The 122,703-nt window shown below is 46.0% G+C and overlaps 1 protein-coding gene and 1 non-coding gene across 2 annotated transcripts; both read left to right on the forward strand.

The window, feature by feature from the left end:
* Nucleotides 1–46,689: 46,689 nt before the first annotated feature.
* Nucleotides 46,690–118,857, forward strand: LOC141206992 (uncharacterized). The gene is made up of 25 exons (XM_073664350.1): nt 46,690–46,807; nt 46,891–46,988; nt 47,186–47,276; nt 50,404–50,567; nt 53,106–53,255; nt 53,385–53,561; nt 53,634–53,757; nt 53,841–53,938; nt 54,137–54,227; nt 57,705–58,966; nt 72,046–72,219; nt 72,295–72,418; nt 72,502–72,599; nt 73,810–73,900; nt 77,228–78,259; nt 91,888–91,910; nt 96,258–96,431; nt 96,506–96,629; nt 96,714–96,811; nt 97,746–97,836; nt 102,561–102,910; nt 114,547–114,658; nt 114,742–114,836; nt 115,034–115,124; nt 117,400–118,857. Exons 1-25 carry the CDS (start codon nt 46,723–46,725, stop codon nt 118,653–118,655), a joined length of 6,273 nt encoding a protein of 2,090 aa, XP_073520451.1. The 5' UTR covers nt 46,690–46,722; the 3' UTR covers nt 118,656–118,857.
* On the forward strand, nt 55,194–55,311 carry LOC141207008 (U5 spliceosomal RNA). Its single transcript, XR_012277447.1, has one exon. It is a non-coding gene; the product is annotated as a U5 spliceosomal RNA (small nuclear RNA).
* Nucleotides 118,858–122,703: the final 3,846 nt, after the last annotated feature.

Here is a 122,703-nt window from a genome sequence, read left to right on the forward strand (position 1 = left end):
GTGTGGCCCCAGCACTGAAGGTGTGTGTCTGTTTGTGTGACCTCAGCACCAAAGGGATGTGTGTCTGTGACCCCAGCAATAAAGATGTGTGTCTCTATGGCCCCATCAATAACGGGGAGGCTGTGTGGTTTGCGTGTCCCTGCACTATTGAGGTGTGTGCTTATTTCCTCATCGCTGCAAAACTGAAGGGGTGTGTGCACGTGTGTTTAGCTCACGTATACATGTCCCCTGAAATGCAGCACTGAAGGGCTGTGTGTGTGGCTCCAGCACTGGAGATGTGTGTCTGTGTCTGTTTATGTGACCTCAGCACCAAAGGGATGTGTGTTTGTGACCCCAGCAATGAAGGGGTTGTGTCTCTATGGCCCCATCAATAAAGGGGTGGCTGTGTGATGGTTTGTGTGTCCCTGCACTAATGGGGTGTGTGTTTGTGTCCTCAACACTGCTGCACTGAAGGGGTGTGTGCACGTATGTTTGGCACACATGTACATGTCTCCAGAAATGCAGCAGTGGAAGGGCTCTGTGTGTGGCCCCAGCACTGAAAGTGTGTGTCTGTGTCTGTTTGTGTGACCTCAGCACCAAAGGGATGTGTGTCTGTGACCCCAGCAATGAAGGGGTTGTGTCTCTATGGCCCCATCAATAACGGGGAGGCTGTGTGATGGTTTGCGTGTCCCTGCACTAATGGGGTGTGTGCTTGTTTCCTCAACACTGCAACACTGAAGGGGTGTGTGCACGTGTGTTTGGCACACGTGTACATGTCCCATGAAATGCAGCACTGAAGGGCTGTGTGTGTGGCCCCAGCACTGAAGGTGTGTGTCTGTGTCTGTTTGTGTGAACTCAGCATCAAAGGGATGTGTGTCTGTGACCCCAGCAATGAAGGGGTTGTATATCTATGGCCCCATCAATAAAGGGGTGGCTGTGTGATTGTTTGTGTGTCCCTGCACTAATGGGGTGTGTGTTTGCGTCCTCAACACTGCAGCACTGAAGGGGTGTGTGCATGTGTGTTTGGCACACTTGTACATGTCTCCAGAAATGCAGCACTGAAGGGCTGTGTGGGTGGCCCCAGCTCTGAAGGTGTGTGTCTGTTTGTGTGACCTCAGTACCAAAGGATTGTGTGTCTGTGACCCCAGAAATGAAGGGGTGTCTATGTGACCCCATCAATAAAGGGCTGGATGTGTGATGGTTTGCGTGTCCATGCACTAATGGGGTGTGTGCTTGTGTCCTCAACACTGAAGCACTGAATGGGTGTGTGCATGTATGTTTGGCACAAGTGTACATGTCCCATGAAATGCAGCACTGAAGGGCTGTGTGTGTGGCCCCAGCACTGAAGGTGTGTTTCTGTGTCTGTTTTTGTGACCTCAGCACCAAAGGGATGTGTGTCTGTGACCCCAGCAATAAAGATGTGTGTCTCTATGGTCCCATCAATAACGGGGAGGCTGTGTGATGGTTTGCGTGTCCCTGCACTAATGGGTTGTGTGCTTGATTCCTCATCACTGCAACACTGAAGGGGTGTGTGCACGTGTGTTTGGCACACGTGTACATATCCCCTGAAATGCAGCACTGAAGGGCTGTGTGTGTGGCTCCAGCACTGAAAGTGTCTGTCTGTGTCTGTTTGTGTGACCTCAGCACCAAAGGGATGTGTGTCTGTGACCCCAGCAATGAAGGGCTGTGTCTCTATGGCCCCATCAATAAAGGGGTGGCTGTGTGATGGTTCGTGTGTCCCTGCACTAATGGGGTGTGTGTTTGTGTCCTCAACACTGCAGCACTGAAGGGGTGTGTGCATGTATGTTTGGCACACATGTACATGTCTCCAGAAATGCAGCACTGAAGGGCTGTGTGGGTGGCCCCAGCACTGAAGGTGTGTGTATGTTTGTGTGACCTCAGCACCAAAGGGATGTGTGTCTGTGACCCCAGCAATGAAGGGGTTGTGTCTCTATGGCCCCATCAATAAAGGGGTGGCTGTGTGATGGTTTGTGTGTCCCTGCACTAATGGGGTGTGTGTTTGTTTCCTCAACACTGCAGCACTGAAGGGGTGTGTGCACGTGTGTTTGGCACACATGTACAGGTCCCCTGAAATGCAGCACTGAAGGGCTGTGTGTGTGGCCCCAGCACTGAAGGTGTGTGTCTGTGTCTGTTTGTGTGACCTCAGCACCAAAGGGATGTGTGCCTGTGACCCCAGCACTGAAGATGTGTGTGTCTGTGACCCCATCAATAATGGGGTGGCTGTGTGATGGTTTGCGTGTCCCTGCACTAATGGAGTGTGTGCTTGTTTCCTCAACACTGCAGCACTGAAGGGCTGTGTGCACGTGTGTTTGGCACACATGTACATGTCCCCTGAAATGCAGCACTGAAGGGCTGTGTGTGTGGCCCCAGCATTGAAGGTGTGTGTCTGTGTCTGTTTGTGTGACCTCAGCACCAAAGGGATGTGTGCCTGTGACACCAGCTCTGAAGATGTGTGTGTCTGTGACCCCATCAATAACAGGGTGGCTGTGTGATGGTTTGCGTGTCCCTGCACTAATGGGGTGTGTGCTTGTTTCCTCAACACTGCAGCACTGAAGGGGTGTGTGCACGTGTGTTTGGCACACGTGTACATGTCCCCTGAAATGCAGCATTGAAGGGCTGTGTGTGTGGCTCCAGCACTGAAGGTGTGTGTCTGTGTCTGTTTGTGTGACCTCAGCACCAAAGGGATGTGTGTCTGTGACCCCAGCAATGAAGGGGCTGTGTCTCTATGGCCCCATCAATAAAGGGGTGGCAGTGTGATGGTTTGTGTGTCCCTGCACTAATGGGGTGTGTGTTTTGTTTCCTCAACACTGCAGCACTGAAGGGGTGTGTGCATGTATGTTTGGCACAAGTGTACATGTCCCATGAAATGCAGCACTGAAGGGCTGTGTGTGTGGCCCCAGCACTGAAGGTGTGTTTCTGTGTCTGTTTTTGTGACCTCAGCACCAAAGGGATGTGTGTCTGTGACCCCAGCAATGAAGGGGTGTGTCTCTATGGCCCCATCAATAACGGGGAGGCTGTGTGATGGTTTGCGTGTCCCTGCACTATTGGGGTGTGTGCTTGTTTCCTCATCACTGCAACACTGAAGGGGTGTGTGCACGTGTGTTTGGCACACGTGTACATGTCCCCTGAAATGCAGCACTGAAGGGCTGTGTGTGTGGCTCCAGCACTGAAAGTGTCTGTCTGTGTCTGTTTGTGTGACCTCAGCACCAAAGGGATGTGTGTCTGTGACCCCAGCAATGAAGGGCTGTGTCTCTATGGCCCCATCAATAAAGGGCTGTGTCTCTATGGCCCCATCAATAAAGGGGTGGCTGTGTGATGGTTCGTGTGTCCCTGCACTAATGGGGTGTGTGTACGTGTCCTCAACACTGCAGCACTGAAGGGGTGTGTGCATGTATGTTTGGCACACATGTAAATGTCTCCAGAAATGCAGCACTGAAGGGCTGTGTGGGTGGCCCCAGCACTGAAGGTGTGTGTCTGTTTGTGTGACCTCAGCACCAAAGGGATGTGTGTCTGTGACCCCAGCAATGAAGGGGTTGTGTCTCTATGGCCCCATCAATAAAGGGCTGGCTGTGTGATGGTTTGTGTGTCCCTGCACTAATGGGGTGTGTGTTTGTTTCCTCAACACTGCAGCACTGAAGGGGTGTGTGTACGTGCGCTTGGCACACATGTACATATCCCCTGAAATGCAGCACTGAAGGGCTGTGTGTGTGGCCCCAGCACTGAAGGTGTGTGTCTGTGTCTGTTTGTGTGACCTCAGCACCAAAGGGATGTGTGCCTGTGACACCAGCTCTGAAGATGTGTGTGTCTGTGACCCCATCAATAACGGGGTGGCTGTGTGATGGTTTGCGTGTCCCTGCACTAATGGGGTGTGTGCTTGTTTCCTCAACACTGCAGCACTGAAGGGGTGTGTGCACGTGTGTTTGGCACACGTGTACATATCCCCTGAAATGCAGCATTGAAGGGCTGTGTGTGTGGCTCCAGCACTGAAGGTGTGTGTTTGTGTGACCTCAGCACCAAAGGGATGTGTGTCTTGACCCCAGCAATGAAGGGGCTGTGTCTCTATGGCCCCATCAATAAAGGGGTGGCTGTGTGATGGTTTGTGTGTCCCTGCACTAACGGGGTGTGTGTTTTGTTTCCTCAACACTGCAGCACTGAAGGGGTGTGTGCACATGTGTTTGGCACACATGTACAGGTCCCCTGAAATGCAGCACTGAAGGGCTGTGTGTGTGGCCCCAGCACTGAAGGTGTGTGTCTGTGTCTGTTTGTGTGACCCCAGCACCAAAGGGATGTGTGTCTGTGACCCCAGCAATGAAGGGGTGTGTCTCTATGGCCCCATCAATAAAGGGGTGGCTGTGTGATGGTTTGTGTGTCCCTGCACTAATAGGGTGGGTGCTTGTGTCCTCAACACTGCAGCACTGAAGGGGTGTGTGCACGTGTGTTTGTCACACCTGCACATGTCCCCTAAAATGCAGCACTGAAGGGCTGTGTGTGTAGCCCCAGCACTGAAGGTGTGTGTCTGTTTGTGTGACCTCAGCACCAAAGGGATGTGTGTCTGTGACCCCAGCAATAAAGATGTGTGTGTCTGTGACCCCATCAATAACGGGGTGGCTGTGTGATGGTTTGCGTGTCCCTGCACTAATGGTGTGTGTGATTGCTTCCTCAACACTGCAGTACTGAAGCGGTGTGTGCACGTGTGTTTGGCACACGTGTACATGTCCCCTGAAATGCAGCACTGAAGTGCTGTGTGTGTGGCCCCAGTACTGAAGGTGTGTGTCGGTTTGTGTGACCTCAGCACCAAAGGGATGTGTATCTATGACCCCAGCAATGAAGGGGTGGTTGTGTGATGGTTTGTGTGTCCCTGGACTAACGGTCTGTGTGTTTGTGTACCGAACACTGCAGCACTGAAGGGGTGTGTGCACGTGTGTTTATTGTATGTGTATAGAGGTGAGTGTGTATTTGTGTCTGTGTGTTTGTGTGTGTATGTGTGTGTTGAGGTGAGTGTGTATATGTGTGAATGTACATGTATGTATTAAAGGTAACCCATCACTTCATTTCAGGCCCCTAAACCACCACCATTGTGAAATACCACCGTGTAATGATTTTATAAAGATGCCCCTGTATAAATCATTCATTTCTGCATTGTGTAGACAATGAGCTTATAATGAACCAACAGTTTATACAAGGACATATTTATTATTCTGTTGGTGCCTTGGTGGTGATTTCATTCCCAGTCCCCTTAAAGGGTTATTTGGGACTTAAGAATTGATGACCTATCTGTAAGATAGCTGATCAGTATGAGATCGGAGGGTCTGACACCTGGCACCCCCACGATCAGCTGAAATCTGCTCCGGCAGTTGCCAGACACATGATAAGCATACTTGATAGGACACTGCTTCTGGTCTATAGGACGCACACAATACTGAGCAAGATTTTTTGTTGTTAAAAAGTGCGTCATATAGTCTAGAAAATACAGTTAATGACGGTCACTCTTTAACTAAGAAATGCATCTTAACTTATGAAGGACTATATCCGTCATAATTCTGCTCCCCGCATTTCTTGCAGGCTCACACGCCGAGTCTGCATCTTTCTCGGCAGATGATGGCTGTGTTATTCAGCAATCATCTGCCTCTAACAGTCGCAGGTTGAGCGGAGCTCTGCCCACGACAGTTAGCCTATTAAATCTTGCTATCAGAGTGTGACAGCGGCATTTAATGTGCGCCAGCAGGGGGTGCACCATTCCATCTCTTCATTGGCTCACCCGTGACTTGATCACTGAAGATCCCTGTGTCTGTCATCACTGGATTCCTGTGACAGCAGCCTGTTGCTAGTGTTCATAGGAGACCGTGATCTCTGCTATATATAGCAATGCTGTATATAGCACAAGCAATCAGATGACTGCAGGTTCAAGCCCCCTAAAGAGACGAACAAATACAGTGAAAAGTAAAAAAAAATGAAAAAAGTATAAAAGTTCAAATCATCCCAGTTTTCCCCTCATTAAAAATTAAGAATTATAAAACATTTTAAAAAATACACATATTTGGTATCGCTGCGTTTGTAAAAGTCAGATCCATCAAAATATAAAATAAATTAATCCATTTAGTAAACGGCGTAACTAGAAAATTACATAAAATGCCAGAATTACAGATTTTCAGTCGTTGCAACAAGAAAAAAATATATAATAACAGATAATCAAAACATTGTATATACCCCAAAATGATATCAATATAACCATCAGTTTGTGGTGCAAAAAACCAGAACTCACGCAGCCCCATTCCCGAAACATGAAAACGCCGCGGCTTTCAGATCTCGGAAAGTGGCGACACAAGCAAATTATTTTTATTATTTTTTTTACAAATTTCTGAATTTTTTTTCATCACTTAAATATAAATCCTATAAATCGTCACTTAAGTAGAAGAGATGAAGCTTTACTACCTCCTGCTCCAGCTCCAGCACTTCACCGCTGCCGCTGATCTTTAGTCACTGGCTTCAAGGGTGACATCATGACTGCAGCTCTGCAGCCGATCACTTGGCTCAGTGGGCCATGCTGACAGAGCTTCTAAGCTCAGTGATTGGCTGCAGCAATGATGTGTGCTGAAGTTGAGCCATCACCCCTGCAGCCTGTCACAATAGACCACAGGAAGCGCTGAAGATCCAGAGCTGGAGCCGCAGGAGAAAGTAAAGCTCTGTGTGTTTTCTCTACCACTGGGAACCTCCTATATATTACATAAAAACATTCCTGAAAACCCCTTTAATCTGACTTTATAGAAAAAGTCTATATCCGGCTACTGTCCTCCCCTCATGAATCACAAAATATGCCAAGTGTGAACAGCTCCTGTCCCCAAATGAGGACTTGCAGGCGATCAGTTGATAGTCGGGGGTCCGGCAGTGAACCCCCTCTGCAATCAGCTGTGTTTGGCTGGACGTAGTGGCCTCTCCAGGACACATGTGGTATTACATGGTGCTCTTTCAGAATAATATGTAATATGTAATACATGATATCTTGAAGTCTTCCAGAAGAAGATATTGGCAGACAGGTAATGACTTATTACCTACCAGCCATTGTCTCCTTTATCACTCGCTAGTTCTTATACACATTTGGATGATTTCTCATCTTCGTTGGAAGCCGTATTAGGAACCTCCATCGCAGATTTTATCATACAGGACGAGTTCTCAGCCATCAGCTATTTGGCCATTGTTCACATGACGTAAGCCTATGTTATATACAGCAATATGCAGCAGGATACATGAGATCCAGGGAAATATCCAATCGCCAGAAATGGGGTCAGGAAGGAATTTTTTTCCCCCCTGAATCAGAATTCTTTTGGGGGGGTTTCTTTGCCTTCTTCTGGATCTTTGGGTCCCAATGACTCTCAGGTGGTCCCCAATGACCGCAGCTCGTTTTGTGGTCTCCACCGGGGCCAATCTGAGAGTGACTGTGACCATAGTTTAATTTCTAAAAGGACCAGTAATATTTTCATTACAATGTTGCTTATTGCTATTTCAATAAAAAAAATTAATTTTATATATATATATTGTTTTGTGTTTTTTTTTCCTGGATTTCACCTTACACAGTGAGAATGATAAGAGTAATCACAAAATATGGGGGCTCCATACACAGAGAGAACTCTGGTACCAAATTCCATGACAATTGTTCTGGGGTTCAGTCTGTGATGGAGCAGTAACATTGTATCCAGGACGTCGTACACACCATGCTACAGAAAGAAGACTGAAGAACGGGACGCAGCCGCAGAATACAGGAGACACAGGGTCTTGTGTAACAGTAAAAAACAGGAAAGATGATCAACAAGTGGCCGGGGGGCTCCAGGACCAAACCAGGAGGGAGGCCTCAGTCATCAGTGGCCAATATTCCCATGAAGTGGCCACATTTACCAACCGTTCTGCAGCCACTCGTTTACCTTTGTCCAACACCTCCGTCGCTCCTTGCAGTTATTAGGCCACCACTGAGATGCTTTTCTGACTACACACAAACACGTACATAGAAACCGTGCATGCCGCCATCACCGTACACAACCAGAGTCCTGGTCCAGACCAGTGGCCTTTCCAATTCAAGTCTACTTGGGTTTAAACAAGGGTCCTGTCTGTAAGAGAACCATGCGCTTGCCACTTGGAACAGCAGTAATACAGTAACACCTGGTTAATATTCTTCGGGCACAGAGATGCACAGACAGTGAACCCTCTTAAAAAGAAGAATTGGACTGACATTCCCTAAGCAATAAGTACCCACACAATTGGAGGGACAGATTGCTAGCCCTTGCTGCACCATGGTGTATGCCCAGTGGTGGCCACTCTTAGTCTAAGTTGGCTCGTCAGATTGCATGGTGATAAAGAACCTGAGGGCCATATACCTTCAAGAAAAAGATCTCATAAGGACACGTCGCCTTGAATTGTGAAGAACACAATAATGTTTTCTATACAATTCTATTGTGTTCTATTCAGGATATATTAAAAAAAGTCTGGTCCTTAGAAGTTATAAAATGAGGTCAATACAACCTCAGGTGAAGAACAACACATCACAAATTACACCAGGTCATCGAATACTTACCAAAAAATAGACTTAAATGCAGAAACAGTGTGTGAAAAATTACAGGGGTTGTCCAATGAAAACAAGCTCCAATCTACAGGAACCCTCATCCCCTTTAGATTGGAACGGTGGTCCGCATGCTAAAATGCTGCTCCATTCATTCTATATGAGGCGGCCATGAAGTGCGCCTGACTTTTTTGGACCGATGAGACAGAGTGGCCTTACAGAGAAGGGTCCTTGGATTGGACGCCGAGTTACGGACCCCAAAGCAGCACTGAATATGATGTACTAGTGGGAGTCACAAGTGCAAGGGTTCAAGGGCGCCAGTAGTGGAAGACATAGTGCGCGAAACCGAAGAACAAGTAAGCAGACCTGCTGATCAGCACTGCAGTGCTGAGGCCGAGTTATGGTGAAATAGGGAGCGACAGTGCGCCCCACCAGTCCTGGAGTATATTACAGAGGAAGGATACTGTGTGGAAAATGCTTCATACTGTAAAGGAAACCTCCAGAACACTTTGTGCCCCCCGATATCCCTTGTATGCCGGGACGTTGCTAGGGTCCTAAAAGATCAGGGGCCAAAGCCCCAAAGTAGGTGTTTCCCCATACAACCTCCTTGCCACTTAAAAGAGGACCTATACATATATAATTACAGTACACCATTGTTGCTAACCTAAAATACACAACTGAAAGACCAATATTCCCCAAATTACTTCTATATAAGGCAATAATAATCCCGCTACACAATGCCCTCTACCATCAACACTACACAGTGAGTACATAGTATTATGATATGACCATTGCCTCTACATAAAAAACACACTGTACAAAGACCATCTGACTTCTCACATTTCCAGCTCCGTCCCCATCTATTCCCCCCCTGCACAACCTCCCCATGCTGCCTGCTCTTCCGACGAGGAATAGGAACCTCAATACTTTAAAAATTATGTCATTACTATGATTACCCTCCACCAATTAATGCTACAAAGACTGTGTGCCAGATAGAGGGGACCTATAAAAATAATAGCGTCCCATAGAAAGTAGTAAAGACCCCACTGTGCTACCTAGCAAGTAATAATGCCAGATATGCTCTTATGAAAGTTTCAATATCTGAAGTGTTCCCTCCAAGCAACAAATACCGTTGAGTATCCCCTTTAAGTAATAATGCCCCCTTAAAGCCACAATCAAACTACACCCAACTACAAAGTTCTTCTTCAAGTCTATGGACGAAGATTTCGGGGTGGTGAAAGAAGAAATTTCTGATGATGCACCCATTTAAAAGAAATGATGTCCTGAGTGCCCCCATAGCACCCTGTATATTGTATGATAGTCCCACAGCTCCCTACACACTGTATGATGGTCCCCACAGCTCCCTATGCACTGTATGATGGTCCCCACAGATCCCTATACACTGCATGATGGTCCCCACAGCTCCCTAGACACTGTATGATGGTCCCCACAGCTCTCTAGACACTGTATGATGATCCCCACAGCTCCCTACGCACTGTATGATGATCCCCACAGCTCCCTATGCTCTGTATCATGGTCCCCACAGCTCCCTATACCCTGTATGATGGTCCCCACAGCTCCCTATGCCCTGTATGATGGTACCCACAGCTCCCTATGCACTGTATGATGGTCCCCACAGCTCTCTATGCACTGTATGATGGTCCCCACAGCTCCCTACGCTCTGTATGATGGTCCCCACAGCTCCCTATGCACTGTATGATGGTCCCCACAGCTCTCTATGCACTGTATGATGATACCCACAGCTCCATATGCACTGATATCATGGTCCTCACAGCTCCCTACGCTCTGTATGATGGTCCCCACAGCTTCCTACACACTGTATGATGGTCCCCACAGCTCCTTAGATACTGTACGATGGTCCCCACAGCTCCCTAGACACTGTATGATGGTCCCCACAGCTTCCTACACACTGTATGATTGTCCCCACAACTCCATAGATACTGTATCATGGTCCCCACAGCTCCCTATACCCTGTATGATGGTCCCCACAGCTCCCTATGCCCTGTATGATGGTCCCCACAGCTCCCTATGCTCTGTATGATGGTCCCCACAGCTCCCTATGCTCTGTATGATGGTCCTCACAGCTTTCTACGCTCTGTATGATGGTCCCCACAGTGCCCTATGCACTGTATGATGGTCTTCACAGCTCCCTATGCATTGTATGATGGTCCCCGCAGCTCCTTATGCACTGAATGATCGTACCCACGGCTCCTTATACACAGTATGATGGTCCCCATGGCTCCTTATGTACTGTATGATGGTCCCCGCAGCTCCCTACGCTCGGTATTATGGTCCCCACAGCTCCCTATGCCCTGTATGATGGTCCCCACATCTCCCTATGCACTGTATGATGGTCCCCGCAGCTCCTTATGCACTGAATGATGGTCCCCACGGCTCCTTATGTACTGTATGATGGTCCCCGCAGCTCCCTACGCTCGGTATGATGGTCCCCACAGCTCCATATGCACTGCATAATGGTCCCCACAGCTCCCTATGCCCTGTATGATGGTCCCCACATCTCCCTAGGCACTGTATGATGGTCTCCACAGCTCCCTATGCGTTGTCTGATGGTCCCCACAGCTCTCTAAGCACTGTATGATGGTCCCCGCAGCTCCTTTTGCACTGTATGATGGTCCCCACGGCTCCTTATACACTGTATGATGGTCACCACGGCTCCTTATACACGGTATGATGGTCCTAACAGCTCCTTATGTACTGCATAATGGTCCCCACAGCTCCCTATGCACTGCATAATGGTCCCCACAGCTCCCTATGCACTGCATAATGGTCCCCACAGCTCCCTATGCACTGCATAATGGTCCCCACAGCTCCCTATGCACTGCATAATGGTACTCACAGCTCCCTATGCACGGCATAATGGTCCCCACAGCTCCCTATGCATTGCATAATGGTCCGCACAGCTCCCTACGCACTGCATAATGGTCCCAACAGCTCCCTACGTACTGCATAATGGTCCCCACAGCTCCCTATGCCCTGTATGATGGTCCCCACATCTCCCTATGCACTGCATAATGGTCCCCACAGCTCTCTATGCACTGCATAATGGTCCCCACAGCTCCCTATGCACTGTATGATGGTCTCCACAGCTCCCTATGCACTGTATGATGGTCCCCACAGCTCCCTATGCACTGTATGATGGTCCCCACAGCTCTCTATGCACTGTATGATGGCCTCCACAGCTCTCTATGCACTGCATAATGGTCCCCACAGCTCCCTATGCACTGCATAATGGTCCCCACAGCTCCCTATGCACTGTATGATGGTCTCCACAGCTCCCTATGCATTGTCTGATGGTCCCCACAGCTCCCTATGCTCTGCATAATGGTCCCCACAGCTCCCTATGCTCTGCATAATGGTCCCCACAACTCTCTATGCACTGCATAATGGTCCCCACAGCCCCCTATGCACTGTATGATGGTCTCCACAGCTCCCTATGCACTGTATTATGGTCCCCACAGCTCCCTATGCACTGTATGATGGTCTCTACAACTCCTTATAACTGGCATGATGGTCCCTACAACTCCCTATATCCTGTATAATGGCCCTCACAGCCCCATATATACAGTACTGTATGATGGCCCCCGCAGCCCAATATATACTGTATGATGGCCCCCACACCCACTTGTACACTATATTATCGCCCCTACAGCTCCCTTTATACTGTATGATGGCCCCCGCAGCCCAATATATACTGTATGATGGCCCCACAGCCCCTTATAAACTGTATTCTGGCACCCACTCCCCATTTTATATAATATGATGGCCCCACTGCCCCTTATATATAGCATGATGACTCCCATAGCCCCTTAAAGTATGATGGCACCCACACCCCTTATATATACAGGTGCATCTCACTAAATTAGAATATCATCAAAAAGTTTATTTTAGTTCTTCAATGCTGAAAATGAAACTCATATATTCTATAAAGTCATTACAATCAAAGTGATCTATTTCAAGTGTTTATTTCTGTTAATGTTGATGATTATGGCCAGGGGCGCACATAGAAATCATGAGACCCCATAGCAGAAGCTCTAATTGGACCCCACCAAAAAAATAAAGAAATATTTGTCTGTGTCACAGAAGAGCCGATCTCACAACTTTCCAGCCTTTACTTCGCTTTTCTAATGTTCCTCCTACTGAAGTCCTAGATCCCTCTTTCATTGCCCCCATGAAGTATGATGCCAATAAAAGTGCCCCCCAAACACAGTATGATACCCCCATGGTGCATTCCTCCACATTAGCCTCTACATGAACAGTATAATGACCTTATCGTACCCCACTTCAACTCCCAAGGCAAAGTATGGTGACCCTAACACAGTATGATTCCCCCAACTGTGACTCCCATACAGCCCTCCATACAGTATAATGGGCCTACATACAGTATAATGGTCCACACTAGCCCTCCAAACAGTATAATGGCCCCACACAGCCCTCCATACAGTATAATGGGCCTACATACAGTATAATGGCCCACACTAGCCCTCCAAACAGTATAATGGCCACACACAGCCCTCCAAACAGTATGATGGACCCCACACAAACCTTCACACCGTATAATTGCTTTCATACAGTATAACGGCCCCCACATAGCCCTCAAAATATCATAATGGCCCCACATAGACTTACATATAGTATAATATGCCACCCATAATCCTCCATATAGTATAATGAACCCTCCAAAATCCTCCATATAGTATAATGCACCCCCCATAATCCTCCATATAGTATAATGAACTTCCCATGGTCCTCGATAGAATATAATGCACTCCCCATAGTCCTCCATACAGTATATTTCACACCCCAAAGGGTAAAATGCAGCCCCCATATAGTATAATGCACCACACAGTCCTGCAGTATTATGGCCACCACGTACTCACTGATTTTAAAATACTGTATGTTTTAAATAAGACGACCCGAGTATAAGCCGAGGCCCCTAATTTTACCACAAAAAAACTGGGAAAACGTATTGAGTTGAGTATAAGCCTAGGGTGGGAAATGCAGCAGCTACTGGAAAATTTCACCATCCTGGTATGTATGGCTCCTCATCACCAATCCTGGCATGTATGGCACCCCTCATCCCCCAATCCTGGTACATATGGCACCCCTCATCCCCCAATCCTGGTATTCATGGCCCCCCCTCATTCCCCAATCCTGGTATGCATAGCCACCCCTCATCCACCAATCCTGGTATGCATAGCACCCCTCATCCCCCTATCCTGGCATGCATGGCCCCCCCTCATCCCCCAATCCTGGTATGCATGGTCTCCTCATCCCTCAATCCTAATATGAATGGTCTCCTCATCCCCCAATCCTGGTATGTATGGCCTCTTCATCCCCCTATCCTGGTATGCATGGCCTCTTCATCTCCAATTCCTGGTATATATGGCCCCCCTCATCCCCAATCCTGGTATGCATGGCACCCCTCATCCCCCAATCCTAGTATGCGTGCCCCCCTCATCACCCAATCCTGGTATGCGTGTCCCCCTCATCCCCCAATCCTGGTATGTGTGGCCTCCTCATCCCCCAATCCTGGTTTGCATGGCCTCATCACCCCCCAATCCTGGTGTGTGTGGCCTCCTCATCCCCAAATCCTGGTATGTATGGCCTCCTCATCCCCCAATCTTGGTATCTGTGGCCTCCTAATCCCCCAATCTTGGTATGTGTGGCCTCCTCATCCCCCAATCCTGGTATGTGTGGCCTCCTCATCCCCAAATCCTGGTATATGTGGCCTCCTCATCCCCCAATCTTGGTATGTGTGGCCCCCTCATCCTCCAATCCTGGTATGCATGGCCCCCTCATCCCCCAATCCTGGTATGTATGGCCTCCTCACCCCCCAATCCTGGTATTTTATGGCCTCCTCACCCCCCAATCCTGGTATGTGTGGTCCCATCACTGCACACACAAAAAATAAACACTTATACTCACCTTCCTTCCTCACCTCTGCTCCAGAGCTGCTGTGTTCTGTCTGCCAGCAGCTCATGTTGGTATCTGAGCAGCGCGCGCTCTCAGTTGTCGAGGTGAGCTGCTGCTACTGCTGCCGGCATATTCACTCCTCTCCACGCCGGGACTATGAGCGTTGACAAGCGTGAATATGCATTCTCTTTGGCAGCGGGCACTGTAAGCAGGAGCCACGGCTCAGCGCTCCTGGCCCATGGAAATGGAGAAGAGGGAATATTCATGTCCCTTTAGCAGCAGGCACACGTGGTAGCTACAGCAGCCGCTACTGTGTGTGCCCGCTCCTCCACCGCCGCAACCTCCCACCCCCCCAATACTCACCTATCCTCCTTGCTCCCCCGAGGCTCACGGGCCCCATAGCAGTGGTGTGGCCTACCACCATTGGCGGTACCCAACTCATTATGGCTTACAGCCAATGAAATCACAAAAGTCATTATCTCAGTAAATTAAAATACTTTATAACATCAGCTTGAAAAATGTTTTTAAAATCTGAAATGTTGTCATACTGAAATGTATGTTCAGTAAATGCACTCAATACTTGATCAGGGCTCCTTTTGCATCAATTACTGCATCAATGCGGCGTAGCATGGAGGCGATCAGCCTGTGGCACTGCTGAGGTGTTATGGAAGCCCAGGTTGCTTTGATAGCAGCCTTCAGCTCCTCTGCATTGTTGGGTTTGGTGTCTCTTATCTTCCTCTTGACAATACCCCATAGATTCTCTATAATAGATTCTCTATGGGGTTAAGGTCATGTGAGTTTGCTGACCAATCAAGCACAGTGATAGTGTTGTTTTTAAACCAGGTATTGGTACTTTTGGCAGTGTGGACAGGTGCCAAGTCCTGCTGGAGAATGAAATTTCCATCTCCAAAAAGCTTGTCGGCAGAGGGAAGCATGAAGTGCTGTAAAATGTCCTGGTAGATGGCTGCGCTGACTTTGGTGTTGATAAAACACAGTGGACCTACACCAGCAGATGACATGGCTCCCCAAACCATCATTGATTGTGGAAACTTCACACTAGACCTCAAGTAGCTTGGATTGTGGCCTCTCCACTCTTCCTCCAGACTCTGGGACCTTGATTTCCAAAGGAAAATTGGAACTCTGGGACCTTGTGGATGGTGTCAATGACTGCCTTCTTGGCATTTGTCAAGTCAGCAGTCTTCCCCATGATTGTGGAGCCTACTGAAACAGACTATGGGACATTTTTAAACACTTAGGAAGCCGTTGCAGGTGTTTTTTGTTAATTATTCTAATTTACTGAGATAATGACTTTAGTGTTTTCATTGGCTGTAAGCCATAATCGTCAACATTACAGAAATAAACACTTGAAATAGATCTCTCTGTCTGTAATGACTCTATATAATATAGGAGTTTCACTTTTTGTATTGAAGAACTCAAATAATTTAACTTTTTGATGATATTCTAATTTAGTGAGATGCACCTGCATATGATGACTGTTGCCCCCAGTGGAATATATGCGGTGTCTATTTTGGGATATTTTAGTACACCCATGATGATACTATAGACAGCCATTATACCTGGAATGGCCCCTTCCTTGCGTGCCTTGCTTTTTTTCGCTTACATGTCTAACAATCACATATGTGTTGTGTCCCTTCCCCCATCATCCTATTTTTCTATTGCTGAATAAATATGATAGATTTTATACTCCCTGGACTCCTTTGATGGTCTTTTACCCTGCGGGGTTTTCTTTCATATATGGACTCACTGTGTGGTGGTGATGGTAGAGGACATTGTGTAACAGGATCATTTTGGCCTTGTATAGTAGTAATTTTGGGAATATTGGTCTTTGTATAGTGTATTTTAGATTAGTAACAGTGGTATACTGTAATTATATATGTATAAATCCTCTTTTAAGTGGCAGGGAGGTTATATGGGGAAACATGTACTTTGGGGCTGGGGTCCCTGATCTCTTAGGACCCTCGCAACGCTCCTGCACTGGGGAAAAGCAGGGTCTGGAGGCCACTTTAATATGATCATTTTATGGATATGACGCCAAAGAAACTAATGAAGTGCTTTGCAAAGTGCCATAATTTTCACAATTCTGAAAAAAAATTGTAAGTTTAGTTCCACTATAAGTGATGTTAATTCTCTTATGAGAGCTAACCTTCTGAGACAATGTATCAATGCGGTGTGTGAATTGTCACATTAAGCTTTGCTACATCTATACATAGTGAAGTTCAGGATCAAAATGCTGCAGGTCCCATCTCTTCTACAGAACAATCCCATGGAAATAAAGCTGATCATTTTATCAGATGGGATCATTAGAACTTACCTGGTTGGATCCTTTGTTTCTGGTGGTTTCTTTCCCAGGTCGTCATTAAGGCCCTTTACAATAAGCTCCAAAAACTCATCGGACTTTCTGAATCTTTCAAGCGTTTTCTCCATCACAGAAAGGACAGAAAGGAGGCGCTTATCCTGGCAGAAGAGAATCAGAGATATATTGTTCTACATCTCCCAGGTGTTTGGATTTATCTACAGACTAATGATTAATCTCGCATGAAGAATGATAATATTATAACAGATCACAATTTTGGGTTAAAAATATTCAATTTTAAAAATATATATATATAGCAATTACATTATTCTGACAAGACCAATTTTTTGTTTTTTTCTTCCCCTTTTTCCCAAAAATAATAACTTTGTTTTTTCATTCACATAGACGGAGGGCTTGTGTTTTGTGGGACTAGTTGTTATTTGGAATGACAACATTCAATTTAGCACATAAAGTATTGAAAAATGGGGAAAAAATCAAAGTAAGGTTATTATTTTTGTTTGTTTGGGTTTTTTTATGAACATTTTTAAAAAAAATGTGGTTTGTGAGACCATTTTCATCTTGCGAAGACCTAATTTTATAAAATGATCCCATTGATGGAGTTGTCGGCTTTTTCTTGTGGAGCGATCAGTAGTTACAAGTTTCTGATTGCATTTTTGGGAGGGAAGTAGAGTGACCCAAAAACCACAACCATGGCACTTTACTGTCCTTTACAGCATTGACCCGACGTGTAATAGATTTATAGATTTACACTGTGTTCCAAATTATTATGCAAATAATATTTTCTCAGATTTTCCCAAATTACCTATATGAATTGCAGTCATTGTAATTTTCCAGTCAAATAACTATTAGAGTACAATTGAAAGGTTTTTGTACAAACTGCCTATGATAACAGTATATTTAAAAAAAAATAAAAAACTCAAACTGCACTCAAAATGCATGTTCCAAATTATTATGCACAGCAGAGTTTTCAACCTTTTCATTTTAATAAAGAACAAAAAAATGGTCATTTTTGAAATTATAAGCATTAGCAGGTTATTACAAACTGAAATCAAACAGTTTTCAACTCAAAACTTTATTCTAGGTGATGTTACATTTGCACATAGGATCCCTTGTTCGAAAGGAGCTTCTGAACTCTCTCGTCCATTGAATTTGTCAGGTTTTGGATGGTTTCTGCTTCAATTGTTTTGCATGAGGACAGAATACCCTCCCAGAGCTGTTGCTTAGATGTGAACTGCCTCCCGCCATCATAGACACTCCTTTTGATGATGCTCCAGAGGTTCTCAATGGGGTTGAGGTCAGGGGAGCATGGGGGCCACACCATAAGTTTGTCCCCTTTTATGCCCATAGCAGCCAGAGATGCAGATGTGTTATGTGCAGCATGAGACGGGGCATTATCATGCATGAAATGATCTCGATGGTCCAGATGGATGGAGTGGAGGATGGCTGGTTGATGGACACCCCATGCAAATACAGCTACGGCGCTAACAAGGAGGAGGTGGAGTAATGTTTTGGGCTGGAATCATGGGGAGAGAGATTGTCGGCCCCTTTAGGATCCCTGAAGGGGTAAAGATGAACTCCATAATGTATGTGGAGTTTCTCAAACAGCACTTCCTTCCATGGTTCAAGAAGAACCGTGCATTCCGCAGCAAGATCATTTTCATGCATGATAATGCCCCGTCTCATGCTGCACATAACACATCTGCATCTCTGGCTGCTATGGGCATAAAAAGGGACAAACTTATGGTGTGGCCCCCATGCTCCCCTGACCTCAACCCCATTGAGAACCTCTGGAGCATCATCAAAAGGAGTGTCTATGATGGCGGGAGGCAGTTCACATCTAAGCAACAGCTCTGGGAGGGTATTCTGTCCTCATGCAAAACAATTGAAGCAGAAACCATCCAAAACCTGACAAATTCAATGGACGAGAGAGTTCAGAAGCTCCTTTCGAACAAGGGGTCCTATGTGCAAATGTAACATCACCTAGAATAAAGTTTGAGTTGAAAACTGTTTGATTTCAGTTTCTAATAAGCTGCTAATGCTTATAATTTCAAAAATGACCATTTTTTTGTTCTTTATTAAAATGAAAAGGTTGAAAACTCTGCTGTGCATAATAATTTGGAACATGCATTTTGAGTGCAGTTTGAGTGATTTATTTTTAAAAAAATATACTGTTGTCATAGGCAGCTTGTACAAAAACCTTTCAATTGTACTCTAAGGCTGAGTTCACACGATGCGTTTTTAATGCGTTTCCGCGGCGGTTTTGCATCTGCGGAAACGCATTAAAAACGCATGGTAGAAGGGCAGCAATGTTCCCCAATTGAAATCCGCATGTGCTGTGTCCATGATGCGGATTTTTCCGCAGCGTAAACGCTGCGCTCAAAAATCCGCAGCATGTCAATTAATTTTGCGGAAACGCTGCTTTTTTGCCGCCATTGACTTGCATTAGACCGCATGGAATCCGCATCACTGTATATGTTGATGCGCATTCCATGCGGTCTAATGTGCGGATGGTACCCGGGTGTGGATGAGAGGACTCTCATCCAGACCCAGGTACCATTAAAAAAAAAAGAATAAAATAAAAAATATATATATACTTACCTTGTGACGGCCCGCGCAGCGCTCCTGCTTGGTTCCCGGCACTTCGCGGTTGAATGAAGAAGGACCTTCGCTGACGTCAGAGTCATGTGACGGGTCACGTGACGCTGACGTCGGCAGGTCCTTCAGTCATCACTGCCGGCAGCCGGGATCGAGCGAAGCAGGACACTGGGGGCCATCAGAGGGTAAAGTATATATTTATTTTTATGACATTCACACACTATATAAATCCATGCCGGCTGCATCGATTTATATAGTGTGAAGTTGACAAGCACTTTCCAAGTGATGCTAAAATCGCTTGGGAAGCGCTTGTCAACCCGCATGCGGAAATTAAAGTGAAGACCGCTTCATTTCCGCATGTCCCTGGCAGGGAACCGCATGTACAATCTGCATGTACAATCCGCATGTGGTTTTTCCTGCCAGGGAGATGCAGAAATGCTCAGGAAAAAATCCTGAGCATTTCTGCATCGTGTGCACATACCCTAATAGTTATTTGACTGGAAAATTACAATGACTGCAATTCATATAGGTAATTTGGGAAAATCTGAGAAAATATTATTTGCATAATAATTTGGAACACAGTGTACATATTTTGAAAGATTGTACTTAAATCAATGCAGCAGTAACAAATATTGTTTTACGCTTTTTCTTTTTTATAGTTGGCCAGAAAACCGCAGAACCTTAAGCAGAAAATGACATGAATGAGAACATCTGCCCAGCTTGTACAGGATCCGGGGGTGTTACGTACAAGGAAAAGTTCCCAGAATAAGGATTTGCTTCATTTTGGTGCAGAGTTTCTAGTAGTTTCTGGTTGCTACTGTTACAGGCAGATGCCGTCTGCATAATACAGCCAGCACCGCCTCAACCCCTCCATGCATGTGGACCCCGGCACAAACACTCAGGTACATCCTTTTATGCTAAGACATTAATAATTCTACAATTATCACACACAACTTATATACAGAAACCTCCCAACCGTCCTCGATCCAATGGGACTGTCCGGCTGTCGCTGGAGGTCGGGGCTATGCCCTGACGAGCCGTGTTCTGTCAGGACAGTCAGTGTAGTACAAGAATGTCTCATGCCGTGAATGCTGCTGTGATCGCTCCTGGAGAGGGGCAGCATCCGCTCCGTACACCTCGTACACACACGGCTCCGCTCCGCACGCCTCGTACACGCGCGGCTCCGCTTCGCACGCCTCGTACACACACCGCTCCGCTCCACACGCCTCGTACACGCCCGGATCCGCTCCACACGCCTCGTACACGCCCGGCTCCGCTCCGTCCACCTCGTACATGCCCGGCTCCGCTCCACACGCCTCGTACACGCCCGGCTCCGCTCCGTACGCCTCGTACACGCCCGGCTCCGCTCCGCACGCCTCGTACACGCCCGGCTCAGCTCCGCACGCCTCGTACACTCGCGGCTCCGCTCCGTACGCCTCATGCACGCCCGGCTCCGCTCCGCACGCCTCGTACACGCCCGGCTCCGCTCCGCACGCCTCGTACACGCCCGGCTCAGCTCCGCACGTCTCGTACACACCCGGCTCAGCTCCGCTCCGCACGCCTCGTACACACGCGGCTCTGCTCCGTACGCCTCGTACACGCCCGGCTCAGCTCCGCTCCGCATGCCTCGTACACGCCCGGCTCAGTTCCGCTCCGCACGCCTCGTACACGCCCGGCTCCGCTCCGTACGCCTCGTACACGCGCGGCTCCGCTCCGTACGCCTCGTACACGCGCGGCTCCGCTCCGTACGCCTCGTACACGCGCGGCTCCGCTCCGTACGCCTCGTGCACGCGCGGCTCCGCTCCGTACGCCTCGTACACGCGCGGCTCCGCTCCGTACGCCTCGTACACGCGCGGCTCCGTTCCGCACGCCTCGTACACGCGCGGCTCAGCTCCGCACGCCTCGTACACGCCCGGCTCAGCTCCGCACGCCTCGTACACGCCCGGCTCAGCTCCGCACGCCTCGTACACGCCCGGCTCTGCTCCGCACGCCTCGTACACGCCGGCTCAGCTCCGCACGCCTCGTACACGCGCGGCTCTGCTCCGCACGCCTCGTACACGCCCGGCTCTGCTCCGCACGCCTCGTACACGCGCGGCTCTGCTCCGTACGCCTCGTACACGCGCGGCTCTGCTCCGTACGCCTCGTACACGCGCGGCTCTGCTCCGTACGCCTCGTACACGCCGGCTCAGCTCCGCACGCCTCGTACACGCGCGGCTCTGCTCCGCACGCCTCGTACACGCCCGGCTCTGCTCCGCACGCCTCGTACACGCGCGGCTCTGCTCCGCACGCCTCGTACACGCGCGGCTCTGCTCCGTACGCCTCGTACACGCGCGGCTCTGCTCCGTACGCCTCGTACACGCGCGGCTCCGCTCCGTACGCCTCGTACACGCGCGGCTCCGCTCCGTACGCCTCGTACACGCGCGGCTCCGCTCCGTACGCCTCGTACACGCGCGGCTCCGCTCCGCACGCCTCGTACACGCCCGGCTCAGCTCCGCACGCCTCGTACACGCCGGCTCAGCTCCGCACGCCTCGTACACGCGCGGCTCCGCACGCCTCGTACACGCCCGGCTCCGCTCCGCACGCCTCGTACACGCCCGGCTCCGCTCCGCACGCCCGGCTCAGTTCCGCATGCCTCGTACACACGCGGCTCCGCTCCGTACGCCTCGTACACACGCGGCTCCGCGCGCCTCGTACACGCCCGGCTCCGCTCCGCGCGCCTCGTACACACCCGGCTCCGCTCCGCACTCCTCGTACACACGCGGCTCCGCTCCGTACACCTCGTACACACGCGGCTCTGCTCCGTACACCTCGTACACACGCGGCTCCGCTCCGTACACCTCGTACACACACGGCTCTGCTCTGTACACCTCGTACACACGCGGCTCTGCTCCGTACACCTCGTACACACGCGGCTCTGCTCCGTACACCTCGTACACACACGGCTCTGCTCTGTACACCTCGTACACACGCGGCTCTGCTCTGTACACCTCGTACACGCGCGGCTCTGCTCCGTACATCTCGTACACGCGTGGCTCTGCTCCGTACACCTCGTACACACGCGGCTCTGCTCCGTACACCTCGTACACACACGGCTCCGCTCCGTACAACTCGTACACACGCGGCTCCGCTCCCTACACTCTGCTAAGTACACCTCGTACACACGCGGCTCTGCTCCGTACACCTCGTACACACGCGGCTCTGCTCCGTACGCCTCGCACACGCGCGGCTCTGCTCCGTACGCCTCGCACACGCGCGGCTCTGCTCCGTACGCCTCGTACACACACGGCTCTGCTCCGTACGCCTCGCACACGCGCGGCTCTGCTCCGTACACCTCGTACACACACGGCTCTGCTCCGTACACACGCGGCTCTGCTCCGTACGCCTCGTACACACGCGGCTCTGCTCCGTACACCTCGTACACACGCGGCTCTGCTCCGTACACCTCGTACACACACGGCTCTGCTCCGTACACCTCGTACACACACGGCTCTGCTCCGTACACCTCGTACACACGCGGCTCTGCTCCGTACACCTCGTACACACACGGCTCTGCTCCGTAGACCTCGTACACACGCGGCTCTGCTAGATCCACACTGTAAACCCCTCCTGACCCCACACATAAACTTCAGCTCATCCAGCACCATGACAACCAGCACAGCAGAGTCCTGCATCCACTGAGGCCCCTGATCATGTGACCCCTGACTCCTCCCCTCCTGTGACCTCATCACAGGTCCTGTGCGCACAGAGCAGCCATATATGTGGTGGCGGCTCTGCAGGTGGAGGTATGTGGAGACCCCCATTACTGGGCGCAGGGGGCATTAACCCCTTCAGCACGGAGACTCTTTTGGGGTCTTGTGTTGCCCCTTTATAAGATTCATAAGGTTTCTGTTCTGTTTCCTGTAATAGATACATACGACCCAACTATGGAGACAGGAAGGGAGGAAACGTATTGTTCTCATAGTACAGGACCCCTTTACTGGCCCCACAGTGTAATGCCCCCATTATGCCCCTTATGCAGTATGTGTAATGCCCCCATTATGCCCCTTATGCAGGATGTATGATGCCCCCACACAGTGTAATGCCCCCATTATGCCCCTTATGCAGGATGTATGATGCCCCACACAGTGTAATGCCCCCATTATGCCCCTTATGCAGGATGTATGATGCCCCCCACAGTGTAATGCCCCCATTATGCCCCTTATGCAGGATGTATGATGCCCCGCACAGTGTAATGCCCCATTATGCCCCTTATGCAGTATGTATGATGCCCTCCACAGTATAATGCCCCCATTATGCCCCTTATGCAGAATGTATGATGCCCCCCACAGTGTAATGCCCCCATTATGCTCCTTATGCAGGTTGTATGATGCCCCACACAGTGTAATGCCCCCATTATGCCCCTTATGCAGTATGTATGATGCCCCCACTTAGTGTAATTACCCCATTATGCCCCTTATGCAGGATGTATGATGCCCCCCACAGTGTAATGCCCCCATTATGCCCCTTATGCAGTATGTATGATGCCCCCACACAGTGTAATGCCCCCATTATGCTCCTTATGCAGTATGTATGATGCCCCCCATAATGCCCCTTATGCAGGATGTATGATGCCCCCCACAGTGTAATGCCCCCATTATGCCCCTTATACAGGATGTATGATGCCCCCACACAGTGTAATGCCCCCATTATGCAGGATGTATGATGCCCCCACACAGTGTAATGCCCCCATTATGCCCCTTATGCAGGATGTATGATGCCCCCCACAGTGTAATGCCCCCATTATGCCCCTTATACAGTATGTATGTGTGGCACCCCAGGGGTCTGGTTTCCACAGTAACAGCAATGTTATGTCTGAGAGCAGGTGGGAGGTCTCTTGGTCAGGGATCCTGTGCATGCCACACCTCCTGCCCAGTCCTGGGAGGGGAAGAACTTCCCCTATATAAACCTAGGGCTGAGGCAGGGTTAGTGAGTAGAGAAGAAGTAGAGACAGAGAAGCAGCTATAGGAAAAGAACATCAGGAGCTCTGTGGGAGCAGTGCTACAAGGAGTCAGGGGCTGGCAGCTGCAGAGCTCGCCCTGACTGAGAAGTTATCACCGGACCCGGAGTCCGAGGCTGTGGGGACTAACTCCTATCCAGCAGCAGAAACCGACCGGCAGGGGATTGCAGGTCCTCTGGCCCAGAAACCCGAAGGCACGGTCACACGCGTGGGACCAGCACCGCCATCGTGGAGCGGACGCCACTAGAAGGCCCCGAGTCACCGGCCATACGGGTGAGCACCACACGGTACACTCAGGGACGTGGGCTACTTATTCCCGCCTCTAGCAAGGTAGCCAGAAGAGTACAGTCAGTTTGGGAGGCCTACAACTCCGCCTGGCCAGGGGAGATCCCATCTGCTCAAGGACTGACCAGGCCCCGATCGCTAGCCAGTACTCCGGGAGGGTCTATCTTTATCACCAGTAAAGACCCTGAATTACACCGCATCGTCTCTGAGTGATTCCTGCTACCCCCATCATCCACGTCGGCTGCCCTGAGGCCATACCCCTGCCGTTGGGGGTGATACTATCACGCTGCACAATCCTACCACCGGCCTCAGCGGTCTGCCCTGCAGCAGCAGCTCCTTAGCTGTACTCAACGGGTGGCGTAGTCGTCCAACATCTACCGCTAATACATCGCCGCTCAGTTTGACTCCCTGGGTACGGACCGGGTCACCGCCACGAGACTACAACCCTCAACAGACCGCGCGACCAAGGCCCAGGGGTGCGTCAACTTTTGGCGTAGTCGGCAGGATTTCGTGCCCGCAACCACCGGGTACTGCGTGCCTGAAAAAGACTGTTCAAACATACCAGTGGTGAAGATTCCCGCCATCCGGCGCCATTTTCAGCCTTCTTCCCGCCTTCCGTGGAGTTTTCCCGCCGTTGGACGCCATCTTGAAGACGCCGCGCGGGAAGAAGAGGGGCGTGGACTCCAAAAGCGCGCGAGAACTGAAGCCCCGCCTCACGTCCAGACGTCGCGTAAGGTCCTGGAAGGAGCCCAGCTGACGTCACAGGAGCGCGACGGAAGGTCCTCAACCCTGACGATCCACTGCGGAGCCGCGGCCTACGGAAGAGGATCATCGCAAGGTAGGCCACGGTCCACTAGGGGGGAGAAGGATGTCGGATACGGAGGAGAGCTTCACCGCTTCAACCCCCGCCAGCGCCACCGCCGTTGCGGTCATGCCTTTCACCATGCCCTATATCCCGGGGGCAGCCTGGCTACCCCAGTACTCAGGGGAGTCACATACCCTGCATGACTTTAGAGAAAAGCTGGATAGCCTCTTCCAGGTGTACCCCCTCACAGAGGAGCAAAAAGTGAGCATCCTGGTGGCCCAATTAACCGGGGCAGCCCAAAGGGAGGTAAAGTCCTGGCCACCTGGAGGGAGGACTGTCGCAGGGATACTAACCCGGCTGAGGGACACCTTTGATACCCGCACCTCAGCCGAGATCAAGCTTAGATTCTACGGGTGCAAACAGCGGGCACATGAGAGTATAAGGGACTATGCCCTGAATCTACAAGAGGCCCTGAGAGCCATTAAGCAGACCGACCCTGACGGCGTGGGAGACGAGGACAGGCTGTTGCCTGAACAATTTATAGAGGGTTTATATTGCAATGCCCACCGAACCCAGTTGCGGGCAATGGCCTTACAGGACCCTCATCTGGGATTTGCACAGTTCAAGGACAGAGCCATCCGGGTGCTTCGAGAACCGGCACCAGGTGGCGTTGTGACCCCCAGACGCCCCACTACCACTTACCACCAGGAGGCGGCGCCCTTGTCGGCAGGGCCTGTGGGAGCTGGTGCGCAGGCTTTGAACAATGACCCGGCTCCAGACCTGCACCATCAGGTCCAAGAGCTAGCTAAAAGCGTTGCTGCGCTAACCCGAACTGTGCAGTCTTTACAGGTTTCCACTCCAGGGAAGATCCAGCTGGCATCCGGACCGGAGGACATCCCGTGGCGTCGACCAAGGAGGACCCCACCGGCCAGAGGAAGACCCAGCGACCGATACAACCAGGACGGACGACCCATCTGCCGCCGCTGCAATCAACCCGGACATATGGCAAGGTACTGTCCTTTAAACTGGCACAACCTGGGGTAGAGGGCCAACCCCCAGGAAAAAGATCACCAGGCCCATCGAACTGGCGCGACAAATATGTGGGAGGACGTCCAGTCTTACCCGTGGTACTGGATGGCATTCCTATGAGTGCCCTACTGGACACCGGGTCACAGGTCACCACCATCCCGTACGTGCTCTTCAAGCAGTACTGGAATGACTCGGATATCACCCGCTACCCTGACGACGACTTGAGTATCATCGCCAGCAATGGTCAGCCCGTGCCACAGATTGGATTTAAAGAGGTGACCATTAAAATCGGTAGAGTCGAACTGGCAGCACAGGGACTGATCATTGTAGACATTGACAAACACGAGAGTCACCCAAAGATAACTCTAGGAACTAATGTAATTGAAAATTGTCTTGCAGAGGTGATTTTCCTTTTACAGCAGGTTGCCAAGAACGCCAGCTCCGGCCAGCAGCGAGTGCTCCAGAAAGAGATCCGGGCACTGATGCGACGGCAACAGCTAGAACTCTCCGGTGGTGAGATTGGTAGCGTGCGAATGTGTGACCCTTTCCCTATTGCCATGCCCCCGAAAAGTGAAATGATTTGGTGCCGGGCAGCTATTGGTCTGAGAGGTAGAGATTACCAGGCAATGGTAGAACCAGTTTACTCAGACAGTAGGCCCACCATTTTGACAGCACGGGGGGTGGTCCATGTACGCCATGGGAGGGTGCCCGTTCGCATAATAAATATCGGGAAGAGGGAAGTGTACCTGCCCCGGTATGCCACGCTAGCCAAATTGTATACCATCAATCAAGATTCCATACAGTCCGTAGAACACTTGCCTCCATCTTCCCCGGAGGAAGGTAACGGCTCTCAGAAAACAATGGAGGACTGGTGTCAGCAACTACATTTGGGTACTGACTCCACTCCCTCACACCAGAAACAGGGAGTCTATCGGGTGGTTCAAGAGTACGAGAGAGTGTTTAGTAAACACCCGTTAGACTTCGGGCGAGTCAAGGGGGGTAGAACACCACATCCCCACGGGAGACCATCCTCCCATAAAAGAGAGGTATCGACCCGTACCCCCTGCACACTACCAACACGCCAAGGGGATGCTTAGAGACATGAAGGAGGCTGGGGTGATCAGGGATCGCTGTAGCCCCTGGGCAGCTCCACTAGTCTTAGTCAAAAAAAAAGACAACACCATGAGGATGTGTGTAGATTACCGGAAAATCAACCGTATCACACACAAGGATGCGTACCCCTTACCAAGGATAGAGGAGTCTTTGGCTGCTTTAAGATCTGCTAACTTCTTCTCTACCTTGGATCTCACTAGTGGGTACTGGCAGGTTCCTGTAGCAGAGGCGGACCGGGAGAAGACCGCATTCACCACCCCGATGGGACTTAGCGAGTTTACCTGCATGCCGTTCGGACTCTGCAACTCACCAGGAACCTTCCAACGATTAATGGAGTGCTGTCTGGGCCACAGAAACTTCGAGACGGTCCTGCTGTACCTGGACGATGTCATCGTATATTCCAACACGTATGAGGACCACCTGAAACACCTGGCGGAAGTGTTCGAAGCTCTGGCAAGCTACGGCCTAAAGGTGAAACCCTCCAAGTGTCACCTCCTGAAACCAAAGGTGCAGTACCTGGGACACGTGGTGAGCGCTGATGGAGTGGCTCCCGACCCTGATAAGATCACCGCAATTAAGGAATGGCCAAGTCCCTCCAGTGTAAAGGAAGTGCGGCAGTTCCTCGGGTTGGTAGGCTATTACCGCAGATTCATCCCCGGTTTCACCAAAAAGGCAGCTCCTATGCAGGACCTCCTGATAGGCCAGTCCCGGAAGGCCAAGAACCAGAAGCCACCCTTCAGATGGGAGAAGTTAGAAGAAGAATCCTTCCGCCAGCTGAAGATGGCCCTCACGGGGGATGAAATCCTGGCGTACCCTGATTACAGCCAGCCCTTTATCCTCTACACCGACGCAAGTAACATCGGGCTAGGAGCCGTGCTGTCCCAGATCCAGCAGGGGAAAGAACGAGTAATCGCTTACGCCAGCCGAAAACTGCGACCCACCGAGAGAAACCCTGAGAATTACAGCTCATTTAAGCTAGAGTTCCTGGCAGTGGTGTGGGCAGTCACCGAACGCTTTAAGCATTACCTCGCTTCCTTCCGGTTCACCGTGTACACGGATAACAACCCGTTGACACACCTGGACACAGCAAGACTCTGTGCCCTAGAGCAGAGATGGATGGCCCGTCTGTCCAACTACGAGTTCACAATCAAATACCGGGCAGGACGCTCCAATACCAACGCGGACGCCCTGTCCAGGATGCCAAACCTACCGGACGTAGGAGAAGATCCAGAGGGACTGGAAGAAGTCGAACTCCCCGCGTTCCACCGTCATGGGACTATCCAGTATTCCCACCGGGTAAGGAGTAAGCAAGCTGCTACGTTTAATCCCTTGCCTCACTACAACTGGGCGGAAACGCAAGACAGTGACCCTGCCGTCCGACTGGTGAAGGAGATGCTGACTCGGCCAGAGGCTCGCCTTGACCCAGACGCTCCGGAGGAAGCCAAGCAACTGTGGGCTGAGAAGAGTCGTCTGTTCCTTTATAAGGGGAAGTTGTGCCGCCGAATGGTTAACTCCCGGACGCATGAACTAATCTGGCAAGTAGTGGTGCCACGAAGAGACGCAGCCGTGGTGATGGAGGCATACCACGACGGGGCTGGACACTTCGGATGGAAGAAGCTGGAGTTCCTGCTGCGCGGGCGGTTCCACTGGGTAGGCATGAGGGGAACCATCGAGAGGTGGTGCAGAGACTGTGGCCCGTGCAACCTAAGAAGGAAGGACCGTGCCAGCCAGAAGACTCCCCTGCAGTCCATCGTCACCCGGCAGCTGTTGGAACTGGTAGCCTTGGATCATGTAAAACTGACCCCAAGCAGAAGTGGCTACGTCTACGCACTAACCATCGTGGATCACTACTCCTGGTTCTTGGTTGTCATCCCCGTCAAGGACTTAACAGCTCGAACAGCAGCTAGAGCCTTCCAGCAGCATTTCTGCCGTCCACACGGGTACCCGGACCAAGTGTTGACAGACCAGGGACCTGCCTTTGAAGCGGAGGTCTTCCAAGAATTCTGCACTCTGTATGGCTGCCGGAAGATGAGGACGACACCCTATCATCCGCAAACTAATGGACTTTGTGAGAAAATGAACCAGGTGGTGATAGATCTTCTGAAAACATTGCCCCTGGAAGAACGCAGTCTGTGGCCTGAGAGGCTGCCCGACCTAGTGGACCTATACAACCACATCCCGTTAGGTTCCACCAACTGTACCCCGGCTTACCTGATGAGGGCAAGACCTGGTAAGCTACCTGTTGACCTGGAGATGGGAGTCCTGACACCCGAGGACACTTCACCAGAAGCAGACTGGGACACAGAGAGGCAGCAGCAGTACCGGAAAGTACAGGAGAGCGTGGAGCGAAGTCTCTGTCAAGCTAGGGAAAGACCAGAGAAAACTTACAACCAGTATGCTCCCGCTGTTCCCCTGGTACCCGGAGAGCAGGTCTTGAAGAGGAAAAGGCGGCTCCACAAGTTGGACGACCAGTGGGAGAAGGACCCGTACATCGTACTGCCCTCAAGCCACGACAACCCAAAGGTTTGTACCATCAGTAAAGACGGAGGGGAAACCACAACCATTGTATCCCGGGATCACCTGAAGAAGTGTCCCGAACAGCTACGGAACCCTGAAGAGGAACAAGAAGACCCTCGACCCGTAGAGGAAAGGGAAGATATGGTTAGTACTGTGCTCGGAGACTTCCCTCGGTCTTGGACTCAAGTCAATGGCGCAGTTGTTGTACCCGTCCTCACGTTCCTCCAACCAGCATCTCAAGTGCCTACGGAGCAACAGGTAGAACTGGAAGAGCAGCCGGTCCAGGAGGCAGAAGACTCCACACAAGCAGAACAGGAGGATCAACCCTCTGCTTATAGTGAGCCTGCCGTACCCCTAGTGAGCCAAAGAGCCGGTAGACAGCTGCCCAGTTTACCCTTGACAGCTCCTACACCCTGTAGTTCAGGGCTAGACAGTCAGCTCCGTAGGTCCACTAGGGCCACTAGAGGCCAGTTACCCGCACGTTGGAGGATTTGAAGTGTATAAATTGTTTTATTTGTGGTTACCTGTTTTTCTTGTTGCTTGTGTATAATTATGTGTTTCTAGTTATTTATAGGAGTCCTTGGTGGATTTACCGGGAATCCTTGTACATGATTGGAGCGTAACCTAGGAATGGACTAAAGACTGTTAAGGACTCGGGGCAGGACAGACCCCTACCTGGTTACGTCTCCCTGTTTTGGTGAAATGGACACCTTGCTTTTCTTCAAAAACTGCACCCGGTTGCGGACACGCCGTAACCATCTTTGTGTTTTTCTTATTGTACTATTATTGTTTATACCTTGTTATGTTTAAAAATATGTTTAGTCCCGGAGTACTAAATTTCACTAGGGGGGAATGTGGCACCCCAGGGGTCTGGTTTCCACAGTAACAGCAATGTTATGTCTGAGAGCAGGTGGGAGGTCTCTTGGTCAGGGATCCTGTGCATGCCACACCTCCTGCCCAGTCCTGGGAGGGGAAGAACTTCCCCTATATAAACCTAGGGCTGAGGCAGGGTTAGTGAGTAGAGAAGAAGTAGAGACAGAGAAGCAGATATAGGAGAAGAACATCAGGAGCTCTGTGGGAGCAGTGCTACAAGGAGTCAGGGGCTGGCAGCTGCAGAGCTCGCCCTGACTGAGAAGTTATCACCGGACCCGGAGTCCGAGGCTGTGGGGACTAACTCCTATCCAGCAGCAGAAACCGACCGGCAGGGGATTGCAGGTCCTCTGGCCCAGAAACCCGAAGGCACGGTCACACGCGTGGGACCAGCACCGCCGTCGTGGAGCGGACGCCACTAGAAGGCCCCGAGTCACCGGCCATACGGGTGAGCACCACACGGTACACTCAGGGACGTGGGCTACTTATACCCGCCTCTAGCAAGGTAGCCAGAAGAGTACAGTCAGTTTGGGAGGCCTACAACTCCGCCTGGCCAGGGGAGATCCCATCTGCTCAAGGACTGACCAGGCCCCGATCGCTAGCCAGTACTCCGGGAGGGTCTATCTTTATCACCAGTAAAGACCCTGAATTACACCGCATCGTCTCTTGAGTGATTCCTGCTACCCCCATCATCCACGTCGGCTGCCCTGAGGCCATACCCCTCCCGTTGGGGGTGATACTATCACGCTGCACAATCCTACCACCGGCCTCAGCGGTCTGCCCTGCAGCAGCAGCTCCTTAGCTGTACTCAACGGGTGGCGTAGTCGTCCAACATCTACCGCTAATACAGCGCCACTTAGTCTGACTCCCTGGGCACGGACCGGATCACCGCCACGAGACTACAACCCTCAAGAGATCCGGCTCCGGGTAAGCTCCCTCGTGCGCAACGCAGCGCGACACAGGCCCAGGGGCGCGTCATATGATGCCCCCCCACAGTGTAATGCCCCCATTATGCTTCTTATCCAGTATGGATGATGCTCCCCCCCACAGTGTAATGGCCCCCATTATGCCCCTTATGCAGGATGTATGATGCCCCCCACAGTGTAATGCCCCCATTATGCCCCTTATACAGGATGTATGATGCCCCCACACAGTGTAATGCCCCCATTATGCTCCTTATGCAGGATGTATGATGCCCCCACACAATGTAATGCCCCCATTATGCCCCTTATGCAGGATGTATGATGCCCCACACAGTGTAATGCCCCCATTATGCCCCTTATACAGGATGTATGATGCCCCCACACAGTGTAATGCCCCCATTATGCTCCTTATGCAGGATGTATGATGCCCCCACACAGTGTAATGCCCCCATTATGCCCCTTATACAGTATGTATGATGCCCCACACAGTGTAATGCCCCCATTATGCCCCTTATGCAGTATGTATGATGCCCACACAGTGTAATGCCCCTTATGCAGGATGTATGATGCCCCCACACAGTGTAATGCCCCCATTATGCCCCTTATGCAGTATGTATGATGCCCACACAGTGTAATGCCCCCATTATGCCCCTTATGCAGGATGTATGATGCCCCCACACAGTGTAATGCCCCTTATGCAGGATGTGTGATGCCCCACACAGTGTAATGCCCCCATTATGCCCCTTATGCAGGATGTATGATGCCCCCGTTATGCCCCTTATGCAGGATGTATGATGCCCCCACACAGTGTAATGCCCCTTATGCAGTATGTATGATGCCCCCAGACAGTGTAATGCCCCCATTATGCCCCTTATCCAGGATGTATGATGCCCCCATTATGCCCCTTATGCAGGATGCATGATGCCCCCCACAGTGTAATGCCCCCATTATGCCCCTTATGCAGGGTGTATGATGCCCCCATTATGCCCCTTATGTAGTATGTATGATGCCCCCACACAGTGTAATGCCCCCATTATGCCCCTTATCCAGGATGTATGATGCCCCCACACAGTGTAATGCCCCCATTATGCCCCTTATCCAGGATGTATGATGCCCCCACACAGTGTAATGCCCCCATTATGCCCCTTATCCAGGATGTATAATGCCCCCACTCAGTGTAATGCCCCCATTATGCCCCTTATGCAGGATGTATGATGCCCCCCAGTGTAATGCCCCCATTATGCCCCTTATGCAGGGTGTATTATGCCCCCACACAGTGTAATGCCCCCATTATGCCCCTTATGCAGTATGTATGATGCCCCCACACAGTGTAATGCCCCCATTATGCCCCTTATCCAGGATGTATGATGCCCCCAGACAGTGTAATACCCCCATTATGTCCCTTATGCAGGATGTATGATGCCCCCACAGAGTAATGCCCCCATTATGCCCCTTATGCAGGATGTATGATGCCCCCACACAGTGTAATGCCCCCATTATGCCCCTTATGCAGGATGTATGATGCCCCCATTATGCCCCTTATGCAGGATGTATGATGCCCCCACACAGTGTAATGCCCCCATTATGCCCCTTATGCAGGATGTATGATGCCCCCACACAGTGTAATGCCCCCATTATGCCCCTTATCCAGGATGTATGATGCCCCCACACAGTGTAATGCCCCCATTATGCCCCTTATCCAGGATGTATGATGCCCCCACACAGTGTAATGCCCCCATTATGCCCCTTATGCAGGATGTATGATGCCCCCCACAGTGTAATGCCCCCATTATGCCCCTTATGCAGGGTGTATGATGCCCCCATTATGCCCCTTATGTAGTATGTATGATGCCCCCACACAGTGTAATGCCCCCATTATGCCCCTTATCCAGGATGTATGATGCCCCCACACAGTGTAATGCCCCCATTATGCCCCTTATCCAGGATGTATGATGCCCCCACACAGTGTAATGCCCCCATTATGCCCCTTATCCAGGATGTATGATGCCCCCACTCAGTGTAATGCCCCCATTATGCCCCTTATGCAGGATGTATGATGCCCCCCAGTGTAATGCCCCCATTATGCCCCTTATGCAGGGTGTATTATGCCCCCACACAGTGTAATGCCCCCATTATGCCCCTTATGCAGTATGTATGATGCCCCCACACAGTGTAATGCCCCCATTATGCCCCTTATCCAGGATGTATGATGCCCCCAGACAGTGTAATGCCCCCATTATGTCCCTTATGCAGGATGTATGATGCCCCCACAGAGTAATGCCCCCATTATGCCCCTTATGCAGGATGTATGATGCCCCCACACAGTGTAATGCCCCCATTATGCCCCTTATGCAGGATGTATGATGCCCCCACACAGTGTAATGCCCCCATTATGCCCCTTATGCAGGATGTATGATGCCCCCACACAGTGTAATGCCCCCATTATGCCCCTTATCTAGGATGTATGATGCCCCCACACAGTGTAATGCCCCCATTATGCCCCTTATCCAGGATGTATGATGCCCCCACACAGTGTAATGCCCCATTATGCCCCTTATGCAGGATGTACGATGCCCCCCCACAGTGTAATGCCCCCCATTATGCCCCTTATGTAGTATGTATGATGCCCCACACAGTGTACTGCCCCCATTATGCCCCTTATGCAGGATGTATGATGCCCCCACAGTGTAATGCCCCCCATTATGCCCCTTATGCAGTATGGATGATGCCCTCACACAGTATAATGTTCCCACAGTACCGCCTGAGGTTCTGCAGTGGAATAATCCCGCTGCACTTGGTTTTTCCTCTGCCTGCTCCCCTACATGTAGACCCTTGAGCATGTATACATGTATGTAGGGGAGCAGGCCTTACCAGATATCGAGGCTTTGTACAGTAATATATCGCATGAGGATTATATCAGAGGAGTAAGATGTTTATAGAAATTGAGATCAGTAGAGTGTAGAAGACATAATGACTTCATGGACAATCTTCTAAAATTCATTCTTACTCATAACGTCTTTCTTTTTGACAGGAAGTACTTACCCGAGCTCAGGGTTACTGCGATGGGGAGCCCCTGTACCCCCTCATCTGCTAATCTATTCCTGGGCTGGTGGGAGGAAACCAACATACTCAGGGATGATTATAAGTGGTGGCATCCATATATTGGGGCATGATATAGATATATTGACAACATTTTTATCATCCGGTCAGGGACGAGTGAACAGTTTCTTGAATTTGGAACTCAATATCCATAGAGTGGGCTTTAGATTTATATCAGAGTTTAATTATTACCAGTTGCCTTTCCTTGATGTACCAATCAAGAAAGTACGGGATGGGAGCCAGGGCTGTGGAGTCGGTAAGCCAAACCTTCGACTCCTACTCCTAAATTTCCATGACACTGTCTCCGACTTCACGACTCCGACTCCCTCATACATGGCTCATGTTTAAGTGATAAATTTACAGTAGGACAAATTTTTCTCAGCTAAAAGTCTAGACCCTTAGATCAGGAATAGGAAAGACATTTATAGGACATTTCATAACTTTCCCAAATTCTTATGAAAAAATATTCCTCACAAACTGCATTGAACTATTGTACCCAATTTATTACATATTTTAGGCGCCGGAGTGGGTCAATTTTATACCGACTCCAACTCCACCAAAATGGGCACTGACTCCACAGCCCTTGTTTGGACCCTAGGGACACTCATCTACCATAAACTATTAAAGTGGCATAGCCACCACCGCATCCTACTTAAAAAAAAAAAAAAACAATATCCAAGGGCCAATGTTTACAGTTGAGAAGAAACTGCTCTGTCACAGATCTTAATATACAGGCAATAGACATAAACACCAGATTCAGGGAAAAAGGTACCCACAGTACATTTTGGATTCCGCATGATTGTTTGCAGAAAAACAGGAGAGACAGACACTCCTCCATACCTAACCAAGACACCAAGAAAAATATGGGATAACACAAGTAATAGGAATTTGTGACAATCAGAGTGACCATATCTTTAATATCCTCAGAAAACACTAGGATGTACTTGTGGCCGACCTGGACCTGAGGGTTCTGTGTGATCTACTCCCACAATAACTTTCAGAAAGGGTTGGTCAATTAGGGACCGTTTAGCGCATAGTTTCTGAAAAAACTGCACCCAAGGGGACATGGCTAGATAGATGAATCTGTGGTTTCTTTAGATGTGTAGAAAGTTGTACATGTAATTGGATGAGACCATGTAAATCTTTCTTGAGTTCCTCTACAGGTGAAACCTTTTTCCAGAGGGATTATTCCAACTGTAAAACCTCAGGACTTGTATATGTGGCCACATGCACCTGCCCCCTAGATTATGTATGCACGACCAAGAGGCCGTCTTAGAGGAGTGTGGAGGGGGCATTTGGGCAAAATACGCCATGGTTGGGTGCCACGGGTGTGTCAGAGGTGACAGTTGCCCTGCAGGGGTTTGCAGGAGATCTCCACATTTGGCAATGCAGGCAGCTGCCTAGATGGGAGGCTGTGTTTAGGACCCAGATTCTACCTCCATTTAGTCTGGGTGTATATATACCTGGTGTGTCTATGTTGACGTCGCCGGGTATACTCATTTCTACTTGGAACTTGGCTGAAGCAGCATCACGTTCTCTTTGGAGTCTTTAGGCCGTGTGCCCTGTTGGAGTTTCTTCTAAAGCGAAGTTGTAATTCCCCTGTGTTGTCTTCCCCTTTTGTCTTTAGAGTGCTAGCGGAGGTTGACTAGCGCTCATCTCCTTCCACCCCTAGCTATAACCTTATGCCAGGGATAGTTGGGCGAGGCATGTGATGGGCAACAGCTGCGGAGGCTGTATAGGGACGTTAGGGGGAGACTGGATGATGCTAGTCCAGATTAGGAGGTCACCTCTTCCCCCTTTTCCCTAGTGTCTGGGCTCCCTTTCCCTTTCTCCTCTGTGTTGCACTCAAACCTGGCTTGACATCGGTACACCCCATTAGTGAGACATATGAACAGTGCACATTGAGGTGAAACAAGAGACTTCTCCTTTTGCATCATTGAGGTGGTTAAACCCAATGTGAGAGGTGGTGATCTCAATAGATGTATCCTCAAAAAGGAAAGTGAGTGGATTTCCAGACTGGATTCACAAGGCCCTAAGTGACTGAGCAAATTTCCTATGCCTGTTTTGTATGAATACAGACCCATTCCGGATTACATTTTAGGATTTTATACTCTACCCATTGCTACTCAGTTCCCATATTGTTTTACTTCATCAAGAGATCTGAGCTTCTATATCAGAATTATTTCTTATCAGTTATACTATTAAGTAACTAACAAGTGTGGTGTTCCTTGTGTATCTCTAATTATGCAATAGGGGTCAAATATGACCAATTAGGAGTATACTGTGGGCCACCATCCCATATATTTTGTAGTGATAAAGTAGATCCACATGCCGATTGCATGATGGGGGGATGTGCAATACTTATTTTTAGTCTCCCATGATATTGATCTCAGAGAGGATTTTTCTGTTGGTGGAATGCAATGCAATACCATATGCTCTCCAGAGATATGTGGGCATGCGCATTTGTGGACAATGATCCTAGATGGAATGATAACTACGGGCATGCGCAGTCACAAACTGATTGCCGCCGCGCAACTCGTACCTATCTGGTGTTTCAGCATAAAGAACGTCACTTCCGGACATGCACACTAGGTGATGGACATTATCGAACCTCTAGCTCATGAGAAGTAGCGTAGGCGCAGTATATTATTGTAGACAGACTCTATTCTGTATATCCTGTGACAATTCACCTCTAGGAATGGGAATGGACCTCCTAGTCTGGGAGGGGTTTTCGATGAAGTGGGATATTTAAACATGGACACCTGGCTATTAGGCACACTATGCTGAACATCATGAATTATCATCCCTCTATCAAGCCTCCTAATGAACCTGTTGGGAAAATGCGTTCAGGCGGATTATTGAAACATTCTCTGAGTACCATACCCTTTCCTTTATACATATTGTAGGGGTTTTACTCACTAGGGCACAATGGGAGGAAACCAGGAGGCATGTTCCTTTAAAAGTTCATGTGCGTTTATTACTTCATAAACCCAGAAGCCAAACAGAAAAGCAAATAGCCTTTAGATCAGGCAAACAAAGTAAATGTCCTTAGCAGGTCTCTGCTCAGCCAGGTCTGTGTGGCACACAAGCTGGGGTAGCGTCCAGTGTCCTGGCTTGGTCTGAAGACAAACATACACAGTAGGCCTTCTACCTCCAAACACACAGACCATGTGCCAAACAACTGACTTCATTTTATAGGCTGTTAACCACACCCAGAGGTGAGGTATGTGGGTAGCTGGACCCGCCCATTCTCTCCTAGCTACCTGTAACCCGGCTCCCAGGTGCACCAAATGATCCTCTTAGTGCTTATCTGTCCTAGAGAAACACTCCGGGTTACATCACAGAGACCAGCCATTTCTGTGACACATGCCTCCCATTTTATTACCAGACAGGGGATTCCCGAGAGAGCATCGGCATTACTATGTAGCTTCCCTGCTCTATGTTCTACAGGGAAGTAGGAGTCCTGTAGGGCTAAAAACCCGAGGGTGACTCTGGCATTTTTTCTCTTTTTTCCCTCATCCATCTGAGTGGAGCATAGTCGGATAATAATCTAAATTTTCGACCTAACAGATAGTACGATAAGGTGTCCACCGCACACTTTATAGCCAAGCGTTCCTTCTCTATGACCGAATAATTTTTCTTGCAGGAGGACAGCTTTCTACTCAGGTAGAAGACAGGGTGCTCCTCCCCGTGTATCTCCTGGGAAAGGACTGCTGCTAACCCGACATCTGAGGCATCTGTCTGGAGTATAAACTCTTTCTTGAAGTCCGGGGCAACCAGGACCGGTTGCCTACACAGAGCCAGTTTCATCTTTTGAAAGGATGTCTCCGCCTCTGCAGTCCACTTGGCCTTGGCTGATTTTGTCCCTTTAAGGAGGTCAGTCAGGGGTGCGGCCATCATGGCGAAGTTTGGGATGAATTTCCTGTAGTATCCCACGATTCCCAGGATGGCTCTGACTTGCTTTATCGACCCTGGTCTCAGCCAATTTTGGATTGCTTCTACTTTAGTATTTTGGGGGTTTAGCTCGACTCTACCCACTACATATCCGAATTACTTGGCTTCTTATTTCCCCATGCCACATTTCTTCGAGTTTATTGAAAACCCCACCTTCCTCAGAGCATCAAACACAGCCTGAATCTTTTCCAGATGACTCTCCCAGTCTGGACTGAGGATAGTATTGTCCAGGTATGTTGTGGCATATTTCTTATGGGATGCAAGGATGCAATCCATAGCTCTCTGGAATTTTGCAGGGGCCCCCTGCAGTCCAAACGGCATCCAGGCATACGTAGAAAACGCAGTCTTCTCTTTGGCTATCTGTGCCATGGGTATCTGCCAATATCCCTTCGTCAGATCCAAGGTGGTTATGTGCCTTGCTGGCCGAAGCCTCTTGATCAGCTCGACGACGCGTGGCATTGGATATGCATCAAATTTGGAAACCTCATTCAACTTCAGATAGTCGTTGCAGAATCTCCACTCACCATTGGGATTTGGGACCTAGACGATCAGGCTCGACCAACTGCTCTTGGATTCTTCAATGACACTGAGCTTCAGCATACAAGCTACCGCTTTGGATATCAACTCTCGTCGGGCCTCAGGTATCAGATAGGGCTTCTAGTTCACCCGCACATGTGGCTCCGTCAGAACCTTGTGTTCTATGACCCTTGTGCAGCCCGACAATTCCGAGAACAGATCCCTGTTCTTCTGCATCAACTCCCGACACTGCTGTTTCTTGGCCTTCATTAGCGTTTCCGCTATTGCGACTCCTCCAACGTCACCTTCTAGCTTGCCCAGCAAGCATGGAGCTTCCACAGCCTCTTTGTCTTGCCACGGCTTGATGAGGTTGATGTGGTATATCTGGTACGGCTTACGTCGTCCCGGTTGATGACCTTGTAGTTCACATCACCCACTTTTACCACCATCTTATACGGCCCTTGCCACTTGGCCAAGAACTTATTTTCCACCATAGGAATTAGCATGAGGACTCCGGTCTCCCGGATTGAATTGCCTCACTCTGGCTGACCGGTTGTAGACTTTGGCATAAGCTTCTTGTGCCTGGAGGAGATGTTCTTTTACGATGGGCATCACCTTCACAATCCTCTCCTGCATCAGAGCAGCGTGCTCGATGACAATCCTGTGGGGAGTGAATTCGGCTTCCCAGATTTCCTTTGTGACATCCAGAAGACCCCGCGAATGTCGGCCATACAGAAGTTCGAATGGCGAGAACCCTGTAGAGGCCTGTGAAACCTTTCGGTTGGAGAACAACAGATACGGTAGGAGACAGTCCCTGTCTCTACTGTCCCTTTCTATGTCCTTCCTCAGTATACTCTTCAGAGTCTTGTTAAACTTTTCGACTAAGCTATCTGTCTGAGGATGGTATACTGAAGTCCTCAGTTGGGAGATTTGGAGGGCTTTGCATAACTCCCTCATCACCTTACTCATAGTCACCGACCAGGAAATTCCCTCTATGTCCCTTTGGTAAGCCTGTTGGGGAAAAAACGTGGACCAACTCACAGGATATATTCTTTGCGGAGGAGTTTCTCAGTGGAATCACTTCTGGATAGCATGTGGCATAGTGCAGGATAACCAATATAAATTGATGCCCACGAGCAGATTCAACCAGGGGACTGACCAAGTCCATAGCAATTCTCTCGAACGGCACTTCAATAATGGGCAATGGCACGAGGGGACTTCAAAAGTGAGAGGTGGGGGCAGTTAACTGGCACGTAGTGCAAGACCTGCAATACTTAAATATTTCCCGGTGACATCCGGGCCAATAGAACCTTTGTAAAAGATAATGCCTTATCAACACCAGATACAGCAAGCCTCCATGATAAAGGCAAGGCCAGCACATGTGAAAAATACTGATGCAGACAGCCACTCACTAACCTACCAATTCATGGAGGGGGTGGCTGTGTAGTATTATACATGCACACCGATGGAGTCTGCATAGGGCGCCAGTCACACAGATATGTGCGATGCCCAGTTTCTGGCTTGCAGCTTGTTGATGACTCCCATACTATTAGATCAGACAGGCTGCCCCGCACTATATACGTGCACCCCCACAAGACAGACGCCCCAATTCACCCAGCCAACACTCAGGAGGCCTGGCCGCATCCTGCAGCAAAAAAATGTGCAAAAAGATGAAAAATAGTGTAGAAGATAAATACACCACATGAGCTATTGCTCGATATTTTGGCCAAAATACACAAGCTCGCAACCCAAACGTCAAGGGTCCTCATACTTGTCAGTCCTAAAACTAAACATTAAAAATGGTGAACATAAAAAATCACAGTAAGGCAGTATGCCCACTATCCGTTTTTTAAGCGTTTCCGCCACGGCAATTCCGCTGCAGAAATGCTTAAACGCTTGGTAGAAGGTCTGCCATGTTCTCCAATGATAATCCCATGTGCTGTGCACATGCTGCGGAAATTTCCGCTGCGGATTATCATTGCGGAAAAATCCGCAGCACTACCAATTATTTTGCGTTAGCGCGGTGTTTTCGCCGCCATTGACTTGCATTGGAACTCATGGAATCCGCATCACTGCATCTGTACATGCAGAATCCATGCGTTTCAATGTGCGGATGGTACCCGGGTTTGGAGAAGAGGAGACTCTCCTCCGGACCCGGGTACAATAGAACCTGTAAAAAAAAAATGAATAAAATAAAAAATATACATTATACTTGCCTTCTGATGGCCCCCGGTGTCCTTAGCGATGCGTCTCAGCTTGCCGTCAGCTCGCGATGGTCTGAAAAGGACCTGCCATGACGTCAATTAGTCAGGTGACGGGTCACGCGACCGCTAACGTCGGCAGGTCGTTTAGTCTACTGCGAGCTGCCGGCAAACCAGGACGCATCGGATAAAGACACCGGGGGCCATCAGAAGGTAAGTATATATTTATTTTTTACCATTCTTTCAGTCACCCTATATAAATCCATGCTGGTTGCATGGATTTACATAGTGTGACCAAGTTGTCAAGCACTTTCCAAGTGATGCTAAAATCGCTTGGAAAGCGCTTGACAACCCGCACGCGGAAATGCATGTGAAGAACGCTTACAATCCGCATGCTTTTTTTCTGCCAGGGAGATGCAGAAACGCTCAGGAAAAACTCCGGAGTATTTCTGCATCGTGGGCGCATAGCCTAAAAGATAATGCCTTACCAACACCAGGTCAGATTACTAATGCACTGCAGGATGCAGCAAGCCTCAATGATAAAGGCGGGGCCAGCACATGTGCAAAATACTGATGCAGACAGTCACTCACTAAACTACCATTTCATGGAGGGAGTGGCTGTGTAGTATTATACATGCACACCGATGGAGTCTGCATAGGGCGCCAGTCACACAGATATGTGTGATGCACATTGTCTGGCTTGCAGCCTATTGATGACACCCATACTATTAGATCAGACGGGCTGCCAAGCACTATATACATGCAAGCCCACAAGACATGCCCCAATTCACCCAGCCAACACTAAAGAGGCCTGGTGGGGTATTTATCATGTGGTGTATTTATCTTATACACTATTTTTCATCTTTTTTGCACATTTTTTTGCACTGTGCTTCACACATATCTGTGTGACTGGCGTCCGCCCTATGCAGACTATTGGTGTGCATGTATAATACTACACAGCCACCCCCTCTATGAATTTGGTAGGTTAGTGAGTGGCTGTCTGCTTCAGTATTTTGCACATGTGCTGGCCCTGCCTTTATCATGCAGGCTTGCTGCATCCTGCAGTGCATTGGCAATCTGACCTGGTGTTGGTAAGGTATTATCTTTTACTGTGATGTTTTTTTAAATTATGTTCAATGTTCACCAATAGAACCTATGCACGATCCGTTCCTGCGTTTTTTCCACTCCCAGATGTCCCCCCAAGACATGTGAATGGGCCATGTCCAACACCTTCCGTCTGAAGGGGCCCGGCTGTATTAACTGCTCCACACTCTCCTCCCTCACTTTCTTGACCTGGTACAACAACTCCTTACTCATCATAAAATGGGGAAACCTTGTGTCAGCCCCCGACTCCTGTGCAACTCCATTTATAATAGTGACATTATTAAAGGCTTCCTTCAGAGTTAGGTCCCTATGTTGGGCAGACACAAAATTCTCGCTGGTCACCCCTAACTCTGGAATGGCAGACTCAGGGGGCACTACCTCCTCATCCCCCACAAGTACACAAAAAGGAAACCTGTCTGACTCTGGGTGTGGTGATACTTCATTAGGGTTAATTTTTTTCTTATCTGAGCCAGCGAACCCAGAACCCTTCCCCCACAGATCCCAAAGCAAGCAAAAGTCCCAGCCTATAATAATAGGGTGCAACAAGTCCTGAACAACGCCGACCTCGTGGGACTCTGTACCGTGGGCCATTTCAATGTCCACTCTGGCCCTTATGGTAGTCTTTAGCATCACCATGAATGCACTGAACGCCGACTTTTTTCCCCGGGATAATTTGGAGAGGAAGGGTGGCCCTCATAAGGATCACCAGGCTCCCGGAGTCTAGCAGTGCCGTTACCTCCCATCGTTCACCTTCACGTGACATGCTTGTGGCCCCTCGCTGGGTGGACAGTTCACAATGCAGGGCGGATAAGCATAATATGAACTACGTTGTCCTATGCTGCTGTCCATCGGCTCAAGGGTCAGGGGACAACGAGCGGCTATATGGCCTGGGCCGTGGCATCTCCAGCAAACAACATCACCTGTATGGACCTTGGGCACCACCTCCCTCGTCCATTTGGACCTTGGAAGTCCCACCACCTTTTGGGCCTCCACCCCCTGTTGGGAACTCCAGTATGTAGTGGGCTGCCTTCCCAAGGAACCTTCAAACCCCTGGTATCTCTCGATCAGTCCGACCAGTTCATCCGCATACCGGGGATCACCCTGGGCAACCCAAGGCTGTATGGGCCTCGGCAGGGAGTGCACAAACCGGTCCATCACCACCCACTCTACCATCTGCTCAGGCATTGAGGACTCTGGCTGCAGCCACTTCTGGACCAGGTGCCGCAGGTCAAACATTTGGGACGGAGGTGGTTTTGTTCTGGTGATACGAACCCGCTGTGCCCTGATAGTCATTGTCAACCCCAAGCGTGCGAGAATCTCACTTTTTAGCTTGTCATACTCTTTGGCATCCTGCAAAGCTAAATCATAGTACGCCTTTTGGGCGTACTATGCAGAGCTAAATAGGGCGTACTATGCAAAGCTAAATAGGGTGCCCTGCAAAGATAAATCATAGTATGCCTACTGCGCGTACTTCTGGGGCTCTCCAAGTCAAGTATGGCGACAGTACCTCTGCCCACTGCTCTTGTGGAAATTTCTCCCTCTCGGTGACCCTTTGAAACACCATCAGGAAGGTCTCAACGTCATCCCCCCCCAGGGTCATTTTCTGCAAAGCCCGTCATGCCGCCTTCCGGACTTGGGAATCATCAGTCGGACCTGGGGTTGGAGCGCTCATCCTCTCCTGGATGGCGGTTGCCAGAAGCTGCATCTGCTGACGTTGTTTCTGCTAGTACTGCTGGATCTGCTGTAACTACAGCGTGTTGGTCTCCTGTTGATGCTGCTTGCTTCATAAACCCAGAAGCCAAACAGAAAAGAAAATAGCCTTTAGATCAGGCAAACAAAGTAAATGTCCCTAGCAGGTCTCTGCTCAGCCAGGCCTGTGTGGCACACAAGCTGCGGTAGCGTCCAGTGTCCTGGCTTGGTTTGAAGACAAACATACACAGGAGGCCTTCTCCCTCCAAACACACAGACCATGTGCCAAACAACAGCCTCCATTTTATAGGCTGTTAACCACACCCAGAGGTGAGGTATGTGGGTAGCTGGACTCGCCCATTCTTTCCTAGCTACCCGTAACCCGGCTCCCAGGTGCACCAAACGATCCTCTTAGTGCTTATGTGTCCTAGAGAAACACTCCGGGTTACATCACAGAGACCAGCCATTTCTGTGACACATGCCTCCCATTGACTACGCAACCATTAACCACCTTAGAATACCTTGATACATATCTGGTTTTATGATTACCCCACGGCTGATGAAAGGGAATCTGTCACCCCTTGGGACTTATCTGACCTCTAATATTGGCATACAGGTGATAGAAATGTGAATCTATACATACCTGTATGCCTCATTTTAGAGGTCTGTTTGCTAAGAAATGGCTTTTTATTCAGTGAAGATTCTGATGCTTGCTGGCCGTGGGGTAGTCGGTGGAGTGGATTCCCTTTAATAAATACTCACTTAGCCCCATTCTTCGTGCAGATACTAATAAATCCAGGACCTATGAGATTTTTACCATATGATAGTTGGATAGTTAGGGGTGTATCATCCATAGCAGCAGCCCACAGGACCACTATGGTGCCCGTGAAAAAAACACAGAATTTGAGCTTGGTTTAAGTTGGTATCCATGCAGCACATAAATGCATGTTTACTATGGCCATAAATCAGAAAAAAACTATAAGAAAAAAATGATCATAAACCCTGCTGTAAATAAATAAAAACCAAACGTGCATTTAAATAAAATAGGGTTCTTAGTAACACTGTTTTTGATCAAAAATAGCATAAAAGCTATCCCACCATGGTAAAATGAACCCATTCGGGATAGTCCTACTCTCTTTAATATTAAAAACCTTACCATATATCAAAGCCTCAAACTTCTGTGTGTGAATCAGACATGAGAACTAACGTGATAGAAGATTACAGTCCAGGGAAGACGGGAAACATTCATATAGACGGCCGGTGGAGATGTAGTCAGTGAAGAACTCTGGCTAAATATGTTTGTAGAGCCGCAGTAAAAGAGGAAGATGCTGTCCTCCTCCTGAAGTAGTTATTTCTCATGTCACGTGTAATGAATATCTCCTGCAGTATTGCTAATGCCGATTGCAGTGTCGGTAAATGAGACGAGAATTAGCGTTATGGAAGATGAGTCTATGAGAAACGTGTTCAGCTACAGACTCCAAGGAAGGAACTGCTTGTTGTCTGTGGCCTAAAATATATAGGTTTTATTAGTAGATGTAAAGAAGAAATCTAAATACTGTAAAATAATAAATCTCCTCAAATGTTTCCCTTATTATCTCCAGTAATTGTATTATTACACAATATCAGATCCTCTCAGTGAAGATCTTCTATTTAAGAGAATTTTCCTTATGGACCCATCAAAGATGGATATGGACAGAGACAAGATGACAGAGAGGATATTAAACCTCACCCTAGAGATCCTCTTCCGTCTTACTGGAGAGGTGAGAGATTCTGATGATGTCACATTACATCATTCTTATCTATGGAAATAACAGATGGACAGAACTGGAGAGGTGAGGACTCTGGAAATGTCTGGAGTGAGATTTATTTATATGTCTTTCCATAACCAGGATTACATATTAGTGAAGACCTCTAGTGAGCGCTGTCAGGTCCATGTGTCTGAAGGATGGGAAAGACCCCTGAGCCCAATCACAGGGCCTCCATCTCACCCCTTCATACATGAGGACATCAATGACCAGAAGATCCTAGATCTCACCTACAAGATGATTGAGCTGCTGACTGGAGAGGTGACACTGCTGGGAATACTGGGACATTATACAGTAATGCTATGAAAGGATTGGGGGGATGACTGTATCATTGTATGTGTCAGGTTCCTGTAAGATGTCAGGATGTCGCTGTCTATTTCTCCATGGAAGAGTGGGAGTATTTAGAAGGACACAAAGATTTGTACAAAGACGTCATGATGGAGGTTCTCCAGCCCCTCACATCACCAGGTAATACACAGGACTAAATACACACGGCCTATAATTATCTGTATGTAAAGAATGAATTCAGTCCCTGTATGTGCTTCCTCCAGATCTATCCAGTAAGAGGACAACACCAGAGAGATGTCCCCGTCCTCTTCTTCCACTGGACTGTAAAGAAGAAGATCCCAATGTTCCTCAGGATCATCAGGTAGATGGAGAGAAGGTGTCATGAGATCTCCCATATGATGTGTAGACAGCTGTGAAGATCTTGTGCTCAGTCTTGTTTTATCCACCAGTATTATATGTTTTATACTTGTGTAATGAGAACGGTGGAGATAACAGGATTAGAGCTGATCATAGATGTGACTTCTCATCTGTTTGTGACTTTTACAATATTTGTTTCAGGGTGAAGATCTGACCCATATTAATACTACAGAGACATATGTAAGGGGTGATGAGCGGTGTAAAGAGGAGATTCCTACATATGACTACCCAGGTGAGTAGTAACCACTAAATGCAGAGAAGTTACAGATTCTTCTCAGTCACCGGCTGTGGCTGCTTTATCGGTGGTGTAGTCCGGCTGTATCACAATCGTGTCATCACCATTTTGCCTCTAGACCACAACATTCTCTTCCACCCAAAACTGTTCAAATGATTTTGGGCATTGAAACCCTTTTCCATAGAACTTACAACCTGGAGGATCCACCTACTCCCTGTGATTAGGAGACGTTACCTGCCCAGATCTGTAAATCACAAAGTCAGAAATTCACTTAAAAAAATATAATGATGGGACTGTAAGAGAAAGCGGAGGGTAATGATGGTGTTGGCTTCCTAGAACCCTGATATCTTATTGGATGAATCTACCTTCTCTCCCTTCTGTGCTGCTGAATGTGCTCATATGGTCCCTACAAGACCAGGCCCAGTCTTTCTGGCCAAACTTCACTTTTATGATCTACAACATTAAATGTGCAGTGAGGCCAAGTGTGAATTTCTGTACAATAACAGCAGAGTTTCCCTTTATCCTGACTTTTCAATTTCGTTTAAAACCGACTAACTTCAAACCAGATTGTGATAAACTAAACAATAAAAACATTACACCTGTGACATGATATCTCTCTAAGCTAAACTTAAGACACCTCATCTCTGCACTATTATAAAAAGTTCTCTTTGAACGTCTAATATTTCTTCCTGAAACTCATCTGACAGAAAATATTGTCCCTTATGATAGTTTAGATTGCCAAGATCCACCGAGCCCCATACTCTAATTACCCTAGAGAGGTTTCACCACTAGTTACTCACTACTTACTGATGGAGACTGTTGAGTTTGATCATTTCAGTAGATGTGTTATTGTCTATAGACACAGTTTTGACTATAGTAGTTAGTGCCCAAAATACTCTGATTTAACCCCTTCCCGCAGCCAGTTTTGTGTTCCTATCTGGGCCCATTTTTCAAATATTATCTGTGTCACTTTATATGGTGATAACTTTGGAATTCTTCACAAAGGATAATAGGAAACAAATGGACCTTACAGATTATTTTCTAACTTCTCTTGAATCCGACAATACCCTATCTATGGTTGTACACTACTGTCTGGGCACATGGCAGGTTAAGAAGGGAAGGAGCGACATTTAGCTATTTGATTGTAGATCTTGCTGGGATAGTGTGCAGACACAATGTATTGGGGACACTGTTTGTTGTCACCTGGCAGCTCAAAAGATGGCTACCACAAACAGGCTATGCGTCATCTACTCCATTTTCCAGATCCCAGGATTATCTTGCTCATCACCCTTTAACCCCTCTACATGTATTTGGACTTAGACAGAGACCCCTAGGCTTGGGCCACAGTGTTACGTAATGTTCTGTGGTGTGAGATGGCAAGAAGAATAGTCAGATAGCTGGGTCAGAACCAGGGGGTCAGAGAAAATACAAAATCACACAAAAGTAGTCAGTAAATGGGCCGAGGTCACAACAGGAAACAAATACACAAGCCGGGAGCTGAGCACAGAGGACTGAACCAGAGGAGAACAAGGCTGTATCTGGCAGCTTCCGGCAATATGCTTCCAGCTTTAGTAGGGTGTGGTGCTTTCCAAATGGCTGAAACAAGGAGCAGATTACTTCAGCTGGACAGCACACACACTCATACTGCCAGACTGGATGGTACTACAGGTCCCAGCAACCCTAATCTTACTGGCTGGACAGAGCCTGCGCCACCCAGAGCTTCTGGTTCTGACGTCTCCTCCATCACCAGCGCCACCTGCAGGATGAATAAGGCGGCTCTTGGTGACAGAAGCAGACGTCGCAGGAGCAGATCCCAGAGGAGATGGGACACACCATTTGCAGAAGCCCTAATGTGACCAAATTGCAGAAAACCAGAGCAGTAGAAATCCTCATAAAGTGACTCCATTTTGGAAATTATAACCTCAGTGAAATAATCTATAGGAGTAGTGACTATTTTGACTCCACAGGCACTTTCCGGAAATTAGCACGCAGTGGATGTTGGAGAGTGAAAATTACAAATATACCATTTTATTACCCAACACATAGTGCCCAGATTGTGCTCCAGGAAACACACACCATAAATTAAGTGGGTTCTTCTCACTATAGTAATGTCATATACATGGATGCTAAATGTGCTTTGGGCGCACTGCAAGGCTCAGAAGTGAGGGGGAGATCTGACTTTGGGAGAGCGGATATTGCTGGATTGGTTTATGGAAGCCATATAACCTTTCAAGAGCCTTTGAGCCACTAATAATGTGGAAACCTCTGGTTTTCCACTGACAGATGATGGACCTGAGTGGGGACTTGTTTTTTGTGAGATGAGTAGAAGTTTTTATTGGTATTATTTTCACCTACATAACATTGTTTGGTGACTTTTTATTCCATATTTGGGAGGCAGAATGATGAGTAGAAGTTTTTATTGATATTATTTTTGCCTACATAACATTGTTTGGTGGCTTTTTATTCCATATTTGGGAGGCAGAATTAACAAACAGTTGGACACCACGCTCTACTGGTTCATCCTATGAGGTTTTCTATTAGACTGTGAACTGTTATTGTCTTGTTGAATAATGACGGCTAACATAGGGCAAAATAAAAAAAAATTACAGAAAAAGATACAGCCTTACCAACGCAAATCATATAACAAATGCACTAGCAGGATGCCGCAGACCCCCATGATAAAGGTGGGGGCAGCGCAGGTGCAAAATACTGATGGAGCAACCACTCACAATCGTACCAATTCATGGAGGGGGTGGTTGCCTAGTATTAAAGATGCACACAGATGAAGCTTGCATAGGACGCCAGTCACACAGGTAGGTTTGATGCACAGTGTCTGACTTAGAATAGTGATGATGCCCATACTATTACATCAGGAAGGCTGCCCAGCACTATATAAGTGCACCCCACATGGACAGACACCCCAGTACACCCAACCAACACTAAAATGCATTTGTTATCTGATTTGGTGTTGGTAAGGCTGATTTTTTTCTGTGATGTTTTCTTGGTAAATAATGATACTTTTACATAAAGTAAATTTTTACGGAGAGTTTAAGTAAAAATATTCAACAATATAAATTTTAAGGATATGTTATTCATAAATAATAATTGGTTTTATTCTTGGTAGATGACTGTACCGGGAGATCAGAGGGACAGCTGACATCTTCAATTTTTAAATCAGATGATCTTGAGATCACACAGGATACAATTGAAGTGAATGCCATTACTCCAGATATACCATCATCATCATCCATTCACAGCAAAGATCTGTCATCTGATCCTATGAAACAGGTCCTGTCTTCTGATTCATTAGCGACTACTAAGGAAAATCAAGGTCACAAAATAAGCATTAAAAAACAAACTGCTCCTAAAGCAAAGAAGCCATTTTCACATTCTGAATATGGAAATAGTTTTTCCCTCGAAAACTTTTTTCTTAAATATCAAAGCATTCACACAGCGAAGAATAGATTTTTTTTTGTTTCAAGTGTGGGAAATTTTTTAACCAGAAATCAAATCTTGTTAATCACCAGAGAAGTCACACAGAGGAGAAGCCATTTTCTTGTTCAGAATGTGGAAAATGTTTTACAGAGAAATCAAGTTTAATCAAATATCAGAGAACTCACACAGGGGAGAAGCCTTATTCCTGTTCAGAATGTGGGAAATGTTTTAGCCGGAAAACAGATTTGGTTGAGCACAAGAGAACTCACACAGGATAGAGGGCTTTTTTCTGTTAAGACATGAGATCTAACTTGATAGAAGATTACAGTCCGGGGAAGACTGGAAACAGTCATATAGACGGGTGGTGATGGACTCTGGCCAAATATGTTTCAAGAGCCGCAGTAAAAGATGAAGGAGTCGTCGTCCTCCTCATGAAGTACAGTACAGACCAAAAGTTTGGACACACCTCATTTAAAAAATTTTCTGTATTTTCATGGCTATGAAAATTGTACATTCACACTGAAGGCATCAAAACTATGAATTAACACATGTGGAATTATATCCTTAACAAAAAAGTGTGAAACAACTGAAAATATGTCTTATATTCTAGGTTCTTCAAAGTAGCCACCTTTTGCCTTTTGCTTTGATGACTGCTTTGCACACACTTGGCATTCTCTTGATGAGCTTCAAGAGGTAGTCACCGGAAATGGTCTTCCAACAATCTTGAAGGAGTTCCCAGAGATGCTTAGCACTTGTTGGCCCTTTTGCCTTCACTCTGCGGTCCAGCTCACCCCAAACCATCTCGATTGGGTTCAGGTCTGGTGACTGTGGAGGCCAGGTCATCTGGCGTAGCACCCTATCACTCTCCTTATTGGTCAAATAGCCCTTACACAGCCTGGAGGTGTGTTTGGGGTCATTGTCCTGTTGAAAAATAAATGATGGTCCAACTAAACGCAAACCGCATGGAATAGCATGCCGCTGCAAGATGCTGCGGTAGCCATGCTGGTTCAGTATGCCTTCAATTTTGAATAAATCCCCAACAGTGTCACCAGCAAAGCACCCCCACACCATCACACCTCCTCCTCCATGCTTCACGGTGGGAACCAAGCATGTAGAGTCCACCCGTTCACCTTTTCTGCGTCGCACAAAGACACGGTGGTTGGAACCAAAGATCTCAAATTTGGACTCATCAGACCAAAGCACAGATTTCCACTGGTCTAATGTCCATTCCTTGTGTTCTTTAGCCCAAACAAGTCTCTTCTGCTTGTTGCCTGTCCTTAGCAATGTTTTCCTAGCAGCTATTTTACCATGAAGGCCTTCTGCACAAAGTCTCCTCTTAACAGTTGTTGTAGAGATGTGTCTGCTGCTAGAGCTGTGTGTGGCATTGACCTGGTCTCTAATCTGAGCTGCTGTTAACCTGCGATTTCTGAGGCTGGTGACTCGGATAAACTTATCCTCAGAAGCAGAGGTGACTCTTGGTCTTCCTTTCCTGGGGCGGTCCTCATGTGAGCCAGTTTCTTTGTAGCGCTTGATGGTTTTTGCAACTGCACTTGGGGACACTTTCAAAGTTTTCCCAATTTTTCGCACTGACTGACCTTCATTTCTTAAAGTAATGATGGCCACTCGTTTTTCTTTACTTAGCTGCTTTTTTCTTGCCATAATACAAATTCTAACAGTCTATTCAGTAGGACTATCAGCTGTGTTTCCACCAGACTTCTGCACAACACAACTGATGGTCCCAGCCCCATTTATAAGGCAAGAAATCCCACTTATTAAACCTGACAGGGCACACCTGTTAAGTGAAAACCATTTCCGGTGACTACCTCTTGAAGCTCATCAAGAGAATGCCAAGAGTGTGCAAAGCAGTCATCAAAGCAAAAGGTGGCTACTTTGAAGAACCTAGAATATAAGACATATTTTCAGTTGTTTCACACTTTTTTGTTAAGGATATAATTCCACATGTGTTAATTCATAGTTTTGATGCCTTCAGTATGAATGTACAATTTTCATAGTCATGAAAATACAGAAAAATCCTTAAATGAGAAGGTGTGTCCAAACTTTTGGTCTGTACTGTAGTTATTTCTCATGTCACGTGTAATGAATATCTCCTGCAGTATTGCTAATGCCTATTGCAGTGTCGGTAAATGAGACGAGAATTAACTTTATGGAAGATGAGTCTTTGAGAAACGTGTTCAGCTACAGACTCCAAGGAAGAAACTGCTTGTTGTCTGTGGCCTAAAATATATAGGTTTTATTAGTACATGTAAAGAAGAAAACTAAATACTGTAAAATAATATATGTCCTCATAGGTTTCCCCTTATTATCTCCAGTAATTGTATTATTACACAGGATTTTTATGTTGTTACATCGGCTCATCATCTTCTCATTCAGGTCTCTACAATATCGGATCCTCTCAGTGAAGATCTTCTATTTAAGAGACTTTTCCTTATGGACCCATCAAAAATGGATATGGACAGAGACAAAATGGTGGAGAGGATATTACACCTCACCCTAGAGATCCTCTTCCGGCTTACTGGAGAGGTGAGAGATTCTGATGACGTCACATTACATCATTCTTATCTATGGGAATAACAGATGGACAGAACTGGAGAGGTGAGGACTCTGGAAATGTCTGGAGGGAGATTTATTTATATGTCTTTCCATAACCAGGATTACATATTAGTGAAGACCTCTAGTGAGCGCTGTCAGGTCCATGTGTCTGAGGGATGGGAAAGACCCCTGAGCCCAATCACAGGGCCTCCACCTCACCCCCTGATACATGAGGACATCAATGACCAGAAGATCCTAGAACTCAACTACAAGATGATTGAGCTGCTGACTGGAGAGGTGACACTGCTGGGACATTATACAGTAACACTATGAAAGGATCGGGGGGATGACTGTCCTTGTATGTGTCAGGTTCCTATAAGATGTCAGGATGTCACTGTCTATTTTTCCATGGAGGAGTGGGAGTATTTAGAAGGACACAAAGATTTGTATAAAGACGTCATGATTGAGGTTCCCCATCCCCTCACATCACCAGGTAATAGACAGGACTAAATACACACGGCCCATAATTATCTGTATGTAAAGAATGAATTCAGTCCCTGTATGTGTTTCTTCCAGATCTATCCAGTAAGAGGACAACACCAGAGAGATGTCCCCGTCCTCTTCCTCCACAGGACTGCAAACAAGAAGATCCCAATGTTCCTCAGAATCATCAGGTAGATGGAGAGAAGGTGTCATGAGATCTCCCCTATGATGTGTAGACGGCTGTGAAGGTCTTGTGTTCAGTCTTGTTTTATCCACCAGTATTATATGTTTTATATTTGTGTAATGAGAACGGTGGAGATAGCAGGATTAGAGTTGATCATAGAGGTGACTTCTCCATCTGTTTGTGACTTTTATAATATTTGTTTCAGGGTGAAGATCTGACCCATATTAATACTACAGAGACATATGTGAGGGGTGATGAGCGGTGTAAAGAGGAGAATTCTACATATGACTACCCAGGTGAGTAGTAACCACTAAATGCAGAGAAGTCACAGATTCTTCTCAGTCACCGGCTGTGGCTGCTTTATCGGTTGTGTAGTCCGGCCGTATCACAATCGTGTGATCACCATTTTGCCTCTAGAACACAATATTCTCTTCCACCTAAAACTGTTCAAATGATTTTGGGTATTGAAACCCTTTTCCATAGAACTTACAACCTGGAGGATCCACTTACTACCTGTGATTAGGAGACGTTACCTGCCCAGATCTGTAAACCACAAAGCCAGAAAATCACATGAAGAATAATATTATGATGGGCCTGTAAGAGAAAGCGGAGGGTAATGATGGTGTTGGCTTCCTAGAACCCTGATATCTTATTGGATGAATCTACCTTCTCTCCCTTCTGTGCTGCTGAATGTGCTCATATGGTCCCTACAAGACCAGGTCCAGTCTTTCTGGCCAAACTTCACATTTATGATCTACAACATTAAATGTGCAGTAAGGCCAAGTGTGAATTTCTGTACAATAACAAGAGTTTCCCTTTTATCCTGACTTTTCAGTTTCTTTTAAAACCGACTAACTTCAAACAGGATTGTGATAAACTAAACAAAAGCAAACATTTCACCTGTGACATGATATCTCTCTAAGATAAATTTAAGACACCTCATCTCTGCACTATTATAAAAAATTCTCTTTGAATGTCTAATATTTCTTGAAACTCATCTGACAGAAAATATTGTCCCTTATGATAGTTTAGATTGCCAAGAGCCACCGAGCCCCATACTCTAATTACCCTAGAGAGGTTTCACCACTAGTTACTCACTACTTACTGATGAAGACTGTTGAGATTGGTCATTTCAGTAGATGTTATTGTCTATACTCACAGTTTTGACTATAGTACTTAGTGCCCAAAATACTCTGATTTAACTCCTTCCTGCAGCCAGTTTTGTGTTCCTATCTGGGCCCATTTTTCAAATCTATAGAAAAATACTCTGGCTTCTCTTCAGAACGTAAAAATCTTTCGCCTTTTACTAAAGATTTCTGTGGAGAGAAGCAAAACTGAGTTTTGTGAAGATATTTTTTCTATTTTTTTTTTTTAAACACAAATTGAGAGATTGCGGGAAATTTTACTTTGATTTTACAGAATGTCTGCAAAACTGCTGAATGGTTTGTGGTATCGGGGTATTTATTTTCTGGGCGTTGACTGGATGCTTTTGCTTTTTTTTTTTACCCTTAACTGAAGAATGCTCCAAAAATGGAAAGAAAAAAACAACCACAAAGAGCTGAAAAATGGAGAGCTTCATCTGCTCCCCCAAACCCGCTATGTTATTAAACCACTAAACCCGTTAAAGAGGTTATGTACGGTTGTCCTGAGGAAGGAGTCGGTGGTCTCTGAAAAGCGTAGCCAATAAACCTACATTTTTATCCATACTAATGGTTTGTCATGACTCCAGAGAACGCAGAAACAACTTCCTTTCCCAGCACCTATCTCTGACATTTTTCAAATCTGACGTGTGTCACTTTGTGTGGTGATAAGTGTTGGAATTCTTCACAAAGGATAATAGGAAACAAATGGACCTTACAAATTATATTCCATCTTCTCTTGAATCCGACAATACCCTGTATGCAATTGTACACTGCTGTCTGGGCACATGGCAGGTTAAGAAGGGAAGGAGCGCCATTTAGCTATTTGAATGCAGATTTTGCTGGGATGGTGTGCAGACACAATGCATTGGGGACACTGTTCATGGTCACATGGCAGCTCAAAAGATGGTCACCACAAACAGGATTAGCGCTTTCTGCTGCATTTTCCAGATCCCAGGGTTTGCCTTGCTCATCATCCTTTAACCCCTCTACATGGATTTGGACTTAGACAGAGACCCCCCTAAGCTTGGGCCACAGTGTTACCTAATGTTCTGTGGTGTGAGATGGGAAGAACAATAGTCAGATAGCCGGGTCAGAACCAGGAGGTCAGAGAAAATACAAAATCACACAAAAGTAGTCAGTAAACGGGCCGAGGTCACAACAGGAATCAAATACACAAGCCGGGAGCGGAGCACAGAGGACTGAACCAGAGGAGAACAAGGCTGTATCTGGCAGCTTCCGGCAATATGCTTCCAGCTTTAGTAGGGTGCGGTGCTTTCCAAATGGCTGAAGCAGGGAGCAGATTACTCCAGCTGGACAATACACACACCCATACTGCCAGACTGGATGGTACTACAGGTCCCAGCAACCCTAATCTTAGTGGCTGGACAGAGCCTGGGCCGCCCAGAGCTTCTGGTTCTATCGTCTCCTCCATCACCAGCGCCGCCTGCAGGATGAATAAGATGGTGAGGGAAGCAGACGTCACAGGAGCAGATCCCAGAGGAGATGGGACCCACCATTTACAGAAGCCCTAATGTGACCAAAATGCCGAAAACCAGAGCAGTAGAAATCCCCATAAAGTGACTCCATTTTGGAAATTATAACCCTCGGTGAAATAATCTATAGGAGTAGTGACTATTTTGACTCCACAGGCACTTTCCGGAAATTAGCACGCAGGATGATGGAGAGTGAAAATTACAAATATATAATTTCATTACCCAACACATAGTGCCCAGATTGTGATCCAGGAGACACACACCATCAATTAAGTGGGTTCTTCTCACTATAGTAATGTCAAATACATGGATGCACAATGTGCTTTGGGCGCACTGCAAGGCTCAGAAGTGAGGGGAGATCTGACTTTGGGAGAGTGGATATTGCTGGATTGGTTTATGGAAGCCATGTTACTTTTCAAAAGCCTTTGAGAATCTAATAATGTGGAAACCTCTGTTTTTCTACTGACAGATGATGAACCTGAGTGGGGACTTGTTTTTTTGTGAGATGAGTAGAAGTTTTTATTGATATTATTTTCGCCTACATAACATTGTTTGGTGGCTTTTTATTCCATATTTGGGAGGCAGAATTAACAAACAGTTGGACACCACGCTCCACTGGTTCATCCTATGAGCTTTTCTATTAGACTGTGAACTGTTATTGTCTTGGTGAATAATGACGGCTAACATAGGGCAAAATTAAAAAAAATCACAGAAAAAGATACAGCCTTACCAACACCAATAATCGTACCAATTCATGGAGGGGGTGGTTGCCTAGTATTAAAGATGCTCACAGATGAAGCTTGCATAGGACGCCAGTCACACAGGTAGGTGTGATGCAGTGTCTGGCTTAGAATAGTGATGATGCCCATACTATTAGATCAGGGGGGCTGCCCAGCACTATATAAGTGCACCCCACATGGACAGACACCCCAGTACACCCAACCAACACTAAAATGCTAATGCATTTGTTATCTGATTTGGTGTTGGTAAGGCTGATTTTTTCTGTGATGTTTTCTTGGTAAATAATGATACTTTTACATAAAGTGCATTTTTACGTAGAGTTTAAGTAGAAATATTCAACAATATAAATTTTAAGGATATGTTATTCATAAATAATAATTGGTTTTATTCTTGGTAGATGACTGTACCAGGAGATCAGAGGGACAGCTGACATCTTCAATTTTTAAATCAGATGATCTTGAGATCCCACAGGATACAATTGAAGTGAATGCCATTACTCCAGATATCCCATCATCCCTTCACAGCAAAGATCTGTCATCTGATCCTATCAAACAGGTCCTGTCTTCTGATTCATTACCGACTACTAAGGAAAATCAAAGTCACAAAATAAGCATTAAAAAACAAATTACTCCTAAAGCAAAGAAGCCATTTTCACATTCTGAATATGGAATTAGTTTTTCCCTTGAAAAGTCTTTTCTTAAACATCAAAGCATTCACACAGCAGAGAATAGATTTTTTTGTTTCAAATGTGGGAAATTTTTTAACCAGAAATCAGATCTTGTTAATCACCAGAGAAGTCACACAGAGGAGAAGCCATTTTCATGTTCAGAATGTGAAAAATGTTTTAGCTTGAAATCAGATTTGGTTGAGCATCAGAGAATTCACACAGGGAAGAAGCCTTTTTCCTGTTCAGAATGTGGAAAATGTTTTAACTGGAAATCACATTTGGTTGAGCACAAGAGAATTCACACAGGGGAGAAGCCTTTTTCCTGTTCAGAATGTGGAAAATGTTTTAGCTGGAAATCAGATTTGGTTAAGCACCAGAGAATTCACACAGGGGAGAAGCCTTTTTCCTGTTCAGAATGTGGAAAATGTTTTAACTGGAAATCCGATTTGGTTAAGCACCAGAGAATTCACACAGGAGAGAAGCATTTTTCCTGTTCAGAATGTGGGAAATGTTTTAGCTGGAAATCAGATTTGGTTATACACCAGAGAAATCACACAGGGGAGAAGCCTTTTTCCTGTTCAGAATGTGGAAAATATTTTAGCCGGAAATCAGGTTTGGTTAAGCACAAGAGAACTCATACAGGGGAGAAGCCTTTTTGCTGTTCAGAATGTGGGAAATGTTTTAGCTGGAAATCAGGTTTTGTTACGCACAAGAGAATTCACACAGGGGAGAAGCCTTTTTCCTGTTCAGAATGTGGGAAATGTTTCATCCAGAAATCATATTTTGTTAGGCACCAGAGAATTCACACAGCGGAGAAGCCTTTTTCCTGTTCAGAATGTGGGAAATGTTTTAAAGATAAATCAGATTTGGTTAAGCACCAGAGAACTCACACAGGGGAGAAATCTTTTTCCTGTTCAGAATGTGGGAAATGTTTTGTGAAGAAATCATCACTTCTTAGTCACCAGAGAACTCACACAGACGAGAAGCCATTTTCATGTTCTTAATGTGGGAAATGTTTTACACGGAAATCAACTCTTAACAAACTTCATAGAAGTCACACAGGGGAGAAGCCTTTTACATTTTTAACCGAAATTTGTATCTTCATAAAGGGGTTGTCCACTACTAGGACAACTCCTTCTCATTCCTCATGTTTGGCCTTGTTAAAATAAAAACACTCATACGCACTTACTGTTCTGGCGCCGTTCCATTGGTGTCACAACTTGCGTTTCCGTAAGGCTGTTACATCACACAAGATTGTTACATCACACAATCCTGCTGCCAATCAACGCCGCCTTCAGACGTATTGTACATCAACAGGAAGGACATGGCCTGGACATAGCACCAAGAGAATGCACACAGACATAGCACCAAGAGAATGCACACATTGAAAGCACTCTCTTCAGACCGTGTTCTTGGGGGAATTATAAGCAATTTACAGCCTCAAACATGACTTTCGATATGGGAAAGAAAGATCAGAGGTTAATCTGAAGTCCTCCACCTCTGTCAGCATGTCTGGTATGCAGCGTTTCTTATGGAAGGTCTCATCATCCTTCTCTGGAGCTATTACTGCCTCACCTCAGCATGGAAAAAGAAGCAGTCTTAACCCTCATGATGCCAGACAGCTCCAGCCTGTAAGTCCTGCACCAACTTCTCTCTTAATGTAGGCCTCACAAGAAAACACCACCAATCTTCCTGTACTCTCACCAAAGCCCACATACTAAGCAGTGCTTGCTTCACAGGGACATTTACCCCCTATCCACAGGTTATTCTGATATGGGGAACAACATAACTTATTTGTATATCATATTGTGTCTATGACTCGCCCCCAGGGTCGTGGGGTACTCGGCAGCCGGGTCTTGTGGCTGCTTTTGAGGGATATCACGGTGGCTGGCCCGTTCCGTGACCCAGGGCGGTCAGTAAAAAGGGGAATAAAGTTTATGGGATAGTTTGTAAAGCCACCTGTGGTGTCTGGTGAGATTCACCAGCGCTGCTGCAGGCCGCTGAGGCCGGTGGTAAGGCAGCTCGGGTGGTATAGCTCCCCACAGGCGGAGCTAGGCCTCAGGGCAGCGGGGATGCAAGGATGCAGGACAAACGGGACCCGCCGGGTCAGAGCAAGAACAGGGACAGACACGATTGTCACTTCAGTACCTTTTCCTGGTGGAATTCAGGCACATCCCGGAGCACTGTAGGGTGAAGGGTGCACTAACGGATTCTCCCCAGTGAGCTGGTGTAGGGCCTCCTGTTTCTTGCCTTTGCATTGTAAGTTTCTGACCTGCCTGGAGCTAGGCCTAACTTTGTCTCTGTTCTGCACTTGCCGACATTGTGGTAGGGCCTTCTGTTGGAGATCACTCTCCCTATTCTTTGGGGTCTCCGTGATTCCTGACCCTGGTACGTATCAGCTTTTGGTGATCCTGGGACAAGTAGTTCGCCAGGGGTTAAAGTCGTTTTCTACTGGTCATGAAGATCCACGTAGACTCGGACCCGGTGTCCGGTATATACTTCGGGGTGAGCTGGTTAAGCTCCTCTGCCCCCTATGTTACTCAATTTCCACTCGCCTTCGGCCCCGCTCGGGCCCTCACTAGGCTACACACACACTGCAGCCGGGACGCTGCTCTTCTTCGCCGCACACTCCTAGCTCTCTGTAGCATTGGCGTCTCTGCCCCCTGCCAGACAGAGACGCCGTCCCTTTCACCTCCTCGCTCCCCGCGCGGCGTCCTCCAGCGCTCCTCTCCCTGCTACTGCCGGCGCGCGCTCCTTCCTAGGCACTGTGCTTAGGGCACGCGCGCGCTCCCTCTCTCTTAAAGGGGCCGCGCGCGCCGTCCTAAGGAGTCCCCGGCCAATAGCCGGAGGACCTCCCATATATAAGGCACCTCCTCCAAAATGGAGGTGCCCGAGCAATAGTTGTTGCACAGTGTACTTCTGCTTCAGCCCTCAGGTCCAGTTGCCAGCCTGACTACTGTTCCAGTCCGCCAGTCTGACTACTCTCCAGCCCGACAGTCTGTCTTCCGGTCATCCGCCAGTCTGTCTATGGGCAAGTCCACCTGCTTACCAGGAAGCACCAGCCAGTTACCTGCCTGCTACCTGCCGTGCCTGCTAGCCCGCTCACTTGGGAGCACTCGTCTGTTACCTGCCTGTTACCCGTTAGCCTACCTGGAGGCTTGGCCGTCACTTGCCATGACCACCTGATAGCCTACCTGGAGGCTCCCGCTGTCACTTGCCGTGACCACCTGTCTGCTAACCCAGAGACTTCTGCCTGCTTGCTGTGTCCATCCGCTATACCGGTCAGTCCCAGCCATCTGACCCGTGGGAGCCACCTGCTCTCTTACAAGGTCGTCCCCAGAGTAGCACCTGGTCCCTCTGCTCGGTCCCTCCCTGGTCACGGAGTCGTTAGCCGCCGTCTGACCAGGGTCGGTCTGAGTTGATACTTAGTTATGCTCCTCTGGGTCCCTCCTTGCACCGCGGCACAGAGGTTCCACCACCCGGACCCGTAACACTCTCTATCCTGAGCTCTGTGAGTTCTAGTCTGGACTCACTCTACAGACTGTACTGAACTCTTTCTGCAGGAACTGCTAGGCTCTGGCTTGACTGCACTGACTCCTTCTGTGTCTGAGCAGGAACTGCTGAATCACTCACTGAGCTGCCTGGCTCCACCTTCCCTTTATATATCCCTAACAGGCTCCCTCTGGTGGTCTGAGGTGGAAGGTGGAGGTGTGTGAATGCTTATAAGGGCCTCTTGTGGAGAAATCCCCTAATGCACCCCTCTAGGATCTGTGGTACCAAGCGCAGCTGGGCGCCTCACCTATCCCTACTAAAGAAGATATGGAGTAATATATTCAGAGGCTGGAGACCACATACAATACTGAAATACGTCCCCTCACGTCTGTCCTGTCACAGCTTACTGACAAGGTACAGAGATTAGAGGATAATGTCATCCAAGTTGGAGGCCATCATAATGCTCAGAAACTAACACTGGATCGTCACAGCCAGTAAATAAACTATCTGTTTAATATGGTTGATGATCAAGAAAATCACAATAATATCTGGATAAGGGGTATACCTTAAAGCATCAATGCACAAGTGATTATGCCAACACTGCGATCATTATTCAATAATATTCTTGGTGATCCTATTGATAAGGAGGTGGAGATTTAAAAGGCGCACCGCACAATAGGCAATCATGGCCCAGATCTTGAGCATCCAAGGGACATTATCTGTCACATACATTTTTTCAATGTAAAAGAGGCCATTGTGAGGAAAGCCGAGGAGTTGGATCCTGGTGATTTAAATGGAAAACACATATAATTGCTCACATATCTATCCTGAATGACACTTGCTAAAAGAAGGGTATTGAAACCACTACTTGATGCCATCCGGGAAAATAGCCTGATGTACTCCTGGGGGTACCCATTCCAGCTGTATATTTTCAAAGATCCAAGCAACATGAGGCTTTTCTGTGATGCCCTGGACATTCCATATATCTGACTGGCCACCTGCTCCACCATTGCCACAGAGAGGTCCAGCACGTCACAGAAGACGTTCAATGGATCAGGAACTTGATGGTGATGCAGCCCGATGGGAAAGGAACCTGCCAATCATATGAGCTCCTGAAATGAATCTTGTCTTCCCTGAAGAGAGACAGTTTGCAGATACTTATTTCTTTCTGCATATAATTAGATATATCTAAAGAGAGTTTTAGGTGCCACTCTTCCACTATATAGAATGTCTCAGTTCATATGTTAGTACGGCATTTAAGTTGAGTTCACATTATATTTCTGTAATATCAGGCTGTATTACTTTACTCGCTATATATTCCATGGTTCCCACTAATAGGAACCCTAGGGCTGAAGGTTTCACTTACACCTGTAAAGACAACCCCCAGTTAGGGACTTGCATTGGGATCTGCTTGTTTCGCAATTTCCTACTGTTTTGATATATTCATAATCTATACTTCTTAGACACTGAGAGGTTGACGTTACTATCTACCGTCTATACTTCCTCTTTTAATCTTTCTCTCTTCCATTCCCCCTTTTTTCCATATAATATGGCACAACTCAAAACTTGTTCATTGAATGTCAGAGGACTTAATGTTCCAGAGAAAGGAGCTCAAGTGTTTTATCGTAGGCACAAACAGCACGTACATTTTCTATTTCTTCAGGAGTCACACTTTAGAGGTGATCATATACTGTACCTCAGTTTACTAATAGATAGCATTTTTCTGGGATGCCAAGATTATTAATGTTTTGAAGTCTTGCTCCTGTATATTGTAATCTGACTATGCCGCACTCCACCAAGGCTTCACATCTTGGAACCTAAATGATAATCTGCTGAAAGATTCACTCTGTGCTCAGACCTTCTTGAGACTATAGACTGCTTCACATATATGAGCATGATGAAACTGCCTTACCATTTAAATGGGAAGCACTCACATGCGTCCTCAGAGAGATAATAATATAACATAGATAAAGGTTAAAAAAAGGAGAGAACATTTGCTTGAGCGGATTGATCTACTTGACAAACAACATAAACGATCTGCTTCCCTCCAGGTATACGTAGACCTGCTTAACGCTAGAAGGGAGCTAAAGTAGTTTCATGGATGGGGTACTTGCAAATATTGTGTAATTTCAGGGCACCTACTTATGGAAGGAAGTGGAAGCTTCCATTCTCGGTACTAGATATGGAGCCTCCTCGAGAAAATGACTTAAAATGTCGTACACTAAAGTTAATATATAAGGCGTGGGATAGGGGTAAAAATATTCTGGGAATTGGAAAGTACACAAATTATACTCCTTTATGGCACAACTATAACTTACCAGAGCTACATAAACTAAAAAATGTTAGTGAGTGGAAGGATATGGGTATATGTTTGGTGTCAGAACTCTTGAGGGATGGATTATTCAAGATGTTTGAACAAATAAAGGCAGATTTTAACCTCCCGCATAGGGTGTTTTATCAATATCTGCAAATACATCTTGCATATAGTACACAACTAGAATAAACGCCATACTGATTGACATCACCCAATAGATACCATTACTACATCGATGGATACAAAAGGTTTAATATCCCTTATTTATAGGCAGTTACTGGCACTACATTTGGATAAATATCCTTTGATAGTTAAGACAAAATGGGAGGAGGATGTGGGTTGGGTCCCTTATCTGAGGAGCAATGGGGGAAATACTGGATTTGACACCGAAACTTTCATTGTCAGAGTCACAAAGATTGTCCCGAATTCTTCTCATTCAGAGAGCATATAGATCCCCAAGTATTTTATTTAAAATTGAAATACAAACGGATGACACATGTCCTAGATGTGGTCAAAAGGACGCCCACCTGATGCATATGACGTGGGAATGTGTAAATATTGGCGACTAATGGAACGTACCAATCGCTCTTGTACTATCTGTATCTGGGATACAACTTCAGTTGGAACCTAAAATCTGTATCCTAGGACTCCTGGGAGAAGACGTAGACCCAGACTCCCATATGGCAGTAGCTAGCTCAAGAATATTATTCCTAGCCAGAAAGTTGTTGGCACTACATTGGATAGACAATTCTCCCCTAACGATAACAGAACTAAGATCCAGGATAAATAATACTATATGCTTGGAAAGTGGAGCTTATATTAAAGGAACGCTCTCAAGAAATCCATACACATATGGGAGCAATGGTTAATTACCCCAGGTATTGCTTCAGAAATACTATACTGGACCATTTGTACATATCCCTGCAGAAAACCAGGAATTTATATCCTTATACCTAAGGTGTCAGCAAATAATAATTGTCTCAGTCCACACAATTGCCCCTTCTTAGAGATATTCTTTTTCTTTTGACGTCCCAATAGGGAAAAAAAAAACGTCAGGAAGTATTCAGATATTCATGTACAAATGTAAAATTACTATTCCAAAACATTGTAGTATAGAGCGATATTAGGGTTTATATCATTGTAAACCGGTTCTTGTATTGTTTACTGTTTTTTCTTTCTTTTTATTTTTGTCACAAAGTTTATATGACAAAAACAAAATGTTGGTCTTTCTTTCTTTTGTTAAATAAAAATGATCTGATTGAAAAAAAAGAAGGGAGCGAAGATCTTTAATAGATCAAACGTATACAGAATATCAAGATCGCATGTGAAGGTACTCGTATGAATTCGTAGATAAATGTGGTCTCTCATTGACAAGGAAGTTACATCCACGGATACAAAGGACATACGGCTCCGGCAAAAATTAAGAGATCACTGAACAGTTTTCTATTGGAAAGCATGGAAAGACTGGTGGAAAGCATGGCAAGAGGATTGAAAGCTGTGATTAAAAATCATGGTTAGTCCACCAAATATTGATTTCACATTTAAAACATGAGTAATTTGAGGTCTGAAAGCACTGTTTCTCTGTATTTTGACACTTTATCATTTGCTGCAAATAAATTCAAAATTTTTAGCTTTGAATTTCGGAGACAAGTCAGTAGTTTATAGACTAAAACATCAATGTACATTTTACTCAAAAATATACCTATAAAGAGAAAAATCAGAGAAACTGAAAATTTTGCAGTGGTCTCTTAATTTTTGCCAGAGCTGTATGTATCCAAAACAAAAAGAGCCCCACTGCTATAAATTCATAACCCCACTGACATAGCTGACGCATTTCATTGCTGTTATAGCTCACTACATAATATTCATGGAAAACACCACGACATGCCACCTAATTTTCTTGAAACAAAAATTGACAAATATATTAAGGACACTGCCCTTCCTTACAGACCCCTGAGCAGGAGATACTAGACAAATCTTTCACTGAACAACAGATAGGGAATGATTTAATGGCCTCTCCTATCGGGAAGAGCCCTGGGCCAGATGGATTCAATAATAGATTTTATAACATGTTTGCACCTCTGTTCTTACCTTTAGTGTTCAATAATATCTCAGAAGACTCCCCCTTTGCCCCCCAATCACTTGAGGCTCACATAACAGTTTTATCAAAGCCTGGAAAAGAACTAAATGCCTGCCCTAATGTTCATCCAATTTCAATAATTAATATATACATCAAAATATTCTCTAATATAATTGCATTGTGGCTCTCCCACTACCTACCCTCAATTGTTAGCAGCGATCAGGTTGGCTTCGTTAAGGGTAGAGAAGTGCGTGATAATACAAATAAAACATTGTTAGTTTCACGTGCAAAAAAACAGGGGATCCCTATGTGCCTTGTTTCTGTGGACGCTGAAAAAGTGTTTGACAGAATACACTGGACTTTCTTGAAGAGCACCTTACGAAAAATTGGGTTAAGCTCTTTCTTGTTATCTAAAATTCTATCCTTCGACACTGACCCTAAAGCGATAGGGTAAACGGCCTTCTCCCTGACACATTTTCTATTAAAAATGAGACAAAGCAAGAGTGTCCCTTGTCACCTCTCCTATACACATTGGTGATGGAACAGTTTGCGGTAGCATTACAAAAAAATCCAGATATTAGTGGAGTTACTATAGGCTCAAATCACTATAAACTAGCTCTATACGCAGATGACTTGTTGCTCTATTTTCAAACCCAATTATTTCCGTCTATACTAAAGGAATTTGAAGAATTTGGCCAAGTAAGAGATTTTAACCCCTATACCCCCGAAGGTGGTTTGCACGTTAATGACCGGGCCAATTTTTACAATTCTGACCACCATCACTTTATAAGGTAATTACTCTGGAACACTTCAATGGATCCCCCTGATTCTGAGAGATTGTTTTTTCGTGACATATTGAACTTCATGATAGTGGTAACATTTCTTCGATATCACTTGCGTTTATTTGTGAAAAAATCGGAAATTTGGCGAAAATCTTGAAAATTTCGCAATTTTCAAAATTTGAGTTTTATGCCCTTAAATCAGAGATATATCACACAAAATAGTTAATAAATAACATTTCCCACATGTCTACTTTACATCAGCACAATTTTGGAACCAACATTTTTTTTTAGTAGGGAGCTATAAGGGTTAAAAGTTGACCAGCGATTTCTCATTTTTACAACAAAATTTACAAAACCATTTTTTTAGGGACCACATCACATTTGAAGTGACTTTGAGGGGCCTTTATGACAGAAAATACCCAAAAGTGACACCATTCTAAAAACCCCTCAAGGTGCTCAAAACCACATTCAAGAAGTTTATTAACCCTTCAGGTTCTTCACAAGAATTTTTGAAATGTGGAAGAAAAAAAATTAACATTTAACTTTTTTCACAAAAATGTTATTTTAGACCCAAATTGATTTCTTTTCGCAAGGGTAACAGGAAAAATTGGACCCCAAACTTTGTTGTGCAATTTCCCCTGAGCATGCAGATACCCGATATGTGAGGAAAAAACATTGTTTGGGCGCACGGCAGGGCTCGGAAGGGAAGGAGCGCCATTTGACTTTTTGAATGTAAAATTTGCTTGGATAATTAGCGGACGCCATGTTACGTTTGGGGAGCCCCTGATGTGCCTGAACAGTGGAAACCTCCCACAAGTTACCCCATTTTGGAAACTAGACCCCATAGGGAACTTATCTAGATGTGTGGTGAGCACCCTGAACCTCCGGGTGCTTCACAGAAGTTTATAACATTGAACCGTAAAAATAAAATTTTCACATTTTTCCCACAAAAATGGTTTTCAGCCCCCAATTTTGCATTTTCATAAGGGTAAAAGGAGAAATTGCACCATGCAGTTTGTTGTGCAATTCCTCCTGAGTAGGCAGATACCCCATATGTGGGGGAAAACCACTGCTTGGGCATACGGCAGGATTCGGAAGGGAAGGAGCGCCATTTGACTTTTTGAATGTAAAATTTGCTTGGATAATTGGCGGACGCCATGTTGCGTTTGGAGAGCCCCTGATGTGCCTAAACAGTGGAAACCCCCCACAAGTGACACCATTTTGGAAACTAGATCCCTCAGGGAACTTATCTAGATGTGTAGTGAGCACCTTGAACCCCCAGGTGCTCCACAGAAGTTTATAACATTGAGCCGTAAAAATAACATTTTCACATTTTTCCCACAAAAATGTTTTTCAGCCCCCAATTTTGCATTTTCATAAGGGTAACAGGAGAAATTGCACCACGCAGTTTGTTGTGCAATTCCTCCTGAGTAGGCAGATACCCCATATGTGGGGGAAAACCACTGCTTGGGCATACGGCAGGATTCGGAAGGGAAGGCGCGCCATTTGACTTTTTGAATGTAAAATTTGCTTGAATAATTAGCGGATGTGCCCCTGATGTGCCTAAACAGTGGAAACCCCCCACAAGTGACACCATTTTGGAAACTAGACCCCTCAGGGAGCTTATCTAGATGTGTGGTGAGCACCCTGAACCCAAGTGTTTTACAGAAGTTTATAACATTGAGCGCTGAAAATAAAAAAATCAAACTTTTTCCACAAAAATTATGTTTTAGCCCCAACTTTTTTATTTTCACAAGGTAAGAGGAGAAAATAGACCCCAAAAACTGTTGTGCAATTCCTCCTGAGTACGCCAATACCCCATATGTGGGAAAAATACAGTGTTTGGGCACACGGCAGAGTTCAGAAGGGTGTGTGACTTTTTGAACGCAAAATCGTCTGGAATCGAGAGTTGACGCCATGTCGCGTTTGGAGAGCCCCTGATGTGCCTAAATAGTGGAAACCCCCCACAAGTGACCCCATTTTCAAAACTACACCCCTCAAGGATTTTATCAAGGGGTATAGTGAACATTTTGAACCCAGAGGTACGACACAGAATTTGATAACATTAGGTCATCATATTGAATAAGTTGTCATTAGTCTTGAGTGCAAGTGCTCGATACTTGAGTTTGCATCGGGTGCTCGGGTATGCACCATGTATCGCGGGTGTTCGAGTGACATGCTCGAGTCCCCACCCGCATGTTTCACGGTTATTAGACACCTGAAAAAAAACATGCGGGGATCGCTCGTGCATGGCAATCCCCGCAAAGTTTTTTTGGCTGTATAACAGCTGCAAAACATTTGGGGCGGAGACTCGAGCATGTCACTCGAGCACCCACTATACTCGATGCATACCCGAGCACCCGATGCAAACTCAAATAGCGAGCACTTGCACTCAACATTAGTCACCATATAGTCATGATTTTTTTCTTTACTTCTGAAAAAATCCCAACCCCATCACAACCCTAACCCTTTTTTTTTTTTTACACCTTTCCTCGTGCGATATAAGTGATTAGACAACTTTATTCTTCGTACACACGCGGCTCCGCTCCGTATACCTCGTACACACACGGCTCCGCTCCGTAAACCTTGTACACACGTGGCTCCGCTCCGTACGCCTCGTACACACGCGGCTCCGCTCCGTACGCCTCGTACACACGCGGCTCCGCTCCGTACGCCTCGTACACACGCGGCTCCGCTCCGTACGCCTCGTACACACGCGGCTCCGCTCCGTACGCCTCGTACACACGCGGCTCCGCTCCGTACGCCTCGTACACACGCGGCTCCGCTCCGTACGCCTCGTACACACGCGGCTCCGCTCCGTACGCCTCGTACACACGCGGCTCCGCTCCGTACGCCTCGTACACACGCGGCTCCGCTCCGTACACCTCGTACACACGCGGCTCTGCTCCGTACACCTCGTACACACGCGGCTCCGCTCCGTACACATGCGGCTCTGCTCCGTACACCTCGTACACACGCGGCTCCGCTCCGTACACATGCGGCTCTGCTCCGTACACCTCGTACACACGTGGCTCTGCTCCGTACACCTCGTACACACGGCTCCGCTCCGTACGCCTCGTACACACACGGCTCTGCTCCGTACACCTGGTACACACGCGGCTCTGCTCTGTACACCTGGTACACACGCGGCTCTGCTCCGTACACCTGGTACACACGCGGCTCTGCTCCGTACACCTCGTACACACGCGGCTCTGCTCCGTACACCTCGTACACACGCGGCTCTGCTCCGTACACCTCGTACACACGCGGCTCTGCTCCATACACCTCGTACACGTGCGGCTCTGCTCCGTACACACGCGGCTCTGCTCCGTACACCTCGTACACACGCGGCTCTGCTCCGTACGCCTCGTACACACGCGGCTCCGCTCCGTACACCTCGTACACACGCGGCTCCGCTCCGTACACCTCGTACACAAGCGGCTCTGCTCCGTACACCTCGTACACACGCGGCTCTGCTCCGTACACCTCGTACACAAGCGGCTCCGCTCCGTACACCTCGTACACACACGGCTCCGCTCCGTACACCTCGTACACATGCGGCTCTGCTCCGTACACCTCGTACACATGCGGCTCTGCTCCGTACACCTCGTACACACGCGGCTCTGCTCCGTACACCTCGTACACACGGCTCCGCTCCGTACGCCTCGTACACACACGGCTCCGCTCCGTACACCTCGTACACACGCGGCTCTGCTCCGTACACCTCGTACACACGCGGCTCTGCTCCGTACACCTCGTACACACGCGGATCTGCTCCGTACACCTCGTACACATGCGGCTCTGCTCCGTACACCTCGTACACACGCGGCTCCGCTCCGTACACCTCGTACACACGCGGCTCTGCTCCGTACACCTGGTACACACGCGGCTCTGCTCCGTTCACCTCGTACACACGCGGCTCTGCTACATCCACACTGTAAACCCCTCCTGACCCCACACATAAACTTCAGCTCATCCAGCACCATGACAACCAGCACAGCAGAGTCCTGCATCCACTGAGGCCCCTGATCATGTGACCCCTGACTCCTCCCCTCCTGTGACCTCATCACAGCTCCTGTGCGCACAGAGCAGCCATATATGTGGTGGCGGCTCTGCAGGTGGAGGTATGTGGAGACCCCCATTACTGGGCGCAGGGGGCATTAACCCCTTCAGCACGGAGACTCTTTTGGGGTCTCTGTGTGGTGTGAACAGTGAGGTAACAGCTGTGGACAGAATGCAGCTTAGCTGGTTCCCGTCCACATTAGATCCATTCAGACGACTGCAGGATGAAGGACAGAAGCCCAGAGAAGTCCTCACACAACGCCATTATTCCTCTCCTAGTTCCAGCACAGTAATGTAGATACTAGTGATGACATTCGGGGGATTTGCAGGAATATGTGGCAGATATTTGCTGGATCTTCTGCTTTCTAGACCGGTTCCTCCTGTACGTCCTATGAAACAATCCAGATGATCCTGTCAGGTCTGTGACGCGATATCCATCAGCTGTCGGCACAAGCAGCGTTTCATGGGGAGGGAGTTGTGGTGTGAACACGCTCCTGTTGCCACATTCCGGGGCCGGACGCCTTTTATAAGCCGGCGTCATGTCCATTGGGTGTTCTTAATATAGTGATTTTCACATGACAACAAGATCACGAATGTCAGAACCAATACACACACGTTACATAAAGGTAAGAAATGACACAAGAAACAACCAAAACAGGAAAGAAACAGCAACCACCACGGACTCTGTCCAAATATGTTTCTAGAGCCGTAGTAGAAGATGAAGATGTCGTCCTCCTCATGAAGTAGTTATTTCTCATGTCACGTGTAATGAATATCTCCTGCAGTATTGCTAATGCCGATTGCAGTGTCAGTAAATCAGCCGAAAATTAGCTTTATGGAAGATGAGTCTTGGAGAAACGTATTCAGCTACAGACTCAGAGGAAGAAACTGCTTGTTGTCTGTGGCCTAAAATATATAGGTTTTATTACTAGATGTAAAGAAGAAATCTAAATACTGTAAAATAATAAATCTCCTCAAATGTTTCCCTTATTATCTCCAGTAATTGTATTATTACACAGGATTTTTATGATGTTCCATCAGCTCATCATCTTCTCATTCAGGTCTCTACAATATCAGATCCTCTCAGTGAAGATCTATATAAGAGTTATCCTTATTGACCCATCAAAGATGGATATGGACAGAGACAAGATGGCGGAGCGGATATTACACCTCACCCTAGAGATCCTCTTCCGGCTTACTGGAGAGGTGAGAGATTCTGATGACATCACATTACATCATTCTTATCTATGGGAATAACAGATGGACAAAACTGGAGAGGTGAGGACTCTGGAAATGTCTGGAGGGAGATTTATTAATGTGTCTCTCCATAACCAGGATTACGCAGTAGTGAAGAAGACCTCTAGTGAGTGCTGTCAGGCCCCTGTGTCTGAGGGATGGGGAAGACCCCTGAGCCCAATCACGGGGCCTCCACCTCTCCCCCTGATGCATGAGGACATCAATGACCAGAAGATATTAGAACTCACCTACAAGATGATTGAGCTGCTGACTGGAGAGGTGACACTGCTGGGACATTATACAGTAACGCTATGAAGGGATCGGGGGGAATGACGGTATCGTTGTATGTGTCAGGTTCCTATAAGATGTCAGGATGTCGCTGTCTATTTCTCCATGGAGGAGTGGGAGTATTTAGAAGGACACAAAGATCTGTACAAGGACATCATGATGGAGGTTCCTCAGCCCCTCACATCACCAGGTAATAGACAGGACTAAATACACACGGCCTATAATTATCTGTATGTAAAGAATGAATTCAGTCCTTGTATGTGTTTCCTCCAGATCTATCCAGTAAGAGGACAACACCAGAGAGATGTCCCCATCCTCTTCTTCCACAGGACTGTAAACAAGAAGATCCCAATGTTCTTCAGGATCATCAGGTAGATGGAGAGAAGGTGTCATGAGATCTCCCCTATGATGTGTTGACGGCTGTGAAGGTCTTGTGTTCAGTCTTGTTTTATCCCCCAGTATTACATGTTTTATACTTGTGTAATGAGGACGGTGGAGATGGTGTGGCACCCTGGCCTAGTTGCCACTATAACAGCATGTCATGTCTGAGAGCAGGTGGGAGGTTCCCTGGTTAGGGACAATTAGCCTGCAGCACCTCCTGCCTCAGCCCAGGGAGGGGAGCTGGCTGCCCTTATAAAAACTGGGTCTGAGGCGGGGTTAGAGAGACCTAGAGAGACCAAGTTAGGGACAGGTCAGCCGCAGCTGAGGAGTCCCTGTGGACAGAGGAGAAACTAAAGGCCAGGGACAAGAGCTAGAAGAGCTAGTCCTGGCCAGTGACTACTAAGCCGGACACTCGAGTCCGAGGCTGTCAAAGTTCTAAACCTAGCAGCAGAAAACCACAACGCAGGGGATTTCAAGTCCTCTGGCCCAAGGAAGCCCGGAGGCGCAGCCACACGTGAGGGACGAATACCACCCCGGAGGGGTAAGAAGTACAGAAGGCCCCAAGTCGCTCGTCATACGGGTGAGAACCACACGGTACACTCAGAGGCGTGGGCTACCACCACACTACAGCGGGATAGCCAGGGAAGAGTGCAGTCAGAACGGCAGGCCTACAAACTCCCCCTGACCAGCGGGATTGCTCAGTTGCTCTCAGACTGACCAGGTCTCCGTTGTTAACCAGTATACCGGACGGGTCATTTGATAATGCCACCAGTAAAGACCCTGAACTACATGAAAGACTCTGAGTGTTACTTCCGCGGCCTGCACTATCGCTCCCACCATCTACACTACCTGCCCTGAGGCTACACTCCTCCCGTGGGGAGTTATACCACACTCTGCTGCACACACAATACCAGCCTCAGCGGACTGCCCTGCAGCGGTGGTTCACCCTGACCGCAATCCATGGGTGGCGTAGTCAGACACTTAAATACTTAAAGACCACAATAAACATAGACTGCCATTTGAACCAGAGCACCCTGAGCCACGGGACCGGGTCACCACTACTAGTCCCAGCATCGCGCAGAGACCTGGCTCCGGGTATCCCCACACACAGTGGCCCAGGGGCGACGCAATGGCAGGATTAGAGCTGATCATAGATGGAACTTCTCCATCTGTCTGTGACTTTTACAATATTTGTTTCAGGGTGAAGATCTGACCCATATTAATACTACAGAGACATATGTGAGGGGTGATGAGCGGTGTAAAGAGGAGATTCCTACATATGACCACCCAGGTGAGTAGTGACCACTAAATACAGAGAAGTCACAGATTCTTCTCAGTCACCGGCTGTGGCTGCTTTATCGGTGGTGTAGTCCGGCCGTATCACAATCGTGTGATCACCATTTTGCCGCTAGACCATAACATTCTCTTCCACCCAAAACTGTTCAAATGACTTTGGGTATTGAAAGCCCTTTTCTATATAACTTACAACCTGGAGGATCCACCTACCCCCTGGGATTAGATGATGCTGACTGTTACCTCCTCAGATCTGTAAACTACAAAGCCTAATGACAGCGTACGTCGAATGTGCTGACAAATTAGAAAATCACTTGAAGAATAATATTATGATGGGCCTGTAAGAGAAAGAGGAGGGTAATGATGCTGTTGGCTTCCTAGAACCCTGATATCTTATTGGATGAATCTACCTTCTCTCCCTTCTGTGCTGCTGAATGTGCTCATATGGTCCCTACAAGACCAGGTCCAGTCTTTCTGGCCAAACTTCACTTTTATGAGATACAGCATTAAATGTGCAGTGAGGGACAAGTGTGAATTTCTGTACAATAACAACAGAGTTTCCCTTTATCCTGACTTTACAGTTTCTTTTAAAACCAACTAACTTCAAACAGGATTGCGACAAACTACATAAAAAACATTACACCTGTGCCATGATATACCGTAAATTTTGGGGGGAGGGGATGTGTATATGTGTATATATATATATATATATATATATATATATATATATATATATATATATATATATATATATATATATATATATATATATATATATGTGTGGAGGAGCGGGGCACAGGGCTACCCGCTGCAGCCTACACTGTCCCCGCTGCTAAAGAAAATGAATATTCACTGCTCCCCACGCCCATTGGGGCGTGGGGAGCAGTTGCTGGAATCGCCTGTGCCCGCTGTTAAAGGGCATGAATATTCAACCTCTCTTCACGCCCATGGGAGTGGAGAGCGGTGAATATTCATGCCCTTTAATAAGCGGGCACACACGATTGCCCGGCAGCAGCAGGAGCCGCACTGCACTCCACTGTGTGCCAGCTATTAAGCAGCATGAAGTCACTGCTCCCCGCACACACAGTCCCGGCATGGGGAGCAGTGACTTCCAGCAGATGATCTCTCTCTTCTTGTGAGCCACGCATGACAGTGATGTCATGCGCGGCTCACATGGAGAGATCAGTGCAGGCACACAGGACGCAGCGCTGGAGGAGAGAGAAGAGAGGTGAGTAGGAGTGTTTATTTTTTTTATGTGCAGCTTGATGGGGATTAGGGGGACCATGCATACTAGGATAAAGCTGAGGGGGGGCCATGCATACCAGGGCAGGGATTAGGGGTGCCATGCATAACAGGATAAAGATGAGGGGGCCATGCATGCCAGGACAGGGTTTAGGGGTGCCATGCATATCAGGATAAAGATGAGGGGGCCATGCATACCAGGACAGGGATTAGGGGTGCCATGCATATCAGGAAAAAGATGAGGGGGCCATGCATACCAGGACAGGGATTAGGGGTGCCATGCATACCAGGACAGGGATTAGGGGTGCCATGCATACCAGGATAGGGATGAGCGGTGCCATGCATACCAGGATAGGGATTAGGGGTGCCATGCATACCAGGATAGGGATGAGGGGTGCCATGCATACCAGGATAGGGATGAGGGGTGCCATGCATACCAGGATAAGGATGAGGGGTTCCATGCATACCAGGATAAGGATGAGGGGTGACATGCATACCAGGATGGAGGGGTGCCATGCATACCAGGATGGAGGGGTGCCAGCCATACTAGAATGGGGATGGGGACCACGTATTAAAGCAAGGGGGGGCATATATACCAGAATGGGGGATATTGTCAATTGGGGTTCATTACCCCTATACCAGTGTCAGCAGAAGACCCCCTCCCCCTTAAAAGTGCATCATGACCACATTTTTTAAAAACCTAGGTGCGTCTTATGGTCCGGTGCGTCCTATAGTTAGAAAAATACGGTATCTCTAAGCTGTGCATGGCTGATGGTTGTAATATACATTTATTCACGCCTGCAGGAGATGTGTTGGCATGGCTCGAGCCCTGGTTTCATGGATTCACTCCACGTCATTATTTCCATTATGTTTTCAATCCTAAGGAATTCAGATTACTGCACAATCTCTCCTGAAATGGGAGCGCTAATACTTTCTCTACTCTTCTGGTCAGGACTCATAGTAGCTCCAATGGTCCACCATAAGAGTACAACTCTAGTTTAGTGTTGGAGTTCTCCCCTCATACATACGTTGTTGTTGGGGATCTAGTCTATATCTTTATTATAGGTTTATTCTGTATGATAGTTTGATTGTGGTGGGATCGGCCTGCCTCACTTATTTGAGTCTGTAACTCACTGGTAGTCTTTAAAAAAGGTCTCCATTGTCTCTCCAAATGCCCGTGGTCTAAATTTAAGACACCTCAGCTCTACTCTGTTATAAAAGTTATTTTTTGAATGTCTAATATTTCTTCTTGGCACTCATCAAAATATTGGCCCTTATGATAGTTTAGATTGCCAAGAGCCTCCGAGCCCCATACTCTAATTACCCCAGAGAGGTTTCACCACTAGTTACTCATTTTTAGAGATCCCCATAAAGTGACTGCATTTTGGAAATAATAAAACTCAAAGAATTAATCTGTAGGAGCAGTGTCTATATTGACTCCACAGGCACTTTCCAGAAATTAGCACCCAGTGGATGATGGAGCATGAAAATTGCACATGTGCCATAATATTACCCAACACATAGTGCCCAGATTGTGCTCCAGGAGACACACACCATAAATTAAGTGGGTCCTTCTCACTATAGTAATGCCAAATACATGGATGGTAAATATGGTTTGGGCACACTGCAAGGCTCAGAAGTGAGGGAAGATCTGACTTTGGGGGAGCAGATATTACTGGATTGGTTTATGGAAGCCATGTTGATTCTCAAGAGCCTATGAGCCACTAATAATGTGGAAACCTCTGTTTTTCCACTGACAGATGATGGACCTGAGTGGAGACTTGTTTTTTTGTGAGATGAGTAGAAGTTTTTATTGGTATCATTTTTGCCTTCATAACATTGGTGGCTTTTTATTCCATGTTTTGGAGGCAGAATGAACAAACAGTTGGACACCACGCTCTACTGGTTCATCCTATGAAGTATTCTATTGGACTGTGAACTGTCATTGTCTTGGTGAATAATTAATATTTTTTTTTTTGTTACGTAACTTGCCATTATAATGGACAGTTTAATTAGAAATGTTCAAAAATATAAAATTCAAGGATATTTATTCAAAAATAATAATTGGTTTTATTCTTGGCAGATGACGACTGTACCAGGAGATCAGAGGGACAACTGATAGCTTCAATTTTTAAATCAGATGACCTTGAGATCCCACAGGATACAATTGAAGTGAATGCCATTACTCCATATATACCATCATTCCTTCACAGCAAAGATTTGTCATCTGAGCCTTTCATACAGGTCCTGTCTTCCGATTCATTACCAACTAATAAGGAAACTCAAAGTCACAAAATAAGCATTAAAAAACGAACTGCTCCTAAAGCAAAGAAGCCATTTTCACATCCAGAATATACAAATAGTTTTCCCCTCAAAAAGTCTTTTCTTAAACATCAAAAAATTCACACAGCAGAGAATACATTTTCTTGTTCCAAGTGTGGGAAATGTTTTAACCAGAAATCAGATCTTGTTAGGCACCAGAGAACTCACACAGGGAAAAAGCCTTTTTCATGTTCAGAATATGGAAAATGTTTTAAACATAAATCAGATGTTGTTATCCACCAAAGAACCCACTCAGGGGAGAAGCCTTTTTCATGTTTAGAATGTGGAAAATGTTTTAACCATAAATCAAATTTTGTTAAGCACCAGAGAACCCACACAGGGGAGAAGCCTTTTTCATGTTCAGAATGTGGGAAATGCTTTGTGCAGAAATCAACTCTTAATACACATCAGAGAACTCACACAGGGGAGAAGCCTTTTTCATGTTCAGATTGTGGTAAATGTTTTGTACAGAAATCAACTCTCAATAAACATCAGAGAACTCACACAGGAGAGAAGCCTTTTTCATGTTCAGAATGTGGGAAAAGTTTTGTACAGAAATCACATCTTAATGCACATCAGAGAACTCATACAGGAGAGAAGCCTTTTTCATGTTCAGATTGTGGGAAATGTTTTGTACAGAAATCAACTCTTAATAAACATCTGAGAAGTCACACAGGAGAGAAGCCTTTTCATGTTCAAAATGTGCGACATGTTCTAATCAGAAAACGCATTTTGGTAGCCACTGGAGAACCCACACAGGGGAGAACACTGCAACAACACCCAACTGGTCTCTGTACAGACTAGAAAGGCCCTAGCTGCATAACTAAAATCAGCTCGTACCTACATCACCAACACCTACATCCACCAACGCGTGGGTCAGAGACATTGTCTCCTACGGCTACAAAATAGAATTTTCCATGCTCCCTTGTTTTTGCGACCCACCCCCGTAAGACTCTTTCCCTCATTGCCGGGTTTTTCAAGGCTATTGATTTGCTATCCAAAGCAGACATCATGATCCCAGTTCCAGGACACCTAAACATCAGACACTGGAGGCAGGCCGAGGGGCCGGAGCAAAGCCAAAGACCCTACCCACAATCCTGCCCTTATGCACCAACAGCTTATTACAGTTTTATAATACATCAGACATGCGTAAAATGAAACAAGCAAAGGCATAAAGTTTTCAATGCTAATAAAATGCACTTTTATAAAATTATAATTGTTTCTATATATGTTAAAATGTTCTTTTGACAATATTTCTACAAGTAAAAGTTTGAGATTTCTGTGGTAATGGTTATTTGTTTATTTGTTTTTGTTCTGAATGTAAATAAAACATTTCTCTGATTAAGTTTCCTCATTGTATTTTAGCCTTTCATTTTACTCATAGGGCAGGAAAAGCCCATGATGCATCTGTGTAAACCATGTAAAAGGTACTATAATAACATGGCTTAGACAGGTAACCCACTTTTGAAACAATGAAGTTCACTTGTACTTGCTGCATAGCTGAAAACCTGCTTAAAGGGAACCTGTCACCTGGTTTTCCCCATATAAAGTACGACTACCACCTGTATGCCCTAGAATGCTGTATATAAGTCCCCAATCCGATCTGCATAACGTAAAAAAAAATTCCTTATATTAGACTCACCTACAGGGCGGTCCCATCCAATGGGCTTCGCTACTGTTAATCTGGCGCCTCCTCTTCCTGAGATTGCCGTCCTCCTTTCTTCAAGTCGATGACGTGTCCTACATTATCCACACAGTGTCTTCCATCGCACTCCTGGGCAGACGCATTTCTCTCTGCCCTTTCCCCGCACAGGGAAGAGAAGTATGCCTGCACAAGAGTGTGATGGCAGAGGCTGTGTGGGAATGACGTTGGACGTGTAATCCACACAAAGCAGACTGGAACGGTGCTGATGAAGACCAGCGACATCCATAGGACTGGATCGCCCCGTAGGTGAGTATAATAAAGTTCTTTTTTTAACATTGTGCAAATTGGCTTGGAAACATGTGTACAGCATTCTAGAATGGTGGCATACAGGTGGTGGCCATACTTTATATGAGGAAAACCTTGATTGGTTCCCTTTAAGAACCCTATGTAACTAGGTTTAAAATTAACATATTTTTAACCATCCAAACAATGCTATTTAAATATTCATGATGGCTGAACTGCAGGCAGTCGGTCTCACTTCATCATATATGACTAACTGAAACGCTGCAGTGTTCCAATTAGAATATTATTTTAGAAGCCATAGACTTCATCGTTAGACTGACTCTCTGGAGAATCCTCCGGTGGGTCCAGGCTTCTCCTTCAGGGGCATCTATAACGCCTGACCTCGCAGATGGTATGGTGTCACTGAGATTTTAATGTTATTTATTGTTGAATATGATGGTAGCCGACGCGATGACGTTACTAGATTGTGCCTGCCGTGCCTCAGGGCACACGTGAGGACATTTCTATATTGTGCCTCAGACCACACATGGGGATGTTGCTAGATTGTGCCTCAGACCACACGTGAGGACGTTGCTAGGTTGTGCCTCAGGCCACACGTGAGGACATTTCTAGATTGTGCCTCAGGCCACACGTGAGGGCGTTGCTAGGTTGTGCCTCTGACCACTCGTGAGGACGTTGCTAGGTTGTGCCTCTGACCACACGTGAGGACGTTGCTAAGTTGTGCCTCAGACCACACGTGAGGACGTTGCTAGGTTGTGCCTCAGACCACACATGAGGACGTAGCTAGGTTGTGCCTCAGGCCACACGTGAGGACATTTCTAGATTGTGCCTCAGGCCACACATGAGGGCGTTGCTAGGTTGTGCCTCTGACCACACGTGAGGACGTTGCTAGGTTGTGCCTCTGACCACACGTGGGGACGTTGCTAGCTTGTGCCTCAGGCCACTCGTGAGGACATTTCTAGATTGTGTCTCAGGCCACACGTGAGAGCGTTGCTAGGTTGTGCCTCTGACCACACGTGAGGACATTGCTAGGTTGTGCCTCTGACCACACGTGAGGACGTTGCTAGGTTGTGCCTCAGACCACACATGAGGACGTTGCTAGGTTGTGCCTCAGGCCACACGTGAGGACATTTCTAGATTGTGCCTCAGGCCACACGTGAGGGTGTTGCTAGGTTGTGCCTCTGACCACACGTGAGGACGTTGCTAGGTTGTGCCTCTGACCACACGTGGGGACGTTGCTAGGTTGTGCCTCAGGCCACTCGTGAGGACATTTCCAGATTGTGCCTCAGGCCACACGTGAGGGCGTTGCTAGGTTGTGCCTCTGACCACACGTGAGGACGTTGCTAGGTTGTGCCTCAGACCACACATGAGGACGTTGCTAGGTTGTGCCTCAGGCCACACGTGAGGACATTTCTAGATTGTGCCTCAGGCGACACGTGAGGGCATTGCTAGGTTGTGCCTCTGACCACACGTGAGGACGTTGCTAGGTTGTGCCTCTGACCACACGTGGGGACGTTGCTAAGTTGTGCCTCAGGCCACTCGTGAGGACATTTCTAGATTGTGCCTCAGGCCACACGTGAGGGCGTTGCTAGGTTGTGCCTCTGACCACACGTGGGGACGTTGCTAGGTTGTGCCTCAGGCCACTCGTGAGGACATTTGTAGATTGTGCCTCAGGCCACACGTGAGAGCGTTGCTAGGTTGTGCCTCTGACCACACGTGAGGACGTTGCTAGGTTGTGCCTCAGACCACACATGAGGACGTTGCTAGGTTGTGCCTCAGGCCACATGTGAGGACATTTCTAGATTGTGCCTCAGGCCACACGTGAGGGCGTTGCTAGGTTGCGCCTCTGACCACACGTGAGGACGTTGCTAGGTTGTGCCTCAGACCACACATGAGGATGTTGCTAGGTTGTGCCTCAGGCCACACGTGAGGACATTTTAGATTGTGCCTCAGGCCACACGTGAGGGCGTTGCTAGGTTGTGCCTCTGACCACACGTGAGGACGTTGCTAGGTTGTGCCTCTGACCACTCGTGAGGACGGTGCTAGGTTGTGCCTCAGGCCACACGTGAGGATATTTCTGGATTGGGCCTCAGGCCACACGTGAGGGCGTTGCTACGTTGTGCCTCTGACCACACGTGAGGACGTTGCTAGGTTGTGCCTCTGACCACACATGAGGACGTTGCTAGGTTGTGCCTCAGACCACACATGAGGACGTTGCTAGGTTGTGCCTCAGGCCACACGTGAGGACATTTCTAGATTGTGCCTCAGGCCACACGTGAGGGCGTTGCTAGGTTGCGCCTCTGACCACACGTGAGGACGTTGCTAGGTTGTGCCTCAGACCACACATGAGGACGTTGCTAGGTTGTGCCTCAGGCCACACGTGAGGACATTTTAGATTGTGCCTCAGGCCACACGTGAGGGCGTTGCTAGGTTGTGCCTCTGACCACACGTGAGGACGTTGCTAGGTTGTGCCTCTGACCACTCGTGAGGACGGTGCTAGGTTGTGCCTCAGGCCACACGTGAGGACATTTCTGGATTGTGCCTCAGGCCACACGTGAGGGCGTTGCTAGGTTGTGCCTCTGACCACACGTGAGGACGTTGCTAGGTTGTGCCTCTGACCACACATGAGGACGTTGCTAGGTTGTGCCTCAGACCACACATGAGGACGTTGCTAGGTTGTGCCTCAGGCCACACGTGAGGACATTTCTAGATTGTGCCTCAGGCCACACGTGAGGGCGTTGCTAGGTTGCGCCTCTGACCACACGTGAGGACGTTGCTAGGTTGTGCCTCAGACCACACATGAGGACGTTGCTAGGTTGTGCCTCAGGCCACACGTGAGGACATTTTAGATTGTGCCTCAGGCCACACGTGAGGGCGTTGCTAGGTTGTGCCTCTGACCACACGTGAGGACGTTGCTAGGTTGTGCCTCTGACCACACGTGGGGACGTTGCTAGATTGTGCCTCAGACCACACGTAGGGACGTTGCTAGATTGTGCCTCAGGCCACTCGTGAGGACATTTCTAGATTGTGCCTCAGGCCACACGTGAGGGCGTTGCTAGGTTGCGCCTCTGACCACACGTGAGGACGTTGCTAGGTTGTGCCTCAGACCACACATGAGGACGTTGCTAGGTTGTGCCTCAGGCCACTCGTGAGGACATTTCTAGATTGTGCCTCAGGCCACACGTGAGGGCGTTGCTAGGTTGTGCCTCTGACCACACGTGAGGACGTTGCTAGGTTGTGCCTCAGACCACACATGAGGACGTTGCTAGGTTGTGCCTCAGGCCACACGTGAGGACATTTCTAGATTGTGCCTCAGGCCACACGTGAGGGCGTTGCTAGGTTGTGCCTCTGACCACACGTGAGGACGTTGCTAGGTTGTGCCTCAGACCACACATGAGGACGTTGCTAGGTTGTGCCTCAGGCCACACGTGAGGACATTTTAGATTGTGCCTCAGGCCACACGTGAGGGCGTTGCTAGGTTGTGCCCCTGACCACACGTGAGGATGTTGCTAGGTTGTGCCTCTGACCACTCGTGAGGACGGTGCTAGGTTGTGCCTCAGGCCACACGTGAGGACATTTCTGGATTGTGCCTCAGGCCACACGTGAGGGCGTTGCTAGGTTGTGCCTCTGACCACACGTGAGGACGTTGCTAGGTTGTGCCTCTGACCACACGTGAGGACGTTGCTAGGTTGTTCCTCAGACCACACGGGGGATGTTGCTAGGTTGTGCCTGAGACCACACGTGGGGACGTTGCTAGGTTGTGCCTCAGACCACACGTGGGGACGTTGCTAGGTTGTGCCTCAGACCACACGTGGGGACGTTGCTAGGTTGTGCCTCTGACCACACGTGGGGACGTTGCTAGGTTGTGCCTCTGACCACACGTGGGGACGTTGCTAGGTTGTGCCTCAGACCACACGTGGGGACGTTGCTAGGTTGTGCCTCAGACTACACGTGGGGACGTTGCTAGGTTGTGCCTCAGACCACACGTGGGGACGTTGCTAGGTTGTGCTTCAGACCACAAGTGGGGACGTTGCTAGGTTGTGCCTCAGACCACACGTGGGGACATTGCTAGATTGTGCCCGCCATGCCTCAGACCACGTGCTGCAGATAGCGGAGCAGAAAGGCAGTTATTTATTTATATTATTTTAATTTGGATTCTCACCAGGAACATGTTCATGTTGTATTACAAAGATTGAAGGAAAAAATTACTTCTTTGCTAAAATTGAGATTTTTTTTTTTTCTGTTCAGGAAATTTAATTCCTGGGAATCATTTTATCGGCTGATGTGTTTACGATGGATCCTGGGAAGGTGAAAGCCATAATAGATTGGGTCCAACCTAGTGACCTGAAAGCATTGCAACATTTTGTAGGATTTGCCAACTATTATAGGAAATTCATTAGGGGTTTTGCTCAGATTGCTGAACCTCTTACTGACTTCACACGTAAGGGGGCAGATCTCAAGGTTTGGCCACCAGATGCTATGAGGGCTTTTGAAAAATTGAAAAAGTCTTTCATGTCTGCTCCTGTTCTAATCCAACCCAATCTCCAAGAACCATTCATTGTGGAGGTCGATGTTTCGGAGGTCGGGGTAGGGGCCGTTTTATCTCAGGGTTCCAAAACTTTGACCAATTTGTAACCAATGTGCTTTTTTCTAGAGAAAATTTTCATCTGCTGAAAGAAATTCTGCTGTTGGGAATTGGGAGTTACTCGCTATTAAATTAGCCTTTAAGGAATGGAGACATTTTCTGGAGGGGGCAGTACATCAATTCACTGTGGTCACTGACCATAGGAATTTAGCGTATATTGATCAGCTGACTGGCTAACTCCCTAGACAGGCCAGATGGTCTTTATTTTTCTCTAGATTCAATTTCTCTATCATTTTCAGGCTGTGAAAGCTGTCGTACTATCACGCAGTTTAAGTTCAGTTTCTACTCCTGAATCTCCATTTTATCTAAGGGCATTGTGCTTTCTGTGATATCCTCAGAGTTGGAAGCTGAGATACGTAAAGTCCAGTCGATGGCTTCTTCTGCCGCTCCTGGGTCCAAATTATTTGTAGTTGTGTACCTAAGATCGTGACTGTTGCAGGAGTTTCATGATTCCATCTTGAGTGGTTATCTTGGGGTCACAGCTCTGCGGAAAGCTATTACTAGGCTTTTTGGTGGCCGTCTATGAATAATGATATTAAAGATTTCGTATACAGGAGCACAGTGCTGACCTGAAGTGAGTACTGGAGCCTCCTGTATTATGTCTCTAGCCTCACTACTCTCTCCTGTCCTCCACTCCAACAAAAGCTGTTTTTTCCTTTTTTGCCCCACACAGTTGCAATTTCCCTGCCAGTTCTACACTTTCTGCCCTCTAGTTGATGATATCACAGTACCTTCCCCCACTGCTCTCTGTGATGGTGACAGGGGGTCCCCATCTTCTTCATTGCTGCCATTATTTATGTGTAAAGTACATACGCAAATCACATACAGTATATACACTATATAAATACAGTGTATATGCCATCTGTATTGATGTGAATGTGTACTGTATACGTGTAACATTTTTAGATAAGTCAGACATTAAACAGCATATATGCTTTAGCTAAAAGTGCCACAAAAAATGATAAAACACATGTACCTTTTAAAAAAAATAACTGGAATTTTTATATGCAGAATGAATAAATTAACATATCTATAATGTTGTTTATACCAAATGTATAATAGTAAAAAAATAATTACCACCTCCCCACACCTAAATAAATTACTAAAAGTAAATCATTAAAAGGGTTGTCCCATTTCAAAAATTACTCCACAAGCTCAGGGGTATAAAAACCCAAAAACTGAGGTTTTACTCTTTCTATCTTTGTTGATTGGCTGCAGCTGTGAAGTTGTGTCTGCAGCGCTGTAGTCAATCACTGAACTCAGTGTTTGATGTAGATGTCAGAAGCCACTGAGTTCGGTGACAGATCACAGCACCGCAGACAGTCACCGCTGCAGGGAATCAACAACAGGTGCGAGAAGTGGCAAGTGGAATCACTGGACCCTGATAGAGTGAGTAAGGTTATGTACACACTGTGTCTTTTTCAGGATTTTTCAGAAAAACACAAAAAAAGAATCAAGCGATCAGCAATGTAAAAATGACCTGTGCATAAGTTCTCTCCTTTTCAGCTTAATCTCACCACTTTAGGTTTTCAAAGATGAAAAATGGTTAAAAGAAGTCAGTAAGAAGCTCACTATTATCACACACAAATATATATATATATATATATCAGTTGAAGCCAGAAATTTACACACACTATATAAAAAGATACATCTGCATGTTTTTCTCAATATCTGACATGAAATCAGAATAAACCTTTCCTGTTTTAGGTCAATTAAAATTACCATAATTTTTAATATTTTCCAAATGCCAGAATAATGAGAGAGAGAATGTTCGAAGGAATTTTTATTACTTACTGCAAAGTCAAAAGTTTACATACACTAAGATTACTATGCCTTTAAACAATTCTGCACTGCCCATATGATGATGTCATGGGTTTGGAAGCTTCTGGTAGGTTTTTTGGCAACATCTGAGTTCAGGTCACTGTTCTTAGGATGGTAACCGTATGCACCAAAGTTTGGTACTTTTAGTGGGGGAGGGGCTTCGGGAGTTCCTGAGGAGGAACGTTTTGCTTCATCGCTCTCCTCAGTATGGCGGGAGGTTCTGAGTAATTGCACCTGTCTCCCATGATTTTCCAAACATATAGCGGACAGGAGACGCTCGCCAGGTCCGGACCTGAGTGTGAATGACTTTGTGTGGTTGTCTACCAGGAATATCAAGTTGAAGGTTCCTTCCCGGAACCTGGGAACTAGATTTACTGGTCCCTATAAAATAACCGCCGTCATTAATTCAGCAGCATTTCATCTTGAGCTACCTTAGGCCCTTAAGATCCACAATGTGTTTCACAGGTCTCTGCTCAAGAAATATGTAGAACCTCTTGAGTCCTCACCCCTATCGCCGCCTCCAATCATGGTTGATGGTAATCTGGAGTTCCAGATTTAGAGGATTGTAGATTCTCGTCTCAAGCGTTGTTCCCTACAGTATTTGGTGCACTGGAAGGGTTATGGTCCAGAGGAAAGAATGTGGGTTTCAGCATCAGAGGTGAATGATCCTAGGTTGATTTGTGCATTCCACACCTCTTATCCTAAGAAACCTGGTCCTGAGTGTGCAGAGGCCACTCTTAGAAGGCAGGGTACTGTCACGGGTGTGTCAGGTGTAATTGTCACTCTGCATCTGGCTGTAGAAGGTCACTGCGCTTGGCATTGCAGACACCTTAATCCTTCTTCCTTTAGGACCCAGCGGTGACTTCTTTTCTGCTGCTGATTGACACACCCTGGTCTGGTTGTTTAAAAACACTCATTTTGCTTCAGGGAGTCACCAGTCATATTTCTATGTACCATTGTGCAGGTATTAGGGCTCTAGTAGTCGACTAGCTTCTTCTCTTGTGCCCTTGGAGGATAGTTGGCGTTTTCTTTCTGGTGTCTGCTCAAGCTAAGTTTATCCCCTTTGTTTGTCTACCTTGTTGTCTTTAGTTTATAGTGGGGCCTGAACAGTGCTTACCCTTCCCTCCCTATCTAGGGCTAAGCTCTAGGGATAAAGGGCTTAGGTTTCCTGCTCGGTGATCGTTATGGAACCTATATAGGGATGGTAGGATAGACAGGGTGATACTAGATCTGCCTAGGGGTCTTCACTCCCCCTCTCCATAGTGTTTGGGCTTCCTCCCCCTCTTCTCTTCGTGTTGAACTTGGTGTTTCTTACACTTGGCGAGACAGCAAGTCTCCGCTGCGGATTTTGACCGATTGAAATGTCATTGCATGCGGTGGATCGCGGCTCCATTCCGTACACCTCGTACACGCGTGGCTCCGCTCCGTACGCCTCGAACACACGCGGCTCCGCTCCGTACGCCTCGTACACACGCGGCTCCGCTCCGTACGCCTCGTACACCCGCGGCTCCGCTCCGTACGCCTCGTACACCCGCGGCTCCGCTCCGTACGCCTCGTACACCCGCGGCTCCGCTCCGTACGCCTCGTACACCCGCGGCTCCGCTCCGTACGCCTCGTACACCCGCGGCTCCGCTCCGTACGCCTCGTACACCCGCGGCTCCGCTCCGTACGCCTCGTACACCCGCGGCTCCGCTCCGTACGCCTCGTACACCCGCGGCTCCGCTCCGTACGCCTCGTACACCCGCGGCTCCGCTCCGTACGCCTCGTACACCCGCGGCTCCGCTCCGTACGCCTCGTACACCCGCGGCTCCGCTCCGTACGCCTCGTACACCCGCGGCTCCGCTCCGTACGCCTCGTACACCCGCGGCTCCGCTCCGTACGCCTCGTACACCCGCGGCTCCGCTCCGTACGCCTCGTACACCCGCGGCTCCGCTCCGTACGCCTCGTACACCCGCGGCTCTGCTACATCCACACTGTAAACCCCTCCTGACCCCACACATAAACTTCAGCTCATCCAGCACCATGACAACCAGCACAGCAGAGTCCTGCATCCACTGAGGCCCCTGATCATGTGACCCCTGACTCCTCCCCTCCTGTGACCTCATCACAGCTCCTGTGCGCACAGAGCAGCCATATATGTGGTGGCGGCACTGCAGGTGGAGGTATGTGGAGATCCCCCATTACTGGGCCCAGGGGGCATTAACCCCTTCAGCACGGAGACTCTTTTGGGGTCTAGTGTTGCCCCTTTATAAGAATCATAAGGTTTTTGTTCTGTTTCCTGTAATAGATACATACGACCCAACTATGGAGGCAGGAAGGGAGGAAGCGTATTGTTCTCATAGTACAGGACCCCTTTACTGACCTCACAGTGTAATGCCCCCATTATGCCCCTTATGCAGGATGTATGATGCCCCCACACAGTGTAATGCCCCCATTATGCCCCTTATGCAGGATGTATGATGCCCCCACACAGTGTAATGTCCCCATTATGCCCCTTATGCAGGATGTATGATGCCCCCCACACAGTGTAATGCCCCCATTATACCCATCATGCAGGATGTATGATGCCCCCACACAGTGTAATGCCCCCATTATGCCCCTTATGCAATATATATGATGCCCAGACACAGTGTAATGCCCCCATTATGCCCCTTATGCAGGATGTATGATGCCCCCACACAGTGTAATGCCCCCATTATGCCCCTTATGCAATATATATGATGCCCAGACACAGTGTAATGCCCCCATTATGCCCCTTATGCAGGATGTATGATGCCCCCACACAGTGTAATGCCCCCATTATGCCCCTTATGCAGGATGTATGATGCCCCCACACAGTGTAATGCCCCCATTATGCCCCTTATGCAGGATGTATGATGCCCCCCACACAGTGTAATGCCCCCATTATGTCCCTTATGCAGTATGTATGATGACCCCACACAGTATAATGCCCCCATTATGCCCCTTATGCAGGATGTATGATGCCCCCACACAGTGTAATGCCCCCATTATGCCCCTTATGCAATATATATGATGCCCCCACACAGTGTAATGCCCCCATTATGCCCCTTATGCAGGATGTATGATGCCCCCACACAGTGTAATGCCCCCATTATGCCCCTTATGCAGGATGTATGATGCCCCCACACAGTGTAATGCCCCCATTATGCCCCTTATGCAGGATGTATGATGCCCCCCACACAGTGTAATGCCCCCATTATGTCCCTTATGCAGTATGTATGATGACCCCACACAGTATAATGCCCCCATTATGCCCCTTATGCAGGATGTATGATGCCCCCACAGTGTAATGCCCCCATTATGTCCCTTATGCAGTATGTATGATGCCCCCCACAGTGTAATGCCCCCATTATGCCCCTTATGCAGGATGTATGATGCCCCCCACACAGTGTAATGCCCCCATTATGCCCCTTATGCAGGATGTATGATGCCCCCCACACAGTGTAATTCCCCCATTATGCCACTTATGCAGTATGTATGATGCCCCCACACAGTGTAATGCCCCCATTATGCCACTTATGCAGTATGTATGATGCCCCCACACAGTGTAATGCCCCCATTATGCCCCTTATGCAGGATGTATGATGCCCCACACAGTGTAATGCCCTCATTATGCCCCTTATGCAGGATGTATGATGCCCCCCACACAGTGTAATGCCCCCATTATGCCACTTATGCAGTATGTATGATGCCCCCACACAGTGTAATGCCTCCATTATGCCACTTATGCAGTATGTATGATGCCCCCATTATGCCCCTTATGCAGTATGTACAATGCCCCCACACAGTGTAATGCCCCCATTATGCCCCTTATGCAGGATGTATGATGCCCCCACACAGTGTAATGCCCCCCTTATGCCGGATGTATGATGCCCCCACACAGTGTAATGCCCCCATTATGCCCCTTATGCCGGATGTATGATGCCCCACATAGTGTAATGCCCCCATTATGCCCCTTATGCAGGATGTATGATGCCCCCACACAGTGTAATGCCCCCATTATGCCCCTTATGCAGGATGTATGATGCCCCCACACAGTGTAATGCCCCCATTATGCCCCTTATACAGTATGTATGATGCCCCCCACAGTGTAATGCCCCCATTATGCCCCTTATGCAGGATGTATGATGCCCCCCACACAGTGTAATGCCCCCATTATACCCATCATGCAGGATGTATGATGCCCCCCACACAGTGTAATGCCCCCATTATGCCCCTTATGCAATATATATGATGCCCCACACAGTGTAATGCCCCCATTATGCCCCTTATGCAGGATGTATGATGCCCCCACACAGTGTAATGCCCCCATTATGCCCCTTATGCAGGATGTATGATGCCACTACACAGTGTAATGCCCCCATTATGCCCCTTATGCAGGATGTATGATGCCCCCACACAGTGTAATGCCCCCATTATGCCCCTTATGCAGGATGTATGATGCCCCCCACACAGTGTAATGCCCCCATTATGTCCCTTATGCAGTATGTATGATGACCCCACACATTATAATGCCCCCATTATGCCCCTTATGCAGGATGTATGATGCCCCCACAGTGTAATGCCCCCATTATGTCCCTTATGCAGTATGTATGATGCCCCCCACAGTGTAATGCCCCCATTATGCCCCTTATGCAGGATGTATGATGCCCCCCACACAGTGTAATGCCCCCATTATGCCCCTTATGCAGGATGTATGATGCCCCCCACACAGTGTAATGCCCCCATTATGCCCCTTATGCAGTATGTATGATGCCCCCACACAGTATAATGCCCCCATTATGCCACTTATGCAGTATGTATGATGCCCCCACACAGTGTAATGCCCCCATTATGCCCCTTATGCAGGATGTATGATGCCCCACACAGTGTAATGCCCTCATTATGCCCCTTATGCAGGATGTATGATGCCCCCCACACAGTGTAATGCCCCCATTATGCCACTTATGCAGTATGTATGATGCCCCCACACAGTGTAATGCCTCCATTATGCCACTTATGCAGTATGTATGATACCCCCATTATGCCCCTTATGCAGTATGTACAATGCCCCCACACAGTGTAATGCCCCCATTATGCCCCTTATGCAGGATGTATCATGCCCCCACACAGTGTAATGCCCCCATTATGCCCCTTATGCCGGATGTATGATGCCCCCACACAGTGTAATGCCCCCATTATGCCCCTTATGCCGGATGTATGATGCCCCACATAGTGTAATGCCCCCATTATGCCCCTTATGCAGGATGTATGATGCCCCCACACAGTGTAATGCCCCCATTATGCCCCTTATGCAGGATGTATGATGCCCCCCACACAGTGTAATGCCCCCATTATGCCCCTTATACAGTATGTATGATGCCCCCATTATGCCCCTTATACAGTATGTATGATGCCCCCCACAGTGTAATGCCCCCATTATGCCCCTTATGCAGGATGTATGATGCCCCCCACAGTGTAATGCCCCCATTATGCCCCTTATGCAGGATGTATGATGCCCCCCACACAGTGTAATGCCCCCATTATGCCCCTTATGCAGGATGTATGATGCCCCCCACACAGTGTAATGCCCCCATTATGCCCCTTATACAGGATGTATGATGCCCCACACAGTGTAATGCCCCCATTATGCCCCTTATGCAGGATGTATGATGCCCCCACACAGTGTAATGCCCCCATTATGCCCCTTATGCAGGATGTATGATGCCCACACAGTATAATGTTCTCACAGTACCGCCTGATGTTCTGCAGTTAAAATAAGTCCTGAGATTTTACAGTTGGAATAAAACCTCTGGAAAATGGTTTTCCCTTTGGCTGCTCCCCTACATGTAGACCCTCGAGCATGTATACATGCATGTAGTGGAGCAGGCCTTACCAGATATCGAGGCTTTGTACAGTAATATACTGCATGAGGATGGTATCATAATGACTTCATGGAGGATCTTCTAAAATTCACTCTTACTCTTAACTTCTTTCTTTTTGACAGGCAGTACTTCCACTAGCTCAGCGGTACTGCGATGGGGAGCCGCTGTGCCCCCTTATATGATAACCTATTCCTGGGCTGGTGAGAGGAAACCACAATATTCATAGATGATCATAAGTGATGACATCCATATATTGGGGCTTAGTATATATATATTGATGACATTTTTATCATCTGGTCAGTTACGAGTGAAAAGTTTCTTGAGTTTGTCAGGGAACTCAACATCAATAGAGTCGGCCTGAGATTTATATCAGAGTTTAATTATAACCAGTTGCCTTTTCTGGATGTACTAATCAAGAAAGAATGGGATGGGACCCTAGGGACACTCAACTACCATAAATGTACAAGCACTAATAAACTATTGAAGTGGGATAGTCACCACCCCATCCTCCATTTTGGATTCCACACGATTGCAGAAAAACGAGAGAGACAGACACTCCTCCATACCTAACCAAGACACCAAGAAAAAGATGGGATAACACAAGTAATAGAAACTTACGAGAATCAGAGTGATCATATTTTTAATATCCTCAGAAAACCCTGGCTGACCTGGACCTGAGGGTGCTGCGGGATTTATTCCCACAATAACTTTCAGAAAGTGTTGGTCAATTAGGGACCGTTTAGTGCATAGTTTCTATAAAAACCTGCACTCAAGGGGACTTGGCTAGATAGAAGAATCTGTGGTTTCTTTAGATGTGGAGAAAGTTGTACATGTAATTGGATGAGACCATGTAAATCTTTCTCGAGTTCCTCTACAGGTAAAACCTTTTTCCAGAGGGATTATTCCAACTGTAAAACCTCCAGACTTGTATATGTGGCCACATGCTCCTGTCCCCTAGATTATGTATGCACAACCAAGGAGTCAAGGAGGAGGGTGGGGGAGCATTTGGGCGAAATACGCCATTGTCGGGACACCCCATTAGTGAGACACATGAACAGTGTACACTGAGGTGAAACCGGAGACATCTCCTTTTGTATCATTGAGGTGGTTAATCCCAATGTGAGAGGAGGTGATCTCAATAGATGTATCCTCAAAAAGGAAAGTGAGTGGATTTCCAGACTGGATTCACGAGCCCCTAAGGGACTCAATGAGCAAATTTCCTATGCCTGTTTTGTATGAATACAGCCCAATTCTGGATTACAGTTTTGGATTTTATACTCTACCCATTGTTACTTAGTTCCCTGTGAATGGGGTTCACATATTGTTTTACTTCATGAAGAGATCTGAGCTTCTATATCATAATTATTTCTTATTAGTTATATCCCACTTATACTATTTAGTAATGTGTGGTGTTCCTTGTGTATCTCTATGCAATAGGGGTCAAATATGACCATTTAGGAATATACTGTGGGCCACCATCCCATATATTTTGTTGTGATAAAGTAGATCTACATGCCTATTGCATGATGGGAGGATGTGCAATACTTGTTTTTAGTCTCCCATGATGCTGATCTCAGAGAGAGGATTTTTCATTTGATGGAATGCAATCCAATACCATATGCGCTCCGGCATGGAACGCAGGCATCTGGGCATGCGCAATCGTGGACAATGATCCTAGATTCGCTCCGGCGTGTAATTATAGCTACGGGCATGCACAGTCACGGGTACGAGTGGCGCGTAAAGCACATCACTTCCCAACATGCACACTAGGAGATGGACATTATCGGACCTCTAACTCATGAGAAGTAGCGCAGGCGCAGTACATTATTATAGAAAGACTCCATTCTGTATATCCTGTGACAATTCTCCTCTAGGAATTGGAATGGGCCTCCTAGTCTGGGGTTTTGGATGAATTGGGCTATTTAAACATGGACACCTGGCTATTAGGCACACTATGCTGAACATCATGAATTATCATCCCTGTATCAAGCCTCCTGATGAACCTGTTGGGGAAACGTGTTGAGGCGGATTATTGAAACATTCTCTGAGTACCATACTTGTTCCTTTATACATATTGTAGGGGTTTTACTCACTTGGATGCGACGGGAGGAAAACAGGAGGCATGTTCCTTTAAAAGTTCATGTGGGTTTATTGCTTCATAAACCTAGAAGCTAAACAGAAAAGCAAACAGCCTTTAGATCAGGCAAACAAAGTAAATGTCCTTAGCAGGTCTCTGCTCAGCCAGGCCTGTGTGGCACACAAGCTGTGATAGCGTCCAGTGTCCTGGCTTGGTCTGAAGACAAACATACACAGGAGGTCTTCTCCCTCTAAACACACAGACCATGTGCCAAACAACAGCCTTCATTTTATAGGCCTTTAACCACACCCAGAGGTGAGGTTATGTGGGTAGCTGGACTCACCCATTCTCTCCTAGCAACCCGTAACCCGGCTCCCAGGTGCACCAAACGATCCTCTTAGTGCTTATGTGGCCTAGTGAAACACTCCGGGTTACATCACAGAGACCAGCCATCTCTGTGACACATGCCTCCCATCGACTATGCGACCATTAGCCACCTTACAATACTTTGATACATATCTGGTTTTATGATTACCCCATGGCTGACTAAAGGGAATCTTTCACCCCCTGGGACTTATCTGACCTCTAATATTGGCATACTGGTGATAGAAATGTGAATCTATACATATGCCTCATATAAGAGGACTGTTTGCTGTGAAATGGCTTTTTATTCAGTGAAGATTCCGATGCTTGCTGGCCGGGGGATGGGAAGAAATCCCCGCCTACTGTGTTGATTAAAATATATCCCCAGTCCCCTGCACGTTACAGTGCCCTGTGCAGTTGCCATGTCCAGATCCCGCGCCTGCGCACTTTTTTATGCTAGTGACGCACTTGTACTGTGTACTATGCAGTCATAGTACTGCAGGGATCTTGTGCCCAGGCACCGGGATGTCACCGTGTCTCACCGGCACCTGCACACAAGATCCCTGCAGTACTATGACTGCATAGTACACAGTACAACTGCGCCTTCTGTAAAAAGTGAAGTGCGCAGGACCTGGGCATGGCTGCACGTCACAGGACACTTCTTCCCATCCACCTGCCCGCAAGCATCAGAATCTTCACTGAATGAAAAGCCATTTCACAGCAAACAGACCTCTAATATGAGGCATACAGGTAAGTATAGATTCACATTTCTATCATCTGTATGCCCTTATTAGAGGTTAGATAAGTCGCAGCGGGTGACAGATTCCCTTTAATCAGCCGTGAGGTAGTCGGTAGAGTGGATTCCCTTTAATAAATACTCACTTAGCCCCATTCTTCATGCAGATACTAATAAATCCAGGACCTATGAGATTTTTACCATATGATAGTTGGATAGTTAGGGGTGTATCATCCATAGCAGCAGCCCACACGGCCACTATGGTGCCCGTGAAAAAAGACAGTATTTGAGCTTGGTTTAAGTTGGTATCCATGCAGCACATAAATGCATGTTTACAATGGCCATAAATCAGGAAAAAACTATAAAGAAGAAAAATGATCATAAACCCTGCTGAAAATAAATAAAAAGCAAAAGTGCATTTAAATAATATAGGGTTCTCAGCAACACTGTATTTGATCAAAAATAGCATGAAAGCTATCCCACCATGGCAAGGTGAACCCATTCGAGATAGTCCTACTCTGTATAATATTAAAAACCTTACCATCTGTCAGCCTCAAACCTCTGTGTGTGAATCAGGCATGAGATCTAACTTGATAGATTACAGTCCAGGGAAGACGGGAAACATTCATATAGACGACCGGTGGAGTCAGTGAAGCACTCTGGCCAAATATGTTTCTAGAGCCGTAGTAGAAGATGAATATGTCGTCCTCATCATGAAGTAGTTATTTCTCATGTCACGTGTAATGAATATCTCCTGCAGTATTGCTAGTGCCGATTGTCGGTAAATGAGACGAGAATTAGCTTTATGGAAGATGAGTCTTTGAGAAAGTGTTCAGCTGCAGACTCAAAGGAAGAAACTGCTTGTTGTCTGTGGCCTAAAATATATAGGTTTTATTACTAGATGTAAAGAAGAAATCTAAATACTGTAAAATAATAAATCTCCTCATATGTTTCCCCTTATTATCTCCAGTAATTGTATTATTACATAGGACTTTTATGATGTTACATAGGCTCATCATCTTCTCATTCAGGTCCCTACAATATTAGATCCTCTCAGTGAAGATCTTCTATTTTAGAGAATTTTCCTTATGGACCCATCAAAGATGGATATGGACAGAGACAAGATGGCGGAGATGATATTACACCTCACCCTAGAGATCCTCTTCCGGCTTACTGGAGAGGTGAGAGATTCTGATGACGTCACATTACATCATTCTTATCTATGGGAATAACAGATGGACAAAACTGGAGAGGTGAGGACTCTGGAAATGTCTGGAGGGAGATTTAATAATGTGTCTCTCCATAACCAGGATTACACAGTAGTGAAGAAGACCTCTAGTGAGCGCTGCCAGGCCCCTGTATCTGAGGGATGGGAAAGACCCCTGAACCTAATCACAGGGCCTCCATCTCACCTCTTCATACATGAGGACATCAATGACCAGAAGATCCTAGAACTCTCCTACAAGATGATTGAGCTGCTGATTGGAGAGGTGACACTGCTGGGACATTACACAGTAATGCTATGAAAGGATTGGGGGTATGACTGTATGATTGTATGTGTCAGGTTCCTATAAGATGTCAGGATGTTGCTGTCTATTTCTCCATGGAGGAGTGGGAGTATTTAGAAGGACACAAAGATTTGTACAAAGACGTCATGATGGAGGTTCCCCAGCCCCTCACATCACCAGGTAATAGGACAGGACTAAATACACACGGCCTATAATTATCTGTATGTAAAGAATGAATTCAGTCCCTGTATGTGTTTCCTCCAGATCTATGCAGTAAGAGGTCAACACCAGACAGATGTCCCCATCCTCTTCTTCCACATGACTGTAAACAAGAAGACCCCAATGTTCCTCATGATCATCAGGTAGATGGAGAGAAGGTGTCATGAGATCTCCACTATGATGTGTAGACTGCTATGAAGGTCTTGTGTGAGAAAAACCAAACACAAGCAAAATGCCCAAATAACTGGAAGTAAATGGATAGATCGCACAGTGCAAAAATAATAATAAATAATAAAGGGTATTTGGTTAACATAATTTTGATCAAAATAATGTAAAAGCTGTTCCGCCACGTCAAGGCAACCCTTATGGGACAGTCCTAACTCTAATATTAAAAACCTTACTATTTGTCAAGTGACGTGCATATGGATAAGGGCAGAGAGACCGAATCCCTAGTATAAGCATAGACCTGAGGCAGAGTGAGCCTTTCAGCTCAGACAGAGGGCAGCCACACCCTTTTATATGCACTAAAGCACACTGAACTACAAAGAAAAAACCTGGAAGTCTGAACTGAAACGTAAATTGATGTGCATGCAAAATGTAAATGCATGTTCACACAAGGCCATAGACAGAGAAAAACCAAAAACAAGCCAAATAGTAAGGTTTTTAATATTAGAGTTAGGACTGTCCCATAAGGGTTGCCTTGACGTGGCGGGATAGCTTTTACATTATTTTGATCAAAATTATGTTAACCAAATACCCTTTATTATTTATTATTATTTTTGCACTGTGCGATCTATCCATTTACTTCCAGTTATTTGGGTATTTTGCTTGTTTTTGGTTTTTTTCTGTCTAGTGGCCTTGTGTGAACATGCATTTACATTTTGCATGCACATCAATTTACGTTTCAGTTCAGACTTCCAGGTTTTTTCTATGAAGGTCTTGTGTTCAGTCTTGTTTTATCCACCAGTATTATAAGTTTTCTATTTGTGTAATGAGAACGGTGGAGATGGCAGGATTAGAGCTGATCATAGATGTGACTTCTCCATCTGTCTGTGACTTTTACAATATTTGTTTCAGGGTGAAGATCTGACCCATATTAATACTACAGACACATATGTGAGGGGTGATGATCAGTGTACAGAGGTGATTCCTATAAATAACCGACCAGGTGAGTAGTGACCACTAAATGCAGAGAAGTCACAGATTCTTCTCAGTCACCGGCTGTGGCTGCTTTATCGGTGGTGTAGTCCGGCCATATCACAATCGTGTGATCACCATTTTGCCTCTAGACCGCAACATTCTCTTCTACCCAAAACTGTTCAAATGATTTTGGGCATTGAAAGCCCTTTTCCATAGAACTTACAACCTGGAGGATCCACCTACCCCCTGGGATTAGGAGACGCTGACTCTTACCTGTCCAGATCTGTAAACTACAAAGTAAAATGACAGCGTCCGTAGAATGTGCTGACAAGTTAGAAAATCACTTGATGAAAAATATTATGATGGGCCTGTAAGAGAAAGCGGAGGGTAATGATGCTGTTGGCTTCCTAGACCCCTGATATCTTATTGGATGAATCTACCTTCTCTCCCTTCTGTGCTGCTGAATGTGCTCATATGGTCCCTACAAGACCAGGTCTAGTCTTTCTGGCCAAACTTTACTTTTATGAGATACAGCATTAAATGTGCAGTGAGGGACAAGTGTGAATTTCTGTATAATAACAACAAAGTTTCCCTTTATCCTGAGTTTTCAATTTATTTTAAAACCAACTAACTTCAAACAGGATCTTGATAAACTATACAGAAAAGATTACACCTGTGCCATGATACAGTACAGACCAAAAGTTTGGACACACCTTCTCATTTAAACATTTTTCTGTATTTTCATTACTATGAAAATTGTACATTCACACTGAAGGCATCAAAACTATGAATTAACACATGTGGAATTATATACTTAACAAAAAAGTGTCAAACAACTGAAAATATGTCTTATATTCTAGGTTCTTCGAAGTAGCCACCTTTTGCTTTGATGATTGCTTTACACACTCTTGGCATTCCATTGATGAGCTTCAAGAGGTAGTCACCCGAAATGGTCTTCCAACAATCTTGAAGGAGTTCCCAGAGATGCTTAGCACTTGTTGGACCTTTTCCCTTCACTCTGCGGTCCAGCACACCCCAAACCATCTCAATTGGGTTCTAGTCTGGTGACTGTGGTGGCCAGGTCATCTGGCGTACCACCTCATCACTTTCCTTCTTGGTCAAATAGCCCTTACACAGCCTGGAGGTGTGTTTGGGGTCATTGTCCTGTTGAAAAATAAATGATGGTCCAACTAAACGCAAACCGGATGGAATAGCATGCCACTGCAAGATGCTGTGGTAGCCATGCTGGTTCAGTATGCCTTCAATTTTGAATAAATCCCCAACAGTGTCACCAGCAAAGCACCCCCACACCATCACACCTCCTCCTCCATGCTTCACGGTGGGAACCAGGCATGTAGAGTCCATCCGTTCACCTTTTCTGCGTCGCACAAAGACACGGTGGTTGGAACCAAAGATCTCAAATTTGGACTCATCAGACCAAAGCACAGATTTCCTCTGGTCTAATGTCCATTCCTTGCGGTTTTTAGCCCATACAAGTCTCTTCTGCTTGTTGCCTGTCCTTAGCAGTGGTTTCCTAGCAGCTATTTTACCATGAAGGCCTGCTGCACAAAGTCTCCACTTAACAGTTGTTGAAGAGATGTGTCTGCTGCTAGAACTCTGTGTGGCATTGACCTGGTCTCTAATCTGAGCTGCTGTTAACCTGCAATTTCTGAGGCTGGTGACTCGGATAAACTTATCCTCAGAAGCAGAGGTGACTCTTGGTCTTCCTTTCCTGGGGTGGTCCTCATGTGGTCCAGTTTATTTGCAGTGCTTGATGGTTTTTGCAACTGCACTTGGGGACACTTTCAAAGTTTTCCCAATTTTTCTGACTGACTGACCTTCATTTCTTAAAGTAATGATGGCCACTCATTTTTCTTTACTTAGCTGCTTTTTTCTTGCCATAATACAAATTCTCACGGTCTATTCAGTAGGACTATCTGCTGTGTATCCACCTGACTTCTGCACAACACAACTGATGGTCCCAACCCCATTTATAAGGCAAGAAATCCCACTTATTAAACCTGACAGGGCACACTGTGAAGTGAAAACCATTTCTGGTGACTACCTCTTGAAGCTCATCAAGAGAATGCCAAGAGTGTGCAAAGCAGTCATCAAAGCAAAAGGTGGCTACTTTGAAGAACCTAGATTATAAGACATATTTTCAGTTGTTTCACACTTTTTTGTTAACTATATAATTCCACATGTGTTAATTCATAGTTGATGCCTTCAGTGTGAATGTACAATTTTCATAGTCATGAAAATACAGAAAAATCTTTAAATGAGAAGGTGTGTCCAAACTTTTGGTCTGTACTGTATATCTCTAAGCTAAAGTTAAGACGCCTCATCTCTGCACTATAATAAAAAGTTCTCTTTGAACGTCTAATATTTCTTCTTGAAATTCATCTGACAGAAAATATTGGCCCTTACAAGAGTTTAGATTGCCAAGAGCCACCGAGCCCCATACTCCAATTACCCCAGAGAGGTTTCACCACTAGTTACTCACTACTTACTGATGAAGACTGTTGAGATTGGTCATTTCTGTAGATGTGTTATTGTCTATAGTCACAGTTTTGACTACAGTAATTAGTGCCAAAAAATACTTTGATTTAACCCCTTCCTGCAGACAGTTTTGTGTTCCTAATGAGGCCCCATTTTTCAAATCTGATGTGTGTCACTTTATATGATGATTACTTTGGAATTCTTCACAAAGAATAATAGGAAACAAATGGACTTTACAAATTATTTTGCAACTTCTCTTGAATCTGACAATCCCCTATATACGGTTGTACACTACTGTCTGGGCACATGGCAGGTTAAGAAGGGGAGGAGCGCCATTTAGCTATTTGAATGAAGATTTTGATAGAATAGTGTGCAGACACAATGTATTGGGGGCACTGTTCATGGTCACCTGGCAGCTCAAAAGATGGCTACCACGAACAGGCTTGGCTCTATCTACTCCATTTTCCAGATCCAGGGTTTGCCTTGCTCATCACCCTTTAACCCCTCTATATGGATTTGGACTTAGACAGAGACCCCTAAGCTTGTGCCACAGTGTTACCTAATGTTCTGTGGTGTGAGATGGCAAGAAGAATAGTCAGGTAGCCGGGTCAGAACCAAGAGGATAGAGAAAATACAAAATCAGAAGACACAAGAGTAGTCAGCAAACGGGCCAAGGTCACAACAGGAAGCAAATACACAAGCCGGGAGCTGAGCACAGAGGACTGAACCAGAGGAGAACAAGGCTGTATCTGGCAGCTTCCAGCAATATGCTTCCAGCTTTAGTAGGGTGCGGTGCTTTCCAATTGGCTGAAGTAGGGAGCAGATTACTCCAGCTGGACAGCACACACACCCATACTGCCAGACTGGATGGTACTACTGGTACCAGGCACCCTAATCTTAGTAGCTGGACAGAGCCTGCGCCACCCAGAGCTTCTGGTTCTGACGTCTCCTCCATCACAGCGCCTCCTGCAGGATGAATAAGGCGGCTCCTGGTGAGAGAAGCAGACGTCGCAGGAGCAGATCCCAGAGGAGATGGGACCCACCATTTACAGAAGCCCTAATGTGACCAAATTGCAGAAAACCAGAGCAGTAGAAATCCCCATAAAGTGACACCATTTTGGAAATTATAACCCTCAGTGATATAATCTATAGGAGTAGTGACTATATTGACTCCACAGGCACTTTCCGGAAATTAGCACGCAGGATGATGGAGAGTGAAAATTACAAATATTACATTTTATTACCCAACACATTGTCTCCTGGAGCACAATCTGGGCACTCACATACCATAAATTAAGTGGGTTCTTCTTACTATAGTAATGCCAAATACATGGATGCTGAGTGTGGTTTGGGCGCACTGCAAGACTCAGAAGTGAGGGGGAGATATGACTTTGGGAGAGTGGATATTACTGGATTGGTTTATGGAAGCCATGTTGCTTTTCAAAAGCATTTGAGAATCTAATAATGTGGAAACCTCTGGTTTTCCATTGACAGATGATGGACTTGAGTGGGGACTTGTTTTTTGTGAGATGAGTAGAAGTTTTTATTGGTATTATTTCACCTACATAATATTGTTTGGTGGCTTTTTATTCCATATTTGGGAGGCAGAATTAACTAACAATTGAACACCACGATCCACTGGTTCATCCTATGAGGTTTTCTATTAGACTGTGAACTGTTATTGTCCTGGTGAATAATGACGGCTAACATACGGCAATATTAAAAAAAAATCACAGAAAAAGATATAGCCTTACCAACACCAAATCATATAACAAATGCACTAGTAGGATGCCGCAGACCCCCATGATAAAGGTGGGGGCTGCGCAGGTGCAAAATACTGATGGAGCAACCACTCACAATCATACCAATTCATGGAGTGGATGATTGCCTAGTATTAAAGATGCACACCGATGAAGCTTGCATAGGACGCCAGTCACACAGGCAGGTTTGATGCACAGTGTCTGGCTTAGCCTAATGATGCCCATACTATTAGATCAGGGGGGCTGCCCAGCACTATATAAGTGCACCCCACATGGACAGACACCCCAGTACACCCAACCAACATTAAAATGCTAATGCATTTGTTATCTGATTTGGTGTTGGTAAGGCTGATTTTTCTGCGATATTTTCTTAGTAAATAATGATACTTTTACATAAAGTGCATTTTTGAAGAGCTTTTAAGTAGAAGTGTTCATCAATATAAATTTTAAGGATATGATATTCATAACTAATAATTGGTTTTATTCTTGCCAGATGACTGTACCAGGAGTTCAGGGGGACAGCTGAAATCAAGTTTTATCAGACATAAGATAACTCACACAGAGGAGAAGCCTTTTTCCTGTTCAGAATGTGGGAAATGTTTTAGTCGGAATTCAGATTTGGTTATACACCAGAGAACTCACACAGGGGAGAAGCCCTTTTCATGTTCTGAATGTGGAAAATGTTATGCTGATAAATCAATTCTTAACAAGCATCAGAGAACTCATACAAGGGAAAAGCCTTTTTCATGTTTAGAATGTGGACAATGTTTTATACAGAAAGCACATCTTGATAACCACCAGAGAGCCCACACAGGGGAGAAGACTTTTTATGTTCAGAATGTGGAAATGTTTTGTGAATAAATCATCACTTCTTAGTCACCAAAGTACTGACACATGAGAGAAGCCATTTTTATGTTCTTAATGTGGGAAATGGTTTCCTTGGAAATCAACTTTTATTAAACTTCAGAGAAGTCACACAGGGGAGAAGCCTTTTTCATTTTTAATCTAAAATTGTATCTTTTTAAAGGGGTTGTCCACTATTAGAACAACTCCTTCTCATTCCTCATGTTTGGCCATGTTAAAATAAAAACAATCATACGCACCTCCCGTTCTGACACCGTTCCATTGGTGTCACAACTTGCATTTCCAGTGCTCACATAAGGTTGTTACATCACACAATCCTGCTCCTAATCAACGCCGCCTTTGGATGTATTGAACATGAACAGGAGGGACATGGCCTGGACATAGAACTGAGAAGATGCACACACTGAGAGTACTCTTTTCAGACCGTGTTCCTGGGGGAATTATAAGCAATTTACAGCCTCCAACATGACGTCCGATATGGGAAAGAAAGACGAGATCGGAGGTTAATCTGAGGTTCTCCACCTCTGTCAGCATGTCTCGTATGCAGTGTTTCTTACCGAAAGTCTTATCTTTCTTCTCCGGAGCTATTACTGCCTCATCTCAGCTTGAAAAAAGAAGCAGTCTTAACCCTCTTGATGCCAGACAGCTCAGGTCTGTAAGTCCTGCACCAACTTCTCTCTTAATGTAGGCCTCACAAGAAAACAGCTCCACAAATCTCCCTGTACTCTCAACGAAACCCACATACTGATCAGTGCTTGCTTCACAGGGAAATTTACTTCCCCAGCCACAGGGAATTCTGATATGGAGAACACTACAATTGATTTGTATATCATATTGCGTCTATCCCTACTAAACAAGACATGGAGCATTTAATTTTCTTGCAAGGAAAAAACACAAAAGAGAATGAAGCAAAAATCAAATCATTGATCATTTCACACAAAACTCCAAAAATGGGCCAAACAAAAGTATTGGCACCCTCAGCCTAATACTTGGTTGCACAACCTTTAGCCAAAATAACTGCGAACAACCGCTTCCGGTAACCATCAATGAGTTTCTTACAATGCTCTGCTGGAATTGTAGACCATTCTTCTTTGGCAAACTGCTCCAGGTCCCTGATATTTGAAGGGTGCCTTCTCCAAACTGCCAATTTGAGATCTCTCCACAGGTGTTCTATGGGATTCAGGTCTGGACTCATTGCTGGCCACCTTAGAAGTCTCCAGTGCTTTCTCTCAAACCATTTTATAGTGCTTTTGGAAGCGTGTTTTGGGTCATTGTCCTGCTGGAAGACCCATGACCTCTGAGGGAGACCCAGCTTTCTCACACTAGGCCCTACATTATGCTGCAAAATTTGTTAGTAGACTTCAGACTTCATAATGCCATGCACACGGTCAAGCAGTCCAGTGCTAGAGGCAGCAAAGCAACCCCAAAACATCAGGGAACCTCCGCCATGTTTGACAGTAGGGACCGTGTTCTTTTCTTTGCCTCTTTTTTTTTTCCTGTACACTCTATGTTGATGCTTTTTTCCAAAAAGCTCGACTTTTGTCTCATCTGACCAGAGAACATTCTTCCAAAACGTTTTAGGCTTTCTCAGGTAAGTTTTGGCAAACTCCAGCCTGGCTTTTTTATGTCTCGGGGTAAGAAGTGGGATCTTCCTGGGTATCCTACCATACAGTCCCTTTTCATTCAGACGCCGACGGATAGTACGGGTTGACACTGTCGTACCCTCGGACTGCAGGGCAGCTTGAACTTGTTTGGATGTTAGTCGAGGTTCTTTGTCCACCATCCGCACAATCTTGCGTTGAAATCTCTCGTCAATTTTTCTTTTCCGTCCACATCTAGGGAGGTTAGCCACAGTGCCATGGGCTTTAAACTTCTTGATGACACTGCGCACGGAAGACACAGGAACATTCAGGTCTTTGGAGATGGACTTGTAGCCTTGAGATTGCTCATGATTCCTCACAATTTGGTTTCTCAAGTCCTCAGACAGTTCTTTGGTCTTCTTTCCTTTCTCCATGCTCAATGTGGTACACACAAGGACACAGGACAGAGGTTGAGTCAACTTTAATCCATGTTAACTGGCTGCAAGTGTGATTTAGTTATTGCCAACACCTGTTAGGTGCCACAGGTAAGTTACAGGTGCTGTTAATTACACGAATTAGAGAAGCATCACATGATTTTTCAAACAGTGCCAATACTTTTGTCCACCCCCTTTTTTAGGTTTGGTGTGGAATTATATTCTATTTGGCTTTAGGACAATTCTTTTTGTGTTTTTTTTCATTGAAGACAAATTAAATGAAGATAATAATACCATAGAATTTGTGATTGCAATCATTTTCAGGAAGAAACTGAGTATTATCTGACAGAATTGCACGGGTGCCAATACTTTTGGCCAGCACTGTATATACAGAGGCTGGAGACCACATACAAAACTTAAGTACATTCCCTCACTTCTAGCCTGTCACAGCTTACTGACCAGGTACAGAGATTAGAGGCTGATGTCGTACAAGTTATGGATCATCAAAATGCTCAGAAACTAACACTGGATATTCACAGCCAGCAAATAAACAGTCTGTTTAATATGATTGAGGACCAAGAAAATCACAATAATATCCGGATAAAGGGTATACTTGAAAGCATCAATGCGCAAGCAATCATGTCAACACTATGGACATTATTCAATAATATCCTTGTTGACCCTATTGATAAGGAGCTGGAGATCGACAGGGCGCACCATACATTAGGCAATCATGGCCCAGATCCTGGGTGTCCAAGGGACATTATCTGTCACATACATTTTTTTCAATGTAAAAGAGGCCGTTGTGAGGAAAGCAGAGGAGTTGGGTCCTGGTGATTTCAATGGAAAACACATACAATTGGTCACATATCTATCCTGAATGACACTTGCTAAATGAAGGCTATTGAAACCACTACTTGATGCTCTCTGATACTCCTGTGGTACCCTTTCCAGCTGCAGGTCTGAAAAAATAGAACATTGTATAAGATCCAAGTGACATGAGACCTATTTGTGATGCCCTGGACATTCCATATATCTGACTGGCCACCTGCTCCACCAATGCCACAGAGAGTTCCAGCACGTCACAGAAGGCGTTCAATGGATCAGGAACTTGATAGTGATGCAGCCAGATGGGAAAGGAACCTGCCAATCATATGAGCTCCTGAAATGAATCTTGTCTTCCCTGAAGAGAGACAGTTTGCAGATACTTATTCCTTTCTGCATATAATTAGATATATCTAAAGAGAGTTTTAGGTGCCACTCTTCCACTATATAGAATGTTTAAGTTCATATGTTAGTACGGCATTTAAGTTGAGTTCACATTATATTTCTGTAATATCAGGCTGTATTACTTTACTTGCTATATATTCCATGGTTCCCACTAATAGGAACCCTAGGGCTGAAGGTTTCACTTACACCTGTAAAGACAACCCCCAGTTAGGGACTTGCATTGGGATCTGCTTGTTTCGCAATTTCCTACTGTTTCGATATATTCATTATCTATACTTCTTAGACACTGAGAGGTTGACGTTACTATCTACCGTCTATACTTCCTCTTTTAATCTTTCTCTCTTCCATTCCCCCTTTTTTTCATATAATATGGCACAACTCAAAACTTGTTCATTGAATGTCAGAGGACTTAATGTTCCAGAGAAAGGAGCTCAAGTGTTTTATCATTGGCATAAACAGCACGTACATTTTCTCTTTCTTCAGGAGTCACACTTTAGAGGCGATCATATTCCTCCGTTTACTAAGAGATATTATTCATCTTGGCGTCACAGTACAAATGCAGTTTTGAAGTCTAAGGTGCTGAGTATAGGCCGCCACAGAACACTGCCGTGTACTATTGTAGAAACACTGTCTGACACGGAGAGGAGTTATGTGTTTAAGATCTCAATCTACTCCAAAATTTTGACTTTGGCAAACTGCTATCTCGCTAATTGGGACCAAAATTAAGACAGGCCATCAATACTTACGTTTTGCTAAGGACCTTAACATCATTGGAGGCGACTTAAATTTTGTCGTGGATCCTTATTTAGATGCATCCCTGCGCCGGAGTCATCAATCTAAATCACAATCAAAAGCTTTGCTAAACATGCTCTGGTCTTTCCAACTGGTCGATGTATGGAGGATACTACATCCAGACCTAAAGGATTATACCTATTATTCTCCTTTACACAATACATATAGCCGTAGAGACTTTTCCTTAATTAGCCATCACTTGCTTACATGGCAACCTACATCTCACTATGTTACTATGTTACATTTGGATAAATATCCTTTGATAGTTAAGACAAAATGGGAGGAGGATGTGGGTCCCTTATCTGAGGAGCAATGGGGGAAATACTGGATTTGACACCGAAACTTTCATTGTCACAGTCACAAAGATTGTCCAGAATTCTTCTCATCCACAGGGTATATAGATCCCCAAGTATTTTATTTAAAATTGAAATACAAACGGATGACACATGTCCTAGATGTGGTCAAAAGGACGCGCACCTGATGCATATGACGTGGAAATGTGTAAATATTGGCGACTACTGGAAGGGGGTTATCGCTCTTGTACTATCTGTATCTGGGATGCAACTTCAGTTGGAACCTAAAATCTGTATCCTAGGACTCCTGGGAGAGGACGTAGACCCAGACTCCATATAGCAATAGATAGCTCAAGAATATTATTCCTAGCCAGAAAGTTGTTGGCACTACATTGGATAGACAATTCTCCCCCAACGATAACAGAACTAAAATCCAGGATAAATAACACTCTATGCTTGGAAAGTGGAGCTTATATTAAAGGAACGCTCTCAAGAAATTCATACACATATGGGAGCAATGGTTATTTACCCCAGGTATTGCTTCAAAAATACAATACTGGACCATATGTACATATCCCTGCAGTAAACCAGGAATTTTTATCCTTAAGGCCCCGTCACACTAAGCGACGCTACAGCGATCCCGACAACGGTACGACCTGTCAGGGATCGTTGCTGCGTCGCTATGTGGTCGCTGGTGAGATCTCAAATGGTCAGATCTTCCCAACGACTCAGCAACCCGTAACGATCTGTATAACGATTCACGCCTATGTGTTTCTGTGTCTGAGTCGTCAACAAGGTCGTTGGTACGGTGTCAAACACAGCGATGCATGCTACCCAGCGGGGCCTCAACGATCAAAGAAATGTCCAGACCATTCCGACACGACCAGCGATCTCACAGCAGGGGCCTGGTCGCTGCTAAGTGTCAAACGTAGCGAGATCACTGCTGAGGTCGCTGTTGCGTCACAAAACTTGTGACTCAGCAGCAATCTCGCTTATTGTGACGGGGCCTCTATATCCAAGGTGTTAGCAAATAATAATTGTCTCAGTCCACACAATTGCCCCTTCTTAGATAAATTCTTTTTCTTTTGATGTCCCAATAGGGAAAAAAATAAGCCGTCAGGAAGTATTCAGATATTTATGTACAAATGTAAAATTACTATTCCAAAACATTGTAGTATAGAGCGATATTAGGGTTTATATCATTGTAAACCGGTTCTTGTATTGTTTACTGGTTTTTCTTTCTTTTTATTTTTTTGTCACAGTTTGTATGACAAAAACAAAATGTTGGTCTTTCTTTTGTTAAATGAAAATGATCTGATTGAAAAAAGAAAGGAGCGAAGGTCTTTACTAGATCAAACATATACAAAATATCAAGATCGCATGTGAAGGTACTCGTATGAATTCACAGATAAATGTGGTCTCTCATTGACAAGGAAGTTTCATCCACGGATGCAAAGGACATATAGCTCCGGCAAAAATTAAGAGACCCCTGAACAGTTTTCTATTGGAAAGCATGGAAAGACTGGTGGAAAGCATGGCAAGAGGAATGAAAGCTGTGACTAAAAATCATGGTTAGTCCACCAAATATTGATTTCACACTTAAAACATGAGTAATTTGAGGTCTGAAAGCACTGTTTCATTTTTAGTATTTTGACGCTTTATCATTTGCTGCAAATAAATACAAAATTTTTAGCTTTGAATTTCGGAGATATGTTGTCAGTAGTTTATAGACTAAAACAACAATGAGCATTTTACTCTATAATATACCTATAAAGAGAAAAATCAGAGATACTGAAAATTTTGCAGTGGTCTCTTAATTTTTGCCAGAGCTGTATGTATCCAAAACAAAAGGAGCCCCACTGCTATAAATTCATAACCCCACTGACATAGCTGACGCATTTCATTGCTGTTATAGCTCACTACATAATATTCATGGAAAATACCATCACATGCCACCTAATTTTCTTGAAACAAAAATTGACAAATATATTATGGACACTGCCGTTCCTTCCTTACAGACCCCTGAGCAGGAGATACTAGACAAAGCTTTCACTGAACAACAGATAGGGAATGATTTAATGACCTCTCCTATCGGGAAGAGCCCTGGGCCAGATGGATTCAATAATAGATTTTATAACATGTTTGCACCTCTGTTATTACCATTAGTGTTCAATAATATCTCAGAAGACTCCCCCTTTTGCCCCCCAATCACTTGAGGCTCACATAACAGTTTTATCAAAACCTGGAAAAGAACTAAATACCTGCCCTAATGTTCATCCAATTTCATTAATCAATGTAGATGTCAAAATATTCTCTAAAATAATTGCATAGTGGCTCTCCCACTACCTACCCTCAATTGTTAGCAGCGATCAGGTTGGCTTCGTTAAGGGTAGAGAAGTGCGTGATAATACAAATCAAACATTGTTAGTTTCACGTGCAAAAAAAAACAGAGGATCCCAATGTGCCTTGTTTCTGTGGATGTTGAAAAAGTGTTTGACACAGTGCATTGGTCTTTCTTGAAGAGCACCTTACGAAAAATTGGGTTAGGCTGTTTCTTGTTATCTAAAATTCTATCCTTTTACACTGACCCTATAGCGATAGGGTAAATGGCCTTCTGTATGGCACATTTTCTATTAAAAATGAGACAAAGCAAGAGTGTCCCTTATCACCTCTCCTATACACATTGGTGATGGAACATTTCGCGGTAGCATTACAAAAAAATCCAGATATTAGTGGAGTTACTATAGGCTCACATCACTATAAACTAGCTCTATACGCAGATGACTTGTTGCTCTGTTTCAAACCCAATTATCTCATTTCCTTCTATACTAAAGGAATTCGAAGAATTTGGCCAAGTAAGCGATTTTAAAGTAAACTACTCTAAATCAGAAGCAATAACATAAGACAACAGCTAATTTTTAACTTTCCCTTTAAATGACAGAAAGACCTTGGTACACAAATTCTAGGGAACATGGATGATCTGTATAGTTTAAATTATATCACTGTCCTTGAACAAACTCTTCAAAATTTAATGAATTATAACTTCAAACCCTTGTCCTGGTTTGGTTGTATTTATGTGATAAAATAGACATTTTGCCAAAACTGCTTTATATATTCCAGACCGTTCCTGTCTGCGTTCTTCAGACCTTCTTCTCCCATCTCGACAACGCTATTAGGTAGTATGGGGAACGTCGAGGTCTAGGATACGTTTTAAAATATTGTGATATTCCAAAAATAAAGGGGGGTACTAGTATGCCTGATCTAAAAACATTACCATCAATCTTTGATTCTTATGAGAGCAGTGGACTGGTTCACATCTGTGCAACATAAGCATTGGGTGAAACTGGAAGAGGACCTCTATCCCTGGATACTCACATCTCTATCTTGGATCGACTAAATACATGTACAAACTAAACAATACCCGTTCAACACTTTTTGAAAACATGGGATCAAATCTTAATCTCTTCATCTATACCACATAGGTTGGGTCCATTAACGCCCTTGTTTGGCAACCCAGATTTTCCCTCTGCTTCAGGTACGGACTCATTTCTAATCTGGGACTGATGTGATGGGGTTAGATTGAGACACGTTCTCATGGGATCAGGCTCTTTTCCTTCCTTTATAAAACTTCGTGGCTCCTTTCCAATTAGGAGTCTATCCTGCTTGGAGACAAATAGACGACACATGAGGTGATTATCACCAGTTACCGGACGTCTACTATATGGCAGCATATGATTGTGCTATCCACTTCATATCAGGAGCAAAAAGGCTGAAATCTCGTATGTTTAACCCCTTCCAGGGAGGGTGTCCTTGATAGACTGTGTTCAGAGTTCGGCTAAGGGTTCGTTCACATCAGTGGATTATAAATCGCTCCGATGTTCATCCCGAATAATTGGACGAGTGTCATGCGAGTGTGAGATGTTTTTCTCACCTGCATCCGTATATAATGCGTTATTAACATCGTCTTTTACTTACAATAATCCTCTATGTAACTTAAAGCTGGTTTATAAAACTAAGAAAACAATCTTATATACAGATATCGATAGAAAGAAGTTAGAGATATAATAGATAGATAGATGTCCTGCAGATATATCATTTCACAACCCCGTATATATTATAAATTTGCGCCCTTTAGAGCCTTTCATGTGGAACTAAAGGGTGTTGAGCCTTGTTTAACCTAATAAATAATTAAAAAACAACAACATGGGGTCCGCCTATTTTTTTTGTAACCAGCAAAGGTAAAGCAGACAGCTGAGAGCTGATATTATCAAGTTGGGAAGGTCCCTGGTTATTGGGCCCTCCCCAGCCTAAAAATACCATCTCGTAGCTGCCCCAGAAGTGGCACATCACATGAGATGCACCAATTATGGCTTTTTGCCTTTGCTCTTCCCAATTGCCCAGATGCATTGACAATTGGTGTAAAGTATCTTGGGGTTAATGGCAGCTGTGGTTTGTCAAAAATCACAGCTGGCATCAAACTCTGGTGATAGTAATGGAGAGGTGTCTATCAGACAAACCCATTACTGACCCAGCAACCAAAAATAAAAACACCCACGAAAAAATACTTAATTTGAATAAACACTCCTCAACACTTTTTTTTTATTAAACCAACCCCCCCCCCCCCAAAAAAAAAGCATTCAGGTCCCACGTAGTCCACCGAATCCGACGATGATGGGAATTCCCACCATATATGTAAAACAGACCCGTCTGCACCACCACACCGCCAGCACAAGTCCGAAGATGCTACTTAGCATAATGTGACAATGGTACCATCTAGATAGAATCTGATCGTTTTTCTCCTGGGCACGGCAAGTAATAGATAATTTGTGGGAGAGTATGAATGTTGTTTGCTTGTCCTTCTCTGAAATTTGACTACCCAATTCCTTCTCCCAACCCCAGTAAAGGGTAGAGGGTCATTGCTGGTGTCCATTTGTGTTGCTTTGTGTATGCAAGATAGAAGTTTAGTACAAGGACCTACTTGAGTGATTAAGGGTTCAAACGGAGTAAGTTCATCCTTTATACTAGTAACATGTGAGAATTTATAAATGACCTGAGCTGGAAATAAGCCAGGCAGGAAAATCCCACGTTACATTCACACATAAAACTGTAGAAAAGGCGGCGCGGGGTAATTGTGCCCGTAGTGAGGGGCAAATATTGCCGGAAATGTCACTGACTGCGGAGACGTCTCCATGTAGCGTCTTCACTCCGGATATCACTGTACAGGAGCCGCACAGTTCACACTGTGCATCCACTGACGCCCTGATCATGTGACCCCTGACTCCTCCCCTCCTGTGACCTCATCACAGCTCCTGTGCACACAGCCATATATGTGGTGGCGGCTCTGCAGGTGGAGGTATGTGGAGATTCCCCATTACTGGGCGCAGGGGGCATTAACCCCTTCAGCACGGAGACGCTTTTGGGGTCTCTGTGTGGTGTGAACAGTGAGGTAACAGCTGTGGGCAGAATGCGGCTTAGCTGGTTCCCATCCACATTAGATCCATTCAGACGACTGCAGGATGAAGGACAGAAGCCCAGAGAAGTCCTCACACAACGCCATTATTCCTCTCCTAGCCCCAGCACAGTAATGTAGATAGTAGTGATAACTGTCCACACATAGAGGACGATCCAGGACCTCAAATAACATAAAACTTTTATTCCTTCATTTTATAACCTTATGTCACAATAATGATGGGACGTCATCAGAACATTGGAGGAAAGAGTCCAGAGAGAATTAAGGTGGAGGTGACGCGTTTCGGAGTGATACTTCATACCCAGAACTGAAGGTAAGAATGAAACCCAAGCAGGATATAAATGTCTCTGGAGCAGCCGCTCCTGTGCACAGGATGAATGGCGGCATTAATAGATGTAATAGATGTGATACAAAGAAACACAATCATCTTACAGTCATCACAATATGTCCCCTTCACCGGTCTGGTAATGTAAGATCAGATCCTCCTTCTCTTTATACCCTCCGGTACGATGGATTTACCCTCGGTGTCCAGGAAGCTTCACGGTTCAGCAATGCTCCTCTGCCATCTCCCCGACACCTGAACGATTTACCCTTTCACTGCCACAAAACTGAAAGTTCTTTCAGTCACCATTGTGTTCTCTTAGGAAATGTGTGGAAACGTTGGAAGGGTTAATGGCTGCAAGATTAGTGGGGTCTCCTATGTGCTCATTAATTCTCTGTCTTATTTACGGGAGGAGCAGCCGACATATCTGACATTACACCCCAGACACTGAATACAATATACCACAAATTCTCTGCTGCAGGTGATACATTGTGTAATGAAATGTTTTATTTAATGTGATTAAATCTATTTCTTGTGTTTGGCATATTTACATGGTGGACATTTATCAATGCCGCATCTGTGACAACCCAGAGGTGTAAGCCAGGTTCTCGTTATGTGTTTCTCTTACGATTAAACTAGGAGACAGGAGTTGTGAAAGGGTCGGGGCCGAGAACAAACAACCATCTCCTAAAACCATCAAACCACCATCTTGTGAGAAAGTATTCAGCTACTGAGAAAGTATTCAGCTACAGACTCCGAGGAAGAAACTGCTGGTCTTCTGTGGCCAAAAATATATACGTTTTATTACTAGGTGTAAAGAAGAAAACTAAATACTGTAAAATAATAAATCTCCTCATATATTTCCCTTATTGTCTCCAGTAATTGTATTATTACACAGGATTTTTATGATGTTACATCGGCTCATCATCTTCCCATTCAGGTCTCTACAATATCAGATCCTCTCTGTGAAGATCTTCTGTATAAGAGAATTTTCCTGATTTACCCATCAAAGATGGATATGGACAGAGAGAAGATGGCGGAGAGGATATTACACCTCACCCTCGAGATCCTCTTCCGGCTTACTGGAGAGGTGAGAGATTCTGATGACGTCACATTACATCATTCTTATCTATGGGAATAACAGATGAACAGAACTGGAGAGGTGAGGACTCTGGAAATGTCTGGAGTGAGATTTATTAATGTGTCTCTCCATTACCAGGATTATACAGTAGTGAAGAAGACCTCTAGTGAGCGCCGTCAGGACCCTGTGTCTGAGGGATGGGGAAGACCCCTGAGCCCAATCACTGGACCTCCACCTCACCCCCTGATACATGAGGACATCAATGATCAGAAGATCCTAAAACTCACCTACAAGATGATTGAGCTGCTGACTGGAGAGGTGACACTGCTGGGAATGCTGGGACATTATACAGTAATGCTATGGAGGGATCGGGGGGATGACTGTATCATTGTATGTGTCAGGTTCCTATAAGATGTCAGGATGTTGCTGTCTATTTCTCCATGGAGGAGTGGGAGTATTTAGAAGGACACAAAGATCTGTACAAGGACGTCATGATGGAGGTTCCCCAGCCCCTCACATCACCAGGTAATAGACAGGACTGAATTCACACGGCCTATAATTATATGTATGTAAAGAATGAATTCAGTCCCTGTATGTGTTTCCTCCAGATCTATCCAGTAAGAGGACAACAACAGACAGGTGTCCCCGTCCTCTTCCACAGGACTGTAAACAAGAAGACCCCAATGTTCCTCAGGATCATCAGGTAGATGGAGAGAAGGTATCATGAGATCTTCCCTATGATGTGTAGTCGGCTGTGAAGGTCTTGTGTTCAGTCTTGTTTTATCCACCAGTGTTATATGTTTTATACTTGTGTAATGAGAATGGTGGAGATGGCAGGATTAGAGCTGATCATAGATGGGACTTCTCATCTGTTTGTGACTTTTACAATATTTGTTTCAGGGTGAAGATCTGACCCATATTAATACTACAGAGACATATGTGAGGGGTGATAAGCGGTGTAAAGAGGAGATTCCTACATATGACTACCCAGGTGAGTAGTGACCACTAAATGCAGAGAAGTCACAGATTCTTCTCAGTCACCGGCTGTGGCTGCTTTATCGCTGGTGTAGTCCGGCTGTATCACAATCGTGTGATCACCATTTTGCCGCTAGATCAAAACATTCTCCTCCACCCAAAACAAAACTGTTCAAATGAGTTTGGGCATTGAAAGTCCCTTCTGTGCTGCTGAATGTGCTCATATGGTCCCTACAAGACAACGTCCAGTCTTTCTGGCCAAACTTTACTTTTATGATCGACAACATTAAATGTGCAGTGAGGGCCAAGTGTGAATTTCTGTACAATAACAACAGAGTTTCCCTTTATCCTGACTGTTCAATTTCTTTTAAAACCAACTAACTTCAAATAGTATTGCGATAAACTACATAAAAAACATTACACCTGTGCCATGATATATCTCTAAGCTAAATTTAGACGCCTCATCTCTGCACTATTATAAAAAGTTCTCTTTGAACGTCTAATATTTCTTCTTGAAACTCATCTGACAGAAAATATTGGCCCTTACGATAGTTTAGATTGCCAAGAGCCACCGAGCCCCATACTCTAATTACCGCAGAGAGGTTTCACCACTAGTTACTTATTTTTTTATTGATGAAGACTGTTGAGTTTGATCATTTCAGTAGATGTGTTATTGTCTATACTCACAGTTTTTGACTATAGTAGTTAGTGCCCAAAATATTCTGATTTAACCCCTTACTGCAGCCAGTTTTGTGTTCCTATCAGGGCCCATTTTTTAAATCTGACGTGTGTCACTTTATGTGGTGATAGCTTTGGAATTCTTCACAAAGGATATTAAGAAACAGATGGACCTTACAAATTATTTTCCACCTTCCACCAACAATACCCTATATACGGTAGTATCCTACTATCTGGGCACATGGCAGGTTAGAAGGGAAGGAGCGACATTTAGCTATTTGAATGCAGATTTTGCTGGAATAGTTTGCAGACACAATGTATTGGGGGAACTGTTCATGGTCACCTGGCAGCTCAAAATATGTCACCATGAACAGGCTTGGCACTATCTACTCCGTTTTCTCTGTATCTAGACTTACACAGAGACCCCTAGGCTTGGGCCACGGTGTTACCTGCTGTTCTGTGGTGTGAAATGGAAAGAAGAATAGTCAGGTAAGCAGGTCAGAACATGGAGGTCAGAGAAAATACAAAATCAGAAGACACAAAAGTAGTCAGTAAACGGGCCGAGGTCACAACAGGAAACAAATACACAAGCCGGGAGCTGAGCACAGAGGACTGAACCAGAGGAGAACAAGGCTGTATCTGGCAGCTTCCGGCAATATGCTTCCAGCTTTAGTAGGGTGCGGTGCTTTCCAGTTGGCTGAAGCAGGGAGCAGATTACTCCAGCTGGACAGAATACACAACCATACTGCCAGACTGGATGGTACTACAGGTCCCAGGCTCCCTAATCTTAGTGGCTGGACAGAGCCTGCGCCGCCCAGAGCTTCTGGTTCTGACGTCTCCTCCATCACCAGCGCCGCCTGCAGAATGAATAAGGTGGCGCCTGGTGACAGAAGCAGATGTCGCTGGAGCAGGTCTCAGTGGAGATGGGTTACACCATTTGCAGAAGTCCTTAATATGACAAAAGGCTGAAAACTAGAGCAGTAGAAATCCCCATAAAGTGACTCCATTTTGGAAATTATAACCCTGAATGAATTAATCTTTAGAAGTAGGGAATATTTTGACTCTACAGGTACTTTTCAGTAATTAGCAGACAGTGGATGTTGGAGAGTGAAAATTGTGCATTTGCCATTTTGTTACCCAACACATTGTTCCCAGATTGTGCTCAAGGAGACACACACCGTAAATTAAGTGGGTTCTTCTCACTATAGTAATGCCAAATACATGGATGCTGAGTGTGTTTTGGGCGCACTGCAAAGCTCAGAAGTGAGGGGGAGATTTGACTTTGGGAGAGTGGATATTGCTGGATTGGTTAATGGAAGCCTTGTTGCTCTTGAAGAGCCTTTGAGACCCTAATAATGTGGAAACCTCAGTTTTTCTACTGACAGATGATGGGCCTGAGTGGGGGCTTGTTCTTTGCGGGATGACTGGAAGTTTTTATTGGTATTATTTTCCCCAACATAACAGGTTCATCCTATGAGGTTTTCTATTAGACTGTGAACTGTCTTTGTCTTGCTGAATAATTCATATTTTTACAGAGAGTTTAAGTAGAAATGTTAAAAAATATAAAATTCAAGGATATTTTATTGAAAAATAATAATTGATTTTTATCTTAGCAGATGACTGTACCTGGAGATCAGAGGGACAGCTGACATCTTCAATTTTTAAATCAGACGATCTTGAGATCCCTCAGGATACAATTGAAGTGAATGCCATTACTCCAGATATACCATCATCCATTCACAGCAAAGATCTGTCATCTGATCATTTGAAACACGTCCTATCTTCTGATTCATTACTGACTACAAAGGAAAATCATAGTAACAAAATAAGCATTAAAAAACGAACTGCTCCTAAAGCAAAGAAGACATTTTCACTTTCAGAATGTGGTAATAGTTTTCCCCACGAAAAGTCTTTTCCTATACATCAAAAAATTCATACGACAGAGAATAGATTTTCTTGTTCCAAGTGTGGGAAATATTTTAGCAGGAAATCAAATCTTGTTATTCACCAGAGAACTCACACAGGGGAGAAGCCTTTTTCCTGTTCAGAATGTGGAAAATGTTTTAGCCAGAAATGGAGTCTTAATAGCCACCAGAGAACCCACACAGGGGAGAAGCCTTTCTCATGTTCAGAATGTGGAAAATGTTTTACACACATAACTAGTTTTATCAGACATCAGAGAATTCACACAGGGGAGAAGCCTTTTTCATGTTCAGAATGTGGAAAATGTTTTCCACACATGACTAGTTTTCTCAAACATCAGAGAATTCACACAGGGGAGAAGCCTTTTTCATGTTCAGAATGTGGAAAATGTTTCACACAGATTTCAACTTTTATCAGACATCAGAGAACTCATACAGGGGAGAAGCCTTTTTCATGTTCAGAATGTGGGAAATGTTTTACACACATGACTAGTTTTATCAGACATCTGAGAATTCACACAGGGGAGAAGCCTTTTTCATGTTCAGAATGTGGAAAATGTTTTCCACACAAGACTAATTTTATCAGACATCAGAGAATTCACACAGGAGAGAAGCCTTTTTCATGTTCAGAATGTGGGAAATATTTTAACCAGAAATCATCTGTTGTTATACACCAGAGAACTCACACAAGGGAGAAGCCTTTTTCTTGTTCAGAATGTGGAAAATGTTTTACACAGTTATCAACTTTTATCAGACATCAGAGAACTCACACAGGGGAGAAGCCTTTTTCATGTTCAGAATGTGGGAAATGTTTTAACCAGAAATCAGCTGTTGTTATACACCAGAGAACTCACACAGGGGAGAAGCCTTTTTCATGTTCAGAAAGTGGGAAATGTTTTGTGAAGAAATCATCTCTTCTTAATCACCAGAGCAGTCACACAGGGTAGAAGCCTTTTTTATATTCTTAATGTGGGAAATGTTTTCCTTGAAAATAAACTCTTAATAAACTTTAGAGAAGTCACACAGGGGAGAAGCCTTCTACATGTCCAGAATGTTGGAAATGTTTTAACTGAAAATTGTACAATCTTAAAGGGGTTGTTCACTACCAGGACAACCCGTGTCATTCCTCATGTTTGGCCTAGTTAAAATAAAAACACTCATACTCAGCTCCCATGCCAGCGCCGTTCCAGCGGTGCCGGGACTCACATTCCTGGGGTTGTTACATCACATGAGCCCTGCGCCCAGTCAGTGCTGACTTCACTGTCAGGGCTGCAGCTGCTCTCAGATTTCCTCATGATGTTCGATTTTTCTGAAGGTGGAGACAGTGATTCCAGCACTTACTGGGCTCACACGATGTAACAACCTCACATGAGCTCCGGGAACGCACGTGCCGACACTGCTGGAATGGCGCCGGCATCATAGGTTTGATACAAATCTTACAGACTGTTTGATAAAGAAAATATAACATACTAGCTGTACTACCCGGCTTCGCCCGGGTTAATAACTGCTGTTAGCAAAATAGAATGTGTTAACAAAAATTTATTCTCCACACAAAAAACACAAAACAAATAGATAGAAATGTAATTATTAAAAGGCAAAAACTAAGCTAATAGAAGCATTTCACAACATATATTTCAACACCAGAGATATTCCACACAGATTTAACTAAATTGGCCAAGTAATGTGAAGTAATCTTCTACTCCTTATTCGAGAGCCTTTTGATAAACGACATTCTTAGTTCTTCCTTCAGGTGCAAACACGAACAGATTTTTGGCTGTTCCAACTCTTGAACAGGCCACATAAAGTTGACCATGAGAAAAGCATGGAGATTGTAAATCGATTCCAACTACTTTCAAGGACTGTTCCTGAGCCTTATTGATGGACATAGCAAATGGCAGTCGCACAGGAAACTGGAGGCGTTTAAAATCAAAAGGCAAATCAGATGGAATGAGAGGAATTGTTGGAATGAAAAAATCTTCTCCTATGGCACATCCTGTCAAAATGGTTGCCTCAATTACATGTGGAAACAGGCTCTTAATCAAGAGTCTTGTTCCATTACACAGCTTTGGTGGATCCAAATTTCTCAATAGCAGAATAGGTGCTCCAGGTTTTAGAAAGAGGTTGTGAGGAGGAAGTCCTTGTGGCTCCAAGGAATTGAGGAACTCAGTTGGATAAAATAATGCTTGAGCAGGGTCTATTACTGTATCCACTGACTTGTAGGTTGTGTTCACACCTGGAAGGAGATTTAGAATTTGAAGATTGATCTTGTTGACACTGTCATTTTTGGGAGCTAGAATAGCCCTTTCACACAGCCAGCCAGAATTTTTTAAGTGGAGTTGAATGTTTGGAAAAACCTTTGCCTTCAACTCCTCAATGGAAGTCACAATGCAACAAAAGTTGCTTGGGAAGGTGATCTGTCCAGTGGTTGAGTTTACTGGTGCCTTGCCATCTCCAATAGTCAACAGCTAGCTCGAAAACAGTCCAGCAGAAACATCGCCTGTCATGTAGACCCTCATTTTTGTGTTCAGTGACATTTTCTTTACTTTTCTCCAAAGGTACGATGCTTTGAGACAGGCATTCAGTTCGTCTGCAGGGGTTGATCTTGGAATAACAGGTAGTGTTTGGCGGAAGTCACCTGCCAAAACAACAACTACTCCTCCCATGATATATTTGTTGCTACGCAGGTCTTGCAGCAGTCTGTCCACTGCTTCCAGAGCCCTTTTGTGTGACATGGTGCATTCATCCCAACTGATGGCACTGCATTTTTGAAGCAATTTGGCCAGTCCTGATCCTTTGGCAATATTACACACGGGGCTGTCACTATGAGACAGGTTAAGTGGTAGTTTGAATGTCGAATGTGCTGTCCTGCCACCTTTTAAAAGTGTAGCTGCAATTCCAGAAGATGCCACTGCAAGTGCAATCTTTTTTTGTTGTCAAAATTTTGCCAGGAGCAAGTTGATTACAAATGTCTTTCCTGTTCCACCTGGAGCATCAAGGAAGACAATCCCACCTTTGTTGGTTTCACTGAAACTTAAAATGTAGTTATAGGCGTCCCTTTGATCTGGTACCAATATTGGCTCGTTCTGAGACACAAATTCTGTCAGTTCATCAGTATTGTAGTTGGTTTCTAGGAAAATCTCCCTACACATTTGGATGCCTTCAGGATTTCTTATTGGAGCAGGCAAACCAAGCAACTGTAAGGGTTTTCCTGACATTGCTATGCACTGATCTTCAAGGAGCATTAAAGTTTCATTGAACATTTCCTCAGTGAAGTTGATGAGTTGCTGAGGATTTTCCCTTCTAATCTGCATGAGGACGTCCTCACTGAGATCAGTTTTGTACTTTGTCCAAATCTCAAGAGGATTTGAAATGCTACAGGTTGTTAGAATAATAGCAAAGAGGTGTCTTAGTCGCTTTGGGGTTTGTGTGGCTGCTGCTTCACTGAGGATCATGTCCCAGTGTCCATCATTTTCCAAAAGTCCTTTTCTTTGGCAAGCTTCCCTGAATGTTTCACACACATGGCCTCCAACGGTCTTCAGGTCAGAAAATGATGCTTTGACAACATGAAGTAACATGCGCAGGTAGAAGCACTCTGCATTTGACGGATGAACAGTGTAGACGCGACCAAGAGTATCAGTTGCTTTCACCCCTGGATAGCCTTCAATATCAAGCCCCCGTTTCCTCCGTTCCAGTGTTTTTCTGGAGGCATTCCAAGTGTAGTGCTTTGGTAAAACACAGTAGAGAATTGTTTTTGCAAAAGGGTCTTGTTGACACAGCTCAAAAACTGGCAAGAGGGTGGTCTTAGGTGGTGTTAGAAGCTGCTGCTGCAAGTTTGCTGGGTTAAAGTAAATTCTCTGTCCATTTTCCAAGTGCACACTCAGATGCACAACTGGTGGGTAGCACTCATGAATGGAGAATCCTAGTATTCTCCAAATAGCTTCATTGCTGCTTATGTACCTGCCCATCTGGAATGCCTCCACTTCATCAATAATAGGTCCATTTTTCTGGAGTTCAAAAACTGCTTGATCACTTCTTTTGTGGACATATTTGCAGATATACCTGATTGATTTCACAGAGTGGCAAGATTCGACATTTATGTGGGCCTGGAACATTTTTGAGAGCAAAGGGTTGTAAGGCACTACCCACCTGTTGTCAATTTCTATCTCTTGGAGTGATGATCCAACACGCATTTTGAGCTTTGCTATGAAACCACCATCCCCTGGCTTACTTCTTCGGTAGACTGGATATCCACCTTGTCCTGTTTGGGTTTCTTGGACCAGGGATCGTGGGTAATGCTGTGAACACCTGCCATCAATCATACAGGGAGAATTTTTGTTCAGACTCCCACACGGACCATGGATCATGTTTTTTGTGATGGTGTCAAACCGCAATGGGTCAATCTGAGGGTCTGGCAATTCGGCACTGATGATATTATCAATTTCGGTAGGCTGTATTTTTTGCTTCAGCCAAATCAAGATTTGAGCGTGAGGAAGGCCTCTTTTTTGCCATTCAACTGAATACATTCAGCACTGCGTCTCACCATAAAAATGTGATGAGATTAGTCATTTTTGAAAGTTTCTGTTTGAAAACCCGAGCAATAAAGTCATGGCGATTCACTGTTTTTTGGCCCGGCAACAGGTGCCCTCCAATTTCCTCCCAGGCAGGAGATTGCAAGTAAAGGTGATGAAAAGATCTGGACGGCCATACTTTCTCATATAAGTCATTGCATCCTGTGTGTATTCATGCATGTGTCGTGGGCTTCCAGTGACAGTTGATGGAAGAATAACCATTTTCCCCAACTCTTTTGGATCAGCATCATTTGCAACAGCATCTCTAAGGTGAATATATTCCTCTGCCCTGAGCGCCTTTTGATTTAGTCGGATATATAAAAGACGTTCACTCTCAATCTTTGCATACACGTCAACAATAAATTGGTGGAAGAGGTGTTTGCATTTCAAGATGTGATTTTCCTCTGCAAATCTTGTCATGACCCTA

The sequence above is a fragment of the Phyllobates terribilis genome, unplaced genomic scaffold (genome assembly GCF_046119375.1).
Source record: "Phyllobates terribilis strain yellow unplaced genomic scaffold, ASM4611937v1 Scaffold_156__1_contigs__length_4398808, whole genome shotgun sequence".
Taxonomy (NCBI): Eukaryota; Metazoa; Chordata; class Amphibia; order Anura; family Dendrobatidae; genus Phyllobates; species Phyllobates terribilis.

Bases quoted from the DNA above. Each gene is read 5' to 3' on its own strand.
- LOC141206992 (XM_073664350.1), top strand. From the start codon at position 46,723: ATGGAAGAGTGGGAGTATTTAGAAGGACACAAAGATTTGTACAAAGAC. The intron at 96,432-96,505 runs GTGACACTGCTG...TGTATGTGTCAG, and splicing joins TTGAGCTGCTGATTGGAGAG to GTTCCTATAAGATGTCAGGA. The intron at 114,837-115,033 runs GTAGATGGAGAG...TATTTGTTTCAG, and splicing joins ATGTTCCTCAGGATCATCAG to GGTGAAGATCTGACCCATAT.